The following is a 144,179-nucleotide window of genomic DNA, read 5'->3' as shown; positions in this document are numbered from 1 at the left end:
CAGAGCTATGCCATGCATCCCTAACGAATGATATTTCCTTAAAGAATGATCAGTGATTTTGATTGCCTCGCCGCCCTTCTAGACCTGCATATGCTCAGCTTTCTGTACACAACCTTGTACCATCCCTTGTCCAAGTCATTCAGAGCTAGTTTCAGACTAGGCACTGATGCATTCTTTTTTTCAGTCTGTCTTCACAAATTGTCATATGCATTCTCTTTTGTAGTAGATTTTCGTAGAAGGAACGTAAACATTAGTAGTTGTCTTGCCCTGATTTTGTTTGATGCATTCTCTCTTGTAGTAGTTGTCTTGCCCTGATTTTGTTAAAGATATTATTGCTAGAGATACTTGGGCTTAAGGGAGCTAGTAAGTTTGTAACTGCAAAACTTTGATGGCCACCGTCCCATCCCTTAAGACCCCTTGGTAGACTTTCCCAAAGCTACGACCCGATAAGTTTCCCTTCATCAAACCCCTCTAGTATCCTTTGAGAGTTCTTTATAAGTGATTAAGGGGAAGTTGAATTTCAGTTAAAGCGTTGACATGCTAAACAACTCATCTTTCTTGGTGGAAATTATTCTTTTGATGTATCGATGTCCAATCCAACAAAAATATGGTAAATTAATAGTAAATACTGCCTGTTCTTTGAAAGTAATATCTCAAGTGTCTAATGGTTGAATACTATGTATCTTTGGTCTTCCGGTACAATTTAAGGAAGAATGATCTAGGAAAATGCACTTTTATCCACTCGGGAAAAATCTTACGGATTTACCTACTATGCCTTGCTCTTTTTGAGAATATGTCTAAGTTATTGTGATTTTTAAGTTCATTACAAACAAACCCCGCACAAAATGCTTGATACATGACGAAATGATTACAGACGTCCAATCGCCCGACTTTTGTCAGCCTTTGCATTTTGTCATCATCACTTACCATAATTTACTGTGGTATCAAGCATTGCTCTTTAATTAAATGTAATGCATTGTTTTGTGGACCATATTATATTCAACTTGGGTTTCTGCCAAGAGATATTGCAAAGTGGGTATAGTAGCTCCATTATGTGATCTTTGGTTTTTTGTTTCTCTGCAGATATATATCCAAAAGTAGTACTTGCAGCTACTTTGGAAGGAAGCAACAACAAAGTACAACCGATAATGTATGTCTCACAGGCATGTCCTATATCCAATGGGACCCTAGTTTGACCACATAAAAATATTTCCCATGCATTGATTACTTGCATTTTAGCTTCAATTTTATTTTAATTTGGATAATTATACTTACTAATGTCTCTTTTCTTTCCAATTTGTTGTTTGTATCGATTAGCGATTGGTGGGCATGTATATTGATAAAGAAAACTTGGGTAGATGTTGTTCGAATCGGCAAATTATGGGAATTTGGCCAAAATCTTATTTTTTTGAAGAACTAATATTATTTAGTTGATGGCTTTGAAGATTTTGTAATTCAGTATATTCGAAGAGACTAATTGTATGGATGCTCAAATAATGATTTTGGATGATCTTAATTAATGAAATATATTTGCTATAATTTATTGTGAATGAATACATTTGATCGGTGTTTTTAGTTTAATCATAAATTGTATTGGGCAGGTTTATATAAATTGAAATGATTCAAAATAATACGTAATACCTATTATATATATGAGTAAACCCATTTGCAGCGAAAGCATACATTTGGTGCGGCTAAAACCACTAGCGGGGATAGCTAAAAAACACACTTTTAAGGTAACGCCTTTGGCATGCAGGTAATGGTTTAAACCTTTTGCGACAAAGACCAAGGGGCAGCTAAAAACACACTTTTGGCAACGCCCTTGGCGCAGCTAATGGTTTAAAGCTTTTGTGACAAAAACCTGTAGCTAATGCTTTGCTTCTTTTGTGATGCCAGAGGGTGCAACTAAAAGTAACCCTTTTGCAACGCTTAAAGTCTTGACTAAAAAGAACATTTTGCAACGCCAATCGCTGCAAATAGTTTAAATATTTTAAAAAATCATTTTAGTTTGGCAAAATACTTTAGCAACGCTTAATAAAGTAATAGCAATGGGACAAGGCGTTGCAATAACCTTCAAGCTTTGCGCACGCCAATTGTTCGTCTTCATTTAGCTTTGTGACCCAATTTTTTGCCTTTGTGGCGCCTACATTGGCGTTGCCATTGATCATTGGCAGCACTTTTTTCGTACTTATAGCGACACCGATGATGGCGTTGCAATTGAGCCTTTCTGTTGGAAAACTGATTGAGAAGAAGAAACACTGAGAGCAAGGGATGCGGGATTACCAAATGCGTTTATACTGACAATAGGGTATGGGATTATATTCTTCTAGTGAAGAACAATATATGGTATAACTTATATTATATGGGCCTTGACAATGTAAGGGTGTCAAATCCTATATTATATTTGAAGTTGCTTGCTTCTCATTTATATGGTCACTTAACACTAATCATCAACAAATCTAAGTAATAAACCAATGGAGGAGAAAAAAATTCAAATAGTAACAATCATAACAAAAATTGACCCTTTAATTTATCGTTCTTAGTACAAAGCACTCTCAATTCATATAACTTAATGTTAAAATGTTAAGATCATTCACTTCACTTAAAGATTGGCATTCACTGATCTATCTGGATAACTACTAGATACCAGTTAATGTTTATCTTACTATAATTTATTGATAATCAAGTCTACTTAATAAATACATAATCACTAATTTAATCACCTTAATAGAAACGTAAGACACCAACCATTGTGGTGTGTATTCTACATTAAAGGGAAGAAATGTACAGGCCAGGCTCCTATCGAATCCAAAACCATGAATGAATCATTCTTTCAAGTTTGTGTAGTACCTTGAGGAGAAACGTATGAGCATCAGAGGCAGTCTTAATGTCCCCAGTATAGTAATCATCTTGATTTTCAGAGTAAGACAATCCAACACCAGCAGGAGAATCCAGATAGATAATATTGGAAACCTGAATTCAAAATAAAAGTACACAAGGAACAAAAAGTTAACCTAATAACAATGGCTGTAAGCAACAATTATTCCAAGATTATATATTCGCTTTCAAGTATTTTAACTTTGGACCAGCTGTATGGATTAAGATGCAGCACAATGGGCTTCCACTAGTCTTTCCTGCTTGAAAATTGAACGGACCTGCCAAAATGCAGCAGAGATATTGATATGCCTCCTTCCCAAAAACATTCAAGTCAATTCAAGCGTATTACATATAAAATTAGACACTATGTGGAAGACCACAAGAAATTAAGAAGGCATTTGTATATGCAAAACAATAGAAAGATATCTTAATTTCATATTGGGAGGTGCCATTACACTAATTCACTTCCCCATAGAGTCATAGACCATACCTCACCCCCAAACATAATGGGCAAACAGAGTGTATCAAACCATCAAGAAGCCACTTAAGCAATGATTTAGTAGATTCTAGGTTGATGAAATGGCGTAAATAAATCTCCCATTGCACCAAACATTTTGGATAAGGCGTTTCCTATCAATTGTTTCAACAACTAACTAAACAACTTCTACATAGTACATATAACATATTAAATGTTTGGAACAGGGAAAATTTAAGTCATATCAATCGGAGTGCTAATTAAGTGAAACCAATACCGTGCTCATACACGAAGCCATCGGCTAGAACACCTGTGTCCACCATTGAGCCATAGAACAACAGGGGTCCTTGGATGGGTTCCTCTCGAAGCAATAAAATAGTAAAACAGATTCTTCCCATGACTCTCATCAATGTTCACATACTTTCAATACCCAAGTCATAAATATACCTAAGTTTGCAGACCGTTAAAACTTTTAAGCAAAATAATAAAGCGAAAAAAAAAAAGAGTTACCCAGAGTAATGTTTGGATTGAATAGATTTCAAAACCCCAAAAATTAAAGAATAGACAATGGACTGATTAAATTGCTTCTTTCTTCGTCAATCGTGAGTTCTTCAATCTTGGCGGTTGAGAACTCCCCAAAAATTAAAGAATAGACAATTGACTGATTAAATTGGTTCTTTCTTCGTCAACCGTGAGTTCTTCAATCTTGGCGGTTGAGAACTCGTGGGAATTTGGTCTTTTGGGTGTTTTTTATTTTGCGGACTATTAGAAGGTTTTTTGTTGTTCTAGGATTCATAGCTTAAACTTTGAAGGACTAGAAGGATTTTTAGTTTTAGAATCAATTTTGTGTTTCTATGACTCGTAGTTTTATCACGAATCCTTTTTTAAAGTGGCGTCTAATTGTTTTATGTACCTTGAAATCATCTGCACGATCTCGAGAGAATCCTACGACTGAATTATCTGGGATTGAGGACTTATATGTAATAACCGATGAACATGTCCTAGATAGTAATTAAAAATGTGTCCTTAAGTGAAAATATTACTGACGTGGCCTCCTGAAATCACATATGAGCATTTTTCGCCCACTGTGCAATAATAGATTTAGATTATTATTTTTATAAACAACTGATACTCATTGATACACATCAAGACACACCCCTGACCCCTGAGTGTCATTATCCAAACAGTCGCATAGTAGGTCGAAAACGTGATATTGGTGAATTTTGACTTTTACACAAGTTTTGCCCTTCAGAGGCTCAGACTACCATCGTACCCAAACTCATGCCACTTTATTTTCCCCAATTATCATCTCATTCTATACGGCTATCCCGCATCTGGAAGTCTGGAAGAGGGCTAATTGTTGTGGGCCTGTCTACCCAAACGGGTTGTATGGATATTCGTGTTTAGAAGGATGATCGAAGTCAGAGTCAGAATTTCAGACTAGTAGTTCTACTAGGATTCTTCTTCTTCATGCTTAAACTTTTTTCTTCAGGTTTTAAATTGATTGAGCCAAATTTGTAAAAATCACTTTTTAATTTTTATTGTTTCAACTTTGAACTCATGATTTTGGCATCCACTTGGTCTATTCTAAATTACAAATAAATAAAATAAAAACAAAAAAAAAATTGACCTATTCTTTCAAATATTTATATACAAATTCAAATCGCCCCATTTGTATTTGTAGGGGTACGGTGTTTATGGGTGGGTTTCAGTTCGTTTTTACCGATTTCATTTATATTTTTTAATGGTTTCTATTTAATTGTTGTTGTTGTTGTTGTTGTTTTTTTTTTTTTTTTTTTTTTTAAAGAAAACTAGGATCTATACCTATTAATTAAGTTGGTTCCAATCCGGTTTCAATTTCTTATCGGGTTATCTTTTATATATATATATATATATATATATATATATATATATATATATATATATATTAAAGCGAGAGACTTCCAATGGAGGATTTTCTCTCCTATGTGGCACTCTAATATGAGAGTTATCATTTTTCTCTCTTATATGTCCTACAATATGAAAAGATAGTCTTTTCTAATAGCCTATAATCCCACATACATATAATCTCTTTATAAAGTTTGATTTGTATTTTAATTCTTATATTTGGAGAGTTTGAGTTAATTTTCAATTTTATATTTGGAGAGTTTGAGTTAATTTTCAATTTTTATATATTTTATCAAATAAAAAAAAATTGCTAAAAAATAGGTGATTTGTAGAAAGTAACTTATTATGAATCAAACACTTTTAGTATTCCAATTCTTATATATTTGATCAAATAAAAAAAATTGCTAAAAAAATAGGTGATTTGTAGAAGCTAATTCCCTATTACAAATCATACACTTTTAGTGTCTATGATAAAACACCGACTTATTTCGAATATATCCTTAACGTGGTCTCAAAAACACTACATATTTTCCAGTTAATAACTTATTATAAGGTGTAAAATCAGCTTCCAATGGTTCTCCACATTCTCTAAGGATTATGTAAGATATACCGAATTAGAACACTCAAAATGTTATTCACACAACCCTTTCATATATACCTGAAATTTGTTGACTACAACAATTTAGATTTTGTATTCGGATATCATCGGGAAACACAAATGAACTCAAAAGTAAAATTGTATTTGGCACTTGGTAAGCAAAACCTTAAGTATACTTAACTAATTTCATTTATAAACAATACATTTATAACGACATGATCTTCTCTGTTATTCATATTGGAATTGAATAAGTATATTTTGCATGTATACAAACAATCACATAGAAAAAGAGAAAATATTTGGGAGAGTATTTTAAGTAGGTGAACGCATTTTCTTAAAAAGAGATTTTTTTTTGTATTCATCAATTCATCGTAGAGAACACGTTCATGTGATAAATCTTTTCAAGTGGGAGTAGTGTATTATTTGAGGATAGGATAAAACAATCAATTTGTTTTAGTGATTTGATAGATATTCATGTTTTAGTAATTTGTACAAATTTGTGCGTAAGTAAACCCGGCGGTGATGATTTACCACTAAATCACCATAAATCTAAAAAAACTATTATACAAGTTAGATCGAGTTTAAGATAATTCAATTTGAAAATTACAGATTAATATCCTAAACCACAAAGTGAAGAAGCTATCTCAATTTGATCCTTTAGTTTTCAAGTACTTATGCACCATAATCGCTGTTCATTAATGTATTTCGATTTATTTTCAATAAAAATATATTATGATTCGAAAATTTGTGAGATATTTTGTAAAGCCTTTTCGACACACAAAATATTTAATAGATCCCGGGCGTATGCCCGAGTCCAAAATCTAGTATATATTATAGCTCTACCCTTTTCAATTGAAGAAGCGTTTCTAGAGTGTCCACGTGTCATAGCTAATTAAGAAAAAATAGGAGATAAAATAGGAAACAAATATTTATCTTTATTTTTAAATATATATTACAGCTGTACCCTCACCAATCTATTTTTTGGAGTACTCACAAAGACTCCAGTTTTTTCTAAACTCTATTACTAATTATAAAAAAAATATGATATAAATAAGGAAACAATCCCATCTAGAGTTTCACAGAGTCTCTAACTTTTCCTAAACACTATAGCTAATTACGAAAAAACAATCTCATCTAGAGTTTTACAGAGTCTCAAACTTTTTCTTAACAATATAGCTAATTACAAAAAAAAAAAAAAAAAAAAATGAGACAAAAAACTAAATTGCTAAAAACAATAGTTTTCACCGAAAACAATTTTTCTAAAACCTTTTCAATTTGATGCGTCATTCATTGTGGGATTTAGACATTTATTCTTAGTTAAAGATTCCAAAATCACAATTCTAGACACAATAATTCTGACGTATTCCAATTAAATTTATGCATTTATAATTTTTCAACACAATAATGTAATTTCTTCCATATATATATATATATATATATATATATATATATATATATATATATATATTCAGTGGAATAACGAGATTTAGTTAAAAGTGGGACGTTGGGCTTAAATAAATTATATACCAAACAAAAAAACAAATTAAATACATAAAATTAAATTATATATCAAACCAAAACAAATTACATGTGGAAAATTAAAATATACAAAAATAACATCACAAAATATATAATATAAAATGGAAAAAAATAAATAAAATAGCGACAAAGCAATAATGACAAATATTTTTAAAATATATATAATACTTAATGAAACTAATGACAAAGAACAATTAATGGGGAACCAAACACTTTGGATGTAAATGCATGAATAAACCTCAAATAATATTTAACGGAAATAAAAACTGGATACAAATGCAAACATTAAACTAATCTTAAAAAGTAATTAATAGAAAATTGGAATATGGATACAACTGCATTAAACTAACATCAAAGAATAATTAACTGAAAATCAAAACTTGGATGCAAATACATCAAACTAACATAAAAATAATTGTTGAAAAATCGGAAATTGGATGCAGATGCATTGAACTAACCTTCAAAGATTAAATTAACGGGAAATCAGAAACTAGATGTAACTATATTGAACTAACCTTAAAGAAAAATTAATTATAAATTGAAAACAGGATGCAAATGCATGGAACTAATCTTAAAGAATAATTAACAGGAAATCAAAAACCGGATGCAACTACACTTGAACTAATCTCAAAAATAAAATTTGGATGCAAATGCATTGAACTAAACTCAAGAAATAATTAACGGGAAATCGGAAACTAGATGCAAATTCATTGAACTAACCTCAAACAATAATTACTTGGAAATCAGAAACTATATGCAAATGCAACCTTATCAAATAATAAACGATAAATCGAAAACTGGATGCAAATGCATTAAACTAATTTCACAGAATAATTAACGGAAAATAAAAAAACTGGATGTAAATGCATTGAACTGACTTCAAAGGACAATTAACAGAAAATTGGAAATTGGATGTAAATATATTGAACTAACCACAAAGAATAATTAACGAGAAATCAGAAATTGGATGCAACTGCATTGAACTAATTCTACTACATAAATGCTCGTTAGCCACGGTAGGTCAAAGCGCATATACCACTGTTTCTCTAATAACAGTGGCTAATAGGCATATGCCATGGTAAGAAAAACTTTTCTAATTTCGGTACAAGCAAAAGCCACTAGTCTCGTAAAACAGTGGTTTATAGTATGTCATATACCACGGAACAAACCAATATCACCTAATTTGTATTTTGATGTTCATATACCCCACGATGTGAACAAAAAAGGTGGCTAATGTCTGCAAAAAAATAAGCATACCGTGGACAAAGTCGGTCTACCAAAACCCCACGCGAAAAATTAATATTAGAAAGTAGGGCCAAAAACCGTCTCGCGCTCAAACTTAGTCTTTTCAACTTCCAAAACTCTCTCTAAACTGCTAACTTCAGACTCTCTAAACTTCTCTCGGTCTCTCTTTTTTCTTCAACTTCTATCGTCCACTAGTGTTCTTCTTCAACTTCTATCGGGTCTCTTATAAATCAAGAAAGCGGCCGAGAATAGTAGTGATTTTATTCTACAGCTTTCCTAAATTTCGGCTATCAGGTATTGTTTTTTGCTCTATTTAAATTCAATTTTGGCTGTAAAGTAATTGTTTTTGCTTTATATCATTGGTAGCTGTTGATAGGGTTCACAAAAAAAATAAGAAATTGCAATTTTTCTTTGCAAAATTTGGGGATTTTAGTGTAAAAGGAAACTCTGTATTTGTTCGATGAGGCTAGATATCACGGATTCTGATCACTTGGGTTGAAAGCGGCTTAGATATCCATCGAGTGTGTACATGTACACTACAACCCAACCAATGAACTCAAATTACACAAAGAAATTGAAAATTTTGCACGATTCTCGTAATTTGAACTCACCTTAAATATGACATCAAAGATCGGGATAGGTATCCAGTGGAAAAGTTGGAGATCAATTCGAAGCATTTTTTTAGCGTTTCCAAAAAGAGACCTAACTGCTTAAAAACCATGGGAGCCACCTTGAGCGTTTTTCAGAACCCTGGTTTCTGGGTGGTGCTAGGGTGATCCTTTCAGCATTCCGTCTGACCCATTTGTTGAAGTCGGAGAAGAGACCCAGCTCTTCCAATGCTTTTACGGTTGAGTCTCTTGTGAAAGTTTCCCACTCTTCTTTGGAAAAGTTTTTCCTTTCAGGTGTATTATGATAAGTTGACAAGTAAAAGTAAAGTAATCTCGCCGCCTTGGTGGCGGTATTTTAGTGGCTTAAGGTGTTTGGTGAATGAGTAAGAGATGGAGATCGTTCTCGTTACATAAACTGATTTTAGAAGCTCTTATGCCTGTTGTTTTACTATTAGTTTGCAAGTTTGCTTATTGTTGATTGATATATTGGGCAGGAACGCTTGGCTGATCGTGATTTGAGCTGACAAATAGATAAACACTCAACGGTAAAAAGATTACTAGCTTTCAATTTGTTGATTGTGTGTGTGTCTTTTTGCAAAGTTAAGTCTTGAATATTATGATCTAGGAATTTCTGATATCAAGACCCTAATCTTAATGCTACACTTAGCTATTTCATTTTATTCTACCAAGTATCTAGGTGGCTGGCCGGGCACATGTAAGGAAAGTAGGAATTTCCCCATTCATACGCCTAAATCCATTCCCACGCTACACTTTTGGCACCTTAGGTTGATTAGTACAAGGTTATATTGCATGTTTTTATTTGCTTCAACCACCAGATTGAGCCAAAATCTATGAATTGTGTGATTTTATCTTGCTTAATCACATTTTTTTTTCCATGTGTATGTAGTACTTGTGTATTGAATTTCTGACATTGAGTATGGATAAGCCTTGGATGTCTATGGATATACTGTCTGATGAATACGAGGAAGGGGTCAAGTATTTTATAAAATGTGCTGGAGAGCATGCAGGCCCAGACAATCTTAATTTCATAAGATGCCCATGCCTTAATTGTGGGAACCACTTGCATCAGAGTTTGGACGATATTAGGGATCATCTGTTTCATGTTGGTTTTGAAAAAAGTTACAAAACGTGGATATGGCATGGGGAAAAGCCTCACGATGTGGAAAGTCCCGAAGTGTCAACAAGCATGAACCTCCATGTCAAGACTTTGATATGGAAACCCCATGTGATTTTGGGGACACGGTTAGAATGGTTAATGATGCATATGAGAGCTTCACAGGGAATCCTGAAAAGCTTTGTAAATTGCTTGAAGATGCTGAGAAACCTTTGTACAAAGGTTGCAAAAGCTATACAAAGTTATCATCCCTTGTGGAATTGTTCAACTTGAAAGCCAGTAGTGGGTGGTCAGACACGAGTTTTACCAAGCTATTGAAGGTGTTGGGAAAAATGTTGCCGGATAATAACGAAGTGCCACAATCCATGACCAAAGCTAGAAATATTTTGTCTACGTTTGGAATGGAAGTTCAAAAAATACATGCATGTCCCAATGATTGCATACTTTACAGAGGAGATGAGTACAAGGATTTAACTAGTTGTCCAACTTGTGGAACGTCGAGATATCAAGAAAAGAAGGGTAAAGCGCTGCGCGAAAGTTTTGTGGTACTTTCCGCCTCTCCAAGGTTTGCAAAGATGTTTCAATCCGCTCAGACATTAAAGGATTTGGTATGGCATGCAGATAGAAGAGTAGAAGTTAATGGTCAAATGTGTCATCCAACAGATTCTCCAGCATGGAAAGAGGTTGATAAAAGGTGGCCAGAGTTCGCTGAAGATTCAAGAAATCTGCGACTTGCTCTTTTCGACAGATGGGATCAATCCACATAGTCATCTCAGCTCTAGGCATAGTTGCTGGCCGGTTATGTTGATCACTTACAATCTTCCGCCATGGTTATGTATGAAGAGAAAATTTTTGATGCTGACAATGTTGATATCAGGTCCCCGACAACCTGGTAATGATATTGATGTTTACCTTAGACCTTTAATTGAAGATTTCTGAGGCTCTTTGGAATCTGGTGTGGAGGTTTATGATGCCTACAAGCAAGAATCTTTTACATTAAGGGTTGTTCTAATCGTGGGACGATCAATGATTTTTCCTGCTCTTGGAAATTTAGCTGGGTGTAGTGTCAAGGGATATCTTGCTTGTCCAATATGCGGTGAGAAAACTGATTCTACAAGATTGAAACACTCGAATAAAAACATATATCAGTCCCATAGAAAGTTCCTTCCAAAAAATCATCGTTATCGAAGGCAAAGGAAGGCATTTAATGGTTAGCAAGAGTTAAGATCACATCCGGACCCGTTAACTGGAGAGGTGATTTCAGAGAAGCTCAAAGGGATGAAGGTTAGATGGGGGAAACCAAAGCTGGTGATTCCAAAGCCAAAAAGATCAAGAAAGAAGTCAAAGGCATCCAATGAAGAGTCACAAACACGAGAGAAGCAGCCTAGCACTTCTGATGAGAATGAAAGTGGTAATTATTGGAAGAAGAGATCCATATTTTTTGAGCTTGAATATTGGGAATTCTTGCTTGTGCGACACAATTTGGATGTCATGCATATTGAGAAAAATATTTGTGATAGCATCATCGGCACACTACTTAACATTAAGTACAAGACAAAAGATGACCTCAAAAGTCACCTAGACCTCTTAGAAATGGACATGAGGAAGGAACTAGCACCAGAGAAAAGGGGAAATAGGACTTATCTTCCACCAGCATGTCATACGTTATCTAGAGCTGAGAAAGAAACAGTATGCAACACGTTGCGTGAACTCAAAGTGCCAGATGGATATTCTTCACATTTTAGACACTGCGTGTCGATGCAAGATTTAAAAGTGTATGGTCTCAAGTCTCATGACTGTCACATATTGATGCAGCAACTTCTTCCTGTGGCGATACGATCAGTGTTGCCAAAGCACGTGAGGTATACCATCACTCGGTTGTGTTTCTTTTTCAACTCTCTTTGCACCAAAGTAGTGGATGTGTCCAAATTAAAGGAAATTCAAGACAATTTGGTCCTCACTTTATGTCTTTGAAATGTACTTTCCACCATCGTTCTTTGACATCATGGTGCATCTATCTGTTCATCTTATAAGGGAGGTTGAGCTTTGTGGGCCAGTATTCTTTCGTTGGATGTATCCATTTGAGAGGCAAGTACACAAAAAATTGAATTAACTACTTTCAATAATTCAGTAAAGCTTCATCAATTTGATTGTTTGTTTGTTTTTATTTTATCTTCTTTTGTCACTTTTTGAATATTAGGTTCATGAAAATACTAAAGGGTTACGTGCGGAATCAAAATCGTCCAGAAGGATGCATTGCTGAAAATTATATCCTTGAAGAAGCTGTTGAGTTTCTTAGCGAGTATTTATCTGGAGTGAATGCAGTGGGAGTCCCATCAGTTAGAAACATGGATACTAATGATACGGAGAAAGAAAATACAATTTCTTATGGAAAGCCTCTTGGTGGTATGAATGTTGTTGAAGTCGACGAGAAGACTTGGGAGCAAGCTCATCAATGTGTTTTGGCAAACACTAATGACGTTCAACCTTATATCGAGTGCGTTAGTATAGAATTTTGTTTTTCCTTATTTCACCTAGACAGATAATGGTGACCAAGCTTTTTTCCTAACTTGATAGGAAGCATATGGAACACCTAAATCTTACTTATCCTCGTAAGTCAGCCAAATGGTATCAAGATGAGCACACTCGCACATTCATTTATTGGATTTGTCAAAGGGTAAGATTATCTGAAATTATTTTACATCTAATACAACTTTGCTAAATTCGACTAAGATTCTTGGATAACTTGGATAATCAGGTTAATGAGGAGGCAGCAGCTACCAGTAACAAACTTTCAAACACCCTGAAAGTTATAGCTCAAGGACCTCGTCGAGACGTTCTAAAGTGTTCAGGCTATGTTATTGGTGGATACCATTTTCATACGAAGGATCATGAAGCTTCACTAGTAAACCAAAACAGTGGTGTAGGTTTAATGGCTTAACAACAAAGGCAAATTTCTAGTGCAAAGGATAAGAACCCCGTTGTTTTGAAATGGGTTACTACGGTGTTATAACCGAGATATGGTCTGCTTTCGACTATCCGGTACTCAAAGTCCAAAGATTTAAGTGTGGATTTGGGTTGACAACAGAAATGGCATCAAAGTAGATGATTTGGGTTTCACTTCTGTTGACCTTGGTAGAATTGGACATAAGGAAGACCCTTTTGTGATGGCCTCTCAGGCTAAGCAAGTCTTTTATGTACCTGACCAACTCAATCTAAAATGGCCAATAGCTTTGAGGACTCCTGAAAGAGACTACCTTGAGGAAGGGAATGAGGATGAGCTAGATCATACAAGTAGTAAAGTATTTCCAGATGTTGACTCCCTTAGTTCAGGTGCATCAAGATCATCTTATCTTGGCGTGTAGATTGTGAGGGACTTATGTCGACCCTACCTCAAACGATTAAGTTAGAGCATGTTATGATTTTTTCCTTTCTATGGAGATGTTTGAACAAGTTTGTTCCTTTATTATTTGACTATTGAATATTGTTATTAAATGTGAATTGCATTACCTACTTTGATATTTATATTTGCCTTAATACTTTAATTCATGTTATGGATGATCATTTGTCTTATTATTGTTTAATTAATATTGTCCAAGTTATTGATACCTAGCTTATTTCATATGTTATTATTGGTTCAAGTCTTCATGTCTATACTTGGTATATAGGAAATCAAAGCATGGATCCGAGAGAGAATTCTCGATTCGATTCAGATATGGGAGTTGACGAGACTTCCGATACACCAATGGAAGTTAACAATACACAAGCTTCAAGTGTAGAAAGGACGGGGAAGAGGAGCAGTTCAATGCAAAAGATAACAAAATGAGAGAGGGTGAACTATTGAATGTTCAATACAATGAAGATGGTCAACGATAGGAAGGGCGGAAAGGATTTGGCAAGCTACTCAGGTTTGTTAGCGGAGTCCCGAATCTCTATTGTTGATTATGAAAATTGGCATGCTGTCGGAGATGAAGTGAGAGACTTGTTATGGGATAGTATAAAGGTAAATAGCTCCAATTGTAATATTAATTGTCTAATTAGTCTTAGTTTATTGTAACTTTATAGCTTATTCTTATTTTATAGGCCAAATTCAGCTTGACAGAAGACGAAAAGAAGGGTGTTGTCTCAGATATTGGTGAGAAATGGAAAGAATTCAAGAGTCGGTTGACTAGGTACTATATCACTCCCTACAAAGACCAACCTGAAATGCTTTTGAAGCCGCCTAAAAAACACGAGAAAAATATTAGATAGGAAGATTGGGAAAGATTTGTGAAGTCAAGACTGACACCAAAATTTTAGGTTAGGATAACTTATTTTTGTTAGTTTGATTGGTTTTGGATAATTGTATTCATTTCTGGTTAACAAGCATTCTATCTTCCTCGATACTTCCTAACGCCTTCATCCTAAAAACCTCAGCCCATGTGCTATTACTTTATCTTGGATTTTTCTCTTGGGTGTGGGTGTGGGTAGTAATTTGGTAGTCTCTTTAGTCATAGTCTGGGGGCGAGTCTCACGAGTCTAGACGCTTGCTAGATAGCAGTTGCTACTTCCTCTCTAAAATAGGTGCTGCTAGTTAAGGAGGTTTTCCTAAATAGTAGCCAACTTTTAGAATAGTATAGAACATTGATACCTTGTACTTTTTAAAAAGATTAAGCATTTACGGGCATATCTGATTTAGTGTTGGTCTTTGTCTCTCATTCCCCTACTATTGATATGAATTGCCATACTTGCCTTTACGCTTATTGGCCTTGAATTGGATTATGAGTATTTTCTTAGAATGGGCGAGAGGTGCCCCTTCCTTAGTCGATATGAGTATTTTCTTCAAGATGCATCTTAAATTGGATTTTCTATTATTGATACTAGTTGATTCATATAAAAAATGACAACCATGCAGGTGTGTCTATACTTCTGGTACCAGTGTTCACTTGGGGTGGTGTATTGTCTGGTGATAGTGGCTGATTGTGAAGTATTGTGCGATTCCTTAGATTGTGAAGTATCTGGTGATACTTCTGGTACCATTCCTTAGACTGATTGTGAAGAGTATTTGATGGATAATCCAAGATCAAGAGTATAGATTGCATATTCTAACAAGTGCCTGAAAAGTTTGTAACTCCTAATGAGAATTTGTAAGTCCATAGGAACTAGCAACCACTAGCATATAGAGACTCTGACTTGAACCATGACCTCCTAGGTTCTAGACAGCATGAACAATCCCCTACGATAAAGATGGATGATATACTTTTGGGTGTAAATTGTGTGAGTCTATGCGTCAATCACAATTGTAGTAGAAGTTATTATTAGAACTCGCTTAAAAGTAAACAAACAGAAGGTTCTGCTGCTATAATGAAAAAGGAAAATGGTTTGTTGCAACTGTGTGGAGGGTGTGTTATGTTATGGAGGGTGTGTTATGTTAGAGACACGCGGTTTGTTGCAATCGCGGTCTATCCGCGTGATGTAACATAGTTTGTTGCAATCGTGTCTATACTGCGGATGTAACATAGTTTGTTGCAACTGTGTCTATACTGTGACAGAACTGTGTATATCTTGACTAGCCGGGATATGGGGCCATTCGTAAGCCAAGGACTGCCTTCCTTGCTTTGGTTTCTTTCATCAATCACGAATCCGCTTCAACTAGATAATCGATGAAACTAGATCAACCGCTGAAACTCGCTCTATTGCATCTCCCGAACCATGAAACCTATCGCATTCTTTTTTAAGGCTAGCGACACAGCTCTCTGTAGTCCCTTAGGGTCAAGTGGCGTTTTCTATCCTTCCCTTTTAGTCGAAAGTAGTAAAACCCCTCTCGTGACCAACCCAATATCTCGATAAAGTATGAATGATAGATAGATTGAACGTTTGATCGACTAAACCAAGCAAGCCTATAGTCCGATTGCTCGGTTGAAGCCTTCAAGCCGTTGGATTCAGTAGATCAATCAATAGAGAGAGAGACTTCATAAACGATGAATTGAGACCCCGATTTAACCGAACTTGACGGTACCAAAGTGCCGTGGACACCTAGTAATTGCAATGAAATTCCCCCTCATTCTTGATGAAACTTAATCAACTGGCTGCCGCTTCAACTCGATAGATCGATTCAACTACTTCTTGCATTCAGGCCAAGCAAGAGAAGGGCAACTACAAGTCAAGCAGATGAACATAGAGGTTTCTGCGGTCTATATCCACGGATTCAACGAGCTCTATTTCTCCCCGCAGATCCGCAGCCTTTAGTGAGTCGAAAGTGACTTTCTTTCTTCTTTCTTTTCGTCTAAGTGGCTTCTCCTTTTTAGTAAACCCATGCTCATTATATCATAATGGAAGAAATGATTAGAGAAAGTAAGAACAGTGAATGAACTTAAAGAACCACAGATTTTACCGGATTGTACACCTTTGTGGAGAGAGTAGATCGGCTTTTCGGCTATGAGGATGGCGAAACCCATTATCATCCATCCTTACATAGAAGAAAAAATGCATTTGTCAGCGGTTAAGTCAGCGAGACCAGTCACATAATCCTAGAGATAGGGCGGTAAGAGGCACTAAAACCGCACACGCACTGCATAATGAACCGATCCCGATCAATCGAGAGAAAGCGGCGAGACCGAGGAATACAAGCAAAGGGAGCGACCTTCCATCGCAACAATTTCATTGCCTCAGGTTAAACAACCGAATCTCCTAGCTCCACTAGTTTTTGAACCAAAGTAAAGTAAGGAAATAAAGAAAAAAGTATATTGGCTGTTGTAGTAACTGGTGTAGGAGCATACGCATAAAAGCCATTTATTCCGTATTTTCGGGTAAAAAGGCCAATCGAATCAAATAAGTCCTCACTCAATAAGAGGGATACGAAGAGTGTGTCCTGTGAGGATGAAGTACCTTAAACTCATGCACATACTCTCTCCCGTGGGATTAAGCAGTTCAGGCTTAGACCAGAACCTATACCCTATGAGATTGGATACCGGGACCTCAACATAAGATAATAGAGGAAAAAAGGGTCTAAATGACTTTCCGACCGATGATTATTAACATCTGTGGTAAAAAAATCTCTTCTTGTGCTGGCACCTTGGTTGAAATCCATGTTCTTTCAAGGGTTCCAGTTTCTTTGGTAGCTTTGGGCAAGGCAGTACCTTCCATAGCCCCAAAAAGGCGAAGGAAGAAATACATTGAGAGGAAGTGAGCGAGGGATACAATGTGTTTTCACTTCCGGAAATCACCTTAGTTCAAACCTTCGGCTTGGTTACCCGAGAACGAGTCTCGTCGTAGTGCTTTCATCAGGCCCGGCCCGAGCTCAATCCCCCACTGCCCCAGGATGATCCAATCCATCGATTGCTTTCCTTAAGAAGCAAGAGAGAAAGAAAGAGAAGGAAGCCGAGTTGAACATAAGATAGAGTTTTAGTTCCAGTGAAAGCCCCTACTCCTAACAAGTTGGAAAGTGAAGTTCAAGTCAAAGATAAGTTTCTTATTTCTGATTTTTTTTCTTTTGTTCAGTCATGGGCTGTTAACTGATTGGTCATAGGTTCGAACATTGATGGCTTCTAGCGAAGAGTTGAGGAGAGATATCCAATTCCCTCCCTTTTAGTTCTCTAGGGTAAGGTCCTCTTGAATGGTATTACAGGGATCCAAGGACACACAGGAGTATCATTGGCTTGGGGCAGTGCATGTGAAGGATGTATCTATCGCCCAAGTGCTTCTCTTTGAGACTCCATCAGCTTCAGGGAGGTATCTCTGCACCAATGGCATCTACCAGTTCCGTGACTTTGCCTATATTGTCTCCAGAAGATGTATGGGGCTTAGTGCCACTTCTGCGTCATAGTAGGAACATTTTCCTCCGTCGTCACAACGATAGTAGCTGGAAAAAGAGTAGCACACATTATGCAATGTCCTCTTATATTCAATCGTTGCTGTTGTGGACAGGAGCAGCACTTGTCTGCAGGGCATTGGGTCCAATAAGTTTACCTTCCGAAGCTAGTCACTTTGTTAAACAAATCTTTTGAATTTTGTCAGATCATTATCAACTGTTTTGGCCTTTGCATATTGTCTATCAAGACTCATATATATAGTCATATTTTATTCACAATACATGGACAACAACATTACATGTTCATTCCCCTCTACGCATCTTGCATTCCTGCTCCAAGAGTTATTATCAACTTTTTTTTCTTTTCTCATGAGGTTTTTAGTCCTGCTTTGGTCATCATAGTAGCAGTTTGCTAAATTTAGATTTAAACTGCGTCTCCATTAGTGTTTATAGTTTATATTGAAGTCAAGAAACTCTGTTACATGGTTAATAAATATGTGGATTGCTTCCAAAGATGACATTAGCATTGAAGAAGGAGTGTGTGCGGGGAGGAGGATTCTCACAAATCTCTCTACTCATGCCACTCATTTATGAAGCGTAACTTCTACTACTCGGTGTTCTCCTTTAAACCCATATATTGTTTTTTATTCCTACCCATATATTGTTTTTTATTCCTAAAGACAACTAATTCCATGTTTTCCAGGAAATTAGCAAACTTAATTCACGTGCCGGCGCGAAAGCAGCAAAAGTATATAACCATAGGACGGGGAAGACGGGATTTGCTGATATTGGAGAACAATTGGTGAGTACATTGTCTGTCTCGACATTTATACCCGTAGGCACTTTGTTAATTTGTTTGGGTATGATAAACCTCTAAGAGTTTCGAAGACATGCACCGTATTAACCCTGTCGTTTGCGTGATTATTTTGTAACCATAGAAAAAAGAGTTGGGACCATCCTTTAATGGAAAAAATCGAAGGCCTTCAATATGGAAAAGAGCTTACTCAAAAAAAGGAAAATATATTGAAGTAGCTACGGAAAGAGTGGCTGAAAAGATTGTAAGTTTTCTAATCGTTTATTATTATGTTTTAATGTTAGACATGAATGCTTGTTGTGATTTGGATTTGCTAAATCCTTGTTTACTTCAAAACTTAATTGAAGGATGTGCTGACTAAGGAAGTGGAGGAGGGAAAGGTAGTTATTGAAGGAAGTAAGGACATCTTAACTCTAGCATTGGGCACACCCGAGCATCCTGGTCGCACTCGAGCAGTTGGAAAGGGGATCACTCCCACCACATATTTCCACGTTAACAAACGTGGCTCAAAGGAACATGTTACGAAGTTGGAATCGACAATTCAGGAGCAACGGGACCAAAACTACCGTCTTCAGGAAGATGTTAGGTTGTTGTTGGATAGAGTCAGAAGGTTGGAGGACAAAGATAATTCCTTACCATCTGAAAAAATCTCTTCAAACAGCAATACGAGTGTCAATATTGATCATACGATATACTCATCTGGCAAACATCAATCTGGTAGATTAGTTAAAAATGCTCAGCAAGTAAGTTACTACTGTGAATGTTTCTTTTATTTTTTTTATTGGTAACCTGCCATCTATTTGCACATCCTTCATCGTTGCATCTAGTGTTTGTGCAACAACAGTTTGACCCAACCATTTTATGCATTCCGACCTTCTAACTACAAATTTTATTTTTCTGACTAATAGTTGAAAAAAATTGGGAAGGCAACCCAACCCCATCAAAGCCCAAAAAGGATCATGGTAACAAAGCAAATAAGAAAACACAAGAAGGTCAAACACCATTTTCGAGGCCAACATCTGGTCTAGGACAGGCAAGTAGCATTTTACACGTGATATATATAATTTTAATAATGTTGCGTGGTTCTAAGATTATACTTCAATTGTAGGGCCTAGAGTGTAATTTGGCTCAATCTGATCGTGTGAACAAGGCAAATAAGAATAAAACACGGGGTCAAACACCATTTCAGGGTCTAACATCTGGTCTAGGAGAGGTAAGTAGTATTTTACACGTTATATATATAATTTTAAAATGGTTCTAAGATTTATACTTCAATTGTAGGGCCTAGAGTGTAATTTGGCTCAATTTGATCATGTGAACAAGGCAAATAAGAAAAACACGGGTCAAACATTTGGTCTAGGGAGGTAAATTGTAGTTTATCGTAATATGTTATTAAAATATAATGTCGTGTGCTTATTATGATACTTAGACATTTATATAGGAAAAAGAATGTTATTTGGCTGCGGTTGGCCGATCAAATATTGTTTTCTTTGAAGGCTTGGTATCTGAGGGAAATAAACGAAAAAGAAATTCACGGTTACCCTTTGGGACTCGATAATGTTAGGTGTGTTCGGCGGTTGTATCGCTTGTTTCTGAAGAAGCTGGTCGTCTTGCTCTTCCTATACAAGTGAATGAGGAGCTTAGATATGTCGCAGATGCTCTTGGCGCACAAGTTCCTTGGCTAAAGGACCATGTCAATTATAAAGACGACATTGAGGTAAATAACAAGATTCTTTTATATGAAGTTATATGATCGATTTCTGAATTTGGCTTCTCTTTTAATAATTGGTTGTTCTGAATTTTTAATTTAGGGAAGTAAAAATCAAACTAGTGATAGTCATAATCAAGGTGCAATAGATTCGTTTGTGGGATTCCTCAATATGGCGCTTCCAGGGGACCAAGGTTCGATACATTTTCCAGTAGGAGGAGAATTGTTTGGAGATAATATGGGTAGTTTCATTATGGAGAAAACCGATATAATGGATGTATGTAACATGGGTTGGTTAGATGCTGCTATTTTGGTGGTATACATGAGGTTAGAATATCTACAAAACTTCATTGTTGGTGTTATCGTAAATCTTAGATATTCATCTTTAGTTTTAGTAATTATGATTATTTTATTTTATTTTCTCTAGGATTCTTTATGACGAATTTGTGAGTTGTCGTGATGTCGTCGGATTTGTAAACCCTTTATCTTTCACAAGAGCTAATGGGAATGAGAAAACTCAAATTATCGTGGAGAGCTTGCAGAATACAAGTGGAAAAAGAGTTGTTCTTATCCCTTATAATCCAGGGTAAGGATATTGTCTTATATTTTTAATACTATCCATGTTTTATCATTTTCATTGAAATGTATATTGTAGTTTTAATGTCTAATTTTTCTTTTTAACCACACATGCCTCGATCTTTTTGTAGTGGACATTGGGTTTTGATTGCCATTAATTTATCATGGATGACTTTTAATTGGTTGGATTCGATGCATAATCTGCCCTCAAATGATATGGATATCTATTTTAACAGGTTTGTCATGAGTGTGTATGTATATGAAATAATTAGATCATTACGTGCTTATCTTTTACTTGCTAATTAGGTTTTACATTGATCTTATTTTGAAGAGCGGTCATGAAAATAGAAAGACTTGAAGGGAAAGGAAGTAAAGGTCCAGTGAAGTGGGAGAATATTATGGTAATAAACAAATTAAATTCTTATACATACATACTGTGTGTTTGGAAAAATATGTACTTATGAATATTTTCCATGTTTGTACTTAGGGCCCGTACCAACCTGGTAGTAAAGAGTGTGGGTATTACGTAATGAAGTTTATGAGAGAAATAATAGAAGCTTGTTCAGATAATTCTTTTGAAAATAAGGTATAATTTATCATACACTAGTATTCTATATTTTGTGTTACTCTTCCTTTTTAGTTATTATATACTTTTTGATTTTTTGATCGCAAGGATGACAAATCTATCTCTTAAAGCTACATACACACAAGAGGAACTTGATGTTGTTCGACTTGAAATTCTTAGATTCATCCAAAGATAATGGAGTGTTTGAGCCAAGCGTCGAGTCTTAGCTAGGTTTTGACCCATTCCAGTTAAGGTGTGGTGCTTGGTCTCACCATTTTTTTTTTTTATATTTTAGATAGAACAAATAGATTGCTTTTTTGATTGATGCAACAACTTAGGTCATTATTATTTTGATAGAACAAGTAAATTTCGATGTTTCTTTCATTATTGATGACTCAAAAAAGTTCAAAACTCTTTTAGCAATTCAATGTCTTCGTGTTGGATGTCTAAATTTATTTCTTTTGTTTGTGTTGCACTATGAATTGTTCATTTGAGCAATGTGTTTTTAAATCCAGTGTGGATATATATGGTGAAAATGGGCAGGTTGCAGGTTGAATGAATATGATTAGAATCAAATAATTAGGGGCTTTTATTTAAAAAAAAAATAATATAAACCACGGTTTGTATCCAACCGTCATATATATCATATTTATTTCCCACGGTTTGTATCCAACTGTGGTATATATCAGTTTATATATATCAGTTTATATAACCCACGGTTTGTATCCAACCGTGGTATATATCAGTTTATATAACCCACGGTTTGTATCTAACCGTGGTATATATCATCATATTTCCCACGGTTCACATCGAATATAGCAGATTTTTCGGGCTATTAACCACGTTTTGTAAATTCTAATACCACTGTTTTACTAAAAACCGTGGTATATAAGAGATATTTTTCCCCACAGTTTTGTTAGAAGTATTTGTCACGGTGGTTGTTACCACGGTATGAAAACAGTGGCTAAAGGCTTTTTACTACTGTAAATAACAGTGGTATATGGGCTTTTCTGTAGTAGTGATATAACCTCAAAAAATAAATAACGGGAATCAAAAATTGGATGCAACTGCATTGAACTAACCTCAAAATATAAATAACGGAAAATCAGAAATTGGATGCAAATGCATTAAACTAGCTAGCCTCAAAACATAGTTGAGTTATATGTTGTGGGAATGTCTCGGTAAGTATAATTTTACATTTAAAATGATGTTTATCTTATCTTTTTCCATATGATTGAGAACTCCTTGGTATTATATATATATATATATATATATATATATATATATATATATATATGCACTTCACCTTATTAGGCAATCTCACAAAACTTCAATCAAACTTATATTATTAAACAACAAAATGAAGCTGAAGAGTTTTATCAAAGGCGAGTTCTTTTGTTTTTTAATGGAGACTGGGGTTTTTATGTTATAAGAAATTTGGATGAGTGATCAATATAATATTAATATATAATAGTTCTGCATATATGCAAATATTTTTCAGAATAGTTAATATAACAACACCCGTTCGTAGATAATCTTTGAAGATTCCACATAATGAGTCATACATAATTTAAAAAATAATTAACGGGAAATCGGGAGCTGGATAATCTTCGGTGATTCTACATAGTAAATCAAGCATAATTTATTTTTTATGTCATGTTTGCAAGAACACTACAAATGGATTAGTAGAAGTTGGTATTACACATTACATTGGATAATTAAAAGGAAATCGGGAAACTGGATTCAAATACATAACTGAGCTCAAAGAGTAATTAATGGGAAATCGGAAACTTTATGGAAATATAATAAACTAAACTCAAAAAGTACCCGTTCGTAGATAATCTTTGAAGATTCCACATAATGAGTCATGCATAATTTAAAAAATAATTAACGGGAAATCGGGAGCTGGATAATCTTCGATTATTCCACATAGTAAATCAAGCATAATTTATTTTTTATGTCATGTTTGCAAGAACACTACAAATGGATTAGTAGAAGTTGGTATTACACATTACATTGGATAATTAAAAGGAAATCGCGAAACTGGATTCAAATACATAACTGAGCTCAAAGAGTAATTAATGGGAAATCGGAAATTTTATGGAAATATAATTAACTAAACTCAAAAAGTAATTAACTAGAATTCGGAAACTGGATGCAATTGCATTAAACTAACGTCAGAGAATAACTAACGGGAAATTAGAAATTGGATGCAAATCCTTGAAAAATATTTAACGGGAAATCAGAAATGGTATGTAAATATATCAAACAAACTTCAAATAATAAATAATGGAAAACCGGAAACTGGAAGCAAATGCATTGAACTAAACTCAAAAAATAATTAACAGAAAATCAAAAACCGAATGCAACTACATTGAACTAACATCATAGAATAATTAGTGAAAAATCGAAAACTAAATGCAAATGCATTGAAATAACCTCAAATAATAGTTAATAGGAAATCAGAAACCGGATATAATTGTATCGAACTAACCTCAAAGCATAAATAATTAGAAACTAGATGTAGATGTATTGAACTAACCTTAAAGAGTTATTAATGACAAATTGGAAACTGGATGCAAATGTAATGAACTAATCTCAAAGACTAATTAACAAAACATTAAAAAATGGATGAAACTGCACTGAACTAACCTAAATGAATAATTAATGGGAAATTATAAATTTGATGTAACTGCATTGAACTAACCTCAAAAAATAATTAACGGGAAATCGGAAACTTGATGCAAATGCATTGAACTAACCTCAAAGAACAATTAACATAAAAATCAGAAATTGGATGCAATTGCATTGAATTAACCTCAAAGAATAATTAACGGAAAATCAGAAACTAGATGTAACTACATTAAACTAAAATAATCAGAGATTAATTAATGGGAAATCAGAAATTGGATGCAAATGCATTGAAATAACCTCAAAGAATAGTTAACATGAAATCGGAAGCCGGATGTAATTGCATCGCACTGACCTCAAAACATAAATATTTATAAACTGTAAACTATCGAACTAACCTAAAAAAATAACTAACAGGAAATCAGAAACTGGATGCAGATGTATTGAACTAACCTTAAAGAGTAATTAACGGGAGATTAGAACCTGGATGCAAATGCAATGAACTATTCTCAAAGACTAATTAACGAAACATCGAAAACTGGATGTAAATATACTGAATTAACCTTAATGAATAACTAACGGGAACCTTCATAAAGTGGATGCAAACTGAACTAACCTCAAATAATAATTAACGGGAAATCGGAAACTTGATGCAACTGCATTGAATTAACCTCAAAGAATAATTAATGAGAAATTGGAAACTGGATGCAACGTACTATATTGAACTAACCTCAAAGAATAATTAATGAAAAATCAGAAACTTGATGCAAATGCATTGAACTAATAACCCTAAAACATGTTTGTATTATATGCATAGGGAATAAATGTTTCGACAAATATTGTTTTGCATTTTAAGCAGTGTTTATTATAATTCTTTTATTATGATTGGGAATACATTGTTATTTAAGTACATTGTATATTCTTACAAAACTTCAATCAAACTTCTATTATTAAACCTAACAACAAAAAGAAGTCGATGAGTTTTATCAAGGTTTGGTGCTTTATTTTTATAGAGAGTAGTGTAAAAAATTTGAATGAGTGATTAATATAATTTTCATATCTCATAGCTATGTATAGTTGCTAATATTTTTTAGAATACTTTAATATAACGACACCCATTCGTAGGACGGGTTCGAAAGCTTGTACATTATTATTACTAAAATTACATTTTTTTAATTACATAACCGATATAAAAGTTGTTTTTTAGTGTGACAATAACATTTCTAATGGTCTTAAATTTAATAATCTTTGAAAGTTTTCTAAAAACTTTAAATACATCTCATAAATTGGACGTACGCATGTATTAACTTGCATTTATTTCAAATGGAACACGTGTACATTATACTAGACATACATATATACGTCATATATAAATATATATTACACACTAAATTTTAACACGTAGAATAAGTATATATACTACAATTGTTAGCATTGCACGCATTCATTATCATATGTATATATTAAGTATATATACTACAATTGTTAACATATACACGTGTAATATATTAAGTACGTGCACTTATATAAATATTATCATGTACACGTTTATTAGTTAATATATACAGTGTATTAATTAATTCATAGTATACTTGCGTGTAGTTGTTGACATTATTATTAATATTTATAATACACATGTTCAATGTAATATTATGAAACATACATTAACTATTATGCTACCCTATATATTTAGTTGACTTTTACACTTAAAAAAAAAAAACTATATATTATAATGTTTAGGTTTGCATTTATTTAGTATAATATAATACTAAATTTTATATATCAAAATCATAATAATCGGTTATGATTCTGGTTTCGGTTCTGGTACCCACCGATTGTTTACTATTAGATTCTAACGGGTTCGATTCTTGAAGACCCACTTTTAATGGGTCTAATAATTTAGGACCCATAACCGCTATAAATGGTTTTGGTTCTGATTTGGTTCGGATAATCGAATATCCATGCACACCCCCACCATATGTGTAAGACTAACAGAAAATGTAGGAAGCAGTTTTGCTTAGAATGGTAGGACCACAAGGTATAGTTGTTTTTCTATGGGATCACTACTACAGAAAAGCTCATATACCACTGTTATTTATAGTGGTAAAAAGCCTTTAGCCACTGTTTTCATACCGTGGTAATAACCACCGTGACAAATACTTCTAACAAAACCGTGGGGAAAAATACTTCTTATATACCACGGTTTTGAGTAAAACAGTGGTATTAGGATTTACAAACCGTGGTTAATAGTCCAAAAAGTTTGCTCTTATATTTACAAACCGTGGGAAATAGTGATGATATATACGACGGTTGGATACAAACCGTGGGTTATATAAACTGATTATACCTCACCGTGGTGTATAGTCATTACAAACCGTGGGTTATATAAACTGCTTATAACTCGGTTCTTATCAAACCGTGGTTTATAGTCCTTTTTTTAAAAAAAATAAACACCCCTAATTATTTGATTCTAATCATATTCATTCAACCTGCAACCTGCCCATTTTCACCATATATATCCACACTGGATTTAAAAATACATTGCTCAAATAAACAATTCATAGTGCAACACAAACAAAAGAAATAAATTTACACATCCAACACAAAGACATTGAATTGCTAAAAGAATTTTGAACTTTTTTGAGTCATCAATAATGAAAGAAACATCCAAATTTACTTGTTATATCAAAATAATAATGACCTAACTTGTTACATCAATAAAAAAAAGCAATCTATTTGTTCTATCTAAAATATCAAAAAAAAAATGGTGAGACCCAAGCACCACACCTTAACTGGAAAGGGTCAAAACCTAGCTAAGACTCGACGCTTGGCTCGAACGCTCCATTATGCTGGATGAATCTAAGAATTTCAAGTCGAACAACATCAAGTTCCTCTTGTGTGTATGTATCTTTGAGGGATAGATTTGTCATCTGCACGATCAAAGATAAAAAAGTATATAATAACTAAATAATGAAGAGTAACACAAAATAGAGATAATAAACCAACTATGCGTAGGACCAAAGTCTAAAATACCCTAAAAAAAATTATCTAAACAAGCTTCCATTATTTCCATCGTCATAAACTTTGTTACATAATACCCACTCTGTATCACCAGGTTGGTACGTGCCCTATGTACTGACAAGTAATATAATGAAAAATAATGCAACTACCCCCCCCCAATATGCAACCTTGCACTAGTACTTTGCAATAGTCTACTCCATCTCAAGGTTGAAATGTATAAAGAAATATATTGTCCTATTTGGACTAAAATACAATGTTTGTAGTGCTTGGTATGGGTCACTAATACCTTTATAAGGGGAACATGTATATGGGGAGAGAGAGAGAGAGAGCACTTCGTTTGCGCAACCATCTATCCCATTTAATAAGTCCAATTAAGATATACATACAAGTGAATTAGTGAACCTTAGTTTAAACGCAAATGCAGTACAACTGATTGTCCACATATACAAAACATGATCCCATCAAAGGTCATAACTGAAAAGTAAGAACGAAACAACTAAGGTGTAGTCGCTTATCAATCTTAAGGAGCTCTAAGTAACCATGCCCAGTACAAACCTCACCTTCAGTACATAATGGCCATATAGAATGTTTTTTTATGAAATTTCTCAAATATATATGCAAGAGAAAGGAAGACAAGTAAAAAAAAACAACACTTGTCAAATATGATGGGGAACTTACTTGTAAAGGCACTTGTAAATTGTGGAAGTGCTGAAAAATGAAAACACAAAGAAAATGAATATCTCCTTGGTACAAAAAAACTGAACTAGAAATACCACCATAAATCAGGGAACTAACACACTACCAATGACCAATCAGCTATGAGTTAAATACTTAAGCGACTGAAGTAGTTATAAGCTTCTAGCAAAGTCATGGTCTTTGATTGGGTAAGAATTATGAGCAACACTAGGACATGTATATATAAACTAACCTTTATGATGTAGGTTATCCAACACCTGACAACTGAAAGAGTATGCTCCAGTGAGTTGAACTTGAGCCACCTGAAAAACATACCAGCCCAATGCAACATTAGTTTAAACAAAATAAAGTAAATAGGTCACCAAAATAGAAGTAAACAATAATTTACCATAACCATTTTGTCCACATCCAAATGTTCACGAACAACCAACAAAGCTGCCGACAAAAGAAATTAAAATACAAACGTATTCCTAAACAATATAAATCAGCCAAAGTTATTAGTCCTAAGTGAGCAAGGTTTGTTACAAATCAGATAAGCGCCGGTTTTGGACAATTGAATATTCGGGTAAAAGAGCTCAATCTGAATATTCAACAATCTAATAAACCAAGGCGTGGCGGGTTTGATTCACACGAGTCCAAACTATAACTAAAATATAAAACCCCCTCGAACATCGCGTTCTAAAAAAAAAATAAAAATTCGGTAGAGTCTCCCTCAGTATTTCTAACCTTTCATAAATCTACAACTGTCCTAACCTGAAAATTAAATAATACACTTCCATTTATTATATTAAAACCTCAACCATAAACCCAACTACTAAAGATATTGATTCGTGGCACCGGCTACTTAACCATCTCGACAAATGCCAGTTAAATCAAGTAGGCTGCGGCCGAAACAAATCTCATACCCCCCGGTCGGTCTTTCCCAATTGACGCTAATCCATGTCATACTTTCTAACTAATGGATGCATCCTAATATGGATTCATTATTAAAGACAATAAAGAAATACTAAATTATTACAAAACAACTTAAATGAATAAATTTATAAACAAGAAAGAGTTAAAAGAACCGCCTTAGCCAATCCGAAAAGGCGCTTCACGCGTTAAATTGTTCTTAATTTACCCGTCGCGCTTTTCTTGTCTTATGGGAGCACTGTGAAGATACTCCAACGCTCAGCGTTGGATACGTAGTCAATATATAATAATCCATTTAAAATGAAATTGAAACAAAAGACGAGGTTAACACATACCTTTAGCTGCTTAATACCACTTACCGTTTCCTTATTAAATCCTCGTAAGTGCATTGATTAACATACTCTCAAGAAAAACATTAGCATTCAATATAATTCATACTCACAAGATTTTTATCATGCTTAACACGTAGGCAAATGAATTGTACTAGAATTAACTAGAAATAAAATAACTTGAACAACCGATTTTCTTACTAAAAGGGGTGAGGGTTTTCCTTTGGAAGCGGCTGAGCCGGATGGCTGCCTACGTACCTATTTAGGGATCAAGCCAATCGTAGTTCCCCTATTCGGGTAAGGATCTATGAGGATGGATTAAGCCGTTTCCGATGAGGAAGGCAGTATAGGTTCCTCACTCTCGTTCTAACCATGTAACGTCCCCTCACCGATTCTCAACTATGAATCGGTATTCTACCTAGTATGTCACTTCACTTCTACTTATTCGAGATTTTTCCCGAATTCTCGAATAAACGCACCATATATATATTATTATTCAACCTAGAAAAAAGAAGTAGACAAAAGAAGTATTTAGCGCAAGAGAACCTATGATAATGGCATGTCATTAATATACTTATCTCACTACTATTCTAACAACCAATTAATTATGCGGGAAATAAAACAATAAGTTAATAAAATAGGCACGGATATATTAAAGCTCATTGCGGCTTGTGGTAGCCCGACGAAAGCCTGCAGTGACCTAACATGGCATGTAGCGGCCCGACAAATGGCTTGGTGATAGACTCATTGTGGCCTGACAACGGCCTATTGCGGCCTTTCGAAAGCACAACTCTCAATTCAGATATCAAAACAGTTCTTGCTTGGTTCCAGCAGTGCTCTAGCTATCCAATTATTAATTCAAGATACAAGGAATTGAAAATTAGAGGTGTAAACCCTATAGCCGCAGACCACCACATGTAACTCCTCGTATATATTCTCTTCAATCCAGCATTTAAGGAAACCTAAAAGTCGGTTTCTCCATTCATGATAGCTAAACAAAAATAACTAACCTTGAATAAAATCCTTTGAAGGAACATACACTATACTAGGTTTTAACAATGGGTATCGGCAGTTCATTTAACGTTTCATTTGCCATGTTTTAGGATAACCTTGTGCTCAATGATTTCGTGTGTCTTGTCTTTGCGGTGCTACTCTCTTGCTCTTGCTTTGCTTGTGTTCTGGGGTGAAGTCGCTAAGCGAGGGATTCTGGATCAGGTACTTTCTCTTTTCTCTTTATACAAGTGTTCAAATGTTCTTGAAGCGATCCCTTTAGTTGATTTGGAGTAAATGTGGGGAAACTATAGGTTAAATATGTTTTTATCAGCATCCACCAACCGATACCCATTGTTAAAAACCTAGTATAGTGTGTCCTAGAGGTTCTAGGATAACGATACAGAGTGGCGGTTGAAAGAAATTACATGTGGATCCATTCAGCTCCAAATTGATTAATTAGCTTTGTAAGAGTACGTCTGATTTCTAGGTGTTAGTTGGACTCTTGGTTCCCAAGAAATCCTAGATTATAAGTATGGGCTTGTAATTAAGATAAATCTGATAGTCTTTAATTTGTTTTTCAGAATTATGAATCAAACTAAGGAAACCTAGAATTATAAATCCGATATTCTCTTCAATCCAGCATTTAAGGAAACCTAGAAGTCAGTTTCTCCATTCATGATAGCTAAACAAAAAATAACTAACCTTGAATAAAATCCTTTGAAGGAACATACAAGAACTATTTTACCTTTACAGAAATCAAACGGTTCAAAGCGAGTGGCGACCAAACACATCTCAAAACGATAACGTCGCTGCTTTGATTTTGAACAAAACGAAATTGATAAAGTGGCATATTAAATAGAAGGAGCGAGAGACCTTTGGATTGAACATGCATTAAAATTTGTAGACAAGAGAGATGACGAGGGGGGGCAGCTACACCACCGTTATAAAATAGGGCGAGAGAGAGATGTTGAAGCCCTAGTGAGAGAGATATAAGGTCGCAGTTGAGAAGCAGAAGTGGGGTTTCGCTTATAGACTTTTTTTTTTTTTTTTTTTTTTTTTTTTTCTTTTCAAAATTTTTTATCCACGGTGGGTGTAATATTGCCAAAAATATAAACCACTATTTTCAAGGAAACAAAGTGGGGGTATCGATTACCAAAACATAAATATCGTTATATTTGAGAGTACCATGACAAATGTCAAAATATATACCAATCTTTTTTTACTTAAATTAGTGGTATTTGATTGTTTCAAAACTAGACAAGTGTTTTGTACCGTGGCAAATGACTATAAGCCACTGTTATTAGCAGAACAGTGGTATATACCAATTTACAAACCGTGGCTAATGTGCTTTTCTGTAGTAGTGACCCCCTTTGCGGAAGGTGATAGAAAACCACATTTATGGAACAAGCAGTACTCAGATGAATGAATTCAGAGAAAAAGAAACACCTGCTCAATATCTTCATCTGCGAACTGCAGTAAGGGTTTAAAACCTTTATTGGTGCCAGCATTGTTTAGCTGTTGAAAATTAGCAAAACTAATTAATTAGAAGAAATATAGGAAGAGATGATAAATACATTGCAATAGATAGACAGAAAGAAAAAGATGAATAAGCGAAAACAAAAGTTTTCAAAACAATCTTTGAGCTATAATATTCGAATGTAATTGCATAACCAAAGGAATCATTCACAAGGATATAATTATAAGAACGCAGTTTCAAATCGGGTATAGCATCAAATCAAACATAATTAGTATTCAAGTCACAAAACAATGAAAAACAGTTGCATAACCAAAGGAATCATTCACAAGGATATAATTATCAAGAACTTGGCACCGATCTCCAATAAGCAAGTACTTTTATGTTTTAAATTGAATCTGGTTGACAAACTGAAAAAGACCATGACAATTATCTTCAAACATAATACTAGACAAGTACGACTTCAACTGTTTAACAAATTACCAAGAAAATACTCCTTATTTCCTTCTTTTGGTTTATATTAAACATAAAACAGACTGAGAAGGGAACAACAAAAACAAGAAGAAGAAGAATAATCACAGTAAAATGAACATATCGGTTAAATTGAAAGTAATTAAAATTTCAAACTAATCTAAGAAATCTTACCTTCCAAGAATGACAATATTTCTTGGACCAAATTTTATAATGTTCTTCCAAAACCATATTGGAACCAATCATCGTTCCGATTATAATTCCCCTAAGCCAACTATACCATATCAAAGTATCCAATTGATTGTTCCCACCTTCAAACAAAATTCACACAAAACTTTCTCAATCCAAAAATTCCAAATTATTGTAAAATGTCCCACCAAATTATGAAAAATTCAAACCTGACAATTGAAATCCAGTTGCAAGTATGACTCCAGTACTCATCATAGTCACAAGATATCTTCCAACTTGAGTAGCACACTACAATTCAAACTTAACCAACAACAAGTTTATAAGCAAAATAACATAACAAGCATATTATCCACAAATCTTACCGAGAAGAAAAGCCATTGCTATCGCCCCTGCTAACGCCCCGCAACACACACTCTCAAATGGTTCCAAATGACCTTTCTTAGTTTTAGCCAACACTGCGGCTTTCAAATACTCAAACGACGAATAACTCAACACCCCAGCAGGTAAATTCCTAAGCAAAGTTGCAGTATAACCAACATATAAACCCAATATCCCGTCTTTCTGTAATATACTCAACAAAACTTGCCTAGACCTACCCACCACACTGGCTTGCATCCTTTGAGTAATAAGCTCTTTCGGCACCATTACAGCTGAAGACACAATATTCCCCATTGCACCAGCAGTTGGTGGAATTAAAACAGATGGGTATTTACTAAATTTTGATAAAAACAACTTTCCAAACTCAAAAGTACCAAAATAAATTGCAGAAGAAACAGTTGAACCAACAATTATAGCAGAAATGCCGCTATAGAAACCCAATATCCCCTTTGCTTGGAAAGTTTTCACAATGACATCTACACTTCCTTTGTAAATTTGAGTTGCCCCTTTGGTTTGTAACTTTGTTTTAATAGTGTCTAAAGGTAAAAGACAGACATAAGTAAAAGCACCAGCCATACCTCCAGTTGATGAACCAAAGAGTGCTTTCTCAAAAGTTGTCAAGTTTTTCATCAAAGTTTGAATCTTTAACTGCTACCTTCTCTTCCGTCGAAGGTATTGAGCGTTCATTCCCTACCTCTCTGAGATATAAGGTTCATGTCGTAAAGGTACGAGGACTAATTAAGAAATAACGGCTGATCATGACGCGAAGAAGGGGTAAGTGGGCGGGACTGAGATAGAGCTCTTCCTCTACGTTTGACTACATCCACAGGAGGAATCAAACTTTAGTTGAAAAGCCGGGAGAACAGAACCACAGGAAGGGAGCGATCGGTAATCAATCTATGTCTTGGACTCCCTTTAGCAGTGGGGTTAATCCAATTTTTTGATTTGGATGGGGGTAGAATTTTTTTGTTCCATTGAAATGGAAATTGAAGAGAATGTGATATTGTTGTTTGGAGGAGATAAGAGAGTGTCGTTGAAATGAGTGAAAAGGTTGTCGAAATTAGTGAGACTTTAAAGGTAGGCGCGCAGTCGGGTTTGGAGGTGGAAGACCAAGTGATGCAGAGAGCTTGTTCTTCATTTTTGAAGGTAGGGTGCGGGGTTTTGGTAGGCTGCCTTTGTCCATGGTATCCAGGCTATTTTGCAAAACATTCGCCACCTTTTTCATTGAAACTGTGGGATATATGAATACCAAATCACAAATTAGCTGATTTTGAGTCGTTCCGTGGTATATGGCACTTTATATGCCACTGCTTTATGAGACTAGTGGTATTTGCTTGTGCCGAAATTATAAAAGCTGTTCTTACCGTGAGAAATGCCTATTAGCCACTGTTATTAGTGAAACCGTGGGATATACTCTTTGACCTACCGTGGGGAATGAGCCTTTATGTAGTAGTGGATACCAAGCAATAAGCCTATATTTGGAAAGCTTCCCCTACTGGCATAGAAGCAAACACGGGGTTTTCGTTGAGGCTGACACGGGCTCACGTACGACTTTTCTACGCCAGTTGGAGATGAAGACACATAAATTTGTCTGATACACAAGTTGTGGATTGTTGGTCATTAAACCCATAAAACCAGTTAAAACTGAAAGTTGTCTTGGGCATGGTAGCTTGAGCTCTCTTAGTATATTGTCGTTTTGGGTTTGGGTTCAAGTATGTGTTAGGAATTAGAAATCACACTAATCTCGACTAACGACAATTATCTTCAAGATTTTGGAATCAATGAAAAAACAAAAACAATACAACCACTAAAACAATAATGAAATAGCAAATAATAAACAAACACAAGAAACTTACGTGGTTTGATGACAAGCGCACCAAAATCCACTATAATAATGAGCTGCTTACCATATCACGAGCCTCACACAAATACCAATTTCTCTCTCACATACGCACACAATTTTGGCACTCACAAATATATGTTATTCAAATTTGGCTATTGCCTGTAAGGGATCGCAGACATCATATCAAGCATGTGATATGCACACAATCCACACATAACGACTCCACGAGATCAACTTCAATAACATGAACACTCGCTCACTTGTCAAATTATCAACGGTTCGATCGACATCAGATCAACATCGATGACTCGTCACTCGACTCCCATCTCGTGACATCACCACTTACTGCTCTCATCATTGATATCATTAGCATTAAGCCTCCACCCACTATAATACCCAAATCATTACAACCATTTATTTACCATTATTATAGTGTTTTCACCATCATTACGCCCTATGCCAGCTCAACCTAACACTTAGAGCTACTACACACGTGCTAATCTCAACCGCACATCTGTTCAGACCATCACACGCGTCCTACTAGATGTACACCCTCAATGCTTATAAAAGCCACCCTCAGAACTACGTTGGCTTGATTCCGGCACTCCTGATTCTACTCTTACACACAATGCTGGATACGTAGGCATCTTCTTACTCACGAAGAGTAGCCATTTCCATCAACCAAAACCATTCTCTTCTTTTATCTAAACTAGAGCTAAGTCTTAGATCATTGATGTAATGTCTTATTAATCCCGTAGGATAAAATTAGACATTTACATTGCCCTACACTAATTATCACTCCAACAATATACTCGCTACGCACCCGTACACTATGAGCTCTCTTAGTTATATCTATCTAATTTTCAAATACCGTGGGGTATTTATAGAGAACATGAGGAAATAAAGTAGTAATTGGTTTCCGAACATCATAACAGTATGGACAATTCACTTGCCCATCAAAAGCTATTCCAATGTTAAGAATCGAGTTTTAGAAGCATCAATAGTGCGCTTTTGAGGGAGGTTGTTACTCGTTACTGACCTGCTAGACATTAGTCATTTATCTTTTTATACGATTTTTGACGAACATATATCAGTTTTTTATGGATGTCATAGGAGTTAATTTAATAGGCCACATTCTGTCTTTGTTTTCGTTGTTAATTATTGTTGACATGGTTATGATTATAAACGTACTTTCGTAGAACTGTTCGAGGAAAGGAGGTAATCTCAAGTCGATTGGCAAAGTTGCAGGAAGAAATAGGGGACGACGTAATATTACTAGATGCAAATGAATCAGGCCTAGTTGGTGAGACAAATGGTCACATGCACCGTTACCATGCTCTGGAGGAGCACGCACTTGCCCTGTCTCGAGTACTTGAAGACGCAGATATGTTGAGGTTGAACACTGTGAAGGAGTTGATTAACATTCTCACACCATTACAAGCTGTAGATTTTCTTGCTGCAGCTAAGAAACTCTATCTTTCCATGCACGAGTGGGGTCAAAGAAAGTATATTAATTGCCAAAACTAGAAGTTCTTTAACTTATTAGTAATTTATGACATGAAAATTGTAAATGACGAGATTCTTGAACTTCTCTTATGTTATTTTGGTTGAAGATTTGAAGTGGCTTTCATAAGTCCCTATTTGTCTTGGATAACAAAGATTGCTATCAATATATGCTAAGTTAATTAGTTTACATATTCCGGGTTCTTAATTACATCATTTTGTTTTTATTTAATTTAGTAATTAATCAAATTAAAAGACATGTACACATTTTTTTTTTTGGATGGGCAGATACATATATATGTAATTTATTCTTCCTAACGTGGTGTCCACCGTCCTTAGAGTGGTCATAGACTCATAGTGACCACATAGTATTCTGCCCGCCCACCAGGGGTAAGGCAGAGAGTAGGTTCTGCCCGCCCACCAGGGGTAAGGCAGACTTAGGGTAAGGCGGAGAGTAGGCCATCACTTCGTCTTCTTAATTTAGTCACTTTAAGTAGCATTACAAGTGGTCAAGCACTCGAGCTTCAGGCCAACCCTCTATCAAGACTGATTGTAGATTGTGATTGTTCTCTTTAAATCATGATTGATGCTATCCCCTCTTTTTCTGAAAACATTACCTAGTTTTGGGTAGGGGTGTCAATGGGTACCCGATTATCCGGAACCGATATCGAATGTTTCAGTTATGGGTTTTAAAAAGTTAGACTTATTTAAAATGAGTCATTAAGAACCGAACCGATAAAGAGCTGAAATCGTAGAACCAAATAGTAAAAAACCCGTGGGTACCGAAACCGGAACCGATTATTATGATTTCGATATATACAATTTAGTATTATATTACATTTAAGATAATCAAACTCATATATACATTATAATATAAAATATGTTTTTTATGTGTAAAAGTCTATTAAATATATATAACATAATAGTGAATGTGTGTTGTTTAATGCATACTTTATAACTACTAGCAAGATGTACGTGCTATGCACGTGATATCAAACAAAACTCACCCAGTAGTGTAAACATAATTTGGATGAGCACTAGCTTACAATTGACATATCAAAAACATTTATGTAACTTTATTCACTGAAATCAGTATCCAAACCTTAGGTAAATAGATAATATGCAACCGTAGGTGTTGAATTGGAAGAATGGGACATGCAGGAGCTGAGTCATTTGGTTTGTTAATCAATCATCCAAAATGGAATTACAATGGCATATGCGGCACAACAGCATACTCAGTCTACATAGGATATTACATCAATATAAGAATTAAAGTACACCAATAACAAAAAGAAGTAGGTCGCTCTAACTTGTCCTCCACTATAATAGCTGATATGTTGTAACCATCTACTCGTAAGCAACTACTCGCAGGTAGAGTGAGACGGGTGGGGAATCTATGGAAGTACGTTCTTCTTATGAGTGTTCATGCATTGGGTGTTGGCAATTGTCGAAGGGAATGATTCTCGTATAGTAACTGCATTATGAAATGGAATGCATCATACTCACATATATGCAAGAAATCATCAAAAATACAACCCATTGAATCCATTGATACTCCAATATTAACCGAGTATCTTTGGGATGAATTTAATTCAGTTAGAAAATATTTCTGTACTCATTTAAAGAGATTAAATTTCAGATTGTTATAGTTATCTAGAATTATAATTGGATGGCCTTTTTATAATTCATTGAATTAGATATTTCCTATTCTAATATGAATATTTTAGGCGTTGGATTTATCGCCAACTTTCTCCAATAAGCACCACCAAATATAGTAATATACCATAATTGTTTTTTTTTTATTGTACATTATTCACAAAGATTATAGATGAAGATCAGTTAAGGGAGGTGAAAAACTATATATACAAAAGACGTCTGATCATGGTTAAGGACACGTATCCGAGGCGTATCGGGGCGTATCCGTGTCGTATACGTATCGGACATGGATACTTCACCCATATAGAAGTATCCGTGCTTCATAGGTCATATTGAGACAACGCCTTCCCTTCCGGAAGGCGTTCACGTTCTGAGATATGCATTTGTTTCATTTTGATCATTTTACTCAATCGCTTTCAATACCGACTTGTGCGAGTGGGTCCCCGGCCAGAATTTTGGATATTATTAAACTCAGAAAAATTGTTCTTTGGTACCTCCATTTGCGTCAAACAAATCACAGAAGCGATCGAGAAAGTGTTGCATTGAAATTTTTTTGAAATAAAAAATAATTAATACAAAATTTAGATGAAGGGAAATTAAATCACATATCCATAAAAGAACTCTACCTGTAAAAGAACTCTAAAATGATTGGAGTTAGTATTGCGAGAACCTTATATAAAATGCTTTAAATTGACGGCCGCCAATTCCCATGAAGATCCTGCTACTTTTTTTTACAATTGCAGCATTGAAACATGAATACACCACGCATAACCATATATAGATGGGGTTGAAACAGTGTCATGACGATTGTTGTTTTACAGTACTCATTTAACCCGAAAATACATAGACTCATTTCACCCGAAAATACATATACTCCAACGACACCTAGGCTTACAAGTTGAGCCATGTAGAGTAATTACACATTCACACGTGGCAGACAAAATGGTGTTTCTTGTTGGACTGCTTGTAACATTACACGACATTGCTGCTTAACATTATGGAAACTTGATCACCTCACATGACTCAATCGTCAGTAAGTTGTGGCAAGTTTAATTGATTCAGCTAATGAAGTTTTTACTTAAACTTCATCTGGAATGCTCGCGTTATTATCAATCTTCATGTTTAAAACATAATTGAAGTATTGGCTACACATCCTCTTGAAACCTAAAACTGCACCTTAAATTGAAATATTGGCTAACACATCTTCAATAATTGAAGTAATGTTTAAAACTAAAACATCCTATACTACCAATGAACAATAAATATAGCAAAGAAGCTAATAAAAACCTCTTCAGTTGTTCTTTTTCAGCTTGCTTCTGAGCAACGTCTGCAGCAGTGAATCCAAATGTATCAAACATTGCCGAAGTTGCCAAGGATCGCCCATCCATTTCCTGAAGGTCAAAGACAGAAAACATATTAAGTATACTAATTAGAAGAATATATTAAACACCTGAACTACTGAAATTCTTTGACTTTCCACCTCAGCTGGTATAGAGACTCTAGGAATCTCTTTATATAATCCAAAAAAAAGCATAAATAAGCTCTTTATCGAAGAAACACCGTCCCTACCAGTAAATCTAAATAAGTGCCTCAAGCTCAGTAGCATACTTGTAGAATGATATACATCATACACGTAGATGCAACTCTGGTAAATCTTCTATAGTGCATTAAAATTGAGCATATTATCCAAATTTGCATACTTAGCTATGAATGTCCACCATAAATGCACTGAACGTACGTTTTATAAACAGGTATCTCGTATATTCAAATGACACAAGTCGGTCGCGATAATTGCCCGATAGTATCACGATCATCGTCTCATACTCTCATGTTCTAAATTGAAACGATTGAAACATGCATATGTGACAACACGCAAAAGTCTCACAGAAAAAGCTTTACCTTTCACCCAATTCTTTTGAGCAGATTGCAAGTATCAAGACAAATGGAAAGACAATAGTCCATGTGTTTCAGTGTGGCTCTTTATGGATCACCTTTTTTTTTTTTTTTTTTTTTTTTTTTTTCTTTTTGCACATGAAGGTACTAATATAAAAGATTAAACACGGAAAAACGTAAAGTACCAACCCAATGCCAGACTAAAAAGAGCAAAGATAAACAAAAGATTCCCATCAAGCCATAAATGCTCAAAGCATATGCTTCAGACTTCTCTTTAAACCTATTGAGCATATATGTTCTTTGATGGAATATTAACTTTCTAAAAGCCAGATAAGGCATCCTCAAACCCCGTGTAATTCATTATATCACACAGACCAAATGGGAAAAATAAATACAAAAAGTTGTTCAATATATGTTTGCGCTAGATATATGTTCATGATAGTTTAAACCTATAAATTGATTTACTAAATAGTAAAAAAAAAAAAAAAAAGATATGTTTCTAGGCACCTATAAATTTGATAGTACCGCGTGCTCATCAATCAGAAGATTCTCATGTAGCACTTGGGGGTTTTTGTCGCTTTTCCCCTCCTGCTCTCCTTCGCCACCCTGAAAGTTAATATCTTTGAGTTCATAATGCAAAGACTTCCGAGTAGATATTTAATTAATTTGTCAATAAAATGTAGCTTCTTTTTCTTTAAGATAAATTACAAAAGGATCTGTGGTAACACGGGTATCTAAATGTGTGAAACTTTGTGCAAACAAATGGAGGTGATGAGAGAAGTCGGGGCGAATTGATGTCTTTGATATCCTCGGATATTAGATCTCACGGATGCTCAACGGACTGCCTTTCACCTTTGTGATTTTCTGCTTCAACAACTGCCGGTGTGTTCCCTTTGTAGGTTTCTCCTTAGTGCCAACCGAGGATATAATCTACACATCGGGTTTCACCCTCCATATTTTTTCAACATTTTGTCCCCGGCATTGAAGGCCAAAAGCGTGGTTTCTTTAGATCTAATGCATCCACTTTGTAACGCTTCGGTGCATCATCGACTTTGATTCAAACATAAATTAATTGAATCGAAGAATCACAACCAACTTCAACAGAATCGACAAGGTATTCGGTCCACACATCGACGGATTGCTAGGTTGAACTTAATGAAATCCTTGTTTGTCACAAGCTTTTACGAATACAAGGAACAATACCAACCATCAATTTCCTGCTAGATCGTTCGAAATATCTAAACCGCCAAGAACTGTATTTCTTCTATGTTCATGCTTTCGAGAGAGAGTCTGCATTTGAAGAGTGTGAATATTTTGACCGCACGAAGTGAAACGATTCATTCAACCAAAAAGCTGTAATCTCAACTATATGAGCGACAAAAACATTAATATACCAAATTACAAAGACCCAAGAAACCAAAAAGCCTCACCTCTTTAGAAAATTTGTTTCGGATGTGGATTAAGGTGCGATGATGTAAACACCGGTGGGTGCGAGGAATACTAAGCTCTGGAAAGCCTTGTGCAACATGTGCCACCTTGACAGGCTTAATGGGAGATAGGTTGCAAAGGTAGTTAAAAAATGGGAATTCCTACAATCAATAGAGCAAATGTAAATTACAAAATGCAAGTTCCATATGTTGAACATATATGAAACACCCAATTCCAAAGCTACAAAAGAATGTCCAATTTGCTCTTACTGTCAATCATGAATGAAATGACACCTGAATGGCTAAATGTAATAAATAATATCCTCCACATAAAACCCCCATATTTAGTTTAATGTATCGGTTTAGGCCCAAATGTCTTTTTCCCACTCAGCAGACCCGGGCCGAGGGGTCCTACATGTTTTTACAAGACATTTTATGTTACCTACGCCATTATCAAAAGAATGCAATTTCAATCGAAGCAAGTGTGTCAATACAATCCAGAATCCATTATGCATTAAGAACTTGACCAGAGTAGCCGAGAAGGGAATAACAAAGAGGTCCAATGTCTACCGCCTCAGCCTCAACTCCACATGGAGCTTTAGTCCAATGTCATTACGGTTTTCCAACACAACTCAACATTCAAAGAGGCGACAAGAGTTAATCCTCGCGAAAATCCTCACTTCTAAGGAATCAATGTTCATTAGCAAATAGAAAATCCTCACTTTTAAGGAATCAATGTTCATGTTACTCAATCAAAATAACATCCCATAACAACCACCAACAAAATTCCATTCGCAAATAGGAAAAAAATCAGTTACTCAACTACTCCAAACATATGGTGTCAACGATATTCTTACAACATGTTGTGAGCAAAACACATGTAAGGACATATTAAGATACTTACAGTATTGAGGGTTGGGATTAAGCACACCTAATTATCAATAAGAAAAGGTTGAAAAATATTAGAAAAGGACTTACTGAGATATCTGCTCAATTTGGCAGAAGACCGGATTGTAAGCTAATGGGTGAGAGACGGTTCGATTATTTGTGGGAGAACTCAATTGGAAGAGAGAGAATGATGGCTGATATTATTGCATTTTCTGTTTGCAAAAGAGGGGGAGCCGTAAAGTGGAAGAGAAACGGTTCGTTTGTTGAATTTAATTTCATAAAAGGTAATTATTTGGGCAATTAATGATGGATAAGTGGCTTAACAATTCAATAGTGCGATAGTTGATTTCCAACCTGAATTTACACATACGTCCTTAAATTACTATATAATCTTGAGGGTATAGATGGTAGTAAATTACGAAATGACTAAGTAGTCCTTCTTAAAGGCATTGAATAATTGATTTTAATTTTTTATTAAGGGCATTTTATGGTAGAAAAAAGGTTGGTCTAATTTAAAGGTCCATGTTAATTATGGTATACTATACTAATAGAGATTTGTTAAACAAGTGTATCATAGATGTTAATAATAACTAGTTTTTGAGCCCGTTCAATGAACGGGGATCGTTTTCGTAAAATATTTTGTACTAAAAATTTTTAACTATAGAATATTGTATTGAGTTAAATTTTGGTGAAAATACTAAAAGTATTGGTTTCTATCATTTAGGGAGGAACTAATGTATTGAAGTAGCTATACTTGCAGAAGCAATTCACATGGCATACATTATGAATTACAAACTTAATAACAAGCCCATCTTAGAAATCTCTTAAGGGCGTTTAGGCTTGTTGGTTAGGCGATCCCAGCCTTTTTTAACGAACAAAGACCATTTTTATAAACTATTATGTGCCAAAAAGTTTTAACACTATAGAATATTGCAGTGTTTGAAATTTTGATGTCAACACTAATACTACAACATAGTATTAATAAAAGAAAAAATAGCTCACCAAACATAATTAATTTGATTTATGACCAAAAATTAAACCACTAATAAATACAAATTATGGAAAACAGAGAGTGGTTAGAGAGTGATAATGTGTACTCGTGTATGTCAAAATGAGTGACCTTGCCTTATGAATTATTGTGTCAATGACAATTAGCACAATACTTATTATAGAACATTCTCAATCATGTATTTATGAGTCCTTCATGTTTGTGCTTTATACAAAATTAGAAATCATGCGCATCCGGTAACAAGACTCCTCCAAGTTCATTTGGTTACATGTAAAAATATCACATGAAAAGTCAATAAATTTGGTTGAACAACCGGTTGTATTGTGGATGAGATATAACATTTTCATGTTTATATCTTAAATATCAACATCGACTGTTGTCATGCAATTGAATTAAATATAAAGTTTTAACTATAAAATATTATACTGATTTTTTTTTTTAAATATTCAATGTGCCCCAGATTTTATTTCCTTGTAGAACAACCGGTTTGTAGAAAGGTGTTGACGCATAATAATATATAATTACAAAAGAAAAATATAGTTCAACAAACATAATTAATTTGATTTATGACCAAAGCATTGACAAATCCTAACATTTAAAAGTATAATATATTTTAATTTTATGCACAAATTGAAATTGGAAAAGTCATTGAACTCCAAATTTAACTGTTGACTCTTTTTAATTGATTATATTTTGACAAATAACCAATTTTGTTTTCCTATTTTACACTTTAATTCATAAGCAAAACATCCTATGATTTGGATATGTTATATTTCTAGGATTGTTGTTAAGCCAAAAGCCCATGTTTTGTTATAATAAACACGTGGCAAGGTTTTTACCATTTGTTTGATTCATTCAACAGAAACTTGACAGGTGTGAACATATTTCTCTTGGTAAGATTTTAATCAATTTTATCTTCTCCAACATTCACTTGAGCTTGTGCTGTGTTATTTTGTTTTTACAGATTAATTTGAGGTAATTTTTTTTTTGTTTATTTTTTTTTAAAAATTACTAACCCAACTCTCCAATTTTTATAATGGTACTTAGTTGATGCTAATTAATTAATTTAGTTAGCAACTATTTGATGTAATTTTTGTTTAGACTTTCATTTGGCTCCTCTATTTGATTTTATTGTACCTTGATAAAATATTTGAATCTTTGTCTCTTTGGATTCAAGTGTTTAACTTAACGTTTTTGTTAGAACTGAACAATTTCTTAACTCATTTTGATAGTCGACAATCATACTAACAATTGTGATCATTTTGTAGTACATTATCGATACTAACTTGGTATATGTGTAATCAGTTAGCTAGCACTCTAGGATTCCACGAACAATAAGAACGCTAGTCATTCTTTTAGATCTCTTATCCCTTTCAAAATTTTGTTTTGATTATCGGCTGTTTTTTATTAGGTATGTATGTATGACTGTATGTATAACTGTATTTGGGTAATGGGTTTTGTTAATACACATGAACTAACCATAGTTAGACAGTTTTCTGGGATTTCCAGCCTCCACAAAATGGAAAAATTATTGTTGTTTTTCTACCAATGGAGAAGAACCACCCTTGTTGAGTTATCCTTGTTTAGTTTTTGTGTAGTGGTGAGTTTATGTTGGGATAAAGAAGACATAAGGAGAAATCATGTGTGCGTCTTCTATTGCTTCCTATTTGAGTACTATGTTTTCATAAAGTACTTTTTGCAATTTTTTATTATACCAAAAGGCATATTGGGGTGATTTGTTCTCTGAATACACATGAACTATCCATAGTTAGACAATTTGCTTGGATATTTGGTAGTAATTTCTTTTTTGAGTGTATCCTCACCAACTCTCATTACTAATTATTATCATGGCAAGACCTTGCTAGGACGAGTTTTCAAATTTAAGTATATAATCCGTCAAATAAGGAAGTCATTGTTTAATACACTATTTTTTTTTTTTTTTTTTTATTGAAATTTTATCATAATGGAAGAGTAAGCTGAGTTATTTTTGTATTAGTATCCATTTATTTTTATGTTTAAATGTTTTTTTTTTATGATTACTAATTTCTTTGTCTATTTTTTTTTTAATGTTTTGTAGAGATTGTTCATGTAAATTTCGTAATTATTTTGGTTCTCCAAAAGACAAATGGTTAGCAAAAACGTTTATTCAATATAATTATGACTGCATTACTGTTTTCGGTTTTCTTGAATATCTGATTAAAAAAATCAAGCAGAAGAGGTGTTGTATACACCGTGGTGTATGTAATTTTTATGCAATGCAAATAGTGAAACTCAAAAGTCTATTCTCAGGATGAGAAACCTATTAGATGAGTAAGTTTTTATTTATTTTTTGGAATTTAATTACTTATAATGTTATTAATTTTTAATTTTTCTATTTTTTGAAGTGTTCGTGTTCGTTCGTATGGTAAAAAGATGCTCTGGGTAAATAATGAAGTGGATAATTTACTCGAGTATTATAAGAAAAACTTTGAAGGATTAACTTTCTTAAACTGTATGGAATTTTTGGTTGAAGTTCTTACGAAGTATATTAATTTGGATGAATATGATGAAGAGGTTGTTTGTCCTCGTCTTAAAACAAAGAGCATTCAAGAGCTTTATGATGAAGGAAGTTCAAGTGGTCGGAATGTGAATACTAAAAAAAGACAAAGAAGAATTTAGCAATAAAAGTTGTTGATGGGTAATTGTTTTTTATCATATAAATTTTTTACTTTGTTTATAGTATAATTAATATCTTTTGGTGTATTTATTTTTTATTTTATTTTTCATTTGAACAGATTTTGGATGCTCTGTGGTGGTGCTGAAGCTTTTGATGGTGACTTTGGACGCTTTTATTTTGGTGACGTTAAGTCTCTTTGTATGTCTTAAGTTGGGGGTTAAATAGGAACTTGTATGGTCTAATTTTGCACTAAAGTTCTTGAGGCGACTTGTATATTTTGGTAGTTATGTTTTTTTTTTTTTTTTTCATCTTTATGTTAGTCTCTGACTTCATAGTCTAGTAATTGTATTATGACTATTTTTGTAATATCTATATTGCAATGAAACTATATTGCAGTGATGATTAATCAATAATCAATATATTTTGCTTACTTTGTTGCTCTGTGTATGTTTGAATTTTTTTTTGAATGAGTTGGATACAATTTTTTTTCCTTTGAAAATGTCTCTATCAATCCTTGTGTTTTGATTTTTGTGAATCAAATTATTCTCATTACCATTTTTTCTTGTTACTACAACTGCAATTATCCCAGCTAAGAAAGCAGCAATAGCTATTGGCGGCGAATTAACTGCTAAAGGAGTTTTGTGTTTTTTTGTTGGAAAAATAGTGATAGATCAAGTGGCTGAGCTTTCCTATTTATCTTATATTCTTTGAATGTTTTCATCAGTTAGGTTTTTTATATTCTTTGAATGTGTTGGAATCCATTGTATTATGCTTCTTGTGGAAGTTATTCGCAACGTTGTGTAAGGCATGAGACACTGTTATAAATTGTTAAGGGAAGATATGAAGTCATGGATAAATAGAGTATTCGCAGCTGTTATATCCTATGAGCATTTTTGGTTCATGAATGTCATACCTACTGAAGCTAAGGTCAATACCTTGGGGGTTATCTACGAACGTGGATTAATTGGAACATACCAAAGCTGGTTAGCTTTTTATTTACTTAACTACTGAAATTTATATTCAAGTGTTATTTTGTTGATTAATTGCAATTGTTTCACCCCTTGAGGTGTGAGTCTATGTCTACTTATCCTAGAACGTATTATTTCATACATGCTGATTTAGTGCTTAGTCTCTATGGTATGTATGTATTAGTCTACTTATCCTAGAACGTATAATTTGATACATGTGATTTAGTGTAGGGGGACGGTTTTGGTTTCAGTGAAGTTTTATTGGACATGTGGCAGTACTATTTAATATGTTTACTAAGCATTGTCTCAGGTTGTCTAACAAAGCATTCTCTAGGTTATTTTTTTGAATTTCAAAGTGTTAAGTTTAATTCTACCTTTAAAACCCTTGGGATTTTCAGTTAAGCTATTTTACACATCCAATATGCCAATTGTTCTACATTCGCTCTTCTTTAAGGCCCCATCTTGACTTCTTTTCCCAGGTACCAATTTCCTCTTTAATTGTAGACCTTATATGATTGCAGTTTTTTCTCCTGCGGAATTAAGGTTGTTGTTACTACAATTGAGGTCTTATTTTTTTTTACTGTTTTGATGATGCCTTCTTGCTTGAGCAGTGTTATTTTTTTTTCAAGCTTTGGTTGTGTTTGTCAGTTTACTTAAGTATTTTCTAGGTCATCTTCTAGGCAACGTTTCATTGGTCCCTTGTTTTATATTTTAGATACCTGTTTTGATTAACTTCTTGAATATGGTTAGAGTAGTTCTTCAAGTGATCCTTGGGTGGTGTTCTGATATGTGTGCATGATCTTGATTAGCTGAAGGTTATTTATTGTTGTTTGTTGTTTAACTGAGTTGTCATGCCCTGGGTTAGGTGTGATAGTTGGATTTGCTTACAAATGCATTAGAGAAGGGCATTGTATATCGATGACATGGCTTTAGGCAATTGGAAGGGAACTAATTTTTTTTCCCTATATCAAATTCTGTACCAATATGCAAAAAATAAAGCCATAGAAGGAAACTATTTTTTTTCCCTATAGGATACAACTCTTGTAAGAAGTCACAATAATAAATGGCACAATAATAATTTGGATTTCTGAACCATTATGTTGAGTTATGTTCTTATATCTTCAGGAACGAAGAAACCTTGAGTTGTTACAAAAATGAACCTAACATTATCAGCGTATCACCGCATTTTCAATGTAAAAGTTGGAGGTACATATATTTTTGATCTTTAGGCAGTCCTTTAATCCCACATATATTTCTAAATATTGTTGTTTTTAGTTATTGGCAGACGTTGTTCTAAATCCTCAAGTACGCGCCATTGGATTGACCCACTTAACTACTCGTTATAAGAGTTACTTATTCCTTGCTTCCGCCAATAAATTTGGGTTAATGTCCGTTTATTTTCAGGTTCATTTGTTTTAGGCATGAACTTCAGTGACATCAGAAGACTTCTCTTATAAGATATCTTTGCTGTATATTTGGCTGCATGGAGAAGTGGACATTATTTGGATTCCTTATTACTTCGACATCAAGTGGGATTGAGAATTTGATTTTGCCGAGTAAGTGTTTTGACTTTTAATTTTTACCCATCTGTATGTCTTCTATGTCTTCATGGAGTACTATCCTTTCTGTATAGCTAATTCATTATATGCAAGATTTGAATGTAATTCACATTCCAAGTAGTCTTAGGATAATAATAATATGTAAGTAAGAGGATAGAGAAACAAACAGATTGGCATAATCTAAAAATATTATATTATCTGCTAATTGAGTATGACATAGTTCAATTTGGTAATTTGGTAGACTAAATTTAAATTGAAAAGAATAGTTTCAATAGTGAGTAATTTTCATAAATAGTAAGCTTTTAACCTTATAATGAATCATCATGCTTTTTTTCTTTTGATTCTCAAATTCTTTTTCTCGACTTTATTGGTTATCTCATTGTCTGCCATTCTCTCTGTTTCCTTCATTGCTTGAATTTCTTCTTTGAGATAATATATCTTGTCTTTCTTGTTTTTATCTTCAACCAAACAATCTAACATAATGTCTCTCAGAATATCGAGCTGCTTTTGTTTGTCTTCAACTTCTTTTCTTTTCTTCATCAGTTCTTTGAAATTGAAGTCTTCAATCTCAAATTCACCTTCATCATTTATAAACTTGATTGTATATAAAAGCAGCCGAATCCTGTGATTTTTATTCTGAATATGTGGGGCTTCTAGGAATGTCTTTAGCTATGAGGTTTTAATTGTCGAAAAATAAATCTTTTGGTACCTTTACTGTTACAGTGCTGAATAGTCCATTCTCTAATTCTGAGTTGTAAAACGGATCTTGTTTAACATGAAAACCATTTTGTAGAGTTTCCTTAAGCATCGTTTTTTTAATATAAATTGTAGTTTTCATATGTCATGACCTGTAATATAATTTAATATTATTAATCTATCAAAATAATTTAGATTTTTTTGTGTTAGTGGAAACTAACATCCTAAATATTTAGTTGTATATCTTTTTTCTACCTATGCTTTCCTAAAAATATTTCGTGTAGAATTATCTGAGTTATATACATTCATATAATTTTTTTCATTTTATTATTATGTATAACTTTAGAATATTATATACAATAAAGATATAATTTTGTATGACTCTTTACCTTTAATACGGGAAGCAATGCTACCATTGGACATGTAGAGGTGAACCAAAAGCTTTTGATGCTTGGCATGCTACACCCAATTAGCTTGAGAAGATCAATTGGAAGCTATGCTAATCAAGGTGCACACCCATTTGTATATAATTTCCCATCCATTAGATTTTAACATGAATTTCGTAGATACAAATTTATGAATTAAACCATGCATCTACAGGAGAAACAATAAAGAAATATGGTCTTGAAGAAAGAATAGCACCTTTGGGGGAATATAATAACTGCAGTCTTTTGTTCACCATACACAATACACCTTTCACTTCTCTTCATAGCAACTATGAATGCCACAAAATTGAATAAAGTAGAAAAATATTAATATTGTAGGGGTATATAAGGGTCGTATCAAAGCAAGCACTTAAAATTAAAATAAACTCCCCCTGTTTCGCATGACTGTTTTCATATAATTGATTTGATTTTTCCCAATATTTTATAAATTAAAATTTTGAATTATTATGTACCAAAAAGTTTTAACTATAAAATATTGTAATGATTCAAATTTTGATGAAAACACAAATTTATAGAAATATTCAATATGTTTTTTTTTTTTTTTGGCTATTATTTCTCTTTTTAATTTTTCGATTTCTTTTTCTTGTGGTTTTGTTTGAGTTGTATGTGCTACTGGATAAAGAAATGAAACCTACGATAGAGATGGCAGATGTATTTCTTATAATGCAAATAAGGTAATGCTTATACTATAAATTACTCTCTATTTTTTATTCCATTTTGGTTTGTCAGCCCAAACATAATCCCACTTTAAAAGGGCCGAGTGAACAAAAGATCCTTGATTCCCAACAAAAAGGGTAAGGAACTCTTAACTACAACAATGAGCTTAACAAACCACATTTCCCACGCCCAAAGTTTAGTATGATACAGAAAAAGGAATTTAAATAGCTTTCCATTATCAAGCTGCTTGGAAACAATGATGAGTAATTGTTAATATGCCCTTGGAAAAAGCTCATCTCATCGCCACCTGGGAAGTCTAGCAGCAACTACAATGACATATCAGTAGAATCATTCAGGGTTTTTGGGAGCTTGAGCAGTCATATCAAGCCACTACACCATCCTTGTATCTATCTGACTTGCAACTCTTATACTCCATGTCTTCGTGTTGATTGCTAACTTCGGTGGACACTCATGCATTGACTTGTTCCACATATGCACTAACCCTTGAACCAACTCTGTATTATGTTGAGGTTGATGCCCGAGAGTTGGGGCTATGACTTGTTTCTTGTGTAGCTTGTTTTTGAAATAATTTTCCAACTTCCTCATATTTAGTAGTATTAATCTCTTTATTGAAATTGTTTCATCTCTTAGAAAGAAAGCAAGAAGCGATCAACATAATAATATTGGATGAGCAAGAAATTAAAAAACACAATGAAGCGGAAAAAAAGAAGATTGAATAAGCAGGGTAGTGTTGAGCTGTTTAATTAGCACAGAGTGTCTGGAAAAATTATCCACATTAACAAATTGCAGAAACGTAACCAAAAAAACAAAGAAATTACTACAAAATTTTTAACCAACCAAAGAAATAAAGACAGTGAAAACTATATGGACAATGGTAAAAAGGACAAATAGAAGGAACAAACCTGATATGAAGAAGACTATAGAGAAGCGAGACAATAGATTAGCCGAGAATCTCTAGTGTTGTAATTTTAGGCCGGGGGTTTTTGTTTTTTTCGGTGAATAGTCGTGGGTTTTTGGTAGGTTTCCATTCTTAAGTTGGAGACTGCCCTGATTTCTCGCAATCCCCTTATGATGTGGACACCCTCAGAGAGCTCCAAAGGGGCTTGCTATTATATATATAAAGATTAGGTAATAAGTCAAAATGTTGGGGTCATATACAAAAAAAATTCAGAACAATAAGTTTCCTAATAATATTGGTTTTGAAAACATTAATTCATAGCTTGGAACTAACTAAATTGTAAGAAAAAGCCATCAAGGGCCAGAACATCTTACACTTAATCAAACCTCAAATTGCATATTTTTTAAAGTCCATGAGTAATACAAAATAAGCTCATATATCAATTACTGTAGAAAGACTCAAGGAAATTACCTTTCAAGCGGTATATCGCTTTAATTATTTCTGATTTCCAAGATCGTTCTAGTATCGAAATATAAGAGATGGCCTGTACAGAAACAAAAAGCCATTGATTTCTATTTTTCTAGGCCACAAATGAATAAGAGAAATTCCTTGACTTAATATTTTAGACAAAAAGGCAGACATGGTCAATTGGTTACTTTCATCGTAGTAACATAATTATGTTTTGAATATATTGAAAGGATGAAAAAAAAAAGTGTTCTTGTTTTCAAATGCAATCCAGCAGTCAGCATTACCAAAGAAGTTGACTTGAAAACTTCATTGCATCAACCAATGAAACAATTAGAAAAGTTGCAACACTATAGGGGACGTACCCATACACAGTACCAAAAAGACGGGGACCTGAGATTGAGCCTAAGAATCTGTCAACCGTAGCTAGGCAACTGAAAAACATATTCTGAAAACCAAGGCTTTAGTCTATGTTCCCTTGCTTTGCTTGAGCCTGTTCGGTCCCCTTAGTCGCAAACATTCTTTCAACCAAGCCATCGTAGTTCTTCTTTCTCCCTAAGCTTCCCGTGCGATGGTTAGACATAGAATCTACATCTCGAAGTAGTAATTATTGATTCCTTGCCAAACATTTATATGCCACAATAATAAAATGTTCTATAAAAAAAAAAAAGGAACTTACAGGTGGTGTAGCTAATATTTTACCCACCGTAACAGAATGACTTGTTACTCCCCACTTTGTTTTGATTTCCAGAGGTCTCAGCTCTGTATGAACCTAAGAACTCACATAGCCTAGAATTAAACAGTTTCAGTGCATTTTCTTCAATCTTTGCAGTTCCATACCTTAGTGGGCAAGATTTGGAAGGAAATTTCTTGAATGAATCTGAATCATTGGTCTACCAAATAACATCAATTTAGTATAGTTATGAACTGATGTGTACTTAACTTTTCCTTTGAAGAAAGGGTCTAAAAGAAAGAAATAACATATACACCTTGTACACTCTAGCATTGAGTGTAAGTGTGTGAGCGACCTTGTTGTTTTGATCCAAGTCAGACTGAATTCGTTCACTTAACTCTTCACAAAGATTATTAAGCTAGCATTCAACCTGCAGCAGAGAGGAATAGATGGGAGAAAAAAGATAGTTAGTTTAAATACTTCATTTCTAGAATTTTAAAAAAGATAAAACTAATCTTTAGCTCTCAACAATGTTGATTATGGGGCTGTTGCAGATTGAGTTAGTTTTTGCAATGAGAACTCATAATTCATGAAAAGCCAGCCCTAAACTCATCTCCCAATGTGCCCCCTGAAAAGGGTCGTGACAGTTAACATAAAACGTCACCATATGTACTGATGTGTCTGCATGTATTGGGGGTGGGGGCGGCCAAGAAGAACTTGCACTCGGAAAGTTTTGCAAGAAAAAATTAGAGAGAAATTTTCTTACGGAAGTGATTGTCTTTAGAGCTTGTGGACCTGGGAATGTCTTTCCAGAACCATGGCTCTTGGGAAGAAGACGACCTTCAACTTCATCCCCAATTAATGCCTCTTGCAGTACTCCATAACCATGTGCTGGAGTAGAAGTTAATGTCAGACAGCAAACTAAGGCAGGGAAGTTGCACAATTTATCTGAGCTGGTATTAGTTCCTAAGGGTAATTAGAGAATTAGGAGGCTTTTGATATGATACAGTAATAAACTCAAAACCACATGGAAAACCTATTAAATTGTCATTTCTAAAGATTGTAGAGGACACATAGTCAATAGTAAACACACCAGGTATTCACTCCATAACGCTCTAGTAGATAGTCTTCTGAAAATTGCAATAGATCTCCAACATTATTTACACCAAGGTCAGTTTGTACAGAACTCCCAAGCTTTCCTCCAAGTTGCTTCCTAGCCATATTGTTCCAGAGCAAAATATTAATACCTATAATTAGGATCAAGTGGTGACTTGTTATGAAGTGATGATGGACACGATGGTGGTGGGGGTTGAAATGGAAAATGCATAATAAGAAAGAGAAACATAAATCAAGCAGGCCAAAAGAAAAAAAAAAGTACATTTTCTTTATAGGCAAGGATGCTAACTGTTCATCCATGGCGAGAAGGGAACAAGCTTGTTTGTTGTCAGGGGCTTATTCATGCTGCTTGCAAGTTTTGCTAACATCTGCCAACAATATCACCCATCATATAACTGGCCCAAAACCCATTTACAGATAGAGAGCATTTTCTTTTTCTTTTGTTTTTTTTCTTTGCTGGCAAAAAGGGATGGTGTCACGCCCCGAGACCCAGCACACATCCCGAGGACGTGGAATGAATCTCGAGGCCGACCCCTATCCAGATTCTACCGAAATTTTGGCAGAGTTTCCTTTGTTTGATCGACATTCGTAAACCATAAAACCTGTCATAAACCTGTCATAACCTGAAATTTTAAACTACACCCTTCCAACAACCATATATATACAACCCAACCTTCTAAACAACATCACATCCCATCCACCAACTATGTAAGTGTAACTGCTACTTAAATACATCAAATAAATACATCAAAAGGAGCGGAGCTCTCTATATATACAACCAAAATGGCTAAACTATCTCTATACAACCAAAAGTATGAACGTGGAACTCTGTCTCTCGTCAAGCATGGGGAAATCCTCCCAAATCCCCATAACCCTCCTCGCTAGGGTTAGGAAAAGCCTCCTCCGCAACTGGCTCGTCTGAAATGTTAGGTAGGATGAGCAAACAACTATGCCCAGTAGAAACGCACATAACCAATAATAGTTTATTTATAGAAAACATTTAAAACATGCAGGGTTTCCATAAAAGTATTCAAATATCGTGACTATATATATATATATATCACTAACTAGCAGAATTCATTCGACATGCTTCATTGATATATAAAATAGGTTTTTCACAATCATCATACAACTATTGTGGCCACTGCATCCTATTAGAATGGTGAGAGGGTACGACCGGCCCCGATCCACACAGCAATCTCGGTTCAAGATTCCCCCGGTGTGAACCATGCACCGTTGTTTTCTTGATTTTACCGGTGGGAGATGAAATGCCGTTGTTGTGTTCGCATTACACACAAAATCCCCAAAGCTTTTAGGGCTCAGGTGGGCCCCGCGGACCACGACCCCATACGAACGTCACCTAACTTACGGTGGTCAACCGTTCGACGATCCGTAGACGCTTTCGGGATCCCCGACACATCCGTGAGTGGACTAAACTAAACCTCTCGCGTCTAAACCTCATCGAGGTAACATGTAACCCCACTCAAGCTAATCACCATACATCGTGACACGTACAAGCATGGTTATCTAGAAAAGTAGAAAAGGAATTCCCGGACTACATCCAGTGGTGCATCCCTTTAAAGGTGGCCTACCACCTCGAAAGGTGTACACCACAGTTGGAATCCTAGAGCGAACTGTCGTCTCCGGAAATGCGACAACAGTTCCTTCTTTATAGGAATTCACAATTCATTTTCTAAATCCCCTCGTGATAAACATAGTAATATCTATATATATATATATATATATATATATATATACTCATATTACCGATTATTTTCAAATACTCTAGTTACCTATGTAGTTTTTCTTTTAAAACTGTTGATTATGTAGGTGTGAGTTCCTGGATTTCCCATCCTCGAGTAGAACAACCTATGACTCCCAAACGGGCCAGTCATAGTAAATAACAACCGATGATTCCCAAACGGCGAATCATCGTAAATAACACGACCATCCCGGGAACAATCCAGAACCTCGCACCTAGTTACAAACAACCGGGTAATCCTTACCCGCATTTCAAAATCCATCTCTCTGTCTCCTTATTGAGACAAGAGGCGCGAACCTTTCCCAAAATCAGTTTTTCACTTTTAACAAAGAAAACAATCCCTCGCTACCCCGATTTTACAGAAAACCCATTTCACGCGAAAGCTATCTATATATATAGTTTATAGCGAAGAAATACAATGCAAAACATGAATATCATATATACATGCATGGTTGATACACAACTATCTATTTCCTATTTAAACAATTCAAATCATGCATGAAAATAAGCAGGCTATATACTGGTATGTAGGTTCCTACCTTAGCAAGCTCCGTTCTCCTCAAGCCCACTTAACTGAATCAATCCCGCTTAACCCAATCCACTCGAATTCATTCCTATAATATCATATACAAATACGTCGATTATTAGAATTGATCGAACAACGAGGAATTCTTATCTAGTGTAAGTCGAGAAGAATTCTCGACGTTAAGAAATTGGTTTCAATAAATTCCATCTAACTACCGTTAACAGAGCTACAGGCCATTTCTGGCACTGTTACTCTGACGGTCTCTACGGGCTATTTCGAGCCACTGCAGGCCCACCCGACAACGCCAATTATATCGCGTCCAATAACGATTAAGATTTTTCTCGACTCCGACAACAACAACAAATTCCACTCTTCCATTCACATTAAATTCTCGCAATATTTACTGTTGTCTTCCTTATCAATCGTTCATTACTTAATCTACTCTTAAACAATTATAAACTGGCATGAACTGCTCAAAAAACGAGTGAATAGCCGAAGATTCTTACCGAATCAGCAACAAAATCGCTCCTAGATTTCTGCTCCATCAAAATCGCTCCACTCTATCTCCACCAACAGCTACTGTCGACATTACAAACATCCCATTTCAATTATCTTCCATCCATACACCCCTAATCCATCGAAATTTAGTTTAAATATCTATTTAGGAAGAAATTAAACTCGTTTTTTACCTTGGTACGACGCGATTCCAAGTGATTTCGAATCCTCACATTTGGGTTTAAGGTTTCTAAGGTTTGAGGGTGAAGAATTGTTGGTTTGGAGTGATGGAATTTGATGAATTCGAATTCCTCTCTCCTAGGGTTTCAGTAGGTGCGAAAATTGGGGAAGAAGGTGCGATTTTTGTTTGGCGATTTCGGTTGGTGCGATTTTTGTTTGGGCCGATTTTTGGTTATTAAGGCCCAAGCCCAATATGCCCAATTAGACTTAAAGTCTTAATTCACTCTTAACCGCTAAGTCATTTGACTTCGCGTCGTGATTCTTTTTCCGGCCCATCCCACTAAATTTAATCTCATATATTCTATCTCACCGCAGGCTATAATGATGACCCAATCATGCGTGTAAGTTGTTAACTCGTGCCCGCTTCGCACGCAGAAAACCGCTAACCGCCATTTTTGGTCAAATTTTCGTATAAGATTTGCTCATCTAACGGGCTTAGGAGTCGGAGTTAAGTTTCCTTAAGTTACGTACGTTTGAAAAATAAACCCGACGACCAATTTACATAACGACCCTAGAGTTGATATGAAATTTACAAAAATACCCTTAATAATAATTCTGGACTTTACAAATGGAAAAGGGCAACATATTTTTTCCTACCTTGTTGTGAGCAATGCCCGCATAACATGAAACTCGATTTCCTTCAAGACCTGCATCCGAAGTTCTGCCACAATAATAGCCCCACAAGCTAGTAGCTTATCGTTATGATTAGTATTACTACTGCAGATCCATTCTCTCACATTTTCTCTTTTCTTGTTGCCATCCTGAATTAAAAACCAATCAGTGCCACCCGTGAGGAAAGTACAATTACATATTACAATATTATTTTATCAGCAAATGGTGATGCCGTGATAAGTGCAGAATGGAAACATGTAGTAACCCAACGGAACAAAAAAAATAGTGATCCTCTCTTATCTCATTATGCCCCAAAACATGTGATTTGAGAACCTCTTCATCAATTGCTTCCAACTTCTCTGGAGGATTTTTTGATAGCATCGTTTCTGCTGCATCAGTAAGATCAAGGTACACTTCATCAATTGACGCTCTCTCACATCGACCCCTCTGGGAAAGAATTGCAACCACCTGCTTTCAATTGAAACTCTTCAATATACTATATGTCAAGGTGAATGTAAACTATATAACAACATCAATTCCATGCATGCAAAGGTTCTAACCTCCGAACCTCGCATTACGATAGATACTCAAGTCGACTTTATTACGAAATTTAATCGCAACCTAAACCAAATGGATTTGAGGGTGAATAGTTCTTTCGGTTTGAATTTTGAAAGATTGAGTCTTGAGAAATCCTTGGTGAGAAACAAAAGAGACGGAAAAGAACAGACACTATGATTCCTTTTTATTTTTTAGTATGTAAATCGAGTTAAATTGTTTAGTTTGAGTAGCCCATATTAATTAAAGAAGGAGTCTATAGTAATTAAAAAATAAAGAGAGGAGAAAGTAACAAATTTAGGGAGGTCTAACTAATATATAGAGTTGCCTTTTTTTTAGGAATCTATGAGAATGCACAGTTTAGAAAATAAAGACACCAGATGAGGAGAGAGATAAGGTGCGAAGCTTTTTTTATATATATATATATATATATATATATATATATATATATATATATATATATATATATATATATGTCAACGTGTATATTATGAATTAACTAATATATTTTATATTTATTAACTTATGCACGTGTATATTTAAATAATATCAACGTGTATATTATGAATTAACTAATACATTTTATATTTATTAACTTATGCACGTGTATATTTAAATATGATATACATACTTGATATATAGTTGTACACACACATATTATAAACTAATATATAGTGTTCATGTTAAAAATTAGTGATGAGATGTAATTGTAAGATGCATGTACTCGTATGTTCGATTTAAAATGCAAGTTAATACACGTGTACAAATATATGTGTATGCACGTAAAATATATTAAGGTAACAAATATATGTGATTGCACGTGTACACGATCGAGTTAATACAAGAAAACAAAGATATGTGTATGCACGTAAAAAAAAAATTAAATTTTTAGAGTTAGATATTTGATTATTTTAATTTATATATCAAAGCTTGAAATTATAAAATGAATGGTAAATATTTTAACGTGTATGATTGATATATGTTCATAGATTGATGTAAATATAATTGTTGATACATTACTAATTATACATAAAATATTATCATGTAGAAAAAAGAAAAAAATAAAAATAAAAACAAGTTTTAGTGTTTAAATGATTGAAATTGTTTAATAATCATAATAAATAATAAAGACTCAAATTAGAATCTAAACCGATTAAAATCTGTGGGTTTTTATGGTTTTGGGTTGGATTATATAATTTTCATACTAAAACCATTGAGAACCGAAACCGATTAAACTATAAATAATAAACCGAAATCAAAACCGTTAAAACTCGACCCAAAACCGACCCGTTGGCACCCTAGTTTTTAGTCTTGAGATTTCTTTTGTGAACACTTAATTGTAAAAGTAATAATTGGCAATTACCTGACCAGTCAGATCATTTCCATGAGCTTCGGCCTGAGAATTTTTTTGCTCACAGGTTTAATCCCCACAGTGCTCACAAGTACATACGACATGTGTCCACCAAAAGTTAAAAAAAATAAAATAAATACCATAATACTTTCTCTATCCTCATTTTAGCCATGTTCTCACAATCTCACCCCTTTCTCTCTCTCTCCTACTCACCTTGCCGAAACATTATTCTCACAATAATTTCGACCGATGGCCAACTACCAAATCCCGTAACTCAAGAAACACGGTAGCGAATTTTGTGCTAGCCCTTTTAGTGCCCATAAAAAACAAATTGATGAGAGCAATGTGGGTCAGCTGAGCGAAGATGTTTTATTGCGAGACCCAAAACTGCGGACTCGTCAATAATCCAAAGGGATTCTCAAAGGTGTGTTGCAAAAAAGACAAAGAAAATGAAAAAATGACTACTTCATACCAAGTTGAATCACCAATTGCCCAATTTGTAATCCGAACGAGCATAGCATACCCTGTCTACATGTATCCCCCCCCCCCCCCTCTCAATTTCTTCCACTCTAAAATCAGAATTTGCTGAAATTTGATATTCGAAAACTTAATTTAAGTTCGGAAATCCCCTCACTCACTCCCTCCCTTCTCATTCTCCATTCTCCATTTTCCTTCATCTCTTCTATTTTGGTCCCGCCCCCTCTTTCAAACCCATTTCCAAAAATAATTTGCAAGTTCGCATACCGTCACACGGTATATATACTAGTATTAATCAAATAAAGTAATCAATTACTTTCAACAAGTTATTTATGCTTTATATGTTTATTTCTTATTAATGAAACCATCTTCTTTAGATACTTCAAAATCTCAAATGCAATTCCAGATGAAGACCAAAGTCCAAAGGCCACTAACAGAAGTGTGCAATGCACTTTTGTTATTATGTATCCAAGTTTGTCTATGACTCAAAAATTTCCATTTCATTAACCTGGACCCCAAGCATGCCATGTCGTTTAATCTGCTTTAGGTTTGCTAATTCAAAACCTTAAATATTCATTCTAAAAATTGATAGTTAAGCCTCCTATAGCTGAAATTTCGAAGTTGTTTACAAAGTTAGTCAGACCAACGGATAACACAAATAACACAATGGAACATGACAATCCCAATATTCAGGCATATATAAATAAAGATTTAAGTTTTTTGTTTTATTGTTTTTCCAACCTTAAATTTTTAGTGCATAATTCTCACTACCTCTTTTTTGGATACCGTGTAGGCAAGAGTTAATAAATCATTCCTTGATTTCATACCACCAGCCCGCAAGCTAGACTTTGGTGGTCAGTCGGAATTCGATCGGTCCAAATTATTGTGAGAGGAAAGTTTCGATAAGGTAAAAAGGAGAGCGAGAGAGTGAGAGTAAGGGGAGAGAACGTGGCTAAAAGGAGGAGAGAGAAAGTCTTTTGGTATTTTTATTATTTTTTAAAATTTTGGTGAACATATGTCGTGGCTATGACCATTGTGGGACTCATCCTGTGAGCAAAACAATTCTCCCTCCACCAACTGATTCAGCGAGTTCTGAATAGAGTACTTGCAAGTACAACACGAAATCAAGAATTTGACATTGTTCCTCTTCCACGTCTTCCTTTCTCTCAATCTTCGTGGTCGTCTTGTTGTCCGCAAAATTAATCTCGTTGCAGTCTTCAATGTAAAGCAATTCCCCCATAACCAGTTTTGCCCTCCTTTCTGTAGGGGAGCCATATCCTATCATGCACGCGTGCAACGTAAGCGAACTTAGGACATCGACCTCCAAGATCGAATCGTGGAGGCTCTCTCGAGAATGCAGTGCAGCGAACTTCGCTTGTCTCGGTATCCAAGACCGAATTGTGAGTAGTTCCTTTCAAATAGGTGGTATTTAACAAAGATGTCTCAAGATGCGAGCACATAGCTAGAGACGAGCGCTACCGGATAAGATGACCACCAGGGATAATCATTACCAAAATCTTGATTGTATTTTCCACCACCGGGAAATAGGGGTGACCTCGCCAACACCCAATCAGCAGACGACTTATAATATAACTAGCCCAACACTCATTCACGATCTCCATCTTACACGTGTACCAGAGTCACACGTGCCTTCCAGATTGATATTCCCTTAAGCCTATAAATACCACCTGATTGAACTACGTCGGGCCTGATTCCTCTCTCCCGGAAAAAAAAAAAAAACCAACAAAGAGGATCGTAGGCGGTTCCGCCGTGGTTTAACTTCGGTCCCAATGAAAACCCAAAGCACTCCTTTACATTGGCGCCGTCTGTGGTTTCAATTACTTGAGAACCACATTAAATTCGTTCATCCATCACCAATTCTCAAGCCCACGAAGCATGGTCAGCCTCGAAGCTCAAGTCCAGCACCTTGCCCACCAGTTGGGAATAACGAACGAGAGCATTTCCTTGCTCAGGGAGGAAAATGCTACTTTACGAGCTCGGTGGATAGTTACCGGCAACAACAAGTAGGTAAGCGCAGAGAGCGGCATCAACGGCGTTAATCAACAGATTAACGAAGTTATCCAAAGGATTGGTCAACGCCCGTAAAGAAGTATTCGATACGCAGTTGTGCACAAGATGCTTAAGACATATCGGCGTCTCGCGGATTCGGTAGAGGTTCTCAATAAACCCTCCACAAGACTTTATCCGACCATGCTTTCCCATAACGATGGCAAAGACGCGCCCCGGTCGACATGTGGCTCGCTACATTCGTAGAGTCGGCACTTTACAAATTTCACCCGAAGTTTGATCATCTCCACTGCAGATTATTTCCAAAGTCTCGAGGATGGCGCTCTTGATTGGTTCTTTTCAATTGGAATCGATTCTATAAAACCTTGAACAAACTTTTTCGATTTGTTCGCCAACAAGATCGTCCACAACAAAGCGGAAGAAGGCGGATCTTGATTCTTTGTTTCAATTATCATTCAAGGAAGACGAAACTATTCGTGAGTTCCTAGGGCGGTTCAAGGCGAACGGTTGTGCATGGAAAGCGGCTTGAAAGAATCTTTTCGCCATTAATCGGCCTTTTCAATGCTTGCCGAGTGCGTAATACCGACCTCTCCAGGTCGTTGATGAAGGAACGCCCAGAGACACTGTCCGAGCTCTACGCTCGCGTGGACAAGTACATCAAGTTGCAGGAAACTTTGAAACTCCACGGCTTAGATGAGAACCAGGAGGTGGCAGCAGTTTCAGATAGTACTCCACGGGCCAAGAAGCGCCCTAGGTCGCTTGTACCAAAAGCCAGTACCCGATCAGACAACAGCAGAGAGTTCGCTATCCTGACACGCTCCCCCAGTTACATTCTGGGTAAGATTAAGCGAGCCCCATTCTTCCGGCCCGATGTGAGGCAACCAGTAGATCGACCTGACAAGCCATTTTGCGCATTTCACAACGCAAAATGCCATGAAACTGATGCATGATGGGGGCTTAAACATTATCTCCAGGATCTAGTGGAAGCCGGCCATATAAAACAGTACACTAGCATTCCTGATGGCGACTTGCGTCACAAACTGATGGCGCGTCGAGTACGTAGTCGATCTCCACCTCGCCGTCACTACCAAGAGGTTCAAGCTCGTCCTCGCAGTAGAGGACGTCCGCGATCGTTAAGCGCCCGCGGCGGCGGCAAAGACTCATCCGATCGTGACAATGATCGAACTATTCACGTGATTACTTTCCGGACGATTCCGTAACCTCATCCGAGAGAAAAAGACGCCGTGTCGGCTCTTCGTGAAGTCTATCATTTCACTTCATAGGGACTCCGCTCCGCGTGGTTCAGTCGCAAAGCAGCGATATCACTTTCCGCGGAGGCCGACTTAAGCAAAGTCTGCCTTCCTCATAATGATGCATTGGTAGTCCATGTCAAAATTAGCGCCTGGACAGTCAAGCGCGTCCTGATCGACCTCGGTAGTTCCTATGACATCTTGTTCTACCACACCATGCAAGAGATGAACCTTCCCAAGTCTGTCCTCGTAGACCCGATCGCCCCCCTTTATGGGTTCAATGGTTCCAGGGCCGATCCCATTGGTGATATTATACTTCCAGTGTCGGTGGGATCTAGAGAGGACAAGATCAGCTGCAATACACGTTTCTGCGTTCTAGACAGCAAGTCGTCATACAATGCCATACTCGGACGACGTTGGATCCATCAGATGCAGCGGTGATGCATCAACGTTGCATCAAGTTCTCCGTTTCCGGGACCTAGAGGAATGATGGAACTTCGAAGCAATCGGCTTGAAGCGCATATTGTAACGGATCATGTCAACAAGTGAGCTGCGCCGCGTGAACCGACCCCCCGCCACACATGAACCCACCGGTTACAATGCCACATGACTTAGTTGCGAAGTCCAGCCGAAGCGAAGCGAGAGCGGGGGCTCTAGCAAGCAGATTTTTTCTCTCAATGCGGATATACGCGACTCGCTCCCCGAGTCCTTACGCCCGCCAACAAAGGTCTCCAAAGATTGATCCAACGTCGATAACCGTCGGTTAAAGTATCGAGGTCGTCTCATTTCGTGTTAGGCCACCACAGATGATGGCGGCAGACACCACACCATCAATGTGCATGTAGCGAGTCCCACTCCCGGGTTGTGGGTATCCCGTCGGCGTTGCCGCCGACAGTCGCTCCCTTCCCTGACCCGGTCATGTCGTCCCATAAAGTGTTCAGACATCCCCCGATAGCGAATCGCCAAGCAGCGCTTCGCCATCAGTTGCAAAACCTCCAGCGGCAGAAAGAGAAAAAGTGAACCTAGGCACCGAAGACGACCCCAAGTTTGTATATGTAGGGGCTAACCTCGACCCCACAATCAGGACCCACCTTATAAATTTCTTATCTATGAATAAAGATATTTTTGCTTGGTCGTATATCGATGTGCCCGGAATAGATCCCGCAATCGCATGCCATAAATTAAATGTTCATCCCAATGCTAGACCAGTCCGACAACGACCCCGCCGACTATCCCTGCGTTTTCAAAAAGCCATCAACGACGAGGTCGACAAACTCAAGCAAGTCGGTTTTATCAGAAAAGTAGACTATCCGGAGTGGATTGCTAACATCGTGGCAGTACCTAAAAAGAAACGATCGGTTAAGCTTTATCGTCGATTTTACGAATGTAAATCGAGGCCACACCAAAAGACAGTTTTCCCTACCTCGCGATTGACCGACTTGTCGACCGGACTGTGGTCATGAGCTTCTCTCCTTCATGGACACGCGCACGGTGGGTACAACCAAATCCAGCTCGCAGAGGAGGATCAAGAGAAGACCTCTTTCATTCTGAGCAAAGGGATCTATTGCTACAACGTTCTCCGTTCGGCTGAAAACGCCGGAACAGCGTATCAACGCCTTCGGTCGACATGTTCCAAGACATGTTAGGCAACACCATGGAGGTCTACATCGACGATATGGTCGTCAAAAGCAAAAAAGCCGGTGATCACCTCGACCACCTTGAACAAGCGTTCTCTAGATTACGTCGTACGGGCATGAAGCTGAATCCAGAGACATGCCTTTTTGGAGCGTCCTCCAGCAAATTTTTAGGGTATCAAGTGTCTCAGCGAGGGATCGAGGCGAATCCAGACCAGATCCGAGCGTTCTTAGACATGCCCGATCCACGCACGAAGAAACAAATACAGAAATTGTCAGGCATGGTCGCTACACTCAACCGATTCATATCAAGGGCATCCGATAGGTGTAGACCGTTCCTGCAACTCCTTAAAAAAGGCGAGCAGTTCTCATGGAGCGATCAGTGCCATCAAGCATTCGCCACTCTCAAACAGTACCTCACCACACCCCCCGTCCTAGCCAAGCCCGTAGATGGAGAGACTCTGGGGCTCTATCTGGCAGTATCCGATTTCGCCATCAGCTCAGTTCTCTTCAAAGAGGAAAACAATTCAGAAAAACCGATATACTTCACAAGCAAGACGCTCACGACAGCAGAAAAGAATTACTCCTTCCTGGAAAGAGCCGTACTTGCTTTGTTGTATTCGGCACGGAAGTTCAGGCCTTACTTTCAGGCGCATCAAATCAAAGTTCTTACCGACCTCCCATTGAAGAAAATCCTCCACAAGGAAAACAAGACTACTCGAATGGCAGTTTCGGCCGAAGAACTCGGCGAACACCATCTGGAGTTCGTACCCGCGGATTTTCGAAAAGGACGATGTCGTCCGCCGATTTTCTAGCGGATTTCCCTGTGGATGACCCCAATTGGGAACAAGAAACCGACCTCCCAGATTCGAAAGAGCACATCAAGTCCACCTGGTCTCTCTTTGTAGATGGTTCTAGCAATCCTGGCGGCAGTGGCATAGGGGTCGTCTTAGTTTCACCCGATGGAACGGTGATGGAGAAGTCAGTTCGCATCGATTTTGCAACTTCTAATAACGAGGAGGAGTGCGGTCGATCGGGGACTTTATGTATATATTTTGCGAATTTCGGTGTCAAAGAGCTCCAAGTCTTTAGTGACTCGCAGCTGGTTGTTCGCCAAGTTGCAAAAGAGTACACTACCCATAAAGGTAATCTTTCAAAATATCTTCAGGTCGTTCATCAATTATTGCCTTCTTTTAAGCAGGTACACATACATCATTTCTTGCGTGACGAAAACCGTCATGCGGACAGTTTAGCTTACCTAGCAACCCAGACCCCGAGCTGCACCCCAAGACAACTACTCATAGAAATAGTCGATCGACCTGCGTACCAAGTCGAGCACACCCTGACAATAAGCGACCTATTCCCTCCGGCCCGGTCGGTTGAGTCAAACATGGATGCGACCTATCATCGACTATATCCAAGACGGGCGGCTCCACGAGGCGTACCAAGGCTAAGCAGATCCCCTATCAAGCACGACGTTATTGTTGGTTCCATAACAAATTGTTCAGGAAATCCGCTGGTGGCCCACACTTGCGGTGCATCACTCCAGAGCAGGGTCAGTTAGTTTTCGCAGAGATCCACGAAGGAGAATGTGGAAATCATGCCGGCGGTCGCTCTTTAGCCCATAAGGCCATTTCACAAGGATATTTTTGGCCCCGTATGCAGATCGATGCTAAAGCATACGTCCTCAAATGTGTCAAGTGTCAAACATTTGGCCACAATATCATCCAACCTGCTTTCGTGAAGCCCGTCAATTATAGCAAGCCCATGGCCATTCCACATGTGGGGCATGGACATCATGGGACCATTCATCCCACAGAAAAGTACGGGCTTCCGCTTTGTATTAGCTGCAGCCGACTACTTCACCAAGTGGGTCGAGGCTATTCCTTTAGCACACGTCAAAGAGTCACATGTCAGAAACTTCATCTGGACTCACATCATCACCAGATTTGGTTTGCCACATACATTAGTAATGGATAATGGGCCTCAGTTCAAAGGTAGAATGGTTAAAGAGTTTCTAGCCAAGTGGAAGATCGTTCACGCATTTTCTACTCCACAGTACACTCTCGAGTAATGGTCGGGCGAGCCCGGTAACAAAGCAATCTTGGAAAACTTGAAGAAAAAGATTGAAAAGAATAAGAGCCAATGGCCAAATCAGTTGGAAAATATTCTATGGGCTCACGCACCCGCATTTCGATCGATGCCGTGAATCACCATTCTCCTTATGTTATGACACAGAAGCCGTAATTCCCACCGAGCTGACAGTCACTACGACTCGATCAGAACTTGTCGAGTCGGGACACAACGACTCCGTGTTAGCACGAGAAGTCGGCCTGTTGGAAGAAAAGCGGGACTTAGCTGCCATCAGAGTCGCATCTTATCAGCAAACTCTGAAGAACTCCTACAACAAGCAAGTTCATCCTAGGTCTTTTCAACCTGACGACCTAGTGCTGAAAAAGACGCAAGACGATTCCAAGTTAGCACCCACATGGGAAGGCCCCTACATCGTGGAACGTGTCGTCGGCAATGGAGCATACTGGATAAGAACCCAAGAGGGGAAGATGTTGCCTCGACCTTGGAATACCTATCTACTGAAAAAAATTTACCAGTAGCGCCATTCATGTTGTATATCCTTTTGTCCACATTAATGAAAAATAAGTTTCTTGTGTTAACTAATACAATATAATCTATTTACTTGTATTGACAAGTCAAACAGTTTACACAGCATAGATAATCAACAAGTTTACTGGGTCCGCCATCCTCAGCCAGCAGCACGCTGTCGCAAACGAGAACGCTCACGTGAACATATAGCTCTCTGGAGCTTACAGGCTCTATAGCCTCTCCAAGTCTTGTTACGTCGAGGACCTACATTTCTAGGATCGACCACACGAGAACGCTCTCTGCGAGCATACAGCTCTTTGGAGCTTACAGGCTCTACAGCCTCTCCAATTCTTGTTACGTCGAGGACCTATATTTCTAGGATTGACTACACGAGAACGCTCTCCGTGAGCAAACAGCTCTCTGGAGCTCACAGGCTACATCGCCTCCCCAATTCTTGTTACGTCAAGGACCTATATTTCAAGGGTCGACTACACGAGAACGCTCTCCGTGAGCAGACAGCTCTCCGGAGCTCACAGGCTACATAGCCTCTCCAATTCCTGTCACGTCGACGACCTATATTTCTAGGGTTGACCACAAGGCAGAACGCATATTTCTAGAATCCTACGCAGAACGCTAGTTACACACAAGTGCACGGCAACATGCATACGGAACATCACCGATAAAATTATATGACCATTCGTCACAACAACTACATCCACCGATCTGCTGGGATTACCCAGAAAATCCAGATCGGTGATCATTACAAAACTTAACCAAGTATCGAACTGCCACTTTCGTGGAAACCAGTTCCCTGAATAAAAAAGGCGAACTGCTCAGGCAAGCTTGAAAACACAGCTCTACTGTTAACTCTCGTATAAGAGAGGGAAATGTAAACAGAACTTACAACTCATGGCTGACAGAGCCAAATCAGGATCAAATCTCACTTATGACATGCTTATCTTCTGGCGCTGCGCTAGTCGAAGCAGTATGCCGAGCCGACCTCAGCATCACACGTATCTCATGACCTCGTTCGTCGTTCGCAATCGTTTTCTTCAGCGCGTCGTACTTCTTGTCCAGAGCGGCGTATCGCGATCTGAGCTTCGATATCGCCTTCTTCGCGGCATGGCGCGCCACGCCCGACACTTCTTAGCATAAGCAGTCACCACAGCTAATTCCCTTTCTAACTTCGTCACGTCAGTCACTAATGCGGCATTCTTAGCAGTTGCGTTCTGGTACTTGGTAGTCATCACCTTCAGCTTTCTCTTGTCAGCTCCCCATGCCGCTCGCATACACCCCAGCTCGACGTGAGGGTTATCAACAGCCTCGGTGTTTTGTACAACTTCTTTCAATTTATCATATCCTGCAAGAAACTGCACGAACGAAGTCCAAGAGTCAGTTTGCCTTGGTAATTGACATAACAACCTAGTGCATCATGAACTTACCAAACAAGCGGCCATATCCATCGTCCCCAGTAGCGTCTCCATGTCCTCATCCTTCATCTCTGCCTTGTCGCCATCCGGAGACGATCCCTTCAAAACGGCTGGTCGCGCTATGGGCTATGGAGAGTGTGGAAGCTTCTGATCGACCGTTTCACCATACGCTTCTTCGAGTCTTCCCCGTAGTAGAACTTCGTTCCCCAAGTCACCCACGGTAGCGAGGGACGAACTCTCACCGCTGACCGGGCGACCTTGCCCCAGTCGCTACATTCCGCTAAACATGACGATCGATTAATAAGCCTACCCCCCTGGGCGGCGACCTAAAGACAATGCCGCCCGGTTGGACGTCCAACCCTCTAGGGGCGGCTTATGACTCTTCGCTTCTACAGCATCAGCTTTCCTCTTCCCGCGATCACCATGCACGTGCGGTTGAAACTCCATCTTTTCCATTATCAGCAGAGAAGTTTCCCTTATGTTGTCCTATCCTCTCACGTAGGGATGACATCTCGCCATGATAAAACCTAGGAAAGGAACGTACTGTCACAAGAGCTACAGTTTTATCCCCAACTTTTCTCAACGAAAGAATACTCACAGAAGAGAGTGAACATACCTGAATAAGCAGCAATGGAGGCAATGCACAGCGAACGAGCAAAGCAAGAAGACAGACTGAAGCTTTGGCATAAAGACAAGCAAATACTTGTTTTGGTATTCGATGAACCGTTTTTATTCAAAAGGAAATGTCTTTTCCTAAGCGCCTCTTAATTACCTTGAGACGCCAAACGCCATCTGCCTGCCATCATTACGTTCCTTGAACCGCTCGTATCCCTCCACGTGTCAGGCACGCGAGGGAACACTGCCGTTAGTGACACTGAACACGAAACGATTCGACCTGCTTCACAAAACCGAGGTCGGTGGCCTCATTACGACAACCACCTCAGAGCTGCACGTCATGTAACAACAAGACGCTCATGCAAACTTACCGACCCGCCAGAGAAGTTGTTGTCTTTAACGCCCCTGCCATTCTTTGTTATAATGCGTGATGATCACACACCACTATGAGTTAAGCAAGCGGTTCATACATAATGAGGGCACCGGCGACAAGCATGGCATACATATAATCGGCGATGCGTCTTAGCAAGATAGAAACATACTAAGTTAGCGGGTTCTTTGAGACTACTCGGAAATCCAACCCGACTAAACAATCTTCGTTCTCACATGATGAACCCCAACATAGAGCGGAGCACCGGGTCGATCATCGTGCTTAAGCATACAAATAAAAGGCGAAGCGCCGGGTTACCCGGAAACCGGCTCAATGTATCACGACCTATAAGGCGGCGGCTTAACATAACAAATTTACAACTCGCCATCTCTGGGCTCAACAATTAACCCTGCGGGCACAAGTGATTCATCAATCTCAGCCTCCCTCTCGCCTACCATAACAGATACTCCATCCAAGTCTAAACTCAGTAGCACATCAGACGCAGCGACATCAGTTCGCGGTATCGCAGTCGTAGGCACGACCTCTGAAGCAGCGGGAGCACTACTCATTCCTCCAAACACCTGGTCTACCCCGATGTGCGATGTACAGCGTGCATGATCTGTCTTCAAAGCGTTGTAGTCCGCCTCCAGTTCAACGAAATCTGCGTCCAGAACATCGTAGGCTTTGGTAGCGTCCTGAGCAACCTTCTTGCAATGTAAGGCATAATCGTTCAACCTACCAATCTCCACAGTGGCTGCCAGGACGTTCTCTTCAGCTCCCTATAGCTTTTGCCTCAGCTCTTCAGCTTCCGTGTCTTCCAACATCTTGGCCAAACTCAGCGCTTGATGAGCTTTCTTCAGATCTTCCAGTTCCTCGCGTTCCATCTTCGAGGCCTCCTGGACGTTCTTCAGTTCATCAGACAGCTTCACCACCGTCTCTCTATCGCCTCCCGGAAACTGCGCAATCTCCTTCAATTTCGAAATCCACTTACAAAATTTACCGCAAAAATACGCGCATGGTTAATAACCACAAAACAACGATTAATGCGTACAAAGACAAATACATCAAATGAAAATTTGACCGCAGCGTGCCAAACATTGTGCTATTTCCATTAAGCCTCAGTTATCGCCCGACCCTTTCTCATCCGGCTCCTCCTGCGGTTGCCATCGAGCTATCTGTTCTAACAGCAACCCGATATCTTCTCGACACGAAGCTACAATCACTCCGGCTTCCGCGATGCGTTCGCCCCATGCTCATCTAGGAACACAACTGTCCCTCCAAGTCGTCAGCCACCACAACAGCCTTTCCACTCGCCTTACGCGGAGCTTTCGCTTTCGGCAGCGGACTGGGTTCACGCCTCCGTCGGGACGCACTAGAACCCGCCCCAAATGTGGCCAAGTCCATGACACCTTTCGGTCGCTCCACTCTCGGCGAAACCATAGCCCCAAATTTGGCCACCATCGAGAACCGCCCCGACGCTAGAGCTCTCCCCAGGCGCCGCTACTATTTCGTAACACGACGGCGTCTTGCTCCGGCGTCAGCGGCCTCTTCTCGACCTGCTCCTCGCTCACAGGATTGAAAACCACCATTTCCAACTCCACGCGCATCGATCGAACGCGCCCGGGGCGAAGCTCGATCCTCCGATACGAGGCACCACCTCTAATTAAGTCGCCTCGCACCACCGTGCACCCGTTGCCTCTCTTCTCGTGTTACTAAGTCACTCGTTCGTGTCTCCATCATTTCTTCCCTTGTCTGACCTCGAGCTCGGTCTTTTTGCGCCTTCCTTTTTTCCCGGATCGCAGGCCCACCCTTCTCCACAAAGAAGTGTGCAACTTCGAGGCGAACCGCTTGCTTTTTCTTCACGAGTCAACCACGCGAACCTCTCTATCTCCCCACCATCAGTTCGCTTCTTCACAGAAAACTCTGTAATCAAAGCAAAACAACAGCCTGTTAGAACAACTATCAATCGTTATGTAAAGCAACAACAGAAGAATGTTCCTACCCACCGGAAATGTTACAAATCCTAGTTCGCAATCTACACCCGTTCATACAGTAGTTGCCAACTAGCAACAACGGCCTCTTGGTCCAGGCCTCATTGCTTACTCCATCGATCATAGCAGAACGAGTTGTCATGGTTTGCAAGCTAAAGTTCAGATTCCCAGATCGCCTTACCACATAGTGCTCCACTATGTCAGATACCCCTATGTCATATTCCCCACTCGCATTTAACAAGTCAAACACCTTAAACAATCTCCAGGTGTTACCAACGAACTGACAAGGCGACTTCCAACAATGGGCCAAGAAGTCACATACCAATTTCGAGCGGTATTTGCATATCGCTCTCGGTGGCCCCTACAGATTATTATTCCACCATTCATTGGGTTGTACTCCTCACTCTGAACATTTTCACTCAACCGTGGTTCATTATATCTCGTGTCGGGGACATCAATCCCATACGGCTGCCCTCGGTTCGGGAGCGAGCTAGCAAAGACGACGGTTTACACTTCAAAGGGGCACATCGCTTGATGGCGACATCTCCCTCGACTCGACGTCGACTTCACGCCACCCGACCTAGATCGGGTATTACCCTCATCTATCCTATCCTCTTCATCCAACTCAACCTCAGCGCCAACACTCCGCTTCTTCATCCTCATACTCTCCCGCGAACTCAAAGATATCTCCTGGACCTCCTCCGATCGAGTATCATCCGAATCAGACATTATAGCAAGTCTTTTCTATCAATTACTAAAGCTTAAACCCTATAGCCTTACGATGACCTATCGAGTTAATAAAGCGCACTGGACAGAGAAGAAAGTAAATTGAAAATGGAAAGGTAACAGCAGCAGAAGCACTCACCTGAGAAACCCTAGTTGCGTTTTTGCAGAAGATGAAAACACGCAATACCTTTTTGATGTCTCAAATTTGATTTTGTATAAACCGCCCGTTCGGTTACCAAGAAGTTATGATTACTGCCCTGGGCTCTAGCCGCACGCGTGTTTCGATGCTTGTCTTTTTTCGATTCAGGTATAATCGCGGCGACACGTTTCTTCTTCAATCGCTATTTACGATTACATCGCGTCGTATTACGACCACAACTTCCCTTTCCGCCAAATCATCCGTTACATGACTTCAAAAGTTGCGGCGTCACGGTGAAGTGTCCACCACCACGGCTTCGCTCGCGTTCCACACGTTCTTCCATTTTTTTCTCTCGTGAGCGTTTCACGTGGCATAAACACTCTACTGAGAGGGGGCTATGTAGGGGAGTGATATCCTATCATGCACGCGTGCAACGTAAGCGAACTCAGGACATCGACCTCCAAGACCGAAGCGGAGCGGCTCCCCGAGAATCGCGGTGCGCGAACTTCGGTTGTCTCGGTACCGGTACCCAAGACCGACCTGTGAGTAGTTCCTTTCAAATAGGTGGTACGAACAAAGATGTCTCAGTACGAGCACATAGCTAGAGACAGAACACCTCAGATAAGATGACCACCAGGGGTAATCATTACCAAAATCTTGATTGTATTTCCCACCACCGGGAAATAGGGGTGACCTCGCCAACACCCAATCAGCAGACGACTTATAATATAACTAGCCCAACACTCATTCACGATCTCCATCTTACACGTGTACCAGAGTCACACGTGCCTTCCAAATTGATATTCCCTTAAGCCTATAAATACCACCTAATTGAACTACGTCGGGCCTGATTCCTCTCTCCCCAGAAAGAAAAAAGAAAAACCAACAAGAGGATACGTAGGCAGTTCGCTCAGAAACGAACTCGGTCCCAACAGAAAACCCAAAACACTCCTTTACACTTTCCACTTTAAAGGGCTCAACGAACTTCCCAAAAGCTTGTGAGATGCAAGACCGCCCTGCAATGTTGGATAAGCTTAGAGTAGTAGTTGCCAATGCCCCAGGGGCTTTATGGAATAACAAGGGTTGAAAGTATACGGAGATTCTCAAAGGAAAAAGTAAATTTAAAAAGAAGACAATTGAAGAAGGAGAATTTTACAATTTAAAGAGAGAAGTAAGTTTCAAGAAATTTAATATTTTTATTGTTAAATTGATTGAATACCTATTTTTCATTTTTCGGCTCCGGCCTGTCCTAGTTCAAACTCTTCAAACTATTTTGGCTTCTTGCCAAATCATAAACTTTTTCTTTTTGTGTTTTTTATAGAGTATTTAACTTTTCCGATTAAAGAATTTATCAAACAAGTTATTATTAACCGTTTGATTAGAATCAGCCTCAAAATCTAGCTGATGAAAACCATACGTTTCGAAAATTGACCAGTGGCAATACAAAGTCTCTAACAATTAAAAAAGGAAATAGCAATCAATAATACACAATATGAATTTTGGATATGAAGCTACACAACTTCACCACAGATCTAGAACAAGGGGTTATGGACCTTGACAGGCTTGCACATTGTTAACATGAAAAGCGTAGGTCTTATAATTATTTTAAAAATCGCGACCCTCGCCCACAATAGTAAAAAACATTTTTTTTTATGTGTGTATCTCTAATCTTTTAGTCACTTGTTTCTCAAGCCTGTTTTGCCTCAAAACATTTTTTTTTTATGTATCTCTAATCTTTTGGTCATTTTTTTCTTACGGACTGTTTTGCCTATTTTAAAAAAAAGTTAAACTCCACTCCAACCATCACATTAGTGTATAAATCAGTAAATGTATAAAATTTTCGGGATAAAATTGTAATTATAAAATATTTTATTTTAAAATTTAGTCAACAATAACTGCTTCACACTTTCCAAGTGCCCCAGCGCCCCACCATTATAAGAACATTTCTAGGTGGTAGTAAATTCAGTCGCATTTTTCAAATTTGAAGAAATGCGTTGGAATTTGCTGAAATTTCATCTCTATGTGGTAGCATTCGTGGTCGCATCACCTGCTTGTTTGTATTCTTGTTCGCAAATTTGGCAATTTGGATGCGGATGCGGATCGATATTGCAAATGTCGCCACAAAATTTTTTTTTTTTTACTTTGACCAAAGCACCACGCGCCAGTAGTACTGTCACGCCACTACTAATATCGCGCGAGTTATTTTTTTTTACATTTTCAATTTGGTGCGACAGTGGGAATGTCACGTGAGTTTTTTTTTCAACTTGGGGGCGACATTGGTAATGTCGCGCGATAGTATGAATGTCGCGCAAGGTAGCCCTATTCCAAATTTGTGAATGAAATTTGCAACCACCTAGAGTTGGTCGAAATTTGCGACAAGTTTCTTTATTTGCATTTTTCAAATATGAAGAGTATGCTACCACCACCTAGAGATGTTCTAAGTTTATAACTAGCAATTCTTTTCTTTCTCAAGTCAGATTTAGAAATCACGTGCACGAGCACGTGCCACATACTAGTCAAAACTAAAAAGCGCATATTTAATCAAAGAAGACAGAATCTCTACAAAAGACAAACTAATCTAAACTATCTTAAAAATCGCGACTTTTATCTACATTCCTGCAACAGTGGAATAATAGTTTTTTATGTACCTCTAGGTCTCTTCGTCACTTTTTTCTTGAGACTGTTTTGTCCCCATTAAACTAAACTATCTTAAAAATCGCGACTTTTATCTACAGTCCCGCAACAGTGGAATAATAGTTTTTTATGTACCTCTAGGTCTCTTCGTCACTTTTTTTTTGAGACTGTTTTGTCCCTATTAAAAAAATTAAACTCTAACCAACACATTAGTTTAGAAATGAGTAAATATCTAAATTTTTGAGGATACAAATGTAATTATAAAATATTCTATATTAAACATTAGTCAACATTCAACAATAACGGCTTTGGTGTTCCCACCATTTCGTTTCTTTGTCAAGTCCTTAGAACACACGTGCATGAGCACCTGCCACATACTAGTTGAAGATAAAAACAATGGAAGCACCACTGGCTTATCCAGTACTAGAAAATAAAGAAAAATCCTAAAAATTAGCCAAACAAAAGTGCCACATTTTTCAAAATGTCGTACAACTTGTAAGAAAGTTCAAATTGCTGCCCCACCACAACAATTATTTGATGTCAATTCGGTTACACTTCATGGCAGAATTCATTATTAATAACAATCAAACAATCAATTCTGCCAGAAGCTGTCCTACATTGGCTTATATAGGAACATTTCACCTAGGGTCAAGAACCAGTAGTGAGGAAATGGGTTCCGTGGAAGGAATGGGTGGAAAAATACAGCCAAGAAGTTATTGGAGATGGAGCAAACAAGATTTCTTTCCTGAAGAATCCTTCCAAAACTGGGGCACATACAAATTAGCTCTTTCGCAAACATGTTTCAGAATAAAGGATCGGTTCGTTAGCCGGTCTAATGATTCCAATGAGCTTGGAGAACTTCGTAAAGAAAGCGAAAATGAGATGAAAAGGTGTCTCACTTGGTGGGATCTTGTTTGGTTTGGATTTGGTTCAGTCATTGGTGCTGGCATCTTTGTCCTCACTGGTCAAGAAGCTCATAATCATGCTGGTCCAGCGATAGTCTTGTCCTATGTCGCTTCGGGCTTTTCAGCCATGCTTTCTGTCTTCTGTTATACAGAATTCGCAGTGGAAATCCCGGTAGCTGGTGGGTCATTTGCTTATCTCAGAGTAGAGTTAGGTGACTTTGCAGCATTTATCGCGGCTGGAAACTTACTGTTGGAGAGCGTTGTTGGTGGTGCTGCGGTTGCACGAGCTTGGACTTCTTACCTCTCTACGCTTCTAAATCGTCCAAGCAACTCACTACGAATACAAACGAATCTAGCAAAGGACTTCAGTTCGTTGGACCCTATTGCTGCAGTAGTTCTGATAATTAGCGCAACCATTGCTATGATCAGCACAAAGAAGACGTCGTACTTGAACTGGATAGCGTCTGCAATAAACACCGTGGTTATACTGTTTGTGATTGTAGCTGGGTTTGCACATGCTGATCCCTCCAATTTGAAACCTTTTACGCCTTATGGAGCTGACGGCGTCTTTCGAGCAGCTGCAATTGTGTACTTTGCTTATGGGGGATTTGACAACATTGCCACCATGGCTGAAGAAACACGAAATCCTTCAAGAGATATACCAATAGGTTTGCTGGGTTCAATGTCCATAATAACAGTTATATATTGCCTAATGGCTCTGTCACTGAGTATGATGCAGAAGTATACCGATATAGATCCTAACGCAGCATACTCAATAGCATTTCAAGCCGTGGGAATGAAATGGGCCAAGTATCTTGTTGCTCTTGGTGCTCTCAAGGGGATGACTACTGTTCTATTGGTAGGGGCACTTGGGCAGGCGCGTTATACTACTCACATTGCAAGAGCTCACATGATTCCGCCATGGTTTGCTCTCGTGCATCCGAAAACAGGAACCCCCATTAATGCCACACTATTGGTCACTATTCCAAGTGCTTGCATTGCATTCTTTTCCAGTTTGGATGTCTTAGCTAGTTTATTATCCATCAGCACACTATTCATATTCATGATGATGGCAATTGCACTCCTTGTGAGGAGGTACTACGTACGAGGAGTCACTCCTCGAGTGAACCTCTTGAAGCTGACCATTTTTCTTCTGATCATCATTGCTTCCTCCATGGGGACTTCAGCCTACTGGGGATTGAAACCACACGGTAAGATCGGCTACGCCATAACAGTTCCTTTTTGGTTCTTAGGAACACTGGGGCTCGCTGTGTTTCTCCCACAGCAACGAACTCCAAAAGTATGGGGTGTTCCACTTGTTCCATGGCTTCCATCACTGTCCATTGCAACAAATCTGTTTCTTATGGGGTCTCTTGGTGCTAAGTCTTTCGAGAGGTTTGGTATCTGCACTCTAGTGATGCTGATTTACTATGTATTTTTTGGTGTCCATGCAACTTACGATTTGGCGCATCAGACTCCGACTAAAATACTAGAGTCTGTCGAAGTCGTGGAACGTGACAACTTGGAAGTTCAGGAGCCTAATTCCGTAGTATCTTGACGTTCTGTTCTTAGAACATCATTTAATTTGGTGCCTGCAACTAAAGAATTCATTCTGCAGTTCATAGCTATTATAGAAAATGTAACGTATCTCAAACAAGTCTGCAGATTTTGTAACACGGAAAATCCAATAGAACTTACTGATACGTTTCATTGGGCTAGAGAAGGTGTCTGAAATTTTGTCCCAAGAAATTTTTTCGCCAGAGGTTTTTGTGACATGCCTAATTCGTGTAGTTCAAAAATTACTGCTTCCATGTAATATGGGGATCGGAAGATAAAACAATCATAGTCAGTCACATAAATATGGTAAGTGCATTCCAGATGGCATGATATACGGATTGAACTTTTTATTTTAATTCTCTTTTAATTTAAACCAGGCATTGTCACGAACACACTAAATCAGAATATTTGGGTGTAAGGGACATCCCATCAGTCACTTGATGTGCACGCACAAGCCTCCCTCAACGTAACGCGACCCCTAGACATACGAACACCCGCAACACTAACACACTCAACAACATTCACATATTAAGCAGATTGGTGACTTGTCACTCGACTTCATCTCATGACATCGTCACCTGCTATTGTCATCATTACCGATTTATCAGCTTAAGCCCCTTTCCCGCCGTAATACATGCACCATTACAGCCATACACCATCATTACAGAGAACACCATCATTACATCCTATGCCAACTTAGATAGACCTACAACTGCTATCCATGCGCCCCTCATAGGCACATGTCATCTATCTCGACTGCACATTTGTACTCATTAGTACACGTGTCGCACCCGATGCTCATTCTCAATGACTATAAAAGCCACCCTTCAGAGCTACGTGTGGCTTGATTCCAGTCTCACTAACACAGTACTGAATACGTAGGTATTTTCTTACATAAGAAGAACAACCATTAATACTACTCAAAACCATCCCATTGTGATTATCTACACCTAATAGCTAAGAATGAACTCCTAATCCTTAATGTAAATTTAGACATTTACACTGGGCTTAGATCCCGCATCTAATTTTCCCGTCATCTAATCAGAATATCCCAGGCAACATCTGAAAATGTTTCACAAATAAGTCAATTTATTTCCTTGTATAAGTTTGCACACTTTGTGCGTTATGATCTGATTGACCCTAAAAGTAGAAGCAAAACTAGGTCCGTAAATTTCATTCAAATATCGGCGAATTTTGAAGGGCTCAGAAATTCTTTAAGCCATTCGACTCAATTAGAATTCTGTTGTTGAATTATTCTTTAAGCCATTCTACTAATTAATCGTTGAAGAATCCTGATTTTGTCTTTAAACAAGCATCCATTTGAATAGAAGATTGGTCCAATGTTCCAATTTATCTACGGAAAAAACATACACTGACTTTTCTAATTATGTCAAAAGCCTACCCAGTCTATTTGTTGGTAATATTACAAACAGGGAGTGACTCTAGAGGACAAATCGGCTGAAAGAGGAACTCTAGAGGACATGTTATTTTTGTAATCACTCACAAGGACCGGGTGGATGAAAGTTCAAGTTTACCCTTGACGCGAAATAAGAACGGCTCGGGTAGATGAAAGGTCAAGTATACCCCTGAAGAAAAAAAATAAATGGCCCAACCCAACTGAAACAACCCGGTTATGAACATTGATTGTTCATACCCACAATAGGTATGAACAATGATTGTTCATACCTATCATGTATGAACAATAGCTATGAACATTGATTGGTCATACCCCCAATTATGAACATTAGCTATGAACAATGAGTGTTCATACCTATTTGAGCTATGAACAAACATTGTTCATACCTATCCATGTATGAACATTGATCCAGTTATGAATATTGATTTTTCATACCCACAATAGGTATGAACATTGATTGTTCATACCTACCCATGCTGAACATCAGCTATGAACATTGATTGTGGCTATGAAAACATGAACCCAAAACAGATATGAACAATAATTGTTCATACCCCAAATTATGAACATTACCTATGAACAATAGGTATGAACAAAACAGATATGAACAATAAATGTTCACACCCAAAACAGATATGAACATTGATTGTTCATACTTTCTTTAGGTATGAATCCGTGTTCATACCCAAAAAAAACATGAACCCAAAACAGATATGAACATTGATTGTTCATACCCAAAACATATATGAACAATAAATGTTCATACCCAAAACAGACATGAACATTAATTGTTCATACCCAAAACATATATGAACAATAAATGTTTATACTCAAAACATATATGAACATTGATTGATGTAAATGGTTTTGTGAGTCATTATCATAAAACACTGTCCTTTACAGTTGTTTTGAATTGAAATTGGCCCAATTTCATGTATCCAGGGAGCGACTCTAGAGGACAAATCGGCCGAAAGACAGACATGAACATTGATGATTGTTCATACCCAAAACATATATGAACAATAACTGTTCATACCCTAAATTATGAACATTAGCTATGAATAATAGGTATGAACAAAACAGATATGAACAATAAATGTTCACACCCAGATATGAACATTGATGATTGTTCATACCTAAAGAAGGTATGAACAACCTAAAGAAGGTATGAACAATGATTGTTCATACCAAAAAAAAACATGAACCCAAAACAGATATGAACATTGATTGTTCATACCCAAAACATATATGAACAATAAATGTTCATACTTATGAACATTGATTGTTCATACCCAAAACATATATGAACAATAAATGTTCATACCCAAAATATATATGAACATTGATTGTTCATACCCAAAACAGATATGAAAAATACGTGTTCATACCAACAAAAAAACATGAACCCAAAGCAGATATGAACAATACGTGTTCATACTTAAAGTAGGTATGAACAATACGTGTTCAACAGTAAAAAATGAATAATCATTGTTTGATTAACATTAAAATTTTAGAGGATCTTGGTGGAATCGAACCACCATCACCTTTGGATATCACTTTGAGCTAAAGATCCACCAGGGTTTAATTTTTTTTTTAAAAAAAAAAAGAAAAAAAGAAAAAGATATAATGATAATGGTGTGATACTTCATCTTCAATGTCTTTGATTTTTTGGATAATGGTTGCTATCTCTGTTCAACTTCTTTAAAATAATTGAAGCTTCACACAACTTCGTCTATTTCTCGACTTTGGTTTTAGGTTTTTTCTCTCGTAATTTTGTTTGATTAAAACAGGGAAGGGGTTTTGGGTTTTCTCTCTCGTAATTTCGTTTGATTAAAACAGGAAAGAGATTAGATTTGTAGTTTGATAAGGTGCATCATGAATCAAAAAGTCAGGTCAGTTGGAGAAGAAAGGGGTTTTGGGTTTTCTCACTCGTAATTTTGTTTATTTATAGGAAAGGGTAAAAGTGGCATTTAAGAAATATAAAATAAACCGGGCCAACTTATTTTGTCCTTGAGGGTTATTAAAATCAAGAAATTGGGTCAATGAGTTATTTAATTGATGAAAATGGTTTTGTGAGTTATTATCACAAAACACTGCCCTCTACAGTTGTTTTGAATTTTCGGCCCAATTTCTTGTATTACAAGTTTGTCACTTAAACATAAATCAAAATTAGATAAATAGATAAAAAAGAAATACGCCAATAACAATTAGTTTGCAAACAGAAAACCCTAGTTCCCCCAAATTAAACCCAAATTTCAAAATGAAGAACCGTAATGAAGAAAAAAGTAACAATTCAAACGATCATGTGCAAACAAACACAAAATCTACTCCAAAAAAAGGACAACTAGACCGCAAAAATGTTAGAACCCAAATTTCATTGATAGTTTCATCATTTTGATATACTAGGATTTTCATTTTATGAAAAATTGGAAATAAATTGGTTAAAACGTGTTGAATGTATTCACTGTTGCAACATGAGTGTTGCATCGAATATACTAGGGTTGATTTGCACTGTGACTTACCACTACAACATGGATAATGTTGCACTGTCAAATCCCAATGCAACATGGATAATGTTGCACTGTCAAATCCCAATGCAACATGGATGTTGCAGTGTTAAATCCCACTTCAACATGAGTGTTTGGGTTGAATGCAACATGAGTGTTGTTTGAGGTTTAAATTGGTAATGTTTGTTTGAGTTTTGAGGCATGTTTTCCACTGAAACATCCATGTTGTAGTAAAAAAAGCATTGTAGTGGAAATTAGTTGAAACAAGCTACTAAATCATTAATTTTCTTTCAGGTTATGCTGCAAGGGAAGGTCGATGTTGTTGGAAAATCTAAATCTAAACTGAGCATTCCCAAACAAAGTAAGGATACGTACAACTACCTCAACAAGTGTAAACCCAAAAACGAAAGGCAAAGAAAAGATAGAGGGGAAGGGTAAACAAAATTTAGTGAAAAGTGAGTTGTTGAGTTATAGGTCAAGTTTGAAGTCAATGGTTGAGATTGTGGATTTGATTAGAGGCGACATAACGGAAGTGCACAAGGAAAAAATGATGGACACATTGTTTACACACCTTTTTAGTGTCTTTATTGAAAATAGGTTGAATGTTATGACTACAATAAAAGCAAACATTGATGTTTGATTAGTTTTGGAGACATACTCGGGAGTAGATGATGAGTTTTGTGTTTGGGGTAAGATTGTTAGATTTACCTCGAAAGATGTTGCCTTGATTTTTGGGTTGCCTTTGAAAGGGGAAACTATGGTGTTGTATGCAAAAAGTGTAGGAAAGAGTAACAAGTCGGAGTTTATGAAGACCTACTTTGGAGGAGAGGACAAAATCAAATTGTTAGGAGTAAATAATGGGATTACAAGTATTATAAAGAAGATTGGGATGGAAGACAATTTTGTGAGGTTGATGTCCCTATACTTGACTACGACAATCTTCTTCCTGAATGCAACAAGAATCAATTGGTCATTTGTTCCACATATTGAAGATTTGAATGGGATGAGAAGAATCTCGTGGCCAAAAGTAATCCATGCGGAGCTGATGGATCAGATAAGACGTAAAAAGAACAAGCTTTCGACGGTTTCTGGTAGTGTGGTTGCACTTTTGGTAGGTTTCATTTTGTTTTGCAAATGAATTCTATTTCTAATATAATCCCTTTTGCTAATACTTTTGTTTCAAATTGCAGTATTGGTTGTGCGAGCATACAAAGATAATCACACCAATAGATGGATTTGAGTCTGCCAAGCCTAAGCTAGAGTTTGTAAGTGGAGCTTGGACATACTCTGAGAAGCAATGGAGAAGTGTCCTCGATCTAAAGGAGATGGGTCCTGAAAATGTAAGTCTCATGGTTTTGTCTAAATACACTACTGCAACATGGATCAACTACTATAAACTCCCACTACAACATGAATGTTGCATTGTGAGTTACTACAACAACATGGATGTTGCAGTGTCAAATGCCATTGTAAACTCTCATGTAGTGTCAAATCCCACTGCAACATGGATGTTTCACTATTACATTGACATCAAATAAATTAAATGAGATTGCAAGCTAGTTTTGAATCTTAACTGTGTTTTTTGTGCACTATTTTCAGGTATTAGTCAAATTGGGTACTAAATCAAGCAAGGAGGAACAATTGTTAGGTCTCAACTTTAAAGTTGAAAGAGAACTTGTTTCAAATTAAGAAGCCATGAGAATTGAAAATGAAAATATGAAAAGGTTAATTGATGAATTGAGATATAATCGGAATAATGACAAGGAAGAGATCGAAAATATCAAGAAAGAGGTTCAAGTTTTGGATGAGGAGAATATGAGGTTGAAGGAGGAGAAGAGCGAGTTGTTCCATGATACTTTTATAGATAATGAGAAGTAATTAGAGATTGTGCGGTACGATGTTAGTGTCGTGCAAACTGAAGAAGAAAATGAGATTAACAAAAAAGGAAACAAAAAAGAATGAAGAAATAGGTTCATTGGTCAAAAGGGTAAAGAAGAGAACAGTGTTGGAAACAAGAAAGGAGAAAAAACCTGAGGGCGGTGATAAAAAGAGCCCCACAAAGAGGAGAAAGGCAGAGAAGAAAGAAGTGGATGCCAAACATATAACTGTGGATGACTGGCCTACTCCAATAGTAGACCCAATGTCATTAAAAATGTCTGATGTCACTACAAGCAGGGAATTGAATGACCTTATTTGGAGAAAAAGGAGAAGAAGATGGTTGAGCAGTTTTTCAAGAATGCAAAACTAGAGTAAGTAACAAAGCTTAAAAATGACTGTTTCTGTTAATGTGTTATCCTGGTGCATACGTGCGACACTTAATAAATTGTTTTTCTTTCTTTTTTGTTTACTTTGCAGTACTATCACTAGTAGAAAAAAGGGCTTTTGTGACTGTTTGAAAAAGTTTTTTGTGACTGTTGTTTTCGAAACAGTCACAAATGGCAGAAAATGGTTTTGGTGACTATTTTATAAATGTTTTTATCACCTGCGTATATAGAACTGTAACAAAAATAGCATAACTATAATTAGTTAATGTTACTTGTGACTGCTCTAATATCCCAGTTATAATTGGTATATTTAATTATCACTATTTAAAACCGGCTGACCTAAAGTCCTAAACAGATTATAAACAAGTGCCCCTTGGCGACTCGAAAAAATTCTAAACTTGCCACTTACTAGCTCCCCCTTGTCCACGACTCCAAAATTTTTTGAACTTGCCACGCACTAGCTCCCCACCTCTTTAAAAAAAAAAAAAAAAAAAACTACCTGCACTCTACACCAGTACGATATCAAATACACCCCCTCTTATCCAAAATAAAAAACTTCCAATGGGCTACGGGGATGAAAAAGGATTGCGACCGGTGTTCCAATCTCGGTTACAAAGAGGATTGCTTTGCATCGATCATTGAACTAGGTTAGTTATTTTTATCTTTATCTTCTCCTCTATTCCTTGTTAGGGTTTTTTCTCCCCGCCTTTCATTTTGCTAGTTCTAAATCCAGGTTTGATTTTGGATTTCATCTTTCATTGGCAGTCAACACTTACACCCACTCTCTTCATTTCTTTTTCAAATTTGAAGCATGGCTGGTGAGATTTATGGTAGTCTGAAAGCTTAGATCTTCGATTTTACAGATTGTGTAGAACACTAGCCAAAGCCTTAGGCTTCAAGATTCTGGATTTGGGTGGGTTTGTGATTCCTTTGCATTTCATTTATTCCCTGAACTATGGAAAATAAATTGAATATGTGGAATGTTTATTTGTGTGATACTACCTAGAAAAAACAAAGTTTACTTGAAACTGTGTGCTCTGGGTTATCTTCAATGTTATTTATTAGTAATTGATTTGTGATTGTATTGAGTGTTTGGGTGTGTTGTGATGCCAAATGCAATATAATACTGAAGGCATTGAAGTTGTATATCGGGATTCGATCTTATAACATTTTTTTTTATTTCGCATGTAACCACTAACAATAGATTGTGAACTAAAAAACATTCTGGGTGATGTTTATTTTTGTGAGACTTTGGTGACTTGAGTTTTTTTTTTTAATTTTTTTCGTTAGTATTAAATTTCAGACTGTGTTGACGTACTGTGTTATTATTGTGATAGCCAAAGCAAATTCACGAGATTAAGGATTTCCTTCTCACTGCAAGAAGGAAGGATGCTCATTCTGTCAAGATAAAGAAGAGCAATGATGTTGTCAAGTTTAAGGTTCGTTGTTCCAAGTATTTGTACACACTTTGTGTGTTTGATTCCGAGAAGGCTGATAAGCTGAAGCAGTCTCTCCCACCAGGTATGGCATTGACTCTTATGTATTACTTTTCTGTTTTCTTAATATTACTTGTACAAATGAATATACCTGATCTATTTTTACGGAAACCCTAGTTAGCTGTTGTACTTTGTGGTCAATGACATGTTTTCAGCCCCATTTGAGATTATGTGGAATTTGCATATAAAAAGTTCAAGTAAGTTATCCGAAATGGGGCATGAAATCTTTAAAAAGCATGTGCTAACTGCTAAGTGATTTGTTGTCCACACTTCTTAAAGAGTTGTCTTTAGCGGTTGGATTTTATGTAAGCTCAAATTTGAATGGAGTATAACTATATGTTGTGCATTGGGATCGAGAATGTGTCAACTCCAACCGCTGAATTGTGGATATGGTAGACGTTTCCACTGCCAAAATATATTTGAAAGAGGCCAGATCTTCTCCGCCCGGGTGGAAAAGTTAAGCTTTTACACCTTACAAAAATATACTGACACCTGTCCACCCATTTAACCCCTGAAGTTAATGCAAGATTTAAAAAAAAAAAACACTCACACACACAAACCCCAAAGTTTTTGGCTGTTTTGTCAGGTTGCAGCGATGGGGGATTAGTAGAGGAAGGTATGTCACTATTCAAGGAGATGATTGGTGGACAAGTTGGGTTTAGTCCAGAGCTTGAGCATTAAGGAGAGTTGATGAAGCTTTTGAATTCATCAAACAGATGCCTCACGAACCAACTGCAGCCATTTTGGGTTCTCTCCTAGGTGCTTTTGCGGCTCATAAGATTAATATTTTTGTAGGTGAATTTTCGGCACGGTGCCAATTTGAAATTGAACCACAAAATGCTATTTTTCTTTCCAACTTATATTCTTATAGTGGAAGGTGGGAAGATGTGAAAAATGTGAGAGAGCTAATGAAGGGAAAAGATGTGGCAAAGGAACCTGCGAGAAGCTGGGTCAAACTGGATCGGACAGTACGTGCACACTTTTCATATAGGAATATTTTCTCCTGAAGATGGATTCAGCCCTAAGGTTTGATAGGTCAGTGGAGCTCGCCTGACTTGGGGGATACACTCATAATTGTGTATGAACCTTTCGCTTAAAGGAGGTATCTTTGGAATTTGAGGTACTGTTGTTTCTTCTCTTTCATCTGCCATTTTTCTTTTGTTTGCAAGAGGAACTATTATCTACTGGTTTCGCAATAGTTTCCTTGTTGTCGCTAAGTTTCTTTGACGTAAAAGGTTAAATCTTTGTTGGTTTAATAGCTGGGGTTGCTCTATTGATTGAACTAAACTAAGTAGCCTATTCAACTGAATTGGATCCATGTCCACTTTTGGCCATGTAGAACCTGACACACGTCATTGAATGGCTAAAATTTTTACTCACTAAAATATGTATATTTTTGTTGTAGGACACAGATGCAACTCGATCTGTTTTCTTCTTTCCTATTTTGATCTTGATTTTTGGGACTTAAGTAGTGTACGAAGATCAGGTAACGTCCTTTCAATATAAGCAATTGCTTGCTTCCTCTTTGATTTATATGTCAGGAGGGAGATCAAAGTATTGCTTTTTCTTGTTTGTGGATTTTTATTCCAATTGTTTGTTATATAAATATTTCAGTAAAAAAACTAATTATGTTCAGTGGGTTATTGTGCAACACCTTACAACATGTACTTTGGAGAAGGACATGTTCTGATACTCGCCGATGCTGACTACAGTTTGCATTTGTAATCATATGTAGGTACAATGCTACAGGATGGAAAGGAAATCCTATCCAAGTAAAGTCGACAAAGATGACATTCTAAATATTTTAATTGATTGGGAAAATATTTCTATTTGTACACAGGATTCCCCCAATATTAGTTTGTGGTATTAGCGTTTCAAACTTGTTATATTTCTATTTGTACATAGGATTCCCCAATATTAGTTTGTGGTATTAGCGTTTCAAACTTGTTATATATTATTAAAACGAGAATATTAGCAACGGTCTGTGTGCTTTAGAATCAATCGTTTACAGTAAATCCATGCAATACCACGTTGTTTGTCTATACTACGTGATTGCTATGCTCACTGGTTTGATGAAAACCAGGCTTTCAATTGGGAGTTGCATAAAAATGATTGGTGGCAAAACTTAGAAAGGTTCCTAATATTTCAAAATCTGGGTTTAGATCAGTATGGATACCACCTGCAACAAATTCCTTCTCACCTGAAGGTCAGCTATCTTAGAAGTGGTTTGCCAATTATGTTACTTTACGTATACACAGCTTGTGGTTTTATCTCCTTCTTTTGACCTCTCTTGAAGGTTACCTACCACAAAATCTTTATTCGCTAAACTCCGCTTATGGGTCCGAAAGCACTGTTAAAAACTTTACTTGCAAAATATGAAGCAATACAATGTCGAGCAAACAATTCGACATCGTTATTAATCATCGTGTTGGAACTACCCAAGGGCATGGGGGAAGATATAATTGTTATGATGGGGTGCCATTATCATGGGATGAACGTGCTATCACCTCTTGTTCTGGTGGACTGGTAAAAATTATTTATTCTGCTTCATTTTCCCTCCTGAATTGCTTTAAGTACTGTTTTTAGATATTTCATCAACAAGTAGAGTTGTACATGTGTAAACCTATTTGCATGACTGGTCTAGGGAAACCAAAGCACTGGTGACAACTTCCATGGGATTCCCAATATAGATCATACCCAAACTTTTGTTCGGAAAGATATTATCCAGTGGCTATCCTGGCTCCGCAATAATGTTGGATTCCAGGATTTTCGTTTCGACTTTGTAAAAGGGTCAGTAGATCATAATTGTTTTTATAATCTTTGTGAACTTGATTTTCGTACTTATTAGCTCAATATACATTTCTTGATGTTCAACTTAGCTATGCGCCAAAGTATGTCAAAGAATACATTGAGGGGGTAAAACCAATCTTTTATGTTGGGGAGTACTGGGATTCAAGCAATCAAATAATGCTTCCTAGTAAAAACATTCAACATTCCGGTGTGGTTACTCCTGGGTCTTGCAAAAAATCATGGCATTCGTATGCTACCTGGTGCAAATAGTACGGGTATGATGTCTGGGATAAGAGGAATGATGATGCCTTGGCTTGGATTGGATTTTAGGGAATTGGCTCACCAGCTATGTTAAATATGGTCTCATCGGTTATCCAAGTCTATCTTGGTTTGTAAAGTTTCAACGGAATAAGTGTTTATGAATACTATTTTGAAACTTGATGGATTATGTTTGTTTAGAAAAAAGATTATTAGTGCAGGTCGAATTCAATGTGGAATATGATGCAGTTCTTGTTTCGCATGTATTCACTATTAGGGAATTGGCTCACTCAGTGCAGTATTGGTTATGGACCTTGTAAAGGGGATTTTTCGTCACTGAACAGATGACACGTGTATGAGAAATAACCTAAGACTATAGATGTCCAGAATGAGACGAGGACCATCGGATCAGTTCTGTGAATAAATGATCTCGTGCTTAGCACGAGTGTTTAGTGGACATGTGCCAGGCACATGACTGACTGCCTTCAAACATAACAGTTACCCCAGTTGTTAAGAACTGATATAGACAGTTCCTGAATAGAAGGTAACTAAAGATGTCGATCTTTGATGATAAGGAATGAATTGTGATGACATATCTTAGGAGTTACCTTTTAGATATAATCTTCCCATACACGATGGGACATTATGATTAACAAGGAAACTTACATCTCATAAGATATGGTCTAGATTCAAACTTCCATAAGAAGAGGAATCCTAATAGGAAGGCAGAGTCTAAAGATGGAAGGGAACTCACAAGCGGTGAGGACAGCCCTAACCCTAGGACTCTCGTCACCCTTCCTATATAAACCATAGGGATTCGCTCTTAGGAACTACGCAAAATAGGGTTTGATTCTCCAATAGAACAAAGGAGATACGTAGGCAGCCGTTAGACGGTTCAACCCTGAACTCACCATCATCTCATCCCTTCTTTATTCAGCAAAGGATTCCAGATCACAAGACACAGAGGAAGATCAGGGGATACTCGAAATTTCCCTTACATCTTTTGGTGCCGTCTGTGGGGACGAAAGCAGGTAAATATTCGTTTCAAACGATTGATTTATTCTAAAAACTTTTACTGTTGTGATGGCAGGAGCAAAGAAAACAAAGGGTGGCGCTACCACGTGCAGCATTGCCATCAGATAAGGAGTGCACGAGATGCCTGAAGGGGGTGAGAATGTCGGTCGCCAAGATGCGAATGATCCCCCCAAGGACTTATGACTAGCACCGATGGACCAGTTGTTCCCGGACCAGGTCCCTGGAATAACTCTCAGGAGGAACGTCAAAATAGCGAGAATGCTGTCCTCACCAGCCCAGAGTCTGTTCAGGTGAGTCAGGCGGTGTAGGCTCTGGAACAGCAAAGGAGCAACCTTGAGCGAGAATTATAGCTGCTAAGGCATTTATATTAGTCCGACACAGGGAAGGAGCCACTCATCGATCTCGATGATGACGACCTTCTGGAAGGTTGTCGTGCTAGGAACCCAAGGCGTGGGGACCCAGTTCGGCGTGAGCTATCTGAGTCAGAATATAGCAACTCAGATGAGGTCTCAGGAGCAGCCTCAGAGTCGGCGTCCATTGACCAGGATCGTGATGTCGACCCTCGACACCAAAAAATAACTCAGAACAGGAAACTTTCTACCAAAGAAAGTGCATGGGAAACTGAGAAGAATGACCTGATTCGTCAGATGCATCGGATGACAGGCAAGGGGAGAAAAATGCAAGACTCCCTTGTTCAATCCGTCATAATGGGAGCAAGCAGATCTCCTTTTGCATCATGGGTGATGAGGAAGCCATATCCCCGTGGTACAGACAACCGAAGTTTAGTGTCTTTGGTGGCAAGTTAGATCTGGTCGATCACGTATTCAGGTATCGTGTCACTATGAGACAATATGAGAGATATGACCATGTTATGTGTCAGGAGTTCAAAGCCTCCCTGTTTGGATCTACGCTCCAGTGGTATCACAGATTACCTGAGCATCAGATCAGGTCCTCAAAAGAACTATTTAGGACCTTCATACTCATGCAACAAGCATAAGCCAAAATGGATCAATGCACTGTTCAACATCAAGAAAAAGGATGGAGAGGCGTTGAGATCCTACATGCAACGGTTCATGGAAATTTCAATCCAAATAGAGTCTTGTGATGAACAGACTACTATAATAGCTTTCAAACAAGTGTTATATGAAAACAACGCTTTATTCAGATCTCTCTCTAAGAAACCACCCTGCGATTTAGAGGAACTCCTTGACAGGGTTGAAACTCATGCGGGGTAGGAAGAAGATGTCCTGAAGAGACGTCAGGAAGCAAAGAAGACTAGTCGGACAGTTCCTGGGCTTCCCAGAGAAGAGAATGTAAATTCTTCCCCTCAAAAATTGAAGGGAGACCGTAATCATAATCGCCAAAGGGCCGAATCTCCATCAAAGGGACGAATGCCCAGAGGGAAATACCAAAATGTGGCCAGTAGTGCAGATGGAAAACCACAGAAGAAGCCATGTGTGGAAGGAACTGAAGAAGCTCTTCCCTCGATGGACATAAACTTTGCCCCTCTGAACAAAATGCCAGATGAGGTTTTGGACTCGATAAAAAATCAGAGCTACCTCAAATGGCCAGCTCCGCTAAAGCCAGACTCCCTGGGTACCAGAGACCAAAGGACTACTTGCAAGTTCCATAAGAGTAAAGGGTCACAAAGACACGAGCCCGCAAGACCACGAAAAATGAAATACATGATCTGATTGAAAGGGGTATCTGAAGTAGTTTGTGGCACACGAACAGGCGAACGCAATACAGCCTGAGGAGATCAACACGTTAGTTCAGGATCCCCAGGTACTGGATCCGACTCCAGATAAATATGATTTCTGGAAAATCATGTAAACGGAATGGACAAATCAGTGAAAAGGGTGCGCGATATCAAATGCGCATCGCCAAGCAGATGAGGATCATGAACAGTGAGCTGACTACAGGAGCTCAGATTAATGCGGTACCCCACAAAGATCCGCTTATCCTCTTCACTGAGGCTGACTGTTACATCATCCAGACCCCCCATGAGGTTGCACTTGTTTTGACACTTCCTTTTGGAGATTATGATTTGCATCGCATATTGGTTGATCCAGGCAGCTCAGCAGATGTGCTATACTACGCCGTATTAAAAAAGCTGCACATTCCTGACTCTGAAATGGTCGCCACCAACTCCAACCAATATAGATTCTGTGGGGACAAAGCTTTGAAAGTTGGGGAGATCCAACTACCCGTAGCTATTGGTCTGGTAACTCTCATCATAAACTTTGTCGTAGTAAAAGCTAACATACCCTATCATATGATCTTGGGCAGGACTTGGTTGCACAGACTCCGAGCTATTCCTAGCACCTATCACCAATGTCTGAAGTTCTTGCATAATAGGAAAATTGAGATAATCAGAGGGGATCAGGTGGCTGCCAAAGCATGCTACGCACTGGCGACAAAGCAGTCCCCACTCCCTTTTGAACCAATGGAGGTGGGGCGACCTGCCAAATAGCAATTATAGGTGGATCCACCTCTCCCAGACTTGGTCCCACGAGAGAGGGAGGATCCCCCCTCACTAGAGCCGTTAGAGGAAGTGCAAATTGTAGGTGGTAGCTTGCCAAAAACCACTTTCATCGGCACCTTGTTGAGTTTTGAAGAGTGCCAAGCTCTGATACAGTTCCTCTGAGAGCACAGAGATGTGTTTGCTTGGTCATTCAAAAAAATGCTAGGGATTGACCCCCACATGGCATGCTACCAGCTCAATGTCCGCAGTGATGCATAAGTAGTCAAGCAGAAATCGAGAAGGATAGGTGCTGATAGATCTAAAGCGGTAAAAGCTGAAGTTGAAAAACTAAAGGCAACTAATTTTGTCAGGGAAATCAATTTTCCTACCTGGATTTCTAATATTGTCCCAGTAAGAAAGAAGAATGGGTCATGGAGAATCTATATTGACTTCATGGATTTGAACCGTGCATGTCCGTAAGACAACTATCCTCTGCCACGAATTGACAAGTTGGTGGATGCGACGGCTAGACATGAATTGCTATCCTTCATAGATGCATCGTCAGGCTACAAACAGATCCCCTTACATGAGGAGGACCACAAGCATGCTAGTTTCATAACTGAGGATGGCCTGTACTGATATCAGGTCATGCCATTCGGATTGAAAAATGCAGGAGCCACATACCAGCGTTTGGTAAACAAGATGTTCGAAAGATTAATAGGCGACATTATGGAGGTGTATGTGGATGATCTCCTGATCAAGAGTCTGAAACAAGGAGATCATCTCTCCCACTTGAAATGTGCATTTGACGTGCTTCGAGAATATCGCATGAAGCTCAACCCTGCGAAATGTGCTTTCGCTGTATCATAAGGAAAGTTTTTAGGGTACCTAGTTACTAAGAGAGGGATTGAGGCGAACCCAGATCAGATTCGAGCTCTCATAGAAATGCCCTCATCTAAAAACACGAAAGAGGTTCAAAAAGTTACAGGCAGGTTAGCAGCTCTGAACATGTTCATCTCCAAGAGTTTAGATAAGTGCAAACCCCTCTTTCAGTTACTGCGAAAGAACACCTCCTTCGCATGGACGAAAGAGTGCCAAAAGGCGTTCGATCAACTCAAAACATACCTGGGGGCACCACAAATCCTTTCAAAGCTAGTTGAGGAAGAAGTCCTGGGTCTTTATCTCTATTCATCTGACTACGGCATCAGTTCTGTACTGATATGCGTGGATGAAAAGAAGGTTGAAAAACCTATCTATTTCTTAAGCTAGACGCTCCTACCAGTAGAAACAAGGTACCCTAAACTCGAAAGAGTCGCTTTAGCACTGGTTTTTGCCACAGAGAAATTACGACCGTACTTCCAGTCACACACCATCAGAGTGATCACAGAGTACCAATTGCGATCAATTTTGGAACGACCGAACAGGTCAGGAAGGCTAGCTAAATGGTCTGTGCAACTGTTAGAATATTATATTATTTACGTCCCCAGAATCTCAGGAAGGGTCAGGCACTAGTAGAATTCTTGGGAAATTTCCCAATGACCTAGACGGGGTACGATTCAACCACCCCCAGTTCTGATTATGGCAACTTGCCTGAATCTCCAAAGTCCTGTCCAGACCCATGGGATTCGAGCTCCGGATGGCGGCTGTTTGTGGATGGATCTTCAAATGACAGAGGTGCAGGAGTTAGAGCTGTGTTAGTTACTCCTGACAATATGCGGCTGGAAAAATCCATTCGATTAGGTTGGAACGCCTCTAACAATGAGGCAGAGTATGAGGTGACACTTGCTGGCCTCACAATGGCCCTCGACCTGGGCCTAACACACCTCACAATTTTTAGTGACTAATAGCTGGTTGTGTTCCAAGTTGATGGAGGGTATGAGGCCAGGGACGAACGAATGTCCAAATTCCTGGAACTGGTAATGGGCCTTCAAGGAAAGTTTGAGAACATTCAGTTCTATCAGCTGCCTTGATCTGAAAATCGACACACAAATGCTTTGGCATATGTTGCCTTGATGTTGGGCAACAGTGAGTCACGTTCCATCTCTATAGATTTCTAAGAGAAATTTAGCATTTAGATCCCAGTTACAATAGTTTGTGTTGTTCTAGCCATTACTCCAAGTTGGATGGATCCATATAAGTCCTACCTCAAAGATAGAATACTCCTTGAGGATAAGAATATAGCAAGGCCTCTGCTTGCAAATATACAAAGATTCACCCTCATTGGAGACAATCTGTACAAGAAGTCTTTTCTAGGACCTCATCTCAGATGTCTCTCCCACACCTTTCTGAATAGGTTATGCGAGAAGTTCATGAAGGAATTTGTGGCAACCATGTTGGGGGCAGAACACTAGCTCTCAAGATCCTAAGACAATGGTACTTTTGACCTTATATGCAAAAGGATGCACAAGTTTTTGCTCACAAATGTGAAAAATATCAATGCTATGCTCCGCTAATCTATGCACCAGCAACAGAACTGCACCCATTGGCCAATCCATGGCCATTTGCACAGTGAGGAACTGATATCGTAAGACCTCTACCAACTGCTCCTGACAATATCCGATTCTTACGGATTACTTCCCCAAGTGGATAGAAGCAGTTCCCTTTGTCTTCATTCGAGAACATGACGTCATAAAGTTCATTTAGAACAACATTGTCTGAAGGTTCGGTATACCCTTATAAAGTATAAGTAAACGTTCACAACCTAGATGGATTTGGATAAACCATTGGTACGGTTGTAGTATAATCTGGTATTAGTCTATCTTGACTACAGAATTACACTAGTACACTTTGTGTGTATTGAACAGGACCAAGTGAGGTTGTTTATCTTTATACTGACTATATAAGAGAACAAACACCTCTGTTATTATGGATGCTTGTCCTCTTAATCCGGATATAATAACGAGCACTTATGTGCATTGTACATTGCTTTAAATCATCAATGAGTGAGATTCATTTATGAATCAACAAACTCAATGGATTGGGTAATGACATTGTATGTAAGGTGTGCTATTGATTATAGAAGGAATCCGTGACTCGCAGGAAGTCGGGTTGATGATGTCCCCTTGAGGAGCTCATAAGGATTGTCATGTAAACCCTGCAGGTGGATTTAATCCGACATGACAATGAGGTTGAGTGGTACTACTCAAAGACATAAGAAGTTGATTAATGTAGTTGTCAGTAACTTGACTTAATCAACGGGCATTCGATATCTTAAACACGGGGAGATCAACAAGCATATAATATGGAGCCCATAAACGTAACACGTAATTTAGGATTAGGGCGGTAGTGCAACAATGACCTTTAGTGGAATAAGCCATTTGTTGACGGACTTGGGCCGTGTGTTCTGGGCGAACATGGGAAGCCCAAGCCCGTCATAAGACCTAACCTTGATTTCTCCTCATGGTCCTTGTTGTAGCATATAAATAGAAACCTTTTTTCTCTGGCCGAAATTACTCAAGGCTTTCTCAAGAAAGGTTAGTTCCAAAATCGGTTCTGACTTTGTGAGTGAGAGAGGCCAAGAGAGAAAGAAAAGGGTGGTAGATCGTTGCCCACACAATGTCCATTCTAAGGATATGAATACAATAGAAGATCAAGAGGTTGCTGATTCATAGAGCTTGGATTCTCAGAGTTATCACAGCTGATCTAAAGGTTTGATTCCTAAACAAAATCGTGAAACACCTTTATTCCGCTGCGCATGGTGTTTCGCGGTTCGTAGTCATTCGATGCGACCATAACGGTTCCTACACTTGTTGTGTTAGTGGTGGATAAGTAATGTGGGACTATCTTCAAGCACACAAGTGGAGAGAACTCACAAAGTTCTCCTCCTCTACTTTGCTCTCACTTAAGTAGATTGAAATATTACTTAGAGATTCCAACATGATATACGGATTGAACTTTTTATTTTAATTCTCTTTTAATTTAAACCAGGCATCGTCACGAACGCACTAAATCAAAATATCTGGGGTGTAAGGGACATCCCATCAGTCACGTGATGTGCACACACAATGACTCCCTTAGTGTAATGCGACCCCTAGACAAACTAACACCCGCAACATTCGCACACTTAGCAACACTTGCACATTCAGCAACACTTGCACACTCAACAACATTCACATATTCAATGGATTGGTGACTCATCACTTGACTTCATCTCATGACATAATCACCTATTACTGTCATTATTACTGGCTTACCCTTAAACCCCTTTCCCACTATAATACATGCACCATTACAGCCATACACCATCATTACGGAGAACACCATCATTGTGCGTTCTGATCTAATTGACCCTAAAAGTAGAAACAAAACTAGGTTCGTAAATTTCATTCAAATATTAGCGAATTTTGAAGGGCTCAGAAATTCTTTAAGTCATTCTACTTAATCAAAATCCTGTTGTTGAATTATTCTTTAAGCCATTCTACTAATCATTGAAGAATCCTAATTTCGTCTTCAAACAAGCGTCCATTTGAATAGAAGATTGGTCCAATGTTCCATTTTAATTATGGAAAAAAGACACTGACTTTTCTAATTATGTCAAAAGCCCACCCGGTCCATTTGTTGGTAATATTAAAAATTTGTCCCTTAAGCATAAATCAAAATTAGATAAATAGATAAAAAAAGAAATACACCAATAACAATTAGATTGCAAACAAAAAACCCTAGTTCCCCTAAATTAAACCCAAATTTCAAAATGAAGAACCGTAATGAAAAAAAAAAGTAACGATTCAAACAATCATGTGCAAGCAAGCACAAAATCTACTCCAAAAAAAGGACAACCAGATGGCAAAAAGGTTAGAACCCAAATTTCATTGATAGTTTCACCATTTTGATATACTACGATTTTCATTTTATGAAAAATTGGAAATAAATTGGTTAAAACTTGTTGAATGTATTCACTGCAACATGAGTGTTGCATTGAATATACTAGGGTTGATTTGCAGTGTGCCTTACCATTGCAACAAGAATAATGTTGCACTGTCAAATCCCAATGCAACATGGATGTTGTAGTGTTAAATTCCACTTCAACATGAGTGTTTGGGTCGAATGCAACATGAGTGTTGTTTGAGGCTTAAATTGGTGATATTTGTTTGAGTTTTGAGGCATGTTTTCCACTGAAACATCCATGTTGTAGTCAAAAAAGCAATGGCAACATGAATGTTGCAGTGGAAATTGGTTAAAACAAGCTACTAAATCATTAATTTTCTTTCAGGTTATGCTGCAAGGGAAGGTCGATGTTGTTGGAAAATCTAAATCTAAACTGAGTATTCCCAAACAAAGTAAGGATACGTTCAACTACCTCAACAAGTGTAAACCCAAAAATGAAAGGCAAAGAAAAGATAGAGGGGAAGGGTAAACAAAATTTGGTGAAAAGTGAGTTGTTGAGTTATAGGTCAAGTTTGAAGTTAATGGTTGAGATTGTGGATTTGATTGGAGGTGACATAACGGAAGTGCACAAGGAAACAATGATGGACACACCATTTACACGCCTTTTTTGTGTCTTTATTGAAAATAGGTTGAATGTTAACATTACAATAAAAGCAAACATTGATGTTTGGTTAGTTTTGGAGACATACTTAGGAGTAGATGATGAGCGAAAGACGTTGCCTTGATTTTTGGGTTGCCTTTGAAAGGGAAAACTGTGGTGTTGTATGCAAAAAGTGTTCGAAAGAGTAACAAGTCGGAGTTTATGAAGATCTACTTTGGAGGAGAGGACGAAATCAAATTGTTAGGAGTAAATAATGAGATTACAAGTGTTATAAAGAAGATTGAGATGGAAGACGATCTTGTGAGGTTGATGTCCCTATACTTGACTACGAAAATCTTCTTCCCTAACCCAACATGAATCAATTGGTCTTTTGTTCCACATATTGAAGATTTGAATGGGATGAGAAGAATCTCGTGGCTAAAAGTAATCCATGCGGAGCTGATGGATCAAACAAAACGTAAAAAGAACAAGCTTGTGACAGTTTTTGGTTGTGTGGTTGCACTTTTGGTAGGTTTCGTTTTGTTTTTTATCAGCTCCCAAATGTACGTTTCATTACCTGTATATTGCTACATTATAACCCGTCTTACGTTTAACGAAAAGACAACTCATAGGTTTTAGTGCCTTTTTAAGGTTATAGAGTATTTCAGACCACTTATTATAAAAGCTGCATCTTAACACCAAAAGGAGTCTTAATCACGCTTATTATAAAGACTAGAAGCTGCTATGGAAAAATGCTGAAAAAGTCAAAGTCAACAGTCAAGGTCAAAGGTCAAAGCCCTCAATTCATAAGACTAGAGATGGAGTCCCTTATCTCAAAATATGACATTATCCTAGAACCTACTTTGGTCAAGAAGAAATCAAAAAACAAAATCAAAAGTAAAGTGTGAGGTGTCTCATTTGTAATAGAGAAGGGTAAATCTATAAAAGGCAAAAGTAGGGGTATATTAGGGGTGCAAACATCCAAAAATTTATACCGATATCCGAATCCGAATCCGACGGATATTAAAAAAATTATCCGAATCGGATATCGGATAATATCCGATCCGAAAATTAATATTAATTAAAATTTTATTTGCTATGAATAATTCATTTTACCACTATAAAAACTATTATAAATATATATATTTGTCATTTATTGTTATTATTTTGTTATTATAATTTTATATTATTAGTTTATGATTTTATATAATATTTTATACAATAATAAATAAATAAATAAATTATATATAATAACTATTAATTTTTAAAATCGGATTGGATATTTTCGGATGCGGATATGGCAGTATCTGAATCCGTATCCGAAACTAGTTTGGACATAAAAAATTATCTGAATCTGAATCTGATATCCGAAATTTTCGGATAATATTTGATTTTTTGAATAAGAATTCGAATCGGATTCGAATATTTGGATATCCACTTGCACCCCTAGGGTATATAATCCAAAAGTAGGGGAGAGAGAAAGCATCTATTGTCTTAGGATCCAAACCATTTGGTTTATTTAATTTCTTGTCTAGTTTTTCAATTCAAGTTTTTACTTTATTGTTCTTCATTTCCTTTTAATTAAAACTTGTTATTTTCCTTTGTTCTTATTTCAATCTTCAAACTTATCTACTTGTTCTTATTTCAATCTTTAGTCAATCTTTCTTTAAATGTTTTCAAGTCATTTCAATACTAACAACTGAAGCTTTCATATTTTCATTAGCTTAAAACCAATCTAATCTATACCAAGAGTCTACCTTTCTTCTTCACAAGTCCTAAACTCAACCTCTAAACAATTAGGATGAGCCTCACTTCTAAACAAACTCTTTTGAAGGAAGAAGAGTGCTTGGTTGAGAATATATGAAGGAAGCATCATTCTCATCCCTCCATTTCTATTTTTTTCAATTTTTGTCCTTTTTATTTTATTGTTTTTTAGTACTGATCTACTTTCTTGCAAATCAGGGTGCAGGACCAACAACCTGGAGAGGAGCTGAAGACACAGCCAAAAGACAACAAAACTTCACCGGTGTCAGTGGGCGAACGTGAGCTACCTAGGGGACGACCGCTTAGTCACCTCCAGAGATGTGGGTCCAGTTTTTTTTGAAGCTCAGTTGGTTTTTGATGAATAGTTGTACTATGAACCCAGATTTTGTAATAGAGTAGGAGAAGTCAGTGGAACTTATTTGTAATAGTTAAAGATAAAAAAAAAAATGAAAAAAAAATAGGAAAAATAAGTTTTTGATTGATTCTTTATGATGAACATGAGTTAAATTTGGTTTAAGTTATATACTTACCAAGGAATTAGAGTTTTAATTGCATTGGGAAGTTCAAGTGTATGAGGCAAGTTGTGGATCATAGCTCACACACTATGAATCAACTTGGTAACTCTAGTTAATCTAGGTTATCAATCTAAAACTAGTTAATATATTATATTAGTATAATATTAGTTTAGTTTTAAGTTTGGGCCCTTGAAGGCAAATTTGTATAAATTATCAAAAACCCAACCTGTAGGCTTTTTAAGTGGGCCTTTATTGTAATTTAAAATATGGTAAAGCTCGAAAGGTTAGGCCTGATTCTCAGATCACGCGCCAACCGACGTCGCCTTCTCCTCAAGCAGCGTGTAAGCATGGTTTGAAATATAAATTCTAAACCTCCTTGAAGCTTAAGTAAGAGGATATCTTGTGTGTTCAAGCATGCTTACGTGATTGTTTGAATTTTACTTTTAGCACTGCAATTTACATTCGCGCATAAGGCTAAACCCAAGTCACATAACAACCATTGGGAAGTCATTACCCAATGTAGGTAAATTGGACGTTGCTTTATTAAAATCAATCAACTAGTGCCCAAAGTAGTCACGCTCCTCCAGAAAAGAACAAAAATATAGCCACAAGGATTTAGAGTAATAAGTTACCAGATTCCGGTGGACCAACTACCTTCCTCACTCCCCTCCCCCAGATTTATCGTGAGTGAGATTCTTGGTAGTACACCACTTGGTGAAGTGACTGCCTACTCTTCTGAGACGTGTAGTAGAGCCATCCTAGTCTCACGCCCAATTGTTCCTCTGAACAGGGTATAGTAAATTATAGACCAAGCAAATATTTTCAAAAATCTAAAAAAATAAATTTCTACTGTTTGTGCATCATCATTGATTGAGCATTCATGTCTTATCAATATGCATCGCAACCGTCATGGAATTACAATGAAACCCTAGAACCTTGTTCTTTTCGAGGTAGTCCTTATCACTAGTTATCTCATTGTCCATCATATACCGAATTTGAGTTTACTACGGGAAATCCTTATGATTATGAACCTCAATTTTCAAGTTTCCCTAGTAATCCATACACTCAAAAGTTTTCTAATCATGCCGACAATTCATGGAGTTCCACCACAAATAGTCAACCATCATTCATGTATCCATATGGTTAGTTAGAGTATGGTTTCACCCAAAACCCATTACCATTCACATCACCATCCATATCAAATTCATATTCCACTACACCATTCATCACAGCTAACTCTACCAGGAAATGGCCAAGCAAACAATACTAACAAGAGAAACAAGGTGTTACTATAACAAAGCCCATTGCTAAAGCCCATCTTGATACTCATAACCAGTTAAATGATGATGACTATCGTGACTATCATGAGAATTCCAAATCTTATGATGATGACTATATACCTGAATTCACAGTTTTTCTCACATCCCTTAATGCATCATCACCTATAAATGAGAAACTCCGGCAAAAGAAACTCAAGAGTATGTATTGGAAAATGGCATTGAGAAATTTTATGAAGATCTAGGCAGAGAGGACAAAGAAAATGAAGTGCTTGGAAAATAGAGAATAAAATCTATGGTGGAAAGTGGATTTCAATTTAGTTTGGTCGTTCAAGACTTATCGATAGAACAAATTTGTGACATCCTTACTATTACAGATATGAATTGAACCATAATCTTATGGAAACGCCAAACCTAGATGAAGAATTCTCTAAGTCTTTGAGATCATGTGAACAACCACCACCCAACCACCACCATCCCAATTTAACACCTCTTGAAATCCAACCTCCATTCATAAAAAATCCACCCATTTCTGAGGACTGCACCACGAAACCATTTCAAAGAAACCTCAAATTTGCACTTAAGCTAATTGCCTTTAAGATCATTCATAATTTTCTAAACCTTTCTAGTAAAGAGACTTTGCCCAATATACAAACGCAAGAGTCCATCATTTCAGTAGTTAAGAAACCTGGTATGTCCTATTCCCCATCAATTGAGCCTCATGAAGGATATATACTACCAACATCTCACTCTTTTGGACAATTCAACTATAATGAGTTATTACATAAGTTCCATGATGGGTTACACAAATATTCTCTTATCATTCTGCATATTACACTCCAACTACATCATTTCATTCTATTTGAATTGGGGGTGTATGCTTTCATATATTTTTCTATAAAGATCCCCAACTATTTATATTATTAGTATATAGTTAATAGCATATCATCCATCTCATATGCATAGTCTTGGGGAATCTTACTTAAAACGACCACATATATAATCTTGAATATCTGACTATAAATATTCATAGCATGGTTTCTTGATGCATTTCATGGAAATGCATCATTAAGGTAACTGGACCGCTCCATTTGGAGTGTGTGGTTGTAAGTGCTGGAGCCTTAGTCCACATATATCTCGTATATTCTTTGTAAAATACTTTTTACTCGTTGTTTGAGTAAGTGCAAACCTGTGGAGCGAGAATACAAATTTTCATTTCTTTGTCAAAATAATTGTTTTTCTCCGTTTTCATTATGCAAACATTCTCGATACATCAATAGTGATGTGATTTTCCAAAAATAAAACGGGTAATGGATTCCATATAGACCAACCCTTAGAAGTATGCAATCTCTATTCTTCTAAGGGCGGTTTGAGGATCAGTTATGTGTTACTAAGGGTCGCACATATCACCATGCACTTTCTGTCTCAACTTAAACCAGATACCAATTGTCCCTTGCTCACCATCATACCATCACTTACACCAAAAAAAGTGTGTGTTTTCAATGTACCAAATGCACCATGGAGGCAACACCCAAAGCCACAAACCCAACCACCTCCAGGGTTTGTCAAACCACCAAATACATTCAAACAAGGACAAGGTACCTACAATAATCAGAACAGAGCATTGGTTCCACCATATTTTAACCAAAACTACCAAAATCCACCAAAGAGACCTAGTTCCACCATCCACTAGTGTCAAATCAGATAAACCTTCCCATTACATCTTGTGTAGTAAATCCCCTAACACACACATAATTGAAGCCACAGTCTGACTAGATTGGGTTCAATAAAGAGCCGACACGAAAGTTGCCTGAGATCACCAGTTATGGTTTGTTTTCAAAAACTAGCATTAAGAATCATGACTTTTGAGTATGAGTCTCTTTATAACATCTTTACATAGTTTTCAAAACCTGAAGATATAAAAATGAAAATTATACGCCTCGAAGTAACCAAAATGATACCATATCAACGTATTATTTTATCTTTTTGTCAAAACCTCTATATGGTTAGAGATATCTTTAGGTTGAGGAAAGCAATTACACTAAAAAAAAAAAAAAAAAAAAAAAAAAACAACCACACGCACACATTTCATATGTGTTTGTATAGATAGTTGTTTACATACTTTTTATTTCTTCAATCGTAGTCTAATCATAATCATGCATGCATGTTAGATTTTCTGCATTACATATATGTTTTCAAAAATACAAATACCCAAAAAGATTTTATAATAGAATAAATATCCCTAGTATAGTAAACCATGTATTTCTCGTTCTATATCAAACAACCCACGCCCTAAACTTATTTGGGGGTGGCGTATTTCATCATGAAAAACAGAATACAGGTGTATCACCGTTTTTGCTCATGTTTTTATGGTAATATCTTTCCTTATCTCTTCATACTTTGAAGATAAAACATAGTTCTATCTGGGGGTGGTATAGTAATATTTTGCAAAAACTAGACATTTTCTATATAGTAGATATAATAGTATATTTCTTCCTTTCTAAAATATTTTTGAAAAAAACCAAAAATATTTTTTCGTTTAGTATTAAAAAGTCTTGTTTCCTTTCTCTATGATGAATAAAGAGTTTAGAAGTCTCATTATAGCAATAGAGTAAGGACTTGTTCTTCGCACTTAGACTAATATACATACAATAGTTTCTACATTTTTTCATGAATGGCATGCATCAGCATTTGTGTGTATATAGCAGTGAGTTTCCGAAGCCAAGGTTAGAACAATTAAGTTCCATATCTTGTGAGAATCTAGCTAAAAACCTCATCTGAATGATTATTGAGTGATGACACAAAGGATGTCCGGATAGAAAGACCACACGACCACTTGCTTGATTACCATGCCATATCCTATGAGGGAATTTAGGCCCTTTTTGGATCGATATAGCTAAATAAACGTTAAAAACCCAAAAAGATAGTTTTCCTCTAGTTACCCCTCTTGAGCTTTCACCCTTTCTAAAAACATTTTTATTCTTCACCAAAAATTCTTAAACCTGTTACAACACACAATAAAAAGCTTATCCATCTGAAAAGTTGATAATTGGATGGATATCATAAAAAGATAAAAGAAGACCTTGTACAAAAACAGAACAATTATTTGCTTCAAAAAGAAAATAAAGAAAAGAAAAGAAAGATCCATAAAAAACCAAAACTCCAAAAAAATCAAAGGAGTCAAAATAATCGAATCTCCCAAAAGTTTAAAATCAAAAGGATAAAAAAAAAAAAGAGAAGAGTTAGAACTCCCAAAAATTCAAAATCATATGGTGTCACAAAACTAAAGGGCTAAAAGAATGTATCACAATTCGGAAGCAAAAGAACAAAACAACGTTCTTATCTGGTTACAAGTATCTTGAAGACCCAGTTTCTCGACTTATCAGATTTTGTTTTTCCCTTCCTTTTTCTTTCTAAACCATCACCCTATCCCCATAACTCCTAATAAAAGACATTTAGCTCGATTAAGAATATAATGGTGTGATAGTAAGTGGTAAACGTGATCAATCGACCCCGGTTTCTTTGGACATCATTTGAGTATGTGAGGAATATAAGTGCCCGATGCACTGAAGATAATGAACCTTGAGTAAATTTATCAGAGAGTTGTGATTGCAACACACCCCTGTGAGAACCCACCTTAAGGAAGCTCTCCAAAAGCCTCATAAACAACTCTGCTTTTGGATTTCATTGCTCATGTTTTTCACATTTATCTTTAGATGATTAAATTACTGTACATATGTTATTATTCTAAGTTCAAAGGAGCTTGTCTTTATTCACTGCTAATGAGATGTATGAACTTCTGAGAATAAATAAGGAAACAAGATCCTTTGTACTAAACAGAAGAAGTTTGTGCGTACCTTCATTGGAAAACTCTCACGAGACTTAAAACTCGTCCACTAGGGAATTCCTAGTGGTTTAAGGCCTTGTTGCATATGGTCAATGCAATCGCACTTTGCGAAACGAGATTAGTATAACTTATAATAAATCACTCATTTGTGATCTTAGTTTTTTTTCTTTCATCATTGCTTGAGGACAAGCAAGATGCTATTTGGGGGTGGTGATCAGCTCCCAAATGTGCATTTTATTACCTGTATATTGCTGTATTATAGCTCGTCTTACGCTTAACGAAAATACAACTCATAGCTTTTATTGCCTTTTTCAGATTATGGAGTATTTCAGACTATTTATCATAAAAGCTGCATCTTAACACTAAAAGGAGCCTTAATCATGCTTATTATGAAGATCAAAAGCTGCTATGGAAAAGTGCTGAAAAACTCAAAGTCAACGGTCAAAGTCAACGATCAAGGTCAAAGGTCAAAGCCCTCAACTCAGAATACCAGAGATGGAGGCCCTTATCTCAAAATATGACATTCTCTTAAAACCTACCTTGGTCAAGAAGAAATCAAAAAGCAAAAGCAAAAGTATGTGAAGTGTGAGGTGTCTCATTTGTATTGGAGAAGGGCAAATCTATAAAAGGCAAAAGTAGGGGTATATAATCCAAAAGTAGGGGAGAGAGAAAGCATCCATTGTCTTAGGACCCAAACCATTTGATTTGTTTAATTTCTTGTCTAGTTTTTCAATTCAAGTTTTTACTTTATTGTTCTTCATTTCCTTTTAATTAAAACTTGTTATTTTCCTTTGTTCTTATTTCAATCTTCAAACTTATCTACTTATTCTTATTTCAAACTTTAATCAATCTTTCTTTAAATGTTTTCAAGTCATTTCAATACCAACAACTAAAGCTTTCATATTTTTATTAGCTTAAAACCAATCTAATCTATACCAAAAGTCTACCTTTCTTCTTCACAACTCCCAAACTCAACCTCTAAACAATTTAAGATAAACCTCACTTTTAAACAAACTCTTTTGAAGTAACACACCACAATACAACAAGCTTCAGTTTTGCAAATGAATTTTATTTCTAATATAATCCCTTTTGCTAATACTTTTGTTTCAAATTACAGTATTGGGTGTGTGAGCATACAAAGATAATCACACCGATAGATGGATTTGAATCTGCCGAGCCTAAAGTTTGTAAGTGGAGCTTGGATATACTCTGAGAAACAATGGAGAAGTGTCCTCGATCTAAAGGAGATGGGTCTTGAAAATGTAAGTCTCATGGTTTTGTCTAAATATGATACTGCAACATGGATCAACTACTGTAAACTCCCACTGCAACATGGATGTTGCAATGTAAGTTACTACAATAACATGGATGTTGTAGTGTCAAATGCCAATGCAGTGTCAAATGCCATTGTAAACTCTCATGCAGTGACAAATCCCACTGCAACATGGATGTTGCACTATTACATTGACATCAAATAAATTAAATGAGATTGCAAGCTAGTTTTGAATCTTAACTGTGTTTTTTGTGCACTATTTTCAGGTATTAGTCAAATTGGGTACTAAATCAAGCAAGGAGGAAAAATTGTTAGGTCTCAACTTCAAAGTTGAAAGAGAACTTGTTTCAAATGAAGAAGCCATGAGAATTGAAAATGAAAATCTGAAAAGGTTAATTGATGAATTGAGATATAATCGGAATAATAACAACGAAAAGATCGAAAATATCACGAAAGAGGTCCAAGTTTTGGATGAGGAGAATATGAGGTTGAAGGAGGAGAAGAGCGAGTTGTTCCATGATACTTTTATAGATAATGAGAAGCAATTAGAGATTGTATGGTACGATGATAGTGCCGTGCAAACTGAAGAAGAAAATAAGATTAGCAAAAAGTGTCGAAAACAAAAAAGAATGAAGAAATAGGTTCATTAGTCAAAAGGGTAAAGAAGAGAACAATGTTGGAAACAAGAAAGGAGAAAAAACCTGAGGGCGGTGATAAAAAGAGCCCCACAAAGAGGAGAAAGGCAAAGAGGAGAAAGGCAAAGAAGAAAGAAGTGGTTGTAAAACCTATGACTGTGGATGATTGGCCTACTCCAATAGTGGACCCAATGTCATTAAAAATCCCTGATGTCACTACAAGCATGGCATGACCTTATTTGGAGAAAAAGGAGAAGAAGATGGTTGAGCAGTTTTTCAGGAATGCAAAACCAGAGTAAGTAACAAAGCTTAAAAATTAATGTTGTTGTTGATGTGTTATATTGGTGCGTGCGGCACATAATAAATTGTTTTTCTTTCTTTTTTGTTTATTTCGCAATACTATAGCGTGGGAAGATGAGTGGAAATAGTTAACACTCAGTGCAACGACAGTTATGGACCTCATGTTAGTTGAGGAGATTCGTAGATATTCAGGTGAGGATAACAATTGTACCTTCACTACTAGCCTGAATTTGATTAGGCTCAATAGCAAACATGTAGATGAGTTTTGTTTTGCAATGGATATCTCAATGCAACATGAATATAATGTTACTTTGTTACTTCGCATGGCAACATGGTTGTTGCACTGTTACAATGGCATCAAATTAATGAGATTAATATGCTAATTAGATGTTAATGATTCTTAGTTTTTCTTTGCAGATCATTAATTGGTATATGGTCGATGTTTGCAAAGAAATGTCAAGGGAGCTAAAAAAGAGACATTTTTATTCGATTATTGTCTTTGGGTAAAGTTTGAACTTGTAATATCCTTTATTCTCTCTAAATATTAGTTTACAAGGAGTACATCTAACTTCATACTTTTATTTGTATTCAAGACCTATGTAAGAGACAATCTCAATGCACGTGTGGAATCACACTTGATTTCCGAGATAGAGTCCTTGGGCGACGACGTCATCTTATGCTTTTTCCCCATGATTCATGGAAAGTACAATAATGACAAAGTAGGAAATCACTAGACTCTACTCATTTATAACATAATCTCAGACAAATAGACTCACTAGAATTTAATACTTCCAAGAAACAAAGAAGACATTTGCTTCCAAGATGCGGAACAATTGCTGAGTTGACCTTAAATTTTGAAATGTAAAGTTGAATTGTGTGACGCAAGCGATTAATGGCAAAAGACATATGGAATGCTTAAAATAATAAACCATAAGCCAACGATAAAGTCTGCAATTTGCACACAAGAAGATCGAGGGTCGTAAGTGACTGATGAATTACTTGGCTTACTTCTGTTGTTAAATTTTGATGTAGAGTCGTAAGAGAAAGACTACTTGTGCCCTGGAGTAGTATGAATGTTGCACTAATTGTTCTTAATTTTTTATGTGGCAGGGCTAACTGCGCACTCTACGTGCGTCTCTTCATGGAAACTTTGGCAGCCACATGACAAATGCCACTTGCAGTAGAAAAGGAAGCTATGCATCGCGATCGGGCATCCAAGGTATACATAATTTTGTCTGACAAACCATGTTGGCCATGTCGAAACCTTAATACAACATGAATGTTGCACAATTAATTCGTAGTTATTTTGGTCTTGTTGTTAGCTAGCTAGTATCGTAGTTATTCGGGTTGTGGCCGTAGGGTCCTCTGTCTGCACATTTTATGTAAAATTTATTATTAGTGTTATCAATTTGATGTGCAACATTTTAAGGAGACTACTATCTTAAATTGCTTTTAAAATGTTACTCCTATACCACTAGCACATTGCAAGTCTTTAATACACAAGAGCTTCTACCTTTAAAGGTTCTATCTTCTGTTGCTCTTGTAATTTGTTATCACCTTTTTAGTTATTTTAATTTGTCCCCAACTTATTAGCCTGCAAGTGTAAGATATAGTGAATAATCCTCTATTGTGAATCATGTGTATCTATTGAACCAAATTTTGTTAAGAGTTGCTACAGATAATGACATTTTAATTTATAAATTCTCATGTATACGTATTTTGAAAAGCCTCAATGAGACCATTAATGAACACCAAAATTTAATCTGGGACTTCACTTGTAACAAGACCATTTTTCATTGTCGATGGTCACAAGCAGGTGGTGGCTTGTTCTTAAACGTTAATATCCTATGTCTGTTCATGTTGAATACCTCATCAGCCAATTGCTTCCTAAATTCCAAGTTTCTAACAAATGGGTTTAGCTTTGTTTGCATTATGAGTACATGATTCCAAAGACAAAGAAACACTCAGTTTAAAAGGAAGCATCAAACTATGTAGTTGTAGTACATAGCATGGTACCTGTAAAATGGTGAAGTCTCTTCTAAAAGAGATGGGTTCAAAAAAAGTAAGTCTCACACATGGTTCATGTGCAATATCCCACTACAACATGGATGTTACAAAATGTGTGGGCAAGCCTGTTTTTAAAGATATTAGTAACTCAATTGTGTGTAGCAGGGTTCGAACCCCAGACCTCTGGTATCATCACCCAAAGGTTTTACCAACTAAGCTAGAAGGCACTTACAAAAATGTGTGGGCAAGCCTGTTTTTAAAGAGATCAGTAACTCAGTTGTGTATAGCAGAGTTCGAACCCCAGACCTCTGGTATCATCACCCAAAGGTTTTACCAACTAAGCTAGAAACAGGATTGCCAATCAAAAAAAAACATGGATGTTACACTCTCAATTACGACTACAACATGAATAATTTCACAGGCTATAAATTCCATTATAACAAATAAAAAATAAAACAAACTGACTAGCGAATAATCTCAAATGACTATCAACATTCAATAAAAGTATACAATGAGTATCAATTTCTCATAGACCAAACTTAAAAATCTTAATTAAGATAACAAAAAAAATATGGTTTGCCGAGAACATCAAAACTAATCACAGACTAACGAATCACACCAGTGCTTTCAATTCTTTTCTTCTTGGGTCTAGCTACCAGGACCAATCTTTGGACTACACGGATAAACCACAGGAGAATCAAGCATACATCTTGGCATAGAACCATTCGGAACTGCAGGCTTGATAGAATGTGAGCATTGCCTGAACGTGATCACTATATATCCTTCATCAATGTAGCCACGAAAGGAATCACCCTTACTACTAATACAGGCGATAGCATGTATGCAAGGGAAATTATTGAAATGCCAATAGTTACAAGTACATGTTCTATTCATCAAATCAACTGAATGAATAACGTCGCTATGAACTAGAAACTGATTTTCATTGGATCTAACCACCCTTAAAGTTCTTGCAGCTTCAACCTTGCTAGCCAGTATTATCTCTATTTTTGGACATAAAACGGAATTCCATTTCATAGACTCCTCCAATCTGTTCCAACTAATTTCCACCATCATTTCCATGATTCTAAAAAGCATAGGAGTAATAGGCAGAAAGCGCTCCTTAGTGATCCATGCATTGAAATATTCAGCTAGTGTCGAGCACATCTCACCGTATCTAGCGCCGCGCAAGTATGCATTTGCCCAATTTTTCAATCTAATATCTGTCAAAATTAAAGCCTTTGCACAGGAAGACCACCATGTTTCTTCAACTTTTCAGCACAAGTAAAAAATTTATGATGAGAAGCTGCATAAGCACAATCAGAAAATATCTTCACAACATATTTCCTCATCTTGTTATCTTTCTATATAGCATAACCAACATTGTTATTTAAATGCCAAAGACAATACAAGTGAAAAGACACCGGAAACACAATTGTAATATTCTTAACCAGTCCAACATGCTGATCACTAAAAAATGTCAAAATTCTATCACTTGAAATAACAAGTTTCAACTGTTCTAGGAACCAAAACCAATTTGCATAAGTTTCACTAACCACTGCACTATAGCAATGGCTAACGGAAAAATCCCTTCAAGAATAACCAAAATAGAAAAAAAAAAATGGTTAGTCTAATATGCATTAACAAACATTATTACTAGGTAAGTTTTTCAATAACAATATAATACTATTTAATGTTTATATAGATAACAAATAATTAATGCATCAGTACAACGTTTTCTGCAGTGCCATACCCCTTTGCTAAAAGTCCTAAAAAGTGTCGCAACTGATCAATTGCAATGCTAAACAAGGCGTCACGAAGGTGCTGCTAAAAAGTGAGTCACAAAAGCTTAATTGTGACGCATTAATGGGCTTTGCAAAAGCTTCTATTTTTTAGCCACGTCAAGTTGTGCTGCTAATACTTTATCTGCGTCGCTACTTCATTTTATTAAACTAAATTGATATTTAAAGATATTCAAACTATTTGCAGCACTTGGCGTCACAAAAAACTACTTGTAATAGCAGTACATCACCCTTTGGCGTTGCAAAAGGGTTTCTTTTTGCTACACCAGTAACTCATGGCAAAAAGTTTTGCAGCTTTAGTAGCACCCAGAGCGTCACAATAAAGGGTGTTTGTTTTTAGTATGGCAGCCTATTTCAAACGATGCTTTTGCCGCACCTTTAGGGTTGCAATAACATACCTAGATATTAAACACCTTTTACTTATCATTACGATTTTTTAATTTGGAAAATTCTACACATTGAAATTTATGTAGATACAATAAAAACACCATATTCAATTAACAATGAATCATAACAAACTATACTTCATTAACTATTATCATCCAATACAAAAGTATTTGAAGCATCTAGACAATTAGTCTTTGACAATACATCATATCACATAATTTTTACATAAATCAACTAAATATAGACACTCTGCAAAACTAGATTTTACAATCTGCGGATTTTAACATCTACCAAAGATTTCTTCATTCATCTACCACAACTGATTGGCCAATCTGGTACAACAAATAAGCAATACATAAGTAAACTTAAAACAAACAAAAAATTCCAAAACAATAAAAAGCAAAAATGCACTCAAATAAGCAATACATGTGTAAGTATTTTTACCAAGTCAAACTTATGGACCTAGAATGCACAAACACCACTGCCACAATTATGATCCCCACCTTTTGCAGTATGGAAAATAAACTATATTAAGACTTGTCCCTGTAAAAAGCTTACTTTAGAACAAGTGAGTTGATTAAATTCAGTTTACAAGAAAAAATTTGTTCGAGGCGAAAAGAAAATATGCTTACGTGTAGTAACAAACCTCCTCATTGCCGCCACACAACACTGACAAATCAGTGGCTGTGCACATCAATATGCCTTCATCGGCAACAAATTGCACTGCAGAGAGTCCCAGAACACAGAAGGTGAACCATAAGGATCAAGATCCACCTAAAATACCAGTCACCAAGATAAGTGCAAATAGATTGTAAAACCTGAAAGCATGTAGTGCCAAAGAATAAGAGATCCAACAATGAAACTATCACTTAATGTGATGGCACCCAAACAACCTGTCCTAGCTAGAATATGCTTTTAGGTATCCTTAGGCTCATGTCTAAAAGGGAATAGAACATTTAAAAACTTGTCACGAGCATGAAGGGGGCTATAACACCCCGTTTTTTTTTATATATATTTACTAGTACAATAAATAATAATAATAATAATAATAATAATAATAATAATAATAATAATAGATAAAATAAAAATAGGATAGATATTAACCCCGTAGGTAAAAAGATAAACCTTCATCCTTGTTTTTTGGGGGGTTTTAAAACAAAAAGGAGTTCACTCGTAGAGGTTTTTTTCACAGAGAAGAAAAAAAAAGAGTTTTTTACATAGAGGAGAAGAGAGGTTTATTGTTGGAGATTTACTGATAGCTGATATCAGCGGATAGCAAGAGCGTATCATGAGTGAGTAGTTATATTTTTTTTTTCTATTTTCACCGAACCTAGAGTTTTACGGGTACAAAGAAAAAACTTTATTATCAGAGTTTTTCGCTCAATATTTTTTTTGTTGTTCTGCTTATCCTTCTGTCGATATATTTTTTTCATCCTGTTAGTATTTCTAAAACTTGTTAATTTCTAAAACTTGTTAAATGTTAGTATGCTATTTTTCCGAATTACTATTGAAAGATTGAACTGTTGAAGCATATGGTTATTAATGGAGGCGCAAGCCCAATAGAAAGAAATCGTCTTGTATACCTTTTGAACTCTTATTGATTGTGGGTTTGAACTCATATGGTTATTATTTTGGGTTGGTTTATGATTCATGGGTTGCTGGGGGATGATGGGTAGTGGTTGATTGTTGTTTGAGCGCTGTTGAAGCTTTGACAGGAGCGTTAACGGTGTCGAACGTGATTTGTAAGGAGTGAGAGAATCGAGATTTGATGGTATCGGCATATTGGGTTTTTAGTAAGGAGTAAGATCGATGGGTTTAGAGTGGTCAAAGAGTGGAGGTGGTGGTCCTTGATCGGTTTAAGTGGTGTGCTGGTGAGGAAGAAGAAGAGAGAGATCATATTCCTTTTTTTTGTGTTGGGCTTGGGCCGAAATCAGTTTATGTGGGCTTTAGTGTTTTATTTTTAATTTTCAATTATGGGCTTAAGTTTTAGTTGGGCTTGGGAAAGGCTAAAGACTTTGGGCCTTAGTCTTTGGGTTTTTGGGTTAGATGAGTTTAGGACTGGTTGACTACTGTTGACTAGTTGACAAAGTTTGACCTTTAACTTGGCTAATGATTAGGTCTATTAGGATAGGTCTAGAGGGCTATTAGCATGCTTGGCTCTAGGCTAAGACTTTATATATATGCGTGCATACGTGTATTAACTACTATGTGATATTTCAGTCTTTTATGATATACAACGCTATGATACTTAGACATCAGGAAAATTAATTACACGTGTCACCCATATCTTTATAACTCTCCACGCCTCCTGGTTGAGATAAAAAGAAATGTTTAATTATGACTAGTGAAGTCATGGAGGAAACTGCCCTAGAGAGGAACTAAGGTATTCGCCTTGCGGGTTGGTTTATTCCTTGAGTGTGCGGGAATGTAGGTCTAGATTCCTTGAATGTACGGGAATGACCACTTAGTTTTATGCCCATAAGAGGCTTGGTTTTATGAGCATTGAAATCCCAGAGATGGCTGTGACTCACAAGTACGAGTTTACAAAAATGATATATGATATTTATGCAAGACAAATAAGACTAAGAACTACGAAGGCTTGATTCCAATCTTGAAAGATTTGGATATGTAGGCAGCTTTGAGCAAAAGTGTAGCCACCATATTACATATTATATATTAGTTTTAGTGATAACTATATGTGTAAAATGTTAGTATTAAATTAGTGATAACTAGGGTTAGGGCTGTCTTCACCGCTTGTGAGTTTCCTTCCATCTTTGGACTCTGCCTTTCTATTAGGATTCCTCTTCTTATGGAAATCTGAATCTAGACCATATCTTATGAGAGGTAACTTTCTTTGTTGATAATAATGTCCCATCATGTATGGGAAGATTATATCTCAGAAGGAAACTCCTAAGATATATATGTCATCATGATTCCTTCCTTATCATCAAAGATAGCCATCTTTAGTTTCCTTTTATTCAGGAACTGTCTATATCAGTTCCTAAGGACTGGGTAACTGTTATGCTTGAAGGCGGTCAGTCATGTGCTTGGCAGATGTCTACTAAACACTCGTGCTGAACACGAGATCACTTATTCACAAAATTGATCCGATTGTCCTCGTCTCATTCTGGACATCTATAGTCTTAGGTTATTTTCGATACATGTGTCATCTGTTCAGTGATGGGAAATCCCCCTACAGATGCCCCCGCTCGTGCCAGCTAGCATGTGGGCGCTTAAAGCGACGATGCTTTTGGCGCGAGAATACTTTTCTAAAACTATTTGTTGGAACTACTGACATACCCAACTAATTAAGGCTCTGAAAAGACGGCTCGAATAGACACCCCGTTTCCCGAAAAAGGTAATGATGGCAGTTCCATCCCGAAAAGACGCACCGTTTGGGCTCATCCTAAGCATCCATCTTATCTGTATATAAAGGATCTGGTGAGAGAATTTTCATTATCTCTTCCGCTACCTTTTTCTGCATACTGAACCTTTTGATCTCTCACTAGGGTTTAACCAAAAGCTTGAAAGTTTTTCTCTTTCTCGATCATGAATCCCAATTGGTCACTTGTAAACTTCGGAGATCATTCCTCCCTGGAACTAATCCATGCAAAATTTCACATCCTTGAAGATGTTGGCCTAGAGTGGGGGAGGTTATCTGATGAGTTGGCCTACAAGGAGGTGGCGCTGATCACTATTGGTCAACTTAGGGCCGGACTCAATCTTCCCCTCTACCTATTGCTACGAGGGTGTTTGATTCACTTTGCTTTTGGTCAGGCAACACCCCTATTTTACAGAACTGTTATGTACTCTGCCCTTCTCTCCAAGAGGCATGGATTTGCTCTCAACCTCTAGGTGTTCGGTTACTTTTATGAGGTCCAGCGCATTCGAGACCAATCATACTATTACCTTATTACCAGAGACAAAAATTCTCCGATTATATTTTTTTAGGGGAAGTAGGGTGACGAAGGTTGGGCTGATCACCGCCTTCGTGTATTGGGTGATGCTTGGGACATTCGCCCCTCTGATAACGATGGTGAGCCCATGGGAATTCATGTGCCCAGAAAACATACCCATGCACCAACTAATAAGTCTTCCTACTTAGGTACTTTATAACTTGATATAGGAGTCTTTCGCCTGAATATCTTTTGCTATTATTCCTTAGGTGACTCTTCCCCCTAGAATCAACTAACTGCAACTGATGCTGCTACGGTGGAAATTATCAAGAATATCCCTAAGGAACAGAGGATACCTTGGGTGATAGTTCCTGATCTCACCCGTCTTTTTGAATATCTCAACATGTCTACTGAAGAACTAGATGTTGTAACTTGTTCCTAGCTATTCCCCCTTTAGGATAAATACTGTGAATTCTGGACATAACCCTTCCTCCTTCAACTGATCAGGATGTCGAACTTCTTCCTCCTCCAGTTCAGAATGAATCCTCTTTGATTACTAAAAGAAGAGGAAACCGCAAGGAGAAGAGTTCGGAGGCCGTCTCCCGTGATGTTGCGGCGTCAGGTTCATTTGAGGAGCCTACTGTTAGTGATGATTGTGTGATCACTGGCAGAAGGGGGCCTAAACTGCCTCATGAACTACTGATGGCCAGCAATTTTAAAAAGGGAGTTTGTGCATCCAACCGTTCTAGATTGAAGAGATCTGATACTGCTTCTGATGTTGCCCCCTCTGGTAAGAAAATGAAGTTTCGCTTTTTATCTATTAGTGAAAACCAACTTTTTAAAGTTCTTGCTAGTATTCCCCAACCTATTCAGTCTTGTGAGAATGTAGATGTACTCCCACCAGTTCCAGATCCTTCTATAGGTTTTCAACAAACTGGTGATAATGTCCCTCTGACTGTTGACCCCTCCTTCCCTGATAATCGCAAGGGGAAGGGTATTGCTGAAACTACCACTGTAACTGTCGCTCTCTCCCCTCCTTAATCCAGCGATAGGAGGGGGGTGAGTGACGACATTCCCTATTAGCCAAGATCTCCAGATTCCCCTGAGAGGGAGATGATTGTGGAGATGAGGCGTTGGGGATGAACTGATGAATTACCCGTTACCAACAAGCACTCTGTTAAAGATGTTGATATCGCATTGGGAGTTTTAGAAGCTGCGTGACTTCCTGTTGACAAAGCTGAAACCATTATAGCTGGGACCTTGGACCTGTCCTATTGCCGATCTACTGTTCACCTTGCCAAGGTAAGACTTTTTTTTTGTTCAATGTTCGGTTTCTCTCATTGTGTTACTTACACATCCTATATTCTTTTCCAGTTAGTGAATAACTTTTTGGCCATGAAAGATCCCATCTTTATGGCCACCGGCGATACATCCACTGATGCCATGGCTATTGGTGAGCTAATCTGGGGAAAAGAAGTTGCTGAGAAGAGAGTTATGGAGCTGTAGATCCAGGTTGACCATCTCTTGGCAAAAGAGAAGAAATCTGATACTGACTTCAAGAATATGAGAAATACTATCTTTAACCTTCGAAGCTCTCTAGAGAGCCCAAAAAGGAGCTGCTGATGCTGGCAATTGGAAAGTGAAGTTCTTGGAACTGCGCGCCCACTTCACTACCCTGCAAGTAAAACGTGACCAGGTCCAAGGGGAGCTTCACCGTAGGAACACCGAGATGAAGACCCTTGGCCAATCCATTGCCCATGCAAATGAGGTAATGTCAGACTATGAGAGAGCTCTGAAGGAGAAACGTCTTCGTTATAGTAAGAAGGCTGATGACCTCCTAGTTGAGACCTCCAAGTTCTATTCTGAGGTGATGCAGGAGGTGAAAAAGAGATCAGCCAAAAATGCCATTAGTTTTGCTTTGAGGGTACTGGATGTTTCTCAGGAGTTCTTCAATGTGGCCAAACAAGTCAAGTTCGAGGAGGCAATTGAGGCTACTGGGTACGTTTCTCAGCTAGATGATCAAGGGCGGGTAACCAACCCTTGTGTCATGTTCCCTAATTAGAACACCATCATCTCTGCTATCCAAGCTGAACTCATGCCTAATGCCTCCTCATCTTCTGAAGAAGACATCGATGATGACATACCTCCAGTTCAACTTCCTTTTCTGCCAGTTCCAGCTTTAGGTGAATGTTTTGTTCAGCCAACCGTTCCAGCTAATCTAACCACATAGTCTGATGGTGCAGTAGCAAGCACTGATGGTGAACCAAAGTTTGATTCTACCCCTGCTTCATAAGCCTTTCAGTTGATTATTCACATAAACAATTATTCTATGGGTCTGTAATATTGAGCTATGTAGCTCACATACAATTTACTTTACTGAGCTCTGTAGCCCTTCTATTTTATGCATGCTATTTACTTACTGAGCTCTACAACTCTTCTATTTTATGTATGCCTTCAAATTATTTTATGTTACATTACATATATTACTGTGCATACTCTACCCCTGTTGCCCCCAAAGTTCATTTGGAACAACAATAGGTGACCCTAGCAGGCTAAATAGATTAAGATGAGCATAACCAGAATCTGATCAGAATGTTATGGGAGCCATTTCAACTTAACTGTAACTGAGAGTTCGATCATATAGAGGCGTATGCCTTTGCGAAAGCAACTTGGTGCCATGAGCACAACATTGTGTCTAATAATGATAAGTCCAATTTATTTTTGAAAAATAAAAAGGGTATCGCCTGAACAACAATGGAGGAGTCTTCCTCAGCACCATCATGCCGATATAGTTCCAGGCCAATGGTGGTGTGCTAGGATCTGGATCCCACCTAGATCTTCCTAGACCCCTATGTTTGATGTTTTGAGATCGCCCAGAACTGGCATATAGTTCAGGCTCGCAAGAACACTATCTCTTGCTCCAAGTCAAACTCGCATACAGTTTACTGAACAGTTAGTGTAGTTATATTCCCTAAAGGCTTAACCCATCGAGGATATTTACATTTTAAAGGAACTGGCATACAGTTCCAGCTGCATGGGGCTGAGAAAGGAACTGACAGTTCGACTTTCCCTTACTCAGTATCACTGGTTCCAAAGCAAATTGGCATACAATATTCTTGAACAAATAGTGAGCAAATAATTCCCTAAGGTTTAATCTATTGAGGATAATAAAGAATGTGCAAGGAATATATTCGATTGCAAAGTGAAGAACTTTATTGATGGTAAAATATGCATAAAAAAGCATGAAATAACAATTTACTGATAGTACTTGCGAAGGTGTTGTCCGTTCCATGGTTTGACAAGAACGTCACCTTCAACAGTGCGTAGGTAGTAAAAACCAGTTCGACTAACCTTGTCGATGATGTATGGTCCTTCCCAGTTAGGTCCCAGTTTTTTGTTGGGCTCTGGGATCTCACGGAGAACCAGATCGCCAGTTTTGAAAGATCGTATCCGGACTCTCTTGTCGTATGATCTCTTCAAAGTCTGTTGGTTAGCAACTAAGCGAAGTGCGACACCTTCTCACTTTTCATCTAGGAGATCCATTTCTCTACATAACAGCTTCTCGTTATCAAGAGTGTTCACCACATCTGACTTCTGAGTGGGAGCTACCAGTTCTGGAGGTATAACAACTTCAGTTTTGTAGGTTAGTGAAAATGAAGACTCACCAGTTGACCGCCTGGGTGTAGTTCAGTATGCCTATAAGACCTTAGGCAGTTCTTCGACCCATAAACCTTTCGTGTCATCTAATTTGCGTTTCGTGTTATCCAAGATGACCCTGTTAGAGGCTTCAGCCTGGCCATTGCCTTATAGATACCTTGGAGTTGAGAACAGATGGGTGATGTGAAACTCCTCACACAGTTCAGCAACCAGTCCTCTAGCAAACTGTTGCCTATTATCTAAAATGATAACTTTGGGTATGCCAAACCTGCAGACAATGTCGTTCCAAATGAACTTTCTGACGTCCTGCTCTTGAATGAAGACAAGGGGAACTGCTTCTATCCACTTGGTAAAGTAGTCCGTTGCGACCAACAAGAATCTGACATTGCCAGGAGCGGGTGGTAGGGGCCCTACAATGTCAGTTCCCCACTGTGCAAATAGCTATGGGCTAGCCAATGGGTACAGTTCTGTTGTTGGAGCATGGATAAGTGGAGCAAATCGTTAACACTTTTCGCACTTATAGGAAAAAACTTGTGTATCCTTTTGCATATAAGGCCAAAATGATTCTTGCCTTAGGATCTTGAGAGCTAGAGTTCTGCCCCCAGTATGGTTGCCACAAATTCCTTCATGAACTTCTTGCATAACTTGTTCAACGAGATCTGGGAAGAGACATCTGAGATGAGGTCCCAGAAAGGACTTCTTGTGCAGATCGTCTCCTACGAGGGTGAATCTTTGTATCTTTGCAAGCAGACGCCTTGTTATACTTTTATCTTTAGGGAGTGCCCCTTCTTTGAGGTAGGACTTATATGGATCCATCCAAGTTGGGGTAATGGCTGGAATAACACAACCTGTTGTAACTGGGACCTGAATGCTAGATTTCTCCTGGAACTAGATAAGGATTGAACGAGACTCGCTATTGCCTAACATTGAGGTAACATATGCCAAAGCATGTGCATGTCTATTGGCTGACCGAGGCAGCTGATAGAACTGAATATTTTCAAACTTGCTCTGAAGGCCCCTTACCAGTTCCAAGTATTTTGCCATTCGCTCATCTCTGGCCTCATATCCACCATCAACTTGAAAAACAACCAACTGTGAGTCACTAAAAACTGTTAGGTGTGTCAGGCCCAGATCAAGAGCCATTGTGAGGCCATCAAGAGTAACTTCATATTCTGCCTCGTTGTTAGAAGCATTCCAACCAAACCGGATGGATTTCTCCAATCGCATATTGTCAGGAGTGACTAACACAGCTCCAATTCCTACGCCTTTGTCATTCGAAGATCCATCCACAAACAACCGCCACCCGAAACTTGGCTCCCTGGGATCTAGACGGCTTTCTGGAGATTTAGGCGGGATGCGATCATCTGAACTGGGGGTAGTTGAGTCATACCCTGTGTAGGTCATTGGGAAATCTCCCAAGAATTCTGCTAGTGCTTGACCCTTCTCTGAGATTCTGGGGACGTAAATAATATCATATATTGACAGTTGCACAAACCATTTTGCTAGCCTCCCTAATCTGTTCGGTATTTCTAGAATTAACTGCAATTGGTACTTTGTAATTACTCTGATAGTGTGGGACTGGAAGTATGGTCGCAACTTTTCTACTGCAAAAACAAGTGCTAGAGCGACTCTTTCGAGTTTTGGGTACCTTGCTTATGTTGGAAGAAGTGTGCAGCTCAATAAATATACAGGCTTTTCAACCTTCTTTTTATCCACGCGTATTAGTACAGAACTGATATCGTAGTCAGATGAACAGAGATGAAGACCCAAAACTTCTCCCTCAACTGGCTTGGAAAGGATTAGTGGTGCCCCCAAGTATGTTTTGAGTTGATCAAGTGCTTTCTGGCATTCTTCCGACCATGCAAATGAGGCATTCTTTCACAGTAACAGAAAGAGAGGTTTGCACTTATTTGAACTCTTGGAGATGAACCTGTTTAGAGCTGCTAACCTACCCGTAACTTTTGGAACCTAGGAGTGCCCGGATTTGATCTGGGTTTGCCTCGATTCCTCTTTTAGTAACTAGATACCCCAAAAACTTTCCTGATGAGACAGTGAAAGCACACTTTGCAGGGTTGGGCTTCATGTGATACTCCCTGAGAATGTCGAATGCACGCTTCATGTGGGAGAGATGATCTCCTCGTCTTAGGCTTTTGATCAAAAGATCATCCATATTCACCTCCACAATGTCACCTATCAATTCTTTGAACATCTTGTTTACCAATCGCTGGTATGTAGCCCCTATATTTTTCAGTTTGAACGGCATGACTTGATAGCAGTACAGGCCACCCTCGGTTGTGAAGCTGGCATGCTTGTGGTCCTCTTCATGCAAGGGGATCTGGTTGTAACCAGATGACCCATCTGTGAAAGACAACAGTTCATGTCCAGCTGTTGCATCCACCAATTTATCAATTCGTGGCAGAGGGTAGCTGTCTTTCGGACATACACGATTCAGATCCGTGAAGTCGATATAGATTTTCCATGACCCATTCTTCTTTCTTAATGGGACAATATTAGAAATCCAAGTGGAAAAATTGATTTCTCTGACAAATTTAGCTGCCTTCAGCATTTCAACTTTGGCTTGTACAGCTTTGGACCTGTCAGCACCTATTTTCCCTGGTTTCTACTTGATTACCACTGCATCACTATGGACATTGAGTCGGTGGAAAGCCACATGGGGATTAATTCCTAGCATTTCTTCAAACGACCAGGCAAACACGTCCTTGTGCTCTCGGAGGAACTGTATTAGAGCCATGCACTCTCCAGAACTCAACATGGTATCGATGAAAGTGGTTTTTGGTGAGCTGCCTCCCCCAATATCCACTTCCTTCAATGGCTCCAGTGAGGGGGGATCCTCCCTCTCTCCTGGGACCAGGTCCGGGAGAGGGGGATCCAACTGTAATTGCTATTTGGCGGGTTGCCCCACCTCCATTAGTTCAAAAGGGAGTGGGGATTGCTTTGTTGCCAAAGCATAGCATGTCTTAGCAGCCACCTGATCTCCTCTGATTGTCTCAATTTTCCCATGATGTGGGAATTTCAAACATTGGTGATAGGTGCTGAGAACGGCTCGGAGTCTGTGTAGCCAGGTCCTGCCTAAAATCATGTGATATGGTGTGTTAGTTTTTACCACAACAAAATTTATGATAAGAGTTACCAGACTAGTGGCTACAGGTAACTGGATCTCCCCAACTGTGAGAGCTTTGTCCCCATTGAATCCATACAGGTTGGAGCTGGTGCCAGCCATCTCCGCATCTAGGATCTGTAACTTTTTGAATGCATCATAGTAGAGTACGTCTGCTGAACTGCCTGGGTCCACCAATATGCAATGCAAATCATAGTCTCTAAAAGGGAGTATGAGAACCAATGCATCCTCATGTAGGCTTTGGATGTTAAGGCAGTCAACTTCAGTGAAAAGAATGAGTGGATCTTTCTAGGGTACCGCGTTAACCTGAGCTCCTGTAGTCAGCTCGCAGTTCATGATCCTCATCTGCTTGGCGATGCACATTTGATATCGCGCACCCTTGTCAATGACCTGTCCATTTCGTTTACTTGCTTCACCAGAAATCATATTTATCTGGAGTCAGCCATTGAGCGGTCCAGTACCTGAGGGGTCCTGAACTGACGTGCTGATCTCCTTAAGCTGTACTACATTTGCATGTTCGTGTGCCACAAATTGCTTCAAATACCGCCTTCCAATCAGATCCTGTAGTTCATTTTTTAGGGTCCTGCAAGCTCTGGTGCTGTGACCCTTACTCTTATGGAACTTGCAGTAGGTTCTTTGGTCTTTGGTACCCCAGGGAACCTAGCTTAAGCAAAGTTGGCCATTTGAGGTAACTCTGATTTTTAATCGAGTCAAGAACCTCATCTAACATTTTGTTTAGAGGGACAAAGTTTTTGTCCATTGAGGGAAGAGCTTCCTCAGTTTCTTCCACACTTGACTTCTTTTGTTGCTTTCCATCTGCACTACCGGCTACATTTTGGTATTGCCCTCTGGGCATTCATCCCTTTGATGGGGATTCGGCCCTTTGGCAACCACGATTACGGTCTTTCTTTGATTTTTTAGGGGAAGAATTTCCATTCCCTTCTTGAGGAACTCCAGGAACTGTCCGAATAGATTTCTTTGCTTCCTGACATCTGTTCAGGACATCTTCTTCCCACTCCGCATGAGTTTCAACCCTATCAAGGAGTTCCTCTAAATCACGGGGTGGTTTCCTGGAGAGAGATCCGAATAAGGCGTTGTTTTCATCCAACCCTTGTTTAAAAGCTATTATAGTAGTCTATTCATCACAAGACTCTATTTGGATGGAAATTTCCATGAATCGTTGCATGTAAGATCTCAGTGCCTCTCCATCCTTTTTCTTGATGTTGAATAATGCATCGACCCATTTAGGTTAATACTTATTGCATAAGTACTTATCTATGAAGGTCCTAAATAGTTTTTCTGAGGACCTGATCTGACGTTCATGTAATCTGTGGTACCACTGGAGCATAGATCTAGACAAGGAGGCTTTGAATTCTTGACACATGACATAGTCATATCTCTCGTATTATCCCATAGTGGCACGATACTTGAATACGTGATCCACCGGATCTGACTTGCCACTAAAGACATTGAACTTCATTTGTCTGTAACCACGGGGATATGGTTTCCTCATTACCCGTGATGCGAAAGGAGATCTGCCTGCCCCCACTATGGCGGATTGAACAAGGGAGTCTTGCATTTTTCTCCCCTTGCCTGTCATCCGATGCATCTGACGGATCAGGTCATTCTTCTTAGTTTCCCATGCAGCTTCTTTGGTAGAATGCTTCTTAGTCTGAGCTCTTTTTCTGTGTCAAGGGTTGACATCACGATCCTGGTCTGTTGACTATGGTTCGGATGCTGTATCCAAGTCCTCATCTAAGTTGATGTACTCCGACTCAGATGTCTTGCGTCGAGCTGGACCCCCATGCCTTGGGTTCTTTGCATGACCACCTTCTAGAAGGTCCTCATCATCGAGATCGATGATGAGTGGCTCCTTCCCTGTGTCAGATTGATACAAATGCCTCAGCAACTGTATTTCTCATTCAAGATTCCTCCTTTGCTGTTCCAGAGCCTGTACTGAGCTGCCTGGCTTGCCTAAACAAACTCTGGGTTGGTGAGGACCATGGACCAAAATATTGTCGATATATATTGGTATTTTGGTACACCGACATCGATATTTCTAATATATATCCACCGAATATAGAACCCGTTTTTTCCCAATATATATCAGAATTTCATATATAACTTTATATCGCCGAGATAATCGATATATCCGATATTTACGATATATATCGTTTGACTGAAACTCAAGCTTACTCTCTTTGACAACACTATCGCCTTCATGCGCCATAACAAGCTTATCCCTTCATGCGCCATAACACTATCCTCTTTGACAACACTATCTCTTTGACAACACTATCGCCTTCATGCGCCATAACACCTTCTATCTTCTATCTTCATGGTCTCAAATTAAGTAGTACTTAAGCAACTCAAGCTTACTCTCTTTGACAACACTATCGCCTTCATGCGCCATAACAAGCTTATCCCAATCCTCTTTTGAGGTGGTACAAGCTGAAATGCGTTTGAATTCATTAGGATTCATGGCCATGAAGATAGCACTACGACCCTTATTATTATGACCAGACAATGTCTTCTTCTCAACATTAGTCCATTTGTTTCTAGATTTTAGAAGTCACAACAGTGTCACCAGACCCGATAGTTTGAGTAGGATGAACCCAACCATCTTCTACAACTATATCCAAACATCATCACCTAAGACTTGTAAGTAAGCGTTGTCATTCTAGCTTTCCAGTAGGGAAAGTTGTTCCCATCAAATTGAGGAGGTCGATTGGAAATACCAAACTTATCAACTTCCATCTAAATATTTTTTGAGGAACCAAATAGGATCACGTTTAGGCTTTTAAATATTTAAGAGCGTAACCGCTCTAATACCAATTGAAAATTTCTCCAATATATTTAAATGAATTTTGAAAGATGCAACTGACTAGTACGATGATTTATAACAGGAAGAGAAAGTAAAACATAAAATATACGACTAAACAAAGAGAACACAGATATAGGATTAATGTGGCAAAAACCCCATCACAAGGAAACCCCACAATGTCATCTTTCACAGACAATAGAAAAACAAAATCTACTAATAAATCAATTAGTTACAAAATAGGAATACTCATAACGAGGATCAAGTCTCATGATTACCCGAATACCATAATCTTCAATATTGCAACATTTCGCCTCTTCTCGTAAGAAGAAGAACCACTCCTTTCGCAGGAGCAACTGACAATCAAAAAGTATGGGAAGAACTCAATTTAGTGATCTCATGTAGTCACACAACAATAGATTCACTAGATTGACAAGATGAAGAAGTCCTTTTCGAAAATCCACTTCAATATCTCTAGCAAACTCTCTAATAAAAACACCCCTTCCAGTGTGTGTTTTTCGCTTTTAAAACCAACCTCGAACTCACTAGATCAAATCTGTTATGATACTCTCTCAAAAATATTTCATATCCAAAAATCTCGCATGTGTTTTTATCCCTCGTAACAAACAAACAGTTTTGATCGATATCCAATATCTCGCCACCAATCTGTTTTTCTTCCATAATTACCACCGAACTCCACTTTGGCTGAGGGACCCAAAACATAGTCGAGGCACGAAATGGGCCAAACAAAATATATGGGCTTTGCACTCAGGGTTCCAAAACCAAAGTTCCAAAAAGTCGTACAAGTTGTAACAAAGTACAAATTATAGCCCCACCTCATCAATTATCTATGTCAATTCAGTTACACTCATCAATAACAATCAATTCTGCCAGAAGCAGTCCTACCTTGGCTTATAGGAACATTTCACCTAGGGGCATCAAGAACCAGCAGTGAGGAAATGGGTTCCATGGAAGGAGTGGATGGTGAAATTCAGCCAAAAAGTTATTGGAGATGGAGCAAACATGATTTCTTCCCTGAAGAATCCTTCCAAAACTGGGGCACATACAAATTAGCTCTTTCGCAAACATGTTTCAGAATAAAGGATCGGTTCGTTAGCCGGTCTAGTGATTCCAATGAGCTTGGAGAACTTCGTAAAGAAAGCGAATATGAGATGAAAAAGTGTCTCACTTGGTGGGATCTTCTTTGGTTTGGATTTGGTTCACACATTGGTGCTGGCATCTTTGTCCTCACTGGTCAAGAAGCTCATAATCATGCTGGTCCAGCGATAGTCTTGTCCTATGTCGCTTCGGGCTTTTCAGCCATGCTTTCTGTTTTCTGTTATACAGAATTCGCAGTGGAAATCCCGGCAGCTGGTGGGTCATTTGCTTATCTCAGAGTAGAGTTAGGCGACTTTGCAGCTTTTATCGCCGCTGGAAACATACTGTTGGAGAGCGTTGTTGGTGGTGCTGCGGTTGCCCGAGCTTGGACTTCTTACTTCTCTACGCTTCTAAATCGTCCAACCAACTCACTACGAATACAAACGAATCTAGCAGAGGACTTCAGTTTGTTGGACCCAATTGCTGCAGTAATTCTGATAATTACCGCAACTATCGCTATGATCAGCACAAAGAAGACGTCGTACTTGAACTGGATTGCGTCTGCAATAAACACCGTGGTTATACTTTTTGTGATCGTAGCAGGGTTTGCACATGCTGATTCCTCAAATTTGAAACCTTTTACGCCTTATGGGGCTGAAGGCGTCTTTCGAGCAGCTGCTATTGTGTACTTTGCTTATGGTGGATTTGACAACATTGCCACCATGGCTGAAGAAACACGAAATCCTTCAAGAGATATACCAATAGGTTTGCTTGGTTCAATGTCCATAATAACAGTTATATATTGCCTAATGGCTCTGTCACTGAGTATGATGCAGAAGTATACCGATATAGATCGTAACACGGCATACTCAATAGCATTTCAAGCCGTGGGAATGAAATGGGCCAAGTATCTTGTTGCTCTTGGCGCTCTCAAGGGGATGACTACTGTTCTATTGATAGGGGCACTTGGGCAGGCGCGTTATACCACTCACATTGCAAGAGCTCACATGATTCCACCATGGTTCGCTCTCGTGCATCCAAAAACACGAACCCCCATCAATGCCACACTATTGATCACTATTCCGAGTGCTTGCATTGCATTCTTTTCCAGTTTGGATATCTTAGCTAGTTTATTATCCATTAGCACACTATTCATATTCATGATGATGGCAGTTGCACTCCTTGTGAGGAGATACTACGTACGAGGGGTCACTCCTCGAGTGAACCTCTTGAAGCTGACCATTTTTCTTCTGATCATCATTGCTTCCTCCATGGGGACTTCAGCCTACTGGGGACTGAAACCACACGGTAAGATCGGCTACGCCATAACAGTTCCTTTTTGGTTCTTAGGCACACTGGGGCTCGCAGTGTTTCTCCCACAGCAACGAACTCCAAAGGTATGGGGTGTTCCACTTGTTCCATGGCTTCCATCACTGTCCATTGCAACAAATCTGTTTCTTATGGGGTCTCTTGGTGCTAAGTCTTTCGAGAGGTTTGGTATCTGCACTCTAGTGATGCTGATTTACTATGTATTTTTTGGTGTCCATGCAACTTACGATTTGGCGCATCAGATTCCCACTAACACACTAGAGTCTATCACAGTCAAGGAACGCGACAACTTGAAAGTTCAGGAGCCTAATCCCATAGTATCTTGATGTTCTGTTCTTAGAACATCATTTATTTTGGTGCCTGCCACGAATGATTTCATTCTACAGTTCATAGCTGTTTTAAAAAATGTAACTTATCCCAAACAAGTCTGCTGATTTTGTACCACAGAAAATTCAGTAGAACTGACTCATTGGGCTGGAGAAGGTGTCTGAAACTCCAACTCATGTACAACTTTGTCCCAAGAAACTTACACCCCAGAGGTTTTTGTGACATGCCTAATTCGAGTTGTTCAAAAAATGCTGCTTCCCAAATCCCAATATATAATAATATGGGGATCGGATGATGAATCAATCATATTCAGTTACATACTATGGTAAGTGCATTCCATATGGCATGATAGACGGCTTGAACTTTTTAAATTAGCATCGTCACGACCACACTAATTCAGAATATTTTGGCTTAAAGCGCATTTAATTTTCCTATCATTTACTCATATCCCAGAATGTTTTACAGACAGCAGGTCCATTTATTTCTTCGTATAAGTATTTGTGCATTTGTGCGTTTTGATTGATTGACCCTAAAAGTAGAAGCAGAACTAGGTCCGTAAATTTAATTTTAAATATCGGTAAATTTTCAAGGGTTTGGAAATTCGTTAATCCATTCTAGTCAATCAGCACCGTGTTGTTGAATTATTCAAAAGCACACAGTACTAATCGTTGAAGAATCCTGTTTTTCGTCTAAGAACAAGCGCCCATTTGAAGAGAAATTAAAAGGCACTGTTTTCTATTCCAATTATGTCTCTCTCTAAACTGTGTTATAAATCTCTTCAGTTTGAACTTTGAACATCGCTTCCAAACAAATGCTAGACGTACTAAATATTTTAAAATTGATATAATAACTTTTAGGGTAATTGAGAGATGACATTTCGAGTATGTCATTGATCAATTTCAAGATTTATTGAATCAGCCCCATTAGTACCAAGACTCACAAATATATTCTGCACTCCTCTATCGGTGGAATATGCAATCAGTTGTGTATAGTTATAATTATCTGCTATAAAAGCATGGAAACTTGATATAAATTTCATTTGACTGCAAGTAGATTGTTGAATCTTTTTCTTTTTCCCTTGGTATGCAGTGGACAAGTTAAAGGTCTATTTAGCATCCCTTGGTATAACCATCTCTACTGGTCCATATACCCTTGAAGATGTCAACTGCGGGAAGAACAATGGCTACCAAGGAATATCATCATACAGAGTTAACACAACTTGAACAGCAAAAGAGGCGTAAGGAATGGGTTCCTTCATCTGTTACTAATAGGTCCAACAGTAACATTCAAGAAGAACCATTAATCCCTCATTTTGTGTCCACAGTTCTACAAACTCACCCCGATGAATTCTCCTCAAGTCCAGAGTTCTTAATTATCCGATATTCCATCCTATTTTGTTGTTGTAGTCGTTCAGTATTTCTTCTTCTCCCTTTGGTTTATTCAGTCCATCTTCCCCCCCCCCACCACTAGATGAGCCAATTAGGATTTCCCCCCACTAGATGGGAAATTAGGGTCTCCCCCCTAAACATACGGTCAACTTGGTTTGACCGTTAACTTTCAAGTCAAACAACAGAAAATGACATAAATGCCTCCACCTAATTAAAATTGAACATTTTCTTTTTGAAAATAATGAGGACATTTGTGTAATTTTCAATTGTTTGACTTGAAAGTTAACGGTCAAACCAAGTTGACCATGTGTTTAGGGAGGAGACCCTAATTTCCCATTTAGTGGGGGGGGGGAAATCCTAATTGGTTCATCTAGTGGGGGGGGGGGGGGGTGTGGGGGTGTAATACTAGTTAACCCTTAAATTTTAATCATTTCTAAACATTTTCGATACTTCCTAGTCTATCAAGTAAATCACTGCCATTTCTCATTACTTGCTCACACATATATCTTATATATCTTCCTTCTAACAAACTCTTTGAGACATACACAACATCTGCCTCTTTTGATCCATGTACATCACAAGGTGGAGCACAAGAGATCATCCCCCCGGCTAGATTTTGTTGAAAGATTGAGTCAGAAAGATAAGTCACATCAACCCAGAAAACCCGAAAACCGATCCACAAGATCCACTTACACACATAGTTCGGAATTTCGAGAATTCCGACAAATCCAAAATCCGAAATTCATTAAATTTTGACCTCTATCACATTTGGAATTTCGGATGATTTCGGAATTTCAACTCTATAATCGGAATTCCGTTTTTTTGAAAAATCGAAATTCTAGACGGAATTCCGAAGTTCCGTTCGGAATCACGAACTATGCTTACACAACCTTCTTCTGTCCCCTCAACTCAAACAAAGCAGATACCAAATCCATATCCAGCTCTTACCAACAATATAACCATAACCCTACCACCTTTCTTTCAACAAATTCACATCACTTCAACAAAAATTATCCCCCATAACCGGATAACCATGCACCCACCCATCCCCAAATCTCCATAAAAAAAACATTATTACCACAAAAGATCTCTTCTTTAAGTTGCTAAACACCAACCAATACCCAAATCTACAGCAAATACGCATCATTTCACCTAAAAATCTATTCTTTAAACGTATCAGAATACACTCCCCAAATTTGCAGGTTATGAACATCATTACAAATAAATATCTTTTATTTATACCCATCTCCCATCATCTATCTCTATATATTATGGAGAACATTATTCATACAATGAATCAGTCTCTTTACCTGGGAAATACAGACAAAGAGAGCAACAAAGAACTACAAATCATGGATCTACCAAGGAATCTCTTAGTACAATCCCAATCACGTTGGCTCGCTTCTTTAATAGGCAGACTCCACACCAACACTCAAGAAAATCCAAATGATATCCTGCACGGAATCAGACAGAAGTGGAATCTGAGAAGGAGGCTAGACATAGTGGTCTTGGAGGAAAATAACTTCATCCTACGCTTTGAGAAAGAATAAGATAAGCAGAGAATCTTAAGAAGCCAACCATGGCAAATCTTAGGGTACCTTCTGGTGCTCAAACCTTTCGGGCCAAATCTTGTCCCCCGAAATATAGACTTCAACACCTCACCGTTCTGGATAACTTTTGTTGGGCTCAAACTTGAGCACCAACTATCAGTGGTGATTGAACGGATTGCAGTAGCTGTTGGAAGAGTTCTGGAGGTCTTTCTACCTGATAACGCACCAAGAGATGCATATGGTTACAAAGCTAGAGTGATGATTGTGTTGAATCAATCACTAACCCAAGGCATCATGGTGCAAACAGTGAATCACGGGCCAACTTGGATCGGATTTGAATATATTGGGCTACCTTATCACAATTGCATCAACTGCTTCATGCTGGGTTATGATACCTACAAGTGCCTTGATCAAGAGAACCATGGAGACAATAACCAGATGGCAAATGAGATGATGGTACATATTGAACAACCACAAGTGCTAGAAGAACTTGATGTGTTTGTGCATATGCCACTTCCACCTGACACTGCAACAGATGCGGCACAAAATCAACTTGAAGTACTGTTTGGTGGACGTGCAACAGTAATTCCGGCAGAAGGGGCTAACCTGGCGCTCAACCAATATGCCCACGTGCTAAACCCAGGCAACAACACTAGCCACGCTTTCTCAGTGGATCTCATCCACTCATGTGTCCCAGAGATGTTCTCAAGGCCACATAACTTTGTAGCCCTAACACAAATTGAAAGCCCAACTCTTATGGGAAGCTCATCGACTGATAGCTTAGTCATCATAACAGACAATCCGACCCCAATCCAAAACAATGTCAACACAATACCGATCAATCAATCACCGTCATCAACCACCGCTACCCCATCAAGACGAAGGTTTAGAGGAAAAGGGAAGAAAAAATCAATCCCAAATGATAAACCTTTGAAGAAACGGAAATTCATTCACCCAACACCTGAATTCCAATCCATTGAAGATCAATCAACACCATACTATCCTTCTCTCCAAAATCTTGAACCTTTGGAAGTGATAAATCCATCTGAAGAAATCATAGGTGTTAACTCATCTACTACGAATCCATCCAACAACATAACATCAGAATTTGTTAGTAATATGATTGCTTATCCAAGGGTAACTCAGCACCTGCTCTCACAAGGAATGGTCATTCGATCATTATGGGGAGGAATGGAATGGGGAACAGATCTCAATAATAACGCCGTACCCATCTCACCACAAAAGCCAATGGGAGAATTGGAGAACATAAACCTCCAAATGCAAATTCCAGTTGGCTCTATTCAGCTTCTTACCTTGCCAGATGAGGAACCTACAGTGGAATCCAATATCATCTTTCCTACTCCATCCTTCGAAAATCTAGCTGGAGGATCTATGACACTCTCTTGTGGTTCACTAATGGATGTTGCTGGCTCAGCTCAAGTAAACACCAAAACCAACCAAAACTCCAATACAATCCTAATTACTCCATCTGTTTATAGTGTCTTCAATCCAAGTATTATTATTAATATGTTAGATTCTAAGCACTTGTGTTACATACTGGAGTGTTTTTACTATTAGAATCATCTATTGTTGCCCCAATTCTATCATGTTAAAAAGTTTCTATGATCAAGTTGTTCCCTTTTTTCAAGTCGGTTGCTTCATATCTATGAGTTATGTATTAGCTATCGAGCATCCTATCTATATAAGTATTTTAACCATTACTGATTTACACCTTGTTTGCTAGACATATGAGTTACTTTGTATGATAAAAGATATTTCTGTCGTTGCTCACAATAGGAATGCTACTCTTGATAGCAACATTGGACACAATAAGGGAGTTAATCATAAACTTGGGTTAGTGACTGGACCAGAGCAGTCACCAGTAGTGATATAATGTGGATTCTCACTTGGAACTGTAGGGGAAGTGGAAACCATGCCACTATTCGTCAGCTTCAACTTCTTATCAAAACAAACAACCTTGATATTGTCTTTCTCTTTGAAACAAAAGCCTCTCAACAAAACATGTCTTATCTTGTACATTCTCTTCTTTACCCAAACTTTTTTATTGTCCCTGCTATTAACACAGCAGGAGGTCTCTGTCTCATGTGGAAAGTAGGATTACATATCACCATCTCTTCTTCTTCACAGAATAATATCACAAGTTCTATTTTCACTGGGCCAAACGCTTTACCATGGACTGCCTGTTTCTTTTATGGTAGTCCATATCCTATTACTAGGAACATAAGTTGGGACCCTATACGTAACTTACACAACAACACCACACCGACTCTTATTATTGGAGATTTAAATATCATCTTAACAGCGGGAGAAACAACTGGTACTTAATCTTTTAATGATGGTTACCCTGCTCATGATATCATTAGGAACCAAGCTCTTATAGACTTAGGCTTTAAAGGTTATCCTTATACATGGTCTAATAAAAGAGCAGAACCAGATAATATCCAAAAAAGACGTGATAGAGCCTTAATAAACCCTGAATGGCAACTTCTTTATCCAGATTCTACTCTTTACCATCTTCAAGCTGTTACATCTGACCATTGCCCCTTACTTCTTAATACTCAGCCTCATATACAATCACAACACAAACCCTTTAAATTCCAATCTATGTGGCTTGAACACCCTACTTATCATGATATTGTTGCAACTTCTTGGAATAGAGTAAAGCCACCAAATTATATTATCACCAATACCAATAGTCTATCCATTCATCTCTCTTACACTAAGAAAGCTTTAAGAATCTGGAATAGAACTACTTTTGGTAATATCCACCGCCAAATCACTATAACTCAGCAAAACATAGAGACCTTCAATTCTCATATTCCTAACAAGCAAAATTTACTGCTTCAAAAAAATGAATCTGAACATCTTGATTATCTTTTAGCTTGTGAAGAGAAGTTATGGAAACAGAAATCTAGGGATAAAGATCTCTTAGAAGGAGACAGAAATACTAAGTATTTTCATATAAAACTTTAAGGCACAGAAAATACAACAAGATCGAATGGCTTAAAAATTCAACTAACACTTGGGTCTCCACCCCTAAAGAGATAGGTGCTACCCTGGTTGATCACTTTTCCAATCTTTTGAATGATACAAAAGTTGTCAATCTTACACCTATTCAATCTCTCTTTCCTCCTGTTATCTCCTCTGAACACAACAGTGATTTTTTAAGAATTGTCACCTCCGAAGAAGTTAAGTCCCCGGGACCTGATGGGCTCCCGGCCTTGTTCTACCATTCCTCATGGGATTTAGTGGGCTTTAAAGTCACTGAGATGGTTGCTGATTTCTTTAAACATGGCTATTCTCTCAAACATATCAACCACACCAACATTGCTCTAATCCCTAAATGCCCAAATCCTACTACTTGTTCTGAGTTTAGACCTATAAGCTTGTGTAATATTTCTTATAAAGTTATCTCAAAATTACTTGCCAATAGACTCAAATCTATCATTGCACCTTGTATTTCTCCTTTTCATAGTGCTTTTGTGCCGAACAGGCAAATCACAGATAACATTATTATTGCTCGTGAGATCATGCATACCTTGAAACACAAGAAAGGCAAGTCTGGTCTTATGACTATCAAGCTTGATATGTCAAAAGCTTTTGATAGGGTGAGTTGGAACACCATCACTTCCATTCTAAACTCCCTTGGGTTGAACACGCTGGCTGTTAACCTTGTCTCTCAATGCATAAATTTTGCACAGTTTTCTATCATGGTGAATGGGTCACCATATGGTTTCTTTAAGTCTAATAGAGGGCTTAGGCAGGGTGACCCTTTATCCCATATCCTTTTTATCCTGTATATGGAAGTTTTGTCGAGAGTGTTGAATGATCGTATTCAATCCAATAAGATACATGGTATCAAGATTTCTCATACCAGCAACCCCATTGCACATTTACTTTTTGCAGACGATGCCTTTATTTTTTGCCGTGCTAATCTAGATGAGGCAAAGGAATTATTGGATGTTCTTAACATCTTTTGTAGTATCACTGGTCAAGATATAAACTATGAGAAATCTGGCATCCATTTTAGCAAAAACTTGCCTTCTAATGAAACTACTAGTATCATGAACTTGTTACACATGAAGAAGATCACTATAGGAGAAAAATACCTTGGTTCCACTCTCTTCCTTGGGCAACCAAAGTCTGAGATTTTTAATCATCTCATTGATAAAGTGAACACTAGGATAGCTGGTTGGAAAAGTAGGATGCTTTCTCAAGCAGCTAGAACTGTCCTTATAAAATCTATCACTTCTGCTATACATGTTTACCATATGAGTACTTTTCTCTTGCCAAAAGCTGTGACTTCAACTCTTAATGGCATTCAAAGGGATTTTTTGTGGGGAACTAATAATGATAAGAAACACCCCCTCTATTTGAAAAATTGGGGGTTCATATGTCAATCTAAGAGAGGGGGAGAACTAGGAATAAGAGATATGAGGCTAAACAATCTTGTTCACCTTAGTAGAATCCTTTGGTATATTATAACTAAACCATACTCTCTGCTTTCAACACAATTAAAAGGTAAATACTTCCCTCACAATAATGTTGTTCATTCTGTACCTAAAAGAGGCTCCTTTTGGTTCTGGCATGGCATGCAACAAGTTCTCATGATAATCAAAGACCACTCTATGTGGCAGGTAGGTTCAAGTAAGGATATTAGTATATGATCTGACTCATGGATTCCAGACCTACCTAATGGTAAAGTACCTGCTCATACTATACATAATAACTTATATACATATGTTTATGATCTTATTGATATGCATACTAGGTCTTGGAATATAGACAAATTAAATCTTTTGTTTGACTTAGACACCTCTCTAAAGATACAATGTATAATCCTGCCTCGATCAAATCTGGTTGATGTGTTGAAATGGAATCTTACAAAATCTGGGATACATAGTGTTAAATCTGTGTATCACAGGTTAGGTTTAAGAACTGCACCTTCTTATAGTTATAACATAAATCTAGCTTTCTGGCATAATGATTTAAGCCCTAGAGCCACTCTCTTTGCTTGGAAGTGCTACCATAACATTGTTACAACAAGAGAACACCTTAGTACTATTTTCTATATACCTAACAAAGCTTGTTTGCTCTGCAATACTGCTATTAAATTTGTGAAACACCTTTTGCTTCATTGCCCATTTACAAGAAATATTTGGTATTCAACTCTTTGGTGTTTCAAGTTAAGTGCTTATGAAAACTTAAATGTAAAAGAGTGGATTGATTTATGGTATAGTCCACCAAAGAACTGGCCCATTGATAATAAGCTTTGGACAGGAGCATGCTTGTTTATAACATGGCACATTTGGTTAGAGAGATGTAAAATTCTGTTTAATAATTCTAAACCTAATGGGGTTTCTTTGATACTGATTATTAACAACTACATTCGGAAGTTCAACCTTGAAAACCAGGTTTTAGGGCCACACGCTATTCTAACAGCAGTTTGGGAACCCCCTCAAACTGGGAATTTGAAACTCAACATAGCAGCAAATGATCTAAAACCGCGTGAGTGATTTGATACATCACCAAAACTAGAACCAAATATTGGCCGATTTGGTGTTTGATTTGGTGTTTTCATCAACATGTGACTCTCCTAAAGTTGAAAAAACAAATTGTTCGAAATTTGGTGTTTGATGCTAGGTTGGTATCACTCCTAAAGATACTCTAAGGGATCACAAAAGTATTTTTATTGCTGCAGGAACTGACAAAGGAAAAGGAGGGTCTGTTGAAGAGGCTGCATGTAAAGGAACCCTACAAGGAATCAAGTGGAGCAGGAGTTTCAACAACTCAATCGAACTAGAGGTTGAAGTGAAGGAAATTCAAAACTTTTTGGGAAGGAAGGCATCGAACATTTCTTGGACTTCAAGGAATATACTGGAGGATGCACTACTAGACTATAATCTATTTTGCTTTATCTGTACTAAGTGGATCAGTAGATCTACTAACAGTGTTGCACACTATTTAGCATCAAATGGACACAATCTCCCTCCATGTTCGGAGTGGCTTACACTGCCACCTAGTTGGTTAATGGTCGTTCTGCCACGTTCGGAGTGGCTTACACTGCCACCTAGTTGGTCAATGGACGTCCTAGAGGCAGATAGAACTCATGTAGATATTCCACTTTGAGTTTAATATATATAAATAATGTCAGTTGATCATAAAAAAAAAATGTTGAACCATTGCTATGTGAGTTTAGTACTTATGCCTTTGTGGATCCCATCTCAAAACCATCTTATTAATCTTGTCCAATGTTTTTGTGCTCATTTTCTTGAAATCATATAGTGGTAACTCTGACTTTACAGCTTAGGAGGCTTTTCTTTGTGTGTTCATGTTGTTTGTGTTTTTTAATATAATTTGGAGATTGTAACACACACGAGTGCAAATCAGTAGTACAACAGTAACTTAGTGAGATGGGAACTCATTCTGTAAAGCATTATAGAAACTAGCATATGTGCACGCCTTCTGGCGTCAAATTGAATCAGCTACAGAAGTAGATCTTCTAAAATTTTGTCCCATAAAAACATGTTAAAAGACGAATTTAAATGAAACTCGAAACCATATAGGTTCAAAATAACTTGAGTTGAGGACATTAATAAGATTGAATGATTAATCAAAAGGCAGAAGCTACAGTTGTATAAGAGAGGTAAAAGCCAAAAGTAAAAGACTAATATGACTATTTTTCCTATTCATTTTTTGATACTATGCTCTAAAGGATGGTAACACATTAGTGAGCACAAATAAGTTAGTCAATTTGGCCGCATGTGTTCGTAAGAACTAAGAAGACATTAAATCTCTTAATCTTTACAACTTTGCCCAAAAAATTAAAAGTCACTTGATAGTAGTACATGTAATGTATTAAAGAAAAATAAAGTTGCTTGCTAGTGATCTTATGTGCACTATAATTAAAAGCTACACATATACTTTTTACAGGGTTCAAACCATAAACAAATAAGGGGCATGGAGCGACAATCTCCTGAACTCCTTTACCTGCCATATCTCTGTGAACAAAGTAACACATTAGCAATTGCAGAAGTGCAATGCTCAATCATTGTTGTCTGCAAGATCATATGCATATCAACCCATTTGATTGCTTATGAAGAAATGAAACATTAACATAAACCAGTAGGACTGTAGGACTGTAGGATTGGATGAGGCTAGAATAATATGCATACAATGATTATTTGCCCCTTTGTTTAGCGTGGAACAAAAGAAACATTGCCAGACATTATCAATTCATCCCACTAATGCATCTCTTTAGTGAGAAAGCATATCTTTTGCATCATCAACTATAGTAGCAAGAACAAATCTCTCACAACCATGTAGCAGTAACGCTAACGTTATTAGGGAGCATGTCCACAGCTGCATGTGACTCACTGGGAAAAAACATTTTTGTCATTGTGACTCTATTGTGAAAAAATAAATTATAGAAAGAATCTAACAAAGTGTTCCTTGGTTATCCTCAATAGTCTTATTAATAAAATCCATACGTATATTAGCTATCAACCCTAAAAGAAGAACGAAGATTCAACTTCCTACCTCGCAATAGAGAAGGATCGTAATTGTCTTAGTTACCATTTCACATTTTCTGGGAACATATGACTGATAAGATAACTCGAAGACATTATCTCTTCTACTTTCTTAAGGTCTGAACTTCTGAATGAAGAAACAATATGAGTTCATCATGTAGCTCCATTCCAATCAATCAAGAGTTCAAAGCGGAGCTTTTTTCCTGCAACCAAAGCATCCAACCAGTTTCTTGAGCTTGATTTCAATATTTAAATTGTAACAAAATAATGCAAATATCTACACTGCTCCTATCAGCACTCCAATGTTTCAAAAGTTATGCTCTTGATCATCCTATTACAATTCCTAGGAAAAAAATGTTTGGTTGATGTTTTTGTGCTTGGGTTAACAACACATTAGCTGTCACTAACTTCATATGTTCAATGTATAAAATCAGCTAGTTGCCAAGCACAATTGCAATAGCAGGTCAACTCCTTTGCTCCAGGATTAATAAGAATTATAATGTCAACTTCCTGCCACATCTCAAATAGTATAATGCTATTTATAAAATGGAATTCCATTCTACTAAGAGCACCAAAGTCAAACAAATTTTAAAATGAGTTCTTCAAAGGACATTCCAGTAAAGCCTAAAGTTACTGTATCCACTTAAGTTAGGAGGACAGATTTAGTTCTTGGGAAATAACATACGAAGACAAAATGGATCTCACCGAGTGGAAGAGAATGGCGCACATTCACAAACACCAACGCCAAGAAAAACACTCAAGCTATGCTCTAATATTTCACTGGAAGGTTAGGAGACCCTTAAAAGGGGTTTACAAATACTCTTGCCAATTGGGATAGGCTCTTATGGAGATGAGCACTATTGGGGTTTGGCAAAGTGGGAAGGACCAAAGAAATAACACTTTACCTCCTACTTCTATTAACATTCAATGGACAGTCATGTTATTGTTCCACTATCAATCCAACTTCTTTCTCCAATCTCACATAATTCTCTTACACCTTTAGAAACAGGACTTGAATTCCCAACTGTTGTATCAATTGGTCATATTGATACTCCTCAACATGAGTCAACCACTTCACCATCTTACTTCATACCTTCCACCATTTTCATTGTACCTCTTGGTCCTAACGCTTTAATATATGGAACTGCTCGTGACTCACTAACTAATGTATCAAGCAATAAAATACTTATTAAGGGATATATAAATTACACATTTGATCGAAAGACAGGTGAAAAGTAGCAACTAACGTTGGGTGTGGAATATGGATGTGGTTCCAAGCTAGACAAAGAACTAAAAGTCTTTAAGTGGCTGCCCACTTCCCATAAGCCATCTTAAACATAGATTGCATAAGAAACTTTGGCAATCCATTGATAGCACCTTATTGGTCATATACTATCAAGAGTGCAAAACTTGAAATGTTTTTACATGCAAGCAAATTTTTTAGCTAAAAATATTTTCACCAAAACTCTCTTTTGGCGAAGGCACATACAAAGTGTCTTGCATGGAATAATTGGTTTTTAGAGATCCATGTTTCAACCAAGTGGTTAACTCATGTTGAGCTAACGAAACAATTTTTTTGCACCTGTTATTTATTTTTCTACCAACAACGGGGCATGAATCAGTGAAAACAAACATGGGGTCAAGAACCATGTTTGAATATATAGATCCTAATAAGATACACTTAATTGCTAAGTTACATTGACACGGATACGTATGTCTGCATCTGACACGGTAACAAAGTGTCCGACACGGCAAAACACCAAAAATTAAGTATATCATGTATGTGTGTCATGTCCCACGTGGACACGTATCGTACACGAATTATTTTTAAAATATGGCATGTCCATGTAACATAGCTTAATTCTATGCACTTACAAACTCCATATGAAGAACGATCCTAGTATACAAAACCAATACACCAAGTGAACTTAAACTATGAACTAACCCATACCAAACAAACATCCCACGATTATATTATAAACAACCATAGATTTACCAACACCCAAATAAACCTACCCACCTAGAACTGAAAAGTTTAGAACAAAACTATAAATTTGACATTACACCCGATTGTGAATCTTAATTTAAAGAATTTCCATATCAAAATCTGAAAAGGAAAAGGTATAAACCCATATAGATTGTCGACAGCCAAAAATTTCATGGTAATCTTTGTAATTTAATATATCATGGCAACAATTATTTAATCAACAACAGTTGAAAGTAACAATGATGTAGAGAAATTATCACTAAAATGAAAGGGCAAGGATATTTTACCTGGTTTCATATTTTAAAACAACTCAACAATGTCCTCCCCATGCATCCTTATAAATAAATTGAGGGATCGACTTTCAACTTCGAACAGTCAGAATTATACACAAATTCATTATGATTTATGAAAATTCAAACTAACATTCTTCTTCTACTTAGGTGTTGTGATTGTAAACGTACAAAGAACTTTTTGATAGCAGGTTCCTTTAACCAAATAGATAGGTATTATTAACACATGTGGAATGCAACATGTATTAAAATCAAGTGTACTTTAACCAAATGGGAAAAAATCAAGAAAGGAGAAGTGTCTGAGAACATACCATGAATGCATGGTGCGTATAATGCCCGACGACCACCATGGAACATCACCCAAAATGCAAACACAATTAGGTAAGTTAACATTATCTTGAAAATTGGAGGTTCTTTAAATATGTATGATGAACATGAATAATTGCTAAACTGAACCAAAAGTATACATAACCACTCTTAGGTTGTTTGAAATGACCATGAATTGACCCTTCCTCAACGATAATCACTACTGTCTTTTTCTCGTGGTCCAGCATTTTACATCCTCTTCCTCTGTGGTTTTCGTCTTAATCAAGTAATTAACCACGGATGGTAAAACTGTAAAATGACTCATTTTAATAAAAGTGTGATCAGACTCGATCTCTATATTTTGGCAACAAAAAAGTACCTCCTTTGTCCTTGATAGAGGAGAATTCAAATGATTAGGAATAGCAACTGAAGTTCTTAGATATAACCAAATCCTGGTAAGATTACAATTAGGTGTCAAAATAGAACTGTCCAAATTGCACCAACAGGTACGTACTAACCAAATTGCATCTCTGTGATTATGTCAATAAGTTCTCACTTAACCAAATAAATATTGTTAGTGATAGAAATAACTTAAGCTTAAATGATTTCATAAAACACCAATCACCATATAAGATGAAACATCTAAAATGGTCTGGCCTATTAGGTGGTATTTGCTAGGATGCATTTATGTATGCTAGTATGAGCCAAAAAATTGGTGTGAGGGAAAAAAAATACATATCATAATTGTAACCAAAAGCATATATGAATATGTTAAGAAAACTAACATCTCACTGAAAAATTCACCCCTTCACGAAAAGCATAAATGAATTGGTTGATCCCTTCCATCCAACTCATGTAGGGGGCCAGGTAAACGAAAATAATACATCGTGTACTTTTGGCCCTTCAGCCACTTCACACCCCTCTGCTACTCCATTAACAATCTAAGTTTCCTCCAACATAGATTTATGAGTTAACTAACTCAACATCTAAATTAAGAGACAAAATAATATCATGATTTTTTTATAATACATGGATGAAAAGTGCAAGATGCAACCATCTCTTCTCAACAAACCATGGGAAAATGATATATCAAATAAGTTAAAGTAGAAGATGTAATAGCAAAAAGAAAAGAATGCAATTACATACCATCGCCTCTTTTCAAGAAACTCATAGAAACCAAGATACAAAGGAAGCTAGTGAATTGAATTAAACAATTGGGTTGACCACCCCTCGTTTTATGTTGGAATGGGATATTTATTGTATTTGGAGCATGAATTGCCATCTAGGGGATACTTGGCTGATCTTGCCTAAATGGTTTGACATTTAGGACAAAACAATTTCTCAAAAAGTTTGAAGAAAAAAGCAATTGTAACATAGATGGCATGTAATATGGTTCTCACATTACAAATAGATCTTCTACTTTGTAGTGTGATCAGACTCGATCTCTATATGTAAAACTTCTACATATACCCCAAAAAGAAATATATAATACTTATAGCATTCCCATAAAAAAAAAATCTCACACAATGACCAATTTACATAATTCACGCCTAAAAAAAACATTTTGAAATAATACCTAAGAGAAAGGAAAGCACAAATATCAACATTTAGAGATTGTAACTTAAAGCATTTTATTACCTTTGATAACTTTCAGCTTCTGGTGGCAACAGCAGTGACGCATTCATTGAATCCCATAAACTCCACCATATGAATCCCAGGTGATGCACATCATCTTTGAGTTACCCCAGATCCATTTCTGAGTTGATGGCCATGACTGTTGCTCCCAAAACCTGCCACATATAAGCAGCACCACACTAAGAGTAGAATCTTGGTATCATTTAACTACTTGCATGTCTTGCCATACAGGGACTTACAGGTCCAATAACAAATAATAAGCAGCCTTTAAACTCATTTTTCAAAATATTGGAATAGATCACAATAGTTTTAACACTACTAACAACTATATTGACTAAAAGCAAAATTATGAAGATACAGAAAATGAATTAGCTTTAAGCTCTTCTCAACTTGATTCAATCAGTGAATCGACAATTCAACCCAATCACTGAAAAATGACCCATCCCATTATTACCTATTTTTCCTTTATAAAAAACTCGTGCCTTTTGTGAATTTCGTTTTATCATGTACTTTGTCCTTCTCGTTGTAAGAGTTGTTCCAATGCTTCTTGTGGAACTGTGCGAGGGGTGGACCAGTTGGCAGGCTTTACATTATTTTGAGCCTTGTCAAGATTATGAAATTGAAACCAAATTTCTATTCAAGTTTCACCAAGCTAAGAATGAAATGCATATCAAGGCCCTAAAATATCAAAGAATATCGAATGCAAGAGATGAAAAGAAAAACCATGCCTTTAATATATGAGACACAAAATAAAATTAGAGTGTTATGGTACATGTTGTTGCCTGGGAACCTATTCTCTGTGCTTGCTTTCTTGTTTTCGAATTGCTTCAATTATTAAGTTAGAAAGAAAAGGAGAGAGATCAAATTTCACAGCAATCTCAATAATGGTTATTCTTTATATATTTGGTTATTCAATAATGCGCTAACTGTTTTAACTTTTTGCCAAATTTTAAACAGTTAACGCATTTTAGTTGTATATTTGGTTATTCCTTATATAAGCGGACATATAGCCAAATTTTATAACTTGAAAGGTTGCTTAATCGACGACTTCCTCAGTTATATAAGTAATTTCGACCAGTTTATTCCCATCCTCATCTAAAACATCACCTCCTTTGATACTCAAAGTAATATTTTATTTGATGTGTATACACTTATTGGATTTAATTATACAATGCAAGAAAGAGAGAGAGTACCTGCGAAGGAGTCTTTGACTCTTTATCAAGCTATGGTGGAAGGCTAATGTCTGCTATGTATGGCTTGCAGTCTGCTACTTATGGTTTTTGCTGTTTGGGAAGGAAATCACCGATTCAGTTATAATGGCAAGCCCTGGGAAGGGAATATACTTCAACAGTGAAAGTTTTTTAAGACCACCTTAGGAAATCACTTTTCTAGGCACTGCAGATCCAACTTCATATTTGCAAAAAATGTAATTAGAACTATCAGATTCAACTAACTACGTAAGTTAAGAAGTTCAAATGAAATAGTGAATGTTAATTAAATAATAAACTAATTCCACAGAACAAACTTTAAAAGCGTCAGCCTATATCAAAACAGTAATAGTGTTTTTTTTCCCTTCTAAAGTCAAACCTAACTTATAGATATGTTCTATCAACAGTAAGACATGCCCTAATCGACACATGTACACAACCACATGTGCATAAGGATACACACACATAGTAAGCTTTACTGAAGATACATTATCACACAAAAGCGAAGTAAGTAAGAATAGATGAAAAGAGCAAACAAAAAAATTCACCTAATCGCAAATAAATTAAGCAGATACCGAGCAAAAAAGAGAATAAGATTTAATATAGCAAATGGAATAACATAAGATAAAAAAGGACATAAATTTGATACAGCATCGTCAGTAATAGCATAAGGATATAGCAGTACCAATTGTAGAGATTTTTTAAAAACTTGTTGAGAAAATAAAACATAACCAGTTCCTTCATTAAGTGTTTTTATGAGCTCGAAATCATGTTACTTGAGTGTTAGTTCCATTGAGAAGTAGATGGCAAGTATCAATCTGAAAATACTCATACATGAGCATTGGCCGCAATGAATATGATCCAACCTTTGCTGATGAATTTCAAGGTCCCAACGGTTTCCCAATCAGTAGAGTGACAACCCACACAGTTAGCACTTTATTGATAGAAGCTTGCAATAGCTAAATCAATGGAGAGCTATAACCTTGTGCATTAACGGAATAGAGGTTTCAAATATAGAACAAAAAAAAATGAAACACCGATAAACACGCTTATTCCTCTTTTGTAGCAAATACAAGCCAAATGTATAGTTTTTCATTTTGAGGAACACACTTATTATACGTTAGCATCGGCACATTATAGTTAATTCTAGAAGATTTTACCTACAAAATAAAGTGATCCTCAAACTCAAAATCAAAATCTGATTAGATATGGATAGAGTATACACTATTTTATACATTGCCAACTATCAATTAAGGGCATCTCCAATGGGGGGTGTAAACTGTATAGAGTGGAAATTTTACACCCCAAATATCAAAA

At 37.4% G+C, this 144,179-nt stretch overlaps 1 protein-coding gene, 2 long non-coding RNA genes and 3 pseudogenes across 4 annotated transcripts; 3 read left to right on the top strand and 3 right to left on the bottom strand.

The window, feature by feature from the left end:
* Positions 1-18,895: 18,895 nt before the first annotated feature.
* Positions 18,896-19,665, top strand: LOC147518665 (uncharacterized). Its single transcript, XR_015214106.1, has 3 exons — positions 18,896-18,955; positions 19,092-19,211; positions 19,315-19,665. It is a non-coding gene; the product is annotated as an uncharacterized LOC147518665 (long non-coding RNA).
* Positions 19,666-27,063: 7,398 nt separating this feature from the next.
* LOC147518664 (uncharacterized) lies at positions 27,064-28,679 on the bottom strand. Its single transcript, XR_015214105.1, has 4 exons — positions 28,553-28,679; positions 28,397-28,466; positions 28,147-28,176; positions 27,064-27,377 (listed from the first exon to the last, which is right to left on the bottom strand). It is a non-coding gene; the product is annotated as an uncharacterized LOC147518664 (long non-coding RNA).
* A 4,198-nt stretch (positions 28,680-32,877) lies between these two features.
* Positions 32,878-38,412, bottom strand: LOC147518663 (protein MITOFERRINLIKE 1, chloroplastic pseudogene; annotated as a pseudogene).
* A 12,459-nt stretch (positions 38,413-50,871) lies between these two features.
* LOC147518662 (DNA polymerase eta-like) lies at positions 50,872-69,048 on the bottom strand (annotated as a pseudogene).
* Positions 69,049-75,317: 6,269 nt separating this feature from the next.
* Positions 75,318-77,400, top strand: LOC147518661 (cationic amino acid transporter 5-like). The gene has a single exon (XM_086590454.1). It carries the CDS (start codon positions 75,390-75,392, stop codon positions 77,181-77,183), a length of 1,794 nt encoding a protein of 597 aa, XP_086446580.1. The 5' UTR covers positions 75,318-75,389; the 3' UTR covers positions 77,184-77,400.
* A 47,679-nt stretch (positions 77,401-125,079) lies between these two features.
* On the top strand, positions 125,080-128,338 carry LOC147518660 (cationic amino acid transporter 5 pseudogene; annotated as a pseudogene). Its single transcript, XR_015211854.1, has one exon. The product of XR_015211854.1 is annotated as a cationic amino acid transporter 5 pseudogene (transcript).
* The last annotated feature ends 15,841 nt before the right edge of the window (positions 128,339-144,179 follow it).

Source organism: Coptis chinensis, chromosome 2 (genome assembly GCF_015680905.1).
Source record: "Coptis chinensis isolate HL-2020 chromosome 2, ASM1568090v1, whole genome shotgun sequence".
NCBI classification, from domain to species: domain Eukaryota; kingdom Viridiplantae; phylum Streptophyta; class Magnoliopsida; order Ranunculales; family Ranunculaceae; genus Coptis; species Coptis chinensis.
This window is presented reverse-complemented; position numbering and strand designations above follow the sequence as displayed.

Excerpts from the sequence above, each read along its gene's own strand:
- LOC147518661 (XM_086590454.1), top strand. The coding sequence starts at position 75,390 with ATGGGTTCCGTGGAAGGAATGGGTGGAAAAATACAGCCAAGAAGTTAT.